This window comes from Trichomonas vaginalis, chromosome I (assembly GCF_026262505.1).
Source record: "Trichomonas vaginalis G3 chromosome I, whole genome shotgun sequence".
Taxonomy (NCBI): domain Eukaryota; phylum Parabasalia; order Trichomonadida; family Trichomonadidae; genus Trichomonas; species Trichomonas vaginalis.
This window is the reverse complement of record NC_067203.1, coordinates 18,279,669-18,417,366: the sequence shown is the minus strand read 5'-3', so window position 1 is coordinate 18,417,366 and position 137,698 is coordinate 18,279,669. Positions and strand designations below refer to the sequence as shown.

General features: G+C 31.5%; 54 protein-coding genes, 1 non-coding gene and 7 pseudogenes across 61 annotated transcripts in view, besides 20 other annotated features; 22 read left to right on the top strand and 40 right to left on the bottom strand.

Annotated features, from left to right (window-relative positions):
* Positions 1 to 183, top strand: part of TVAGG3_1007320 — a 650-nt pseudogene extending 467 nt beyond the window's left edge. The window contains exon 1 of the mRNA in view: positions 1 to 183. This exon is cut by the window's left edge and continues 467 nt beyond it. Within this exon, the coding sequence occupies positions 1 to 183 (183 nt within the window).
* A 1,507-nt stretch (positions 184 to 1,690) lies between these two features.
* TVAGG3_1007310 (organellar and viral DNA polymerase type B) lies at positions 1,691 to 2,511 on the top strand (the record flags this gene model as incomplete). The annotated part of the gene is made up of 1 exon (XM_051254444.1): positions 1,691 to 2,511. A coding segment is annotated over one exon (821 nt), but the record flags the coding sequence as incomplete, so codon positions are not given.
* Positions 1,691 to 13,951: a mobile genetic element.
* TVAGG3_1007300 lies at positions 4,055 to 4,663 on the top strand (annotated as a pseudogene). Its single transcript has one exon. A coding segment is annotated over exon 1 (609 nt).
* Positions 4,967 to 5,791, top strand: TVAGG3_1007290 (annotated as a pseudogene). Its single transcript has one exon. A coding segment is annotated over exon 1 (825 nt).
* On the bottom strand, positions 6,235 to 7,110 carry TVAGG3_1007280 (protein of unknown function, DUF4106 family; the record flags this gene model as incomplete). The annotated part of the gene is made up of 1 exon (XM_051254443.1): positions 6,235 to 7,110. The coding sequence occupies one exon, from the start codon at positions 7,108 to 7,110 to the stop codon at positions 6,235 to 6,237; it is 876 nt and encodes a 291-aa protein (XP_051080017.1).
* On the top strand, positions 7,147 to 7,599 carry TVAGG3_1007270 (uncharacterized protein; the record flags this gene model as incomplete). Its single annotated transcript, XM_051254442.1, has 1 exon — positions 7,147 to 7,599. The coding sequence occupies one exon, from the start codon at positions 7,147 to 7,149 to the stop codon at positions 7,597 to 7,599; it is 453 nt and encodes a 150-aa protein (XP_051080016.1).
* On the bottom strand, positions 7,616 to 8,035 carry TVAGG3_1007260 (protein of unknown function, DUF4108 family; the record flags this gene model as incomplete). Its single annotated transcript, XM_051254441.1, has 1 exon — positions 7,616 to 8,035. The coding sequence occupies one exon, from the start codon at positions 8,033 to 8,035 to the stop codon at positions 7,616 to 7,618; it is 420 nt and encodes a 139-aa protein (XP_051080015.1).
* TVAGG3_1007250 (uncharacterized protein) lies at positions 8,151 to 9,169 on the bottom strand (the record flags this gene model as incomplete). The annotated part of the gene is made up of 1 exon (XM_051254440.1): positions 8,151 to 9,169. A coding segment is annotated over one exon (1,019 nt), but the record flags the coding sequence as incomplete, so codon positions are not given.
* TVAGG3_1007240 lies at positions 10,377 to 10,909 on the bottom strand (annotated as a pseudogene). The gene has a single exon. A coding segment is annotated over exon 1 (533 nt).
* Positions 13,031 to 13,894, bottom strand: TVAGG3_1007230 (protein of unknown function, DUF4106 family; the record flags this gene model as incomplete). The annotated part of the gene is made up of 1 exon (XM_051254439.1): positions 13,031 to 13,894. The coding sequence occupies one exon, from the start codon at positions 13,892 to 13,894 to the stop codon at positions 13,031 to 13,033; it is 864 nt and encodes a 287-aa protein (XP_051080013.1).
* Positions 13,952 to 14,152: 201 nt separating the features above from the next.
* TVAGG3_1007210 lies at positions 14,153 to 14,779 on the bottom strand (annotated as a pseudogene). The gene has a single exon. A coding segment is annotated over exon 1 (627 nt).
* A 10-nt stretch (positions 14,780 to 14,789) lies between these two features.
* Positions 14,790 to 15,625, bottom strand: TVAGG3_1007200 (protein of unknown function, DUF4106 family; the record flags this gene model as incomplete). Its single annotated transcript, XM_051254438.1, has 1 exon — positions 14,790 to 15,625. A coding segment is annotated over one exon (836 nt), but the record flags the coding sequence as incomplete, so codon positions are not given.
* Positions 15,626 to 15,702: 77 nt separating this feature from the next.
* On the bottom strand, positions 15,703 to 16,340 carry TVAGG3_1007190 (protein of unknown function, DUF4106 family; the record flags this gene model as incomplete). The annotated part of the gene is made up of 1 exon (XM_051254437.1): positions 15,703 to 16,340. A coding segment is annotated over one exon (638 nt), but the record flags the coding sequence as incomplete, so codon positions are not given.
* An 827-nt stretch (positions 16,341 to 17,167) lies between these two features.
* TVAGG3_1007180 (uncharacterized protein) lies at positions 17,168 to 17,443 on the top strand (the record flags this gene model as incomplete). The annotated part of the gene is made up of 1 exon (XM_051254436.1): positions 17,168 to 17,443. One exon carries the CDS (start codon positions 17,168 to 17,170, stop codon positions 17,441 to 17,443), a length of 276 nt encoding a protein of 91 aa, XP_051080010.1.
* A 480-nt stretch (positions 17,444 to 17,923) lies between these two features.
* Positions 17,924 to 18,011: a mobile genetic element.
* Positions 18,012 to 18,166: 155 nt separating this feature from the next.
* Positions 18,167 to 18,251: a mobile genetic element.
* A 364-nt stretch (positions 18,252 to 18,615) lies between these two features.
* Positions 18,616 to 18,656: a mobile genetic element.
* Positions 18,657 to 19,971: 1,315 nt separating this feature from the next.
* Positions 19,972 to 20,066: a mobile genetic element.
* Positions 20,067 to 20,660: 594 nt separating this feature from the next.
* Positions 20,661 to 20,754: a mobile genetic element.
* A 70-nt stretch (positions 20,755 to 20,824) lies between these two features.
* Positions 20,825 to 21,646, top strand: TVAGG3_1007120 (uncharacterized protein; the record flags this gene model as incomplete). Its single annotated transcript, XM_001298466.2, has 1 exon — positions 20,825 to 21,646. One exon carries the CDS (start codon positions 20,825 to 20,827, stop codon positions 21,644 to 21,646), a length of 822 nt encoding a protein of 273 aa, XP_001298467.1.
* Positions 21,647 to 22,372: 726 nt separating this feature from the next.
* TVAGG3_1007110 (uncharacterized protein) lies at positions 22,373 to 23,175 on the bottom strand (the record flags this gene model as incomplete). The annotated part of the gene is made up of 1 exon (XM_001298465.1): positions 22,663 to 23,175. One exon carries the CDS (start codon positions 23,173 to 23,175, stop codon positions 22,663 to 22,665), a length of 513 nt encoding a protein of 170 aa, XP_001298466.1.
* A 55-nt stretch (positions 23,176 to 23,230) lies between these two features.
* TVAGG3_1007100 lies at positions 23,231 to 23,310 on the bottom strand. Its single transcript has one exon. It is a non-coding gene; the product is annotated as a tRNA-Leu (tRNA).
* Positions 23,311 to 23,411: 101 nt separating this feature from the next.
* Positions 23,412 to 24,525, top strand: TVAGG3_1007090 (proteasome regulatory particle assembly; the record flags this gene model as incomplete). Its single annotated transcript, XM_001298464.1, has 1 exon — positions 23,469 to 24,062. The coding sequence occupies one exon, from the start codon at positions 23,469 to 23,471 to the stop codon at positions 24,060 to 24,062; it is 594 nt and encodes a 197-aa protein (XP_001298465.1).
* Positions 24,526 to 24,785: 260 nt separating this feature from the next.
* Positions 24,786 to 25,706, bottom strand: TVAGG3_1007080 (RNA-binding domain, RBD family-containing protein; the record flags this gene model as incomplete). The annotated part of the gene is made up of 1 exon (XM_001298463.1): positions 24,786 to 25,706. The coding sequence occupies one exon, from the start codon at positions 25,704 to 25,706 to the stop codon at positions 24,786 to 24,788; it is 921 nt and encodes a 306-aa protein (XP_001298464.1).
* Positions 25,707 to 25,869: 163 nt separating this feature from the next.
* Positions 25,870 to 25,907: a mobile genetic element.
* Positions 25,908 to 27,244: 1,337 nt separating this feature from the next.
* Positions 27,245 to 27,282: a mobile genetic element.
* Positions 27,283 to 27,390: 108 nt separating this feature from the next.
* On the top strand, positions 27,391 to 28,945 carry TVAGG3_1007050 (protein ubiquitination; the record flags this gene model as incomplete). The annotated part of the gene is made up of 1 exon (XM_001308645.2): positions 27,420 to 28,904. The coding sequence occupies one exon, from the start codon at positions 27,420 to 27,422 to the stop codon at positions 28,902 to 28,904; it is 1,485 nt and encodes a 494-aa protein (XP_001308646.1).
* Positions 28,946 to 29,012: 67 nt separating this feature from the next.
* TVAGG3_1007040 (uncharacterized protein) lies at positions 29,013 to 30,764 on the bottom strand (the record flags this gene model as incomplete). The annotated part of the gene is made up of 1 exon (XM_001308644.1): positions 29,013 to 30,764. One exon carries the CDS (start codon positions 30,762 to 30,764, stop codon positions 29,013 to 29,015), a length of 1,752 nt encoding a protein of 583 aa, XP_001308645.1.
* Positions 30,765 to 31,209: 445 nt separating this feature from the next.
* On the bottom strand, positions 31,210 to 32,047 carry TVAGG3_1007030 (nuclear distribution protein NUDE family; the record flags this gene model as incomplete). Its single annotated transcript, XM_001308643.2, has 1 exon — positions 31,407 to 32,032. A coding segment is annotated over one exon (626 nt), but the record flags the coding sequence as incomplete, so codon positions are not given.
* An 83-nt stretch (positions 32,048 to 32,130) lies between these two features.
* On the bottom strand, positions 32,131 to 32,862 carry TVAGG3_1007020 (SNARE motif, subgroup Qc domain-containing protein; the record flags this gene model as incomplete). The annotated part of the gene is made up of 1 exon (XM_001308642.1): positions 32,187 to 32,855. One exon carries the CDS (start codon positions 32,853 to 32,855, stop codon positions 32,187 to 32,189), a length of 669 nt encoding a protein of 222 aa, XP_001308643.1.
* A 391-nt stretch (positions 32,863 to 33,253) lies between these two features.
* On the top strand, positions 33,254 to 35,680 carry TVAGG3_1007010 (regulation of vacuole fusion, non-autophagic; the record flags this gene model as incomplete). Its single annotated transcript, XM_001308641.1, has 1 exon — positions 33,254 to 35,680. One exon carries the CDS (start codon positions 33,254 to 33,256, stop codon positions 35,678 to 35,680), a length of 2,427 nt encoding a protein of 808 aa, XP_001308642.1.
* A 220-nt stretch (positions 35,681 to 35,900) lies between these two features.
* Positions 35,901 to 36,026: a mobile genetic element.
* A 260-nt stretch (positions 36,027 to 36,286) lies between these two features.
* Positions 36,287 to 39,208, bottom strand: TVAGG3_1006990 (leucine-rich repeats (6 copies)-containing protein; the record flags this gene model as incomplete). Its single annotated transcript, XM_001308640.1, has 1 exon — positions 36,287 to 39,208. The coding sequence occupies one exon, from the start codon at positions 39,206 to 39,208 to the stop codon at positions 36,287 to 36,289; it is 2,922 nt and encodes a 973-aa protein (XP_001308641.1).
* A 5,763-nt stretch (positions 39,209 to 44,971) lies between these two features.
* Positions 44,972 to 49,743, bottom strand: TVAGG3_1006980 (calcium-dependent cysteine-type endopeptidase protein; the record flags this gene model as incomplete). Its single annotated transcript, XM_001308639.1, has 1 exon — positions 45,090 to 49,727. The coding sequence occupies one exon, from the start codon at positions 49,725 to 49,727 to the stop codon at positions 45,090 to 45,092; it is 4,638 nt and encodes a 1,545-aa protein (XP_001308640.1).
* A 1,934-nt stretch (positions 49,744 to 51,677) lies between these two features.
* On the bottom strand, positions 51,678 to 54,128 carry TVAGG3_1006970 (uncharacterized protein; the record flags this gene model as incomplete). The annotated part of the gene is made up of 1 exon (XM_001308638.1): positions 51,791 to 53,815. One exon carries the CDS (start codon positions 53,813 to 53,815, stop codon positions 51,791 to 51,793), a length of 2,025 nt encoding a protein of 674 aa, XP_001308639.1.
* Positions 54,129 to 55,080: 952 nt separating this feature from the next.
* TVAGG3_1006960 (transcription-initiator DNA-binding domain ibd family) lies at positions 55,081 to 55,664 on the bottom strand (the record flags this gene model as incomplete). The annotated part of the gene is made up of 1 exon (XM_001308637.2): positions 55,205 to 55,609. One exon carries the CDS (start codon positions 55,607 to 55,609, stop codon positions 55,205 to 55,207), a length of 405 nt encoding a protein of 134 aa, XP_001308638.1.
* A 46-nt stretch (positions 55,665 to 55,710) lies between these two features.
* Positions 55,711 to 56,152, bottom strand: TVAGG3_1006950 (uncharacterized protein; the record flags this gene model as incomplete). The annotated part of the gene is made up of 1 exon (XM_001308636.1): positions 55,711 to 56,145. The coding sequence occupies one exon, from the start codon at positions 56,143 to 56,145 to the stop codon at positions 55,711 to 55,713; it is 435 nt and encodes a 144-aa protein (XP_001308637.1).
* A 1,744-nt stretch (positions 56,153 to 57,896) lies between these two features.
* TVAGG3_1006940 (thiamine pyrophosphokinase family) lies at positions 57,897 to 58,619 on the top strand (the record flags this gene model as incomplete). The annotated part of the gene is made up of 1 exon (XM_001308635.1): positions 57,897 to 58,619. The coding sequence occupies one exon, from the start codon at positions 57,897 to 57,899 to the stop codon at positions 58,617 to 58,619; it is 723 nt and encodes a 240-aa protein (XP_001308636.1).
* TVAGG3_1006930 (uncharacterized protein) lies at positions 58,013 to 59,463 on the bottom strand (the record flags this gene model as incomplete). Its single annotated transcript, XM_001308634.2, has 1 exon — positions 58,851 to 59,420. One exon carries the CDS (start codon positions 59,418 to 59,420, stop codon positions 58,851 to 58,853), a length of 570 nt encoding a protein of 189 aa, XP_001308635.1.
* Positions 59,464 to 59,602: 139 nt separating this feature from the next.
* TVAGG3_1006920 (GTPase activator protein) lies at positions 59,603 to 60,280 on the top strand (the record flags this gene model as incomplete). The annotated part of the gene is made up of 1 exon (XM_001308633.2): positions 59,603 to 60,259. One exon carries the CDS (start codon positions 59,603 to 59,605, stop codon positions 60,257 to 60,259), a length of 657 nt encoding a protein of 218 aa, XP_001308634.1.
* Positions 60,281 to 60,638: 358 nt separating this feature from the next.
* Positions 60,639 to 62,029: a mobile genetic element.
* A 2,031-nt stretch (positions 62,030 to 64,060) lies between these two features.
* Positions 64,061 to 65,815: a mobile genetic element.
* Positions 65,816 to 67,843: 2,028 nt separating this feature from the next.
* On the bottom strand, positions 67,844 to 68,824 carry TVAGG3_1006890 (uncharacterized protein; the record flags this gene model as incomplete). The annotated part of the gene is made up of 1 exon (XM_001308632.1): positions 67,844 to 68,824. One exon carries the CDS (start codon positions 68,822 to 68,824, stop codon positions 67,844 to 67,846), a length of 981 nt encoding a protein of 326 aa, XP_001308633.1.
* Positions 68,825 to 69,069: 245 nt separating this feature from the next.
* TVAGG3_1006880 (charged multivesicular body protein family) lies at positions 69,070 to 70,255 on the bottom strand (the record flags this gene model as incomplete). The annotated part of the gene is made up of 1 exon (XM_001308631.1): positions 69,073 to 70,251. One exon carries the CDS (start codon positions 70,249 to 70,251, stop codon positions 69,073 to 69,075), a length of 1,179 nt encoding a protein of 392 aa, XP_001308632.1.
* Positions 70,256 to 70,553: 298 nt separating this feature from the next.
* TVAGG3_1006870 (uncharacterized protein) lies at positions 70,554 to 71,462 on the bottom strand (the record flags this gene model as incomplete). Its single annotated transcript, XM_001308630.1, has 1 exon — positions 70,554 to 71,462. One exon carries the CDS (start codon positions 71,460 to 71,462, stop codon positions 70,554 to 70,556), a length of 909 nt encoding a protein of 302 aa, XP_001308631.1.
* Positions 71,463 to 74,649: 3,187 nt separating this feature from the next.
* Positions 74,650 to 75,188: a mobile genetic element.
* Positions 75,189 to 75,917: 729 nt separating this feature from the next.
* Positions 75,918 to 77,140, top strand: TVAGG3_1006850 (annotated as a pseudogene). The gene has a single exon. A coding segment is annotated over exon 1 (1,223 nt).
* A 1,939-nt stretch (positions 77,141 to 79,079) lies between these two features.
* Positions 79,080 to 80,297: a mobile genetic element.
* On the top strand, positions 79,092 to 80,217 carry TVAGG3_1006830 (annotated as a pseudogene). Its single transcript has one exon. A coding segment is annotated over exon 1 (1,126 nt).
* A 723-nt stretch (positions 80,298 to 81,020) lies between the features above and the next one.
* Positions 81,021 to 91,025: a mobile genetic element.
* Positions 81,777 to 82,073, top strand: TVAGG3_1006810 (uncharacterized protein; the record flags this gene model as incomplete). The annotated part of the gene is made up of 1 exon (XM_051254435.1): positions 81,777 to 82,073. One exon carries the CDS (start codon positions 81,777 to 81,779, stop codon positions 82,071 to 82,073), a length of 297 nt encoding a protein of 98 aa, XP_051080009.1.
* On the bottom strand, positions 82,857 to 83,414 carry TVAGG3_1006800 (organellar and viral DNA polymerase type B; the record flags this gene model as incomplete). Its single annotated transcript, XM_051254434.1, has 1 exon — positions 82,857 to 83,414. The coding sequence occupies one exon, from the start codon at positions 83,412 to 83,414 to the stop codon at positions 82,857 to 82,859; it is 558 nt and encodes a 185-aa protein (XP_051080008.1).
* TVAGG3_1006790 (uncharacterized protein) lies at positions 84,078 to 84,716 on the bottom strand (the record flags this gene model as incomplete). Its single annotated transcript, XM_001308628.1, has 1 exon — positions 84,078 to 84,716. The coding sequence occupies one exon, from the start codon at positions 84,714 to 84,716 to the stop codon at positions 84,078 to 84,080; it is 639 nt and encodes a 212-aa protein (XP_001308629.1).
* Positions 85,355 to 86,341, bottom strand: TVAGG3_1006780 (keratin-associated protein family; the record flags this gene model as incomplete). Its single annotated transcript, XM_001308627.2, has 1 exon — positions 85,355 to 86,341. The coding sequence occupies one exon, from the start codon at positions 86,339 to 86,341 to the stop codon at positions 85,355 to 85,357; it is 987 nt and encodes a 328-aa protein (XP_001308628.2).
* Positions 86,669 to 87,457, bottom strand: TVAGG3_1006770 (uncharacterized protein; the record flags this gene model as incomplete). The annotated part of the gene is made up of 1 exon (XM_051254433.1): positions 86,669 to 87,457. A coding segment is annotated over one exon (789 nt), but the record flags the coding sequence as incomplete, so codon positions are not given.
* A 743-nt stretch (positions 91,026 to 91,768) lies between the features above and the next one.
* TVAGG3_1006750 (uncharacterized protein) lies at positions 91,769 to 92,522 on the bottom strand (the record flags this gene model as incomplete). The annotated part of the gene is made up of 1 exon (XM_051254432.1): positions 91,769 to 92,522. A coding segment is annotated over one exon (754 nt), but the record flags the coding sequence as incomplete, so codon positions are not given.
* Positions 92,523 to 92,530: 8 nt separating this feature from the next.
* Positions 92,531 to 94,958: a mobile genetic element.
* TVAGG3_1006740 (zebrafish ch211-108c17.2-related family) lies at positions 92,969 to 93,928 on the bottom strand (the record flags this gene model as incomplete). The annotated part of the gene is made up of 1 exon (XM_001310667.2): positions 92,969 to 93,928. The coding sequence occupies one exon, from the start codon at positions 93,926 to 93,928 to the stop codon at positions 92,969 to 92,971; it is 960 nt and encodes a 319-aa protein (XP_001310668.2).
* Positions 94,959 to 95,317: 359 nt separating the features above from the next.
* On the top strand, positions 95,318 to 95,533 carry TVAGG3_1006720 (uncharacterized protein; the record flags this gene model as incomplete). The annotated part of the gene is made up of 1 exon (XM_001310668.1): positions 95,318 to 95,533. The coding sequence occupies one exon, from the start codon at positions 95,318 to 95,320 to the stop codon at positions 95,531 to 95,533; it is 216 nt and encodes a 71-aa protein (XP_001310669.1).
* A 1,067-nt stretch (positions 95,534 to 96,600) lies between these two features.
* Positions 96,601 to 96,706: a mobile genetic element.
* Positions 96,707 to 97,751: a mobile genetic element.
* Positions 97,752 to 97,968: 217 nt separating this feature from the next.
* Positions 97,969 to 98,064: a mobile genetic element.
* Positions 98,065 to 98,236: 172 nt separating this feature from the next.
* Positions 98,237 to 98,259: a mobile genetic element.
* Positions 98,260 to 98,993: 734 nt separating this feature from the next.
* On the top strand, positions 98,994 to 100,359 carry TVAGG3_1006670 (glycosyl hydrolase; the record flags this gene model as incomplete). The annotated part of the gene is made up of 1 exon (XM_001310669.2): positions 99,022 to 100,308. The coding sequence occupies one exon, from the start codon at positions 99,022 to 99,024 to the stop codon at positions 100,306 to 100,308; it is 1,287 nt and encodes a 428-aa protein (XP_001310670.2).
* A 568-nt stretch (positions 100,360 to 100,927) lies between these two features.
* Positions 100,928 to 102,994, top strand: TVAGG3_1006660 (cyclin-dependent kinase inhibitor 2C-related family; the record flags this gene model as incomplete). Its single annotated transcript, XM_001310670.1, has 1 exon — positions 100,928 to 102,994. The coding sequence occupies one exon, from the start codon at positions 100,928 to 100,930 to the stop codon at positions 102,992 to 102,994; it is 2,067 nt and encodes a 688-aa protein (XP_001310671.1).
* Positions 102,995 to 104,632: 1,638 nt separating this feature from the next.
* TVAGG3_1006650 (ribonuclease inhibitor domain-containing protein) lies at positions 104,633 to 105,433 on the bottom strand (the record flags this gene model as incomplete). Its single annotated transcript, XM_001310671.1, has 1 exon — positions 104,633 to 105,433. One exon carries the CDS (start codon positions 105,431 to 105,433, stop codon positions 104,633 to 104,635), a length of 801 nt encoding a protein of 266 aa, XP_001310672.1.
* Positions 105,434 to 106,031: 598 nt separating this feature from the next.
* Positions 106,032 to 107,209, bottom strand: TVAGG3_1006640 (antigen BSP-related family; the record flags this gene model as incomplete). Its single annotated transcript, XM_001310672.2, has 1 exon — positions 106,032 to 107,155. A coding segment is annotated over one exon (1,124 nt), but the record flags the coding sequence as incomplete, so codon positions are not given.
* Positions 107,210 to 109,962: 2,753 nt separating this feature from the next.
* TVAGG3_1006630 (beige/BEACH-related family) lies at positions 109,963 to 111,918 on the bottom strand (the record flags this gene model as incomplete). The annotated part of the gene is made up of 1 exon (XM_001310673.1): positions 109,963 to 111,918. One exon carries the CDS (start codon positions 111,916 to 111,918, stop codon positions 109,963 to 109,965), a length of 1,956 nt encoding a protein of 651 aa, XP_001310674.1.
* A 94-nt stretch (positions 111,919 to 112,012) lies between these two features.
* On the bottom strand, positions 112,013 to 117,642 carry TVAGG3_1006620 (platelet formation protein family; the record flags this gene model as incomplete). The annotated part of the gene is made up of 1 exon (XM_001310674.2): positions 112,013 to 117,642. A coding segment is annotated over one exon (5,630 nt), but the record flags the coding sequence as incomplete, so codon positions are not given.
* Positions 117,643 to 119,220: 1,578 nt separating this feature from the next.
* TVAGG3_1006610 (RNA polymerase II transcription regulator recruiting protein) lies at positions 119,221 to 119,712 on the top strand (the record flags this gene model as incomplete). Its single annotated transcript, XM_001310675.1, has 1 exon — positions 119,221 to 119,712. One exon carries the CDS (start codon positions 119,221 to 119,223, stop codon positions 119,710 to 119,712), a length of 492 nt encoding a protein of 163 aa, XP_001310676.1.
* A 155-nt stretch (positions 119,713 to 119,867) lies between these two features.
* Positions 119,868 to 120,724, bottom strand: TVAGG3_1006600 (GTPase protein; the record flags this gene model as incomplete). Its single annotated transcript, XM_001310676.1, has 1 exon — positions 120,230 to 120,712. The coding sequence occupies one exon, from the start codon at positions 120,710 to 120,712 to the stop codon at positions 120,230 to 120,232; it is 483 nt and encodes a 160-aa protein (XP_001310677.1).
* Positions 120,725 to 120,826: 102 nt separating this feature from the next.
* TVAGG3_1006590 (zinc ion binding) lies at positions 120,827 to 122,104 on the top strand (the record flags this gene model as incomplete). The annotated part of the gene is made up of 1 exon (XM_001310677.1): positions 120,898 to 122,034. The coding sequence occupies one exon, from the start codon at positions 120,898 to 120,900 to the stop codon at positions 122,032 to 122,034; it is 1,137 nt and encodes a 378-aa protein (XP_001310678.1).
* A 1,368-nt stretch (positions 122,105 to 123,472) lies between these two features.
* Positions 123,473 to 124,460, bottom strand: TVAGG3_1006580 (uncharacterized protein; the record flags this gene model as incomplete). The annotated part of the gene is made up of 1 exon (XM_001310678.1): positions 123,526 to 124,341. One exon carries the CDS (start codon positions 124,339 to 124,341, stop codon positions 123,526 to 123,528), a length of 816 nt encoding a protein of 271 aa, XP_001310679.1.
* A 401-nt stretch (positions 124,461 to 124,861) lies between these two features.
* TVAGG3_1006570 (ribonuclease inhibitor domain-containing protein) lies at positions 124,862 to 125,721 on the bottom strand (the record flags this gene model as incomplete). Its single annotated transcript, XM_001310679.1, has 1 exon — positions 124,940 to 125,527. The coding sequence occupies one exon, from the start codon at positions 125,525 to 125,527 to the stop codon at positions 124,940 to 124,942; it is 588 nt and encodes a 195-aa protein (XP_001310680.1).
* Positions 125,722 to 125,861: 140 nt separating this feature from the next.
* TVAGG3_1006560 (ribonuclease inhibitor domain-containing protein) lies at positions 125,862 to 126,452 on the bottom strand (the record flags this gene model as incomplete). Its single annotated transcript, XM_001310680.1, has 1 exon — positions 125,862 to 126,452. One exon carries the CDS (start codon positions 126,450 to 126,452, stop codon positions 125,862 to 125,864), a length of 591 nt encoding a protein of 196 aa, XP_001310681.1.
* A 165-nt stretch (positions 126,453 to 126,617) lies between these two features.
* Positions 126,618 to 127,776, top strand: TVAGG3_1006550 (uncharacterized protein; the record flags this gene model as incomplete). Its single annotated transcript, XM_001310681.1, has 1 exon — positions 126,628 to 127,737. One exon carries the CDS (start codon positions 126,628 to 126,630, stop codon positions 127,735 to 127,737), a length of 1,110 nt encoding a protein of 369 aa, XP_001310682.1.
* Positions 127,777 to 128,119: 343 nt separating this feature from the next.
* TVAGG3_1006540 (uncharacterized protein) lies at positions 128,120 to 130,405 on the bottom strand (the record flags this gene model as incomplete). Its single annotated transcript, XM_001310682.1, has 1 exon — positions 128,120 to 130,300. The coding sequence occupies one exon, from the start codon at positions 130,298 to 130,300 to the stop codon at positions 128,120 to 128,122; it is 2,181 nt and encodes a 726-aa protein (XP_001310683.1).
* Positions 130,406 to 133,156: 2,751 nt separating this feature from the next.
* Positions 133,157 to 133,939: a mobile genetic element.
* A 907-nt stretch (positions 133,940 to 134,846) lies between these two features.
* TVAGG3_1006520 (uncharacterized protein) lies at positions 134,847 to 136,144 on the bottom strand (the record flags this gene model as incomplete). The annotated part of the gene is made up of 1 exon (XM_001310683.1): positions 135,050 to 136,126. One exon carries the CDS (start codon positions 136,124 to 136,126, stop codon positions 135,050 to 135,052), a length of 1,077 nt encoding a protein of 358 aa, XP_001310684.1.
* Positions 136,145 to 136,346: 202 nt separating this feature from the next.
* TVAGG3_1006510 (origin recognition complex subunit 5 family) lies at positions 136,347 to 137,465 on the top strand (the record flags this gene model as incomplete). Its single annotated transcript, XM_001310684.1, has 1 exon — positions 136,347 to 137,453. The coding sequence occupies one exon, from the start codon at positions 136,347 to 136,349 to the stop codon at positions 137,451 to 137,453; it is 1,107 nt and encodes a 368-aa protein (XP_001310685.1).
* Positions 137,466 to 137,691: 226 nt separating this feature from the next.
* TVAGG3_1006500 (coiled-coil domain-containing protein 162 family) overlaps positions 137,692 to 137,698 on the bottom strand; it is a gene marked incomplete at both ends in the record, with an annotated part of 5,319 nt that continues 5,312 nt past the window's right edge.

Here is a 137,698-nt window from a genome sequence, read left to right as displayed (position 1 = left end):
TGTATTGGTAAGGACTTTTATGACTTTGCTTCTAAATTCTACGAACCACCTAGTAACAGTTTCTCTGACTTTCAAGTTTGGTTCACAACAAATGGTGTGCAACATATTATTCCATTGTACTATGACTTTTATCTCGAATTGTCTTTCATATATAACTACGGAAAAGTGCTGAAAAAGTATTGAAAAATAATGTTTATGTTAGCATGTTAGATCTAACACGTTTTCTACCCTCTTGAATTTGTCATGACTTCATCGTACATGCTTTGTCAAACATGAACGTAAATGTTTTGTCAAGACTTCTTCGTAAATGTTTTGTCAAGACTTCATCGTACATGTTTTGTCAAGACTTCATCGTAAATGTTTTGTCAAGACTTCTTCGTAAATGTTTTGTCAAGACTTCTTCGTAATGAGTGTAAAGGACCCAAAAATATAATTTAGGGTAGAAGGTTAGATCTAACCTCTTTTCTACCCTCATTTCACCTCATGAATTTGTCATGAATTTCCTTAAGATAGAAAAAATAAAGTTAGTTTTATTTTTTTATTTTGTATAAAAGATATGATTTCAGGGATTTTTTTGACGAAGTGTCAATGTTCACTTCGTCAAAAAATAACAGTTATCTAATGAAAAAGTGTCATTTTATTTTTTTATTTTGTATGTAAGATATGATTTCAGGGATTTTTTTGACGAAGTGTCAATGTTCACTTCGTCAAAAAATAACAGTTATCTAATGAAAAAGTGTCATTTTATTTTTTTATTTTGTATGTAAGATATGATTTCAGGGATTTTTTTGACGAAGTGTCAATGTTCACTTCGTCAAAAAATAATAACAGTTATCTAATGAAAAAGTGTCATTTTATTTTTTTATTTTGTATGTAAGATATGATTTCAGGGATTTTTTTGACGAAGTGTCAATGTTCACTTCGTCAAAAAATAACAGTTATCTAATGAAAAAGTGTCAAGACTTCTTCGTACATGCTTTGTCAAGACTTCTTCGTAAATGTTTTGTCATGACTTCTTCGTAAATGTTTTGTCATGACTTCTTCGTACATGCTTTGTCAAACATGAACGTAAATGTTTTGTCAAGACTTCTTCATCGTAATGAGCGTAAATGTTTTGTGAAGAATATAGCAACCGTCGGAATACAGACGGTTGGTTTTTATACAAAATTCATGCAGGAAATTCTTGAGTTTTGGTTGAAAGAATACGGTGGAGCCAAAAGTGGCTCGACCTCAAAACAAGCATTTTATGAGCTTACTAAGGGTGTTATGAATGAATTCAAAGGTATTTACATACATCCTGACCTCGTTCATTTTGTTCCCGGACCAAAAATATAATTTAGGGTAGAAGGTTAGATCTAACCTCTTTTCTACCCTCTTGAATTTGTCATGATTTCATCGTACATGTTTTGTCATGACTTCTTCGTAAATGTTTTGTCAAGACTTCTTCGTAAATGTTTTGTCATGACTTCTTCGTAAATGTTTTCGTTATGCCACTTTGTGCCGTCAGTCAGTCAGTCAGTCAGTCAGTTTAGGAAATTTACACCAAAATATAATTTAGGGTAGAAGGTTAGATCTACCCTCCTTTCTACCCTCTTTTCTAACCTCTTGAATTTTCATGAATTTTCCCGAAATAAAAAATAAAGTTAGTTTTATTTTTTTTTATTTTTTTATTTTGTATGTAAGAACAGAAATGTCAACAATCGGCACAACAACAATACAAACAACTACAGCACCAAACTCGTTAGTTATGAATCCTACGTCAATGTTAGTAGAGATGAAAAGCTTCATTCCTTCTTCATATACTTTCGAAACAAAAATCCAGAAGATAAAGCAGGAACTTTTAACAAGTACTTTGGACTGTAGTGCGAAAGATGAAACAAATGAACAGTATCTTTATGAAATGGAGGACATTATTGACCATTTACCCAAATTGCCTGAAATTCAGCAGCAAAAGCTCACTATTCCTGAATTCGATGAAATAGAAGTCAAAGCAACTGACTCAGTAGAAATAAAGAAGTTCATACGAAAGGTAAACTATGAGTTTCTAGGATTTCATTGCAACCATAAAGTTATGGACAAAGATTGCGACATGGTATATAAGAATGTTTCTGACCTTTACAAATCTGAAGAATTTAAGACCTACGACAACTTTGTTTCGTTAGTTGCTGAATGTGTATGGCAGATAAGAGATAAAGATAGAAGATGTAAAATATGGAACAAACAAATAAGACCCGCTATGTTTGAGATGAAGAGAGCAATTGACGCTTTAGTTGTTTTAGCAGGTAAGGTTTCAGAATATAACGCAAAAATGAACCCGCAATGTTCTAAATGTAAGGCAGCAATTAGGAAATATAACTACTCCGTCAAAGAGATAGAACGTATGAGAAACGACTATGCAGACTTAAAGAAAGAAGCAGAGAAACCAGCAGAAGATAAAATGGACATGTTAGCATTTCTGAACAAAAACTATCCAACAGCAGAAGATTTCCTTCTATCTGACGTCAAGAAGAAGTATAAAGAAACTTTTGGTATCGTTAAAACATTCGATGTACTAAAAGAAGAAATAGAAGCTACGAAACTGTTTAGAGTCTCACGAATTCATAACGTTTACCATGTAAAACGCTTATAAAATAACAGGTGAGAAAAGAGGGTAGAAGACAGGTTAGATCTAACCTTCTACCCTAAATTATATTTTTGCTGAATTCAGCAACAAAATTCTGAGTAAAATAATTTTTAGACCATGTGTCAAACCGTTGAGTTTTCACAAAATTCCAAAAATAACGTTTACCATGTAAAACGCTTATAAAATAACTGGGGTAGAAAAGAGGGTAGAAAGGAGGGTAGATCTAACCTTCTACCCTAAACATTATTTTTGTCTGATTTACGCTCATTACGATGAAGAAGTCTTGACAAAACATGTACGAAGAAGTCTTGACAAAACATGTACGAAGAAGTCTTGACAAAACATTTACGTTCATGTTTGACAAAACATTTACGAAGAAGTCTTGAGAAAACATATACGTTCATGTTTGACAAAGCATGTACGAAGAAGTCTTGACAAAACATGTACGAAGAAGTCTTGACAAAACATGTACGAAGAAGTCTTGACAAAACATTTACGAAGAAGTCTTGACAAAACATTCATGAAAATTCATGAAAATTCAAGAGGGTAGAAAAGAGGTTAGATCTAACCTTCTACCCTAAACATTATTTTTGTCTGATTTACGCTCATTACGATGAAGAAGTCTTGACAAATTCAAGAGGGTGAAAACAGGTGAAAAAACAGGTGAGATCGCACCTCTTCACCTAAAATATATTTTTGCTGAAAAAAATGACCAAATTTCATTATATAACTGTTATTTTTTGACGAAGTGAACTTTGACACTTCGTCAAAAAAATCCCTGAAATCATATCTTTTATACAAAATAAATGAAGAATACGAGTACATACAGTTTAACAAACAACTCCGTCTCATTCGTTCGGTCAAAGACGATATGTACCAAATGCAAAGTATTTTGACAGCATGTTTTGCTCCAGATACTAAACACGCAGACGACTGGTTCAAAAACCAAAGCACACAAGAACTTTTGAGTGAAATTTCTCTAGACCGACTTTTTTCGGTCTAGCATAAAACTCATGAAAATCGTAAAAAATTGCGAGTAGGGAAAAAAACCTGGTCGCCTAAAACTCATGAAAATCGTAAAAAAAATGACCAAATTTCATTATATAACTGTTATTTTTGACGAAGTGAACTTTGACACTTCGTCAAAAAAATCCCTGAAATCATATCTTTTATACAAGATAGAAAATCTTACTCGCCTAAAACTCATGAAAATCGTGAAAAATTGCGACCCAGACTTTTTTCGGTCTAGCATAAAACTCATGAAAATCGTGAAAAAATGACCAAATTTCATTATATAACTGTTATTTTTTTACGAAGAGAACTTTTGCACTTCGTAAAAAAATCCCTGAAATCATATCTTTTATACAAGATAGAAAAAATAAAGTTAGTTTTTTGTAAAATATTTTTTTTATTTTGTATGTAAGAACATATATGACAAACACTGAGTTTGAAACAGTTAAAAAGATAGACAATGACACCAAATTGGTTAGAATAGGTGATTTAAACGTAAGATACTCAAAGAAATACAACAAATATTCTTTGTCAGACATTATATCTCCATCTGGAAAGAAAACACACCATTGGGTTGGAATTGCTTCAACTCAGAAAATTTTGACAAGAAATCCTGAGCTTATAATATCGGTAAGATTCTATGGAACTACAGCATATCTCATCGACAAAGTCTTATACAATAGTTTTGTTATGGTTAGACCCAGTTGTTGGATATAACTTCATAACATATGGTTCATTCGATACGGAACGTTGCAGTGAAGGCTTACTTTACATCGTTCAGAAACCGAAGGACTTCAATACAAAGAGATATAAGATAGGAAGAACATATAATATAACTCAAAATATGACAGTACAGTCAATAGAGTCAAGGTTGTGTTCGTTAACGATATGAGAGCTGCTGAAACAGAACTACTCGAAAAGTTTGAGAAAATATATGGTGCTCCCACGAAAGGTAAAGAAACGTTTGAAGTAGATGAGATAGATAAAGCTATAAAATTATTTGACGAAGTTGCTGAAAAATACATGTAAAAATAACGTTTACCATGTAAAACGCTTGTGAAAAAACAGGTGAAAAAAGAGGTTAGATCTAACCTTCTACCCTAAAATATATTTTTGCTGAATTCAGCACAAAAATCTGAGTAAAATGGCATAAGATTGCTTCCCTCGGAAAACTGAGAGAAGAGATTCCGTATGAAAACAGTGAAGAACAGCGAGTACGTTAAAAAACGTAGTCGCCAAAACTCTATGAAAACAGTGAATTTCCTTAAGATAGAAAAAATAACGCTAATTTTTTATAAAATATTTTTTTTTATTTTGTATGTAAAGACAGATATGTCAACAACAGAGAACACAACAACTGCTATCGTTCATGAAGCTATAAATGAAGAATACGAGTACATACAGTTTAACAAACAACTCCGTCTCATTCGTTCGGTCAAAGACGATATGTACCAAATGCAAAGTATTTTGACAGCATGTTTTGCTCCAGATACTAAACACGCAGACGACTGGTTCAAAAACCAAAGCACAACAAGAACTTTTGAGTGAAATTTCTTCTAGACCGACTTTTTCGGTCTTGCATAAAACACATGAAAATCGTAAAAATTTGCCAATAAATTTAAGAGGATATTATGTACATAGACTTTTAGTAAATGCAGTTGCAATGTGGGCTTCGCCTCGTTATGCATGGCATGTTTACAAACTTCTTGACGAATTCATAGACAAGAACGTGAAGAGATGGAAAAGAAACTTCAAGCAAAAGATGAAGTCATTGAAGCAAAAGACAAAAGCATTCAGAAAAGAATACCACGTTCGGTACCAAAAGGTAAGGAAAAGAACTATAAGTATATGATTTATACTGAAGAGATGGAAAATGAAGAAGATAAAGATATGGTTATGTTGCATTTAGTCAGAAGAAACAACAAAAGCTTTTACGACCTTGCTAAGATTTACAAATCTGACAGAAATTGGTTCTATCGCGAAAACTTACCGATTTCAATGACACCGAATGAAGATGTGAAACAAATAGTTCAAGATACGTTACCTCAAACACACTATGATATGAAAGGTTGTACAATACTTACATTCAAAGAAGATTTGTCATTGTTAAAGGAAAAAATAACAGAGTATTTTGACAACTTCAAACAAGCAGAGTAAATGAACTCTTTATTTTTCAAGCTTGACTTCAGATGGATCAGGTAGCTCTATAAAGTAAATTGCCTTGTCAAATCCTTCTGGCATTCCGAGTCCTTCCATCCGACAGAAAAAGTTTTTCCTTCCAACAGAAAAAAAATTTCCTTCCGACAGGAAAAATTTTTCCCGACGACAAGAAAAAATTTTCCAGTTGTCCGTCCGTAAACCATTCAAATTTTCGAAAATTGAGAACTTTTTGGTCGAACTTCAGAAAAAGTTTTTCCTTCCAACAGGAAAAGTTTTTCCTTCCAACAGGAAAAGTTTTTCCTTCCAACAGGAAGGACTCTTCCTTCCAACAGGACACAAACGGATGACTGACGTTCCTCTTCCTGAATGCCTTCCAAAGCCAGAAGAACCGACAGACCCAGCACCACAACAGACTTACTAAGACTAAACACTTACATTTTTCAAGCTTGACTTTTTACAATTTGAACTTTGTTCGCGTAGATATGAATTCTGAAAGAGGTATGAGGGTCTTGTATGACTTTATACTTCTCCCATAGTTCATGTCTGTCAAACTTACCTGCCATGGACTCTTTCATAAGTTCCATGAAATCGTCTTCGGACAATCCGGGGAAAAGTATAATGTCAGTAAGTATTCTTTTAACATCCTTACTTAAACTTTTTGCTGTCTGTACACAAATGACAACTGAGATGTTAAAGTGCCTAAGTTTCTTAAGAATTCGACACATATCTTGTTCTCTATTCTTAAGCAAAGGATGAGAAGCAAAGTCATCTAAGATAAGAAGACACCTATGAGGGTATGTCTTCCAATCGTAAGATTGCAATTTCTTCGAAATGTATTCTATCTCTTTCTGTTTGTTTCTGAAGTGTTTCTTCTCTAATATTCTCTGCATTTCCTCATTTGGGTCTTTAAACTTAGAATTTATATACTCATTTATAGCATTATACTTCAAAACTCTTCTTTGGTACTTCTTTATCCAATCTAACAACTCAGTATCCTTTATACATACTAACTTAGACTTCTTTATAATATCTTTGAACGAATTGACGGTTTGGTCAAATTGACCAGAAGTACTACAAATGACAACTAACTCATAGAATGGGTTCTTCTCATCTAGTTCTTGTTGTTGTGCAGCCATTTTAAGATAAGTGAAAGTCTTACCCGACCCAGGTGGTGCAATTAGACCTGTTATACCATTCTGAGCAAATAAGAACTTGTCATGTATAGGTTTTATCTGAGCATTTTCTAACTTCCTCTTGTTCTTGTTTAAAACATTCTCAAATTTCTTGTCAATGTCAGCAAACTTTTTTTCTAACATATTTTTAGAAAAATTAAAATTTTTATCTTTTAGAAAATGTCTAGCGATTTCGCTATCTATATTCGAGACAAACTTTTCGACAGCAAAACATCTGTCGACCATAAAATCTTACATAGTGTAAACAAGAAAGGTGAATTTGTTCTAAAGTTCTGTTTCTGGGAATATGACAAGAACCATAAAACATTAAGCAGAGCAGTCTTAAAATTTGTCAATGACAGACTTGTTGACAGAGATGACACCGATTGGAAAGATGAAGTCCAACAAAAGTTCTTAGAATGCAAAGAAGACACATGCGCTGTTCTTGAAGATGAAATAGAAAACAGAATAGATGAGCTATTAAAGGACAAAGAACTTTTACATAAATATGGTTCTGAGAAATTTGATATAACTCCACCAGAAAAGAAGAAGAAAGAAAAGAAAGAAAAGAAAGTAGAAGAAGAGAAGAAAGAACCTGAACCAGTTCCAGAGAAAAAGAAATTTGACATGTAAAAATAAAATTTTATTTTTAGAACATTTCTGGGTCAATGTCAATGTTCTCTTCCTCTTTAGGAGCAAACACTGGCTTAGACTCTAAAATCTTTTTACCCAATTTACCTTGAACTTCAACTATCTTAGACTCATAATATTCATAGTCGTCTGCTTTCTTTGGTTCATAAGGTATAACAAGTTTGTATGCTTTGCCTTCTTTAAGGTTTGAAAACCTTCTGTCAAAACTTTCTTTGACTGCTAACAAACCTTCTATGTCTAAGTCTTCAAATTTCGCACCATTTTTAGTCACAATAGCAAACTTAACTGGTTCGATGTTCCAAACTTTGCTGAATGAAGACTTTTCAAAATGGTAGAAGTAAACATTCAAATATGTGAATAGGTCTAGTTCTTCTTTAAGTCCTGACATGTACTTGTTTACTGAAATATATTTCGTCATCTTTTCTATCGGATAAAAAAATATTTTTTTTTAAATTTACTCATAAAAATTTTTCTTTGTATATACACCATTCTGTACGTCTAAAAGACTTTTGCCATTTGCCAAGAATGTACGTTTAGAAGCTGTCATATAACCATATTCTTGACAATATTGTTTATACGAATCGTACAATGACCTTTCATCTAAACACTCAAAGTCAGTTTCATCTATGAACAGTTCATATACACTCTTGTTTGCTTCTAACAATGTTTGTCTCTCTTCGGTATGTGGAATTTGTCTTGGATTGAACTTTGAAATATCTAATGTCATAAAATATGAGAACAAGTGGTTGTAAAAGTCAGATGTCAAAGTTTCTGCTAAGTCGTCAAAATATTCTGTATCTTGCATATGAGAATCTGACGTTCTGACAACTACATATCTTCTGTCAGAACTTTCTAACTTCATCGGAACAGTATTGTTTGAAACCATAATGAAGTTTGCAACATTTTCACAAACTCTTTGGTCTTTATACTTTCTTTCAACAACTCCAACTTTGTCTGTTATAAGACTCTTCAAAGCATCTGAGTTCAAAACTTTTGTTGTATCTATACTTTGAAGTTCGTTACATACTATAAGTTTCATATTCTCTATTGAGGAGTTAAACTTGCCACAGATGTTTTCTAAGTTTGTCATATTCGGGTTCGAATAGCCCTCTAACAGTTTGCATAAGATATCTGTAAAGAATGTGTTCTTACCAGTTCCTTGTTTTCCAATTATAATGAGAGCAGTTTCATTTTTAGCACTTGGATGTTGTAAGATGTTTGCAAACCAACATAAGATATACTCATAGACTCTTTCGTTTCCATTGCATATAATTTCTTTGACATGGTCTAACCAAGCTTCTATAATACTGTGTTTCCATTCTACTTGTTCATATTTATATCCAGTGAAGATAGAATAGAAGTTTGGAGAAGGTGTATAAAACTTTATACCTCGAACTGAAAAATCTTCTAACTTTGACAATAAGATATCCCAAGCATCTAACATCTTCATGCCAACTTGTACAACTTTTATTTTCTTAAGTTTCTGTCTACATTCTTGTTCTGAAACTATTGTCGCTTTAGGTTTGTTAAAGACTACATCCCATTCTTTCATAACATAACATTCTGGGGCAGAGTCAACATAAATGACTAAACGTTTCAAATTCTCGACTGCTTTGTTATAGTCTCGAAATGGACACATATTTCTGAATGCTTGGAAGTCATAAAAATCTGAAACATCTATTCTGTACATTTTTATAAAAATAAAAAAAATATTTTTTTTTATTCTTGACTTTGTTGTTGCATTTGTTGCATTTGTTGTTCTTGAGCTATTTGTTGTTGAAGTTGTTCTTGTAATACAATACTTTCACCGGTTGCATCTTCCAATTCGAAACTTTCTGCCGTCATTGACAAATACATAGGACATAAAAGTTTTACAGGAACAAGTTTGCGTCAACTAATGTCAACGTTATACTTGCCAAAGTGTTTGAGTTCACTAAGGTTGAAAATTCTGCATTCGAATGAACAATAGGCAACCAGCAGAGAAAGTATTGTTTATACGCATAAGTATCTTTTGGTCATAATAGTTTCTGTCGACATTCGAATAACACTTTGAACCTAAGTTTGAAACAATATATAAGATTGGTGTGCTTAATGTCAATGGAATAGACATCCTTGTATGACACCTTTTCCTGTTATAGGAAACTGTTGGTAGTAAAAACCAGATATAAGTTTTGTATATATAGCTCATATTGTTTATAGTAAACTCAGTCGGACATCCAAACATAATGAAACCTGCTCTAGTTGCAGCACATGTTACACCGTACTTAAAGTATTAAATAAGTCAACAAAACTGTTGGTGGTATATCTGAGTAAGTATCTTCAAAGGAGTATTTTTTACCATTCACAACAATAAAGTCTTCTGGTGTCAAAAGAGCAAAACAGGCTTTAGTCGTCATTGTGTTTAAAGTTAGTTTACAATACCGTCCTTGAGGACTTTGTAAGTTTGTTGTTATAGAATTATATGACTCAGGGTTTTTAGTCGTAATAGTATAAACCATTATATCTTCTGCCATTTATATATATTTAAAAGTTTTTCTGAAAGTGGAGAAGAACTTCATCTAAACTTTCACATGGCGTTTCTTGAAGTTCTCTGTCTAAGAAGTTCAAATATTTTGTAAAGACATAGAACTTTCCTTTGTCTACACGAACAAACAAACAGGGTCTTTCATATCGTTCAAAAGTGTGTAAAGTCCTTTACATGAAATAAAGTCTATATTATTTTTCTTCAAACATCTTTCAAGAAGTTTTGACATTTTTACTTAGCAAATAAATTTTAATGAAATGTTGTGGTCGTCAAATATTTTTATGACGTCTGGGAAACTATACTTTAAGTTCAACGTTTCACCTCCTTTCATAACGTATATCTTGTCAATGACATTATATGAAACACCACAGCAACTAATGTCGGGTTCTATTTCTTTGATGTTTATATCGTCTGCCTCTGTCAAAAGTTTCAATAGTTCTTTCAAAACTTCATGAGGTGCAATGACATATGAGTTCACTTTTACAGGGTTGTGTTCGACCAAGTTTAACATTATACTTAAAGCTTGACAAATCTTCTCCTGAGTTTGAAGTTTGTCTTTCAGTTGTTGGTAGTCATTTCGAATATCTGCAACAGAACTTAAGTCTCTGTTAACTTCAGGATATGTTGGTTTTTTACAGGAACAATTGTTATACCATCTTCGTCTTCGTATGGTTTCCCCACTTCAACATCTCTGTCTTTGACATTGACAATAACACTTTGACTGTTTGTTTGAGTTGGTGAATTTAACTTCACATCTGCCACCGCCATTAAACCTTTTGAAACACTCACGCTTCTATTTTCGGAAATGACATTTTACTTAGAATAAAAAGATGGACGTATTCGAGTATCTCTTCGAATTGAAGCAGAACAAAGTTTACACACACAAACAATACAAATACATTGACAGAATAGTTCTTTATACAAACAATGGTAAATGTTATAGAATAGCAGTCTTTGCTGAACCTAAATATTTTCTAAAGCAAAGAAAGTTGGTATAACTGAAATGGTGAAAGTTCTTGAAGCAGACAAAAATATAACTTCAAAACTTACAGATATTTCTAAAGGTAAGTTTATCTTACAATATTATGTCAAAACTGGCGTACTGTCAATATTTGACGGAGAGAAGTCAGTTCAAGAACAACTTACTGACCTGCTGCCAAAATCTGCTCGATGAAGCTGTCGTTATGCAATCTGAGGAGCCCCAGCAGGTTTCATCGAACGAATCTTCAAAAGAGCATCTTCCGTGAAAAGTGCTAATTGGTTTTGTAAACTTCTTTGCTCTCAGTTCATCTGGACCGTCTCTGTCACCAGTATATTGTATTTGTACAGTACCAACAGTTGAAATACCACCCATAAAGTCTTCTGAGTCAGCAAATGGATGCCAAGCCAAAAGTTTGAACGTCTCCATTTGTATATTGAGTTTTTGACTCCTGTATGAGTCCATACTTTCACATATGGCATAATAGAACTTTGCATTTCAGGGTTTATGGTTGTTGTGAAGTTGTTGTTAAAGTTCATAGCATCTAATGTCAAGTTTATGACCTCATATCCTCAACTGTAGAATATTCTTCTCTTGGATAATATTTGCCATCTATGTTTATATGATATTTAATACCGGGGTTGTAGAAACAAGAATAGTCATTTATAGTTTCGTCTGAACAGTACAAACATAGTATCTGCCAATGTTTCATTGCAGTTGTTAAAGCAATATCTGTTCTTGCACCTGGGTCAGCACTTTGGTTTCCAACTTCACCTGCAAAGTCTTTGACAGATATTTTGTGTATAGGGAACATAAGTGGAACTGCAATATATTTGGCAGCTAAAGCATTTGAAATATCTGGGTCCAACATATAGACTGCAAGTCTGCTTTCTATTCTCTTGCATTCAAATTTTTCGCATGTAAACTTAACTGGGTCCCAAGCAGTTCCAGCAGCATTGAAATAATAGTTTACTTCATTGTTGAAGTTTGAGAAACCAAAGTCTAAGTCAACTTTGTCTTTGCAAAAGTCACAGAACTTGGCTCCACCAGTTCCAGCTACAGTAATGCTGAATGGGTCTTGTGTTGGTGCAATGACTAAGTTATTTTTGCTTGGAGTAAGTTCAATAGAAATTTTTCCTGCCCAGTTTGGCAAGTATCTTAAAACCTGAAGATGAGGAAAGATGACAAAGGAACTCTAAGTTTCAGTTTTACTTTAGTGGCAGCAGTTCCATCTGAACCAGAAAGGTTAACATAAACTCCTGGAACGTTAGGGTCAAGTCTTCTTATTTTCTCAATATTTGCATACTGGTCTGTTTGTTCTCTAGCTTGTGGTTGTACTGAGTTTCTCAAAGCGAACCATTCATAGTTTGCCCATGTTACTGTTTGAACTAAGTCAGAGTTAGAAATATATCTTATATCCCATGAAAACTTCTGGAGCATATTGGTATCCGACATAGAAAATTCCATTGCAACCTTTCTTGTCAGACAACTTGGCAGAAGGTTTTATTTCAATGTCTTGTTCCACGTATAAGAATGAGTTGTCAATAGAAATAATATGAAACCTGTCGCAAGCAATATCTACTGTTGTTGAAGAACCTTCTCCAAACTCACCTACGTTTCCATAAGAACAGCAGTTGTATATTCGTAAGTTCCAGGAACTATTTCTGACCTTCTAATGGCATTGTCCATTCGTTATACCATTCGGAAACATTTCCGTTCATGGCATCCAAAACTGTTGGCGTTATATCTGAGCGGCGTACATTTCATATGGGTAAAAATATAGAATAGTTGGATTTATTTGTCATAATTGTTTCGTACCAAGCTTTACTTTCTTCCTGACTGAGTTTTTAACTCTTCTTTTTCCTTCATTGCCACTACTTTCACTAGATGAAGTTACTTCTTCACTACTTTCACTTTGTTCTACTCTTCTTCTTTGGTGTCGCTTTTGGTAACTTGCCCTCTGCTTCAAGTTGTTGCATCTTTGCCTCATGTTCACCTAGTATGTTGTAAATTTCCCATGTCCTTTTTGCCTTTGGGCTCTGGTCGCCCATCTCAGGTAACCTATATCCTAGAAAGATTTTGTCATAGTTTGTATTTGAGTCTTCGCGTATTGTTTGCATGACTCTTTCCTGAGTTTCCGGTTCAAGCTCTTCAAACAGAGCTTGTCCATATGGAATATGCTCGTTTCCAAATATATGTTTTTGTAGCCATTCTGGTTTTCTTTCCATGTTACCAACAATATCTTTTGTGAATGGGAAAGCTTTTACCCAATGTTTCAGTCTTGCGTCATTTATTTCTGTAGTTGGTTTTATTTTGTCAAGGAACATGTTTTTCAATACTAACATTTCATTTGGTACTGTCCATTTGAGTTTTCTTAAATATTCCTCCCTTCTCGGTTCATTGTCTGCAAAGTAAGTTTTTATGACATTTTGTAAACTTTCGTTTGCAAGGTCATGTACAATAGGTTCTCTTCCTTCTCTCTCCCTAACTTTCTTTCTAAACTCTTCACCAAATATACCATCTCTATGGTTCTGTGTAGTTCTTTGAGATAAATGTTTTAGAACGTCAGGTGTTATATTTCCATCAGCCATGTTCATTTCATACTGGTTCAAAATATCTGCATCTTTCATATCTTTCAATGGCATTAAAGCCGCGCTGAAAATACCAGCTATATCTGGTTCACCATTCACTTCCATTGCGTCTACAACTTCTTGGAATTGTGGTTGTAAGTTTATGAACCACCTATCCGGATTAGCTTTATGACCCCATCTCATTGTAGTTCCATAGTCTGCAGAAACAAAAGTAGGTTTGTTTCCATATTGGTTAGGTTCTGAATGAACTTTAAACAATGTTTCATTTCTATATGTTTTGTTGAAATTTAACCTTTTATTTTCACCGAGTTCAGCCAAAGATTGAACGTTATATGGTCGTAAGTAAAAAGGATTATTGTATTTGCGTACATTTCTTTCAGTACTTCCATTCTATGCTGAATATTTTCATCTGATGTTGGAGTCTTTTGTATGTCGGCGAACATTTTTCGATATTCTTCTACTATGTCAGCCGAATTTTTCTTAGACTCTTGGAAAGATTCCATATTCCCCGCATACTCTTGTTGAGGGTCAAGATTTTTCGGCTGTTCCAAATCTTCATCTAGTTCTGTGAAGTTAGTTTCCAAAGGAGGGACTTGTTTGTTTCCTTCAGGCTCTTCTAGCTGTTGTTGCTGAACTATTTCTTCCATGTCTGGTTGTATCTGAACTTCTTCCTGTTGAGTTTCTTGTACCTCATCTGCTGGCATTTCATATATTCCGAGACCGTTTTTAACAAGTTCCCTATCTAAGTCATCCGGACTCATAAACCTTTCTTCTTTCGTTCCGTCTCTATTTTTTTACGCGTTTCATGAAGAGAGTTGAATTATCATTTAGCTCTGACACCAAATATCTCGGAGTAAATTCAGTCATGTCATTTGGATGATATGCTATTAAATCATATCCCTTAGCGAGCTTGTATTTTCCAGGTTTGAAATTATATCCCATTTGGTGCTGAACCATAAAGCTAAATAGGTTCGGGTCAGTATTTCCTTCCTTGAACTTTCTAATAGCTTCTTTATATCTGTCACTAAAGTCAAGAGTATCTGGGTAACCATAATTTTCCTTAAGCATTTTTAAGAATTCTTGGTTTCCTTGTTCTCTACTTCTTTTATGTCCTTGCTCTGTTTGTGGTTGTTGCTGTGCAGTGTTTTGAACTGTTGGTTGTGGTGCAGTGTTTTGAACTGTTGGTTGTGGTGCAGTGTTTTGAACTGTTGGTTGCTGTGCAGGGTTTTGAACTGTTGGTTGCTGTGCAGTGTTTTGAACTGTTGGTTGTGGTGCTGGATTTTGAACTGTTGGTTGCTGTGCTGGATTTTGAACTGTTGGTTTTGGTGCATGCCTGTGTCTGTGTCCATGTGACGATGTAAATGTTTTAGGTAGTCCTGGTGCAGGTGCTTCTCTTGGAGGGTTTGGTGGTATATAAGTTCCACTAGCTAGTATATAAGTTCCACCAGCTGGTATATAAGTTCCACCAGCTGGCACATATGTTCCATCTGCAGCATAATGTCCTACCTGACTTTTCGTTTTTAAGAAAGCATTTACTAGGTCTGTTTTGGTCTGTTGTAACTCTTTTTCTTGACTTTCCACAACAGTTGCTCTAACGGCGTCATAGGCACTTTGAACTGCCTGTCTCGTTGCTGCATCTGTTATTTTCGTCATATTTTGTGCTACTTCTCTTAACTCTTTGTCGAAACCTTCAGACTTCAGTTTCTTTCCAGATGAGAAGTCGTTCACTAGTTTCACCTTACTATGAAGAGCTTCGAAGGCGTTCTTAAAGTCAGCATTCATTAAAGCTTCATTTGAACTGTCTTCATCCGCTTGTATTTTTGTCCTTATTGACCCTATAAGTTGGGCTGCTTTAGCGTTGGCTTGGGCATCTAACCAGTCATTATTAGCTTTTATATATTCTGCGCTTTTCATTGCCTTTTGCATGGCTGCGTCGTTATTTTTACTTTCTTGTGCTAAGTTTTCATACTGTACGGTTTTGGTTTTGCAACTGTAAAAGTTTTTCTGCCTTTACATTTGCTTCAACTTCTTTTTTATACTCATCGCTATCCATATATGTCTTCAGGGCTTTTTGTTTTATCTCTTCATCTTTCAGTACTTTATATTGAGTAGTATGGTTTTTCAAATTTATAACATCTTGTTCCATTTTTGCTACTTCTGCTGCTTTTTCTGACACTTTTTTCGCATATTCCTCTGTACTTAGTTCTTTCAGTTGTTCTTCTTTCTTCTTTTTCTCTACGTTTAACTCATTGAGTTTCTTTGTGTGTCTGTCATATTCTAGTTTCTTTTCGTTTTCACTTATTTGTTTCTGTATGTCTATGTTTGACTTTTTGACATCTGTTATTTGATTTTTGAGTGAACTCAAATTCATTTGACTTTGAGGGTTATAAGCTGTTCCGTCTGCAGCTCCACCATAGCCTGCCATTTTCGCTAAAAGTGCCGCTCTTAAACCTCCACTCTGTGCACCAATAACTCGGTTTAAAAGCATAGGGTTGCTTGACATTTGTTGCAACATAGTGGGGTCATTCATCATTTGTTGTTGCAACTGTTGTTGTGGTGTCAGTTTTACTATTGGATGTTTCAATGCTCTCTTCCTCTTACGTATATTCTTACGTAGCTTACGTGGCATTTTAAGTGAAGTAAAAAACGGTTTTTGACAGATGTTTATATGACACTTTTTGTTCAGCACAAAAAAACTACTCGGTCAAAGTGTTGTCAGTTTTGTAAAATAACCGTCCTATCTCATTCTATAAGGGGAAAAAGGCTTCTCAAAGTATACTTCCTTGGAACGCCTGTAACTTTTCCTGTAGCGACGATAGACCCTTACTTGTCCGGACAAAGTTATACTAAACATCTTCAGGGCTAGAGGGCACGAAGTGCCTGGAGGCCCCACTACCTTTTTTTTTTTTTTTTTTTTTTTTAATTTTCCAAAAGCCTTAGTACCAATATAATATAAATGCACTAAAAACCCAACTGCCAATAGCATGTATTCAAAAAATGCAATTCAATACAAATTTGATTGCATTTTTTGAGATGGAAGTGTATCTGAATTCACAATTGTAATCCACGAATACACTTCCATCTCATTGATAAGAGGCTAATGTTTTTCTCATTAATAAGGCGCTGTTGGCCTCTATCCATAGCCGAAGTGATATTAACGTATGTTAACGTACAAAGTAAAAACATGTTTTTCTTTTTAAAATCATTTAGTAATTAATAATATTTAGCACTCATAGTAAAAACATTAAAATTTATAAGAATCGTTATGAAGAAAAATTGAGAACTTATGATTTTTATTTAAGAAAATGATTAAATAATATATAAATAACCATATAAACAACATTTTAGATTCCTCTGAAAAGGGTATCTCAAATTGGTCTATGACCAATTGAATGGTTCGCCGGTTATTCAAGGTACGGTACTTATGACATTCAAATCAGAAAATCAGCTCCATACATGCCACGTCAAAATGGCAAAATTGAACGCCTCTGGCCATCACTGGACAAAAATGCTCCAAAGCCTTCAGAATTTGAGAGCATCAATCAGGAATTGGAAGAATTCAGGCAAAAATACAATGACATGCCACATGGCGCTCATCCAAAAATTGGAGTTCGACCATACACTCCAAGAGAGGTTTACAACAAATTTAAGAAATGGACCAAGGAAGATAAACCGCTCTGGAAAAAATGTGTTAATAAGCAGTGGGAAGTTGAAGAGATTCCAAACTATTGAAATATTCTATATTTTTTTCAAAAATTCTCATTCAAATTTGAATTTGGTTTTCAAAATTATGAATAAACATTATTTTTATTAAACTTGATTTTTAGCTCTGAAGAATCAAAAGAATTTAGCGAGAAAGAATATGCAGCTCACATAGGGGTAGATAAAGATATATCTCGAAAAAAATTGAATTTATTGTAAAGAATGAAGAAGTTCATTTTAAGATTGAGTTGATTTTCAACCAAAACGAGAGAGCATGCAGGCAAATGAAATTCGAAAAGTGAAAGGAATGACATATGCAAAAGAAAAGATTCAAATAACGCAAGCGAAATATAGATCAGTTAAAATCAGAATAAAATTTCGATCTTTTCTACAGGGAACTAAAGGCTATGAGGCACTAATATATAATCAGTGCCTCATAGCCTTTAGTTCCCTACTAAAAGTGAGAAAACTTGTTCGCAATGCGAAATGATTGCGAACAAGTTTTCTCACTTCAGCGAGGGAATTGTTCCTTATGATGCATACATTATAAATATATACATCATAAGGAACAATTCCCTCTAGATAGCTGGGAAACTTTCTCTAAATAACTTATCATTTGGAGAAAGTTTCCCAGCTATCTACTGGGAACTAAAGGCTATGAGGCACTAATATATAATCAGTGCCTCATAGCCTTTAGTTTATTAAAAACGAGAAAACTTGTTCGAAATGAAAATTGCGAACAAGTTTTCTCACTTCAGCGAGGGAATTGTTCCTTATGATGCATACATTATAAATATATACATCATAAGGAACAATTCCCTCTAGATAGCTAGGAAACCCTAAATTAACTATTAATCTTTGAGATATTTTTTTATTGAGGTTAATACGTTTTTCTAAATAATTAAAATGTAAAATTTTGATTGTGAACTCATCTCTAATATTTTGGCTCTTAATATATTTGAATCATGATCTTTGAGAAGAGTTCTCAAAAGTATTCACAAAAGCTATTTTTCCTTGAAATTTAAAAATCCTGTTTATCATATATTACCGAATTCAATTCCCTACATATTTCAAAATATTCTATGAACATTTCAATTTTTGAAAAAAAACATATTTTTCCAAATATATTTATTATCATATTTCTAATAATATTTCCTAAAGCGTCACTTTTTACTTCCTCGACGATTATTTCCCTCTCAAAAAATTCAATAGCTTACATTTTGACAGAACTTAATATGTAACAGAATTATGCAAAATATGACTAAATAATTATAAATTTCAAGTTAAATTTTAATTTTGATAAATAATTTAAATTTCAAAATATCAAGTTCAGTTCGACTATGTATGTAGTAATTCCTCAATAAAGTGCCAAAACCCTATTAAAATATATGAACATTTTCAACATTTTAATGTTTTTATTTAAAAATTTGATGGAATATGAGCTTCAAACAATTATTATGTAAATAAAAATAATTAAATATATGTATTTATTCGTATTACAACCGTAGTAAGTCGATTCTTCCTTTCTTCTACTGAGATTTGAATTTGATTTCGAATTGTAAAGAGATTCAAAGGGAAAATACTAGCGGATAAAAACTACCTCCATGAAAGGGTCATAATGGAGTAAAGTTGTATTTTTTGATATTTTTTGCTTTTCGAGCCTAAATAGGTAGCCAAGATAATGCCCAAAAATAAGGTTCTAAATTCTGAAGTTTACATGATCCTCTCGTGTGCACCCTTAATATAAATTTATTAATAAGAATAAACAATTTTTGTTTTTGAATTTATTCAATTTATAGCTTTACATATAGTTTCAAAATTGTACAACTATGATTATTTCAACAAAAAATATCTTACTTTTTCACTTCACTTTCACCCTCACTTTTTCCGTAATTCAAATTTCAACATTATGTATTTTAATTCCTTATAGTATTTTTAACATAATTAATCAAATAATAATTGGAAGTTCTGAACTCACTTTTTCCGTAATTCAAAATCAAAAATATGAATAATATATCTATTTATTATATACTAATGCTATTTTCAACTAGAAGTGAGGTACGGTAATTTTACGGATTCCCTAACTCAATTTTACGGAAAAAGTGCAGTAAACTACTCAATTTACGGAAAAAGTGTCGTAAACTATTGATGTGGCGGTAAAATCACGGTAATTCACGGAAAGCTATATGCGAAAATTTGAAATTATACAAAATCGAGCGAAACACTTTTAAATAGGTTGTTCTCGTATTTAAAATACTATTCCCAGATTTATTGTCGTCAGAATATTTCCAAATTTTTGCCGATTTACAAAAAATGATTTACAAAGCATATTTTTTAATCTAAAAAATTCCTAAAAAAAGGAACCGGTGTGCGGAAACCTCGGTAAATTACCGCGGTTCCCGTTGGGACTGCCATAAATGTGTATATTATATGAAGTATATTGATAAGGTAAAAATCAAATTTTATTGCATATTCATCGAGAAAATAAACTAACGAATCCCTCAAAATTGAGAGGGTAATCCTCCTCCTCTCAAATAAACGTACATATGGGTGTACCCTTAAATCGATAAAAATATTAAATAATAGTTGAATAGTATAACTACGTGAAATTATGGCTGAATATACAGAAAAAATGAACATATTTGACATTTTTCCTAAATGTTAGTCACCGTTACGGTTTTTTCTTTGGGGGCGAGCTTGCGAGCCCCCAAAGAAAAAACCGTAACGGTGAGCTCACATTCGGCATAGTTTAAGTCTAGGTTTTGCATTTTAAAATGTTTGTTACCTTATCTTCTTTCAAAAAGTGGCAAAAATTTGTTTGAAATTTGAAAAAGATATTTTTATTTGCATAAATGACATTCAACTAAGCTGTAGCATGATTCTTTTGCATGCTCTAGTTTTTTCTCAGTTCAATCTCCTTCCATACTCTTGCTTGTACCAGTAAGATCGCACCAAAATTCTCAAAAATTAAGATCTCCAAATTTTATGTCCAACTCCAATTATCAAACGCCCTCATTAACGCCACTCATAGCCATCTTTCATGCATGAGAAATCGTTATTAGAAGATTTTTTACGGCTAATTATCTGATTCAATTCAGATCAATACTCAAAGCCCCATTATTTATTTATAAATCCTTGTTTGTCGCCTATGCGAATAAAAATTCTTTTTATATTTTAAACAATTTTTTTTCACTTTGGAAGGAGAAAGGTGACTAACATTTTAAAAATGCAAAAACCGACTAAACTATTTGAAAATTCATACGTTAGATGGTGACAAACTTATAAACTATACTTTAGCTAAGATTCATATATGGTTTCAACAACACATGGTTAAAATCGTAGGCAAGCTCCGTCCAAATTGCAAATAATTTTTTAAGTTATTTTATAAAAAGTGACATATCAAAATTTTTCATGTCAAGTGATCAAGACAAATTACTTAATGAGCTTAAGAAAATTGATCAAGACAAATTACTTAAAGAGCTTAAGAAAATTGAACAAGAAAAATTACTTAATGAGTTAAAGAAAAGTGATATTAGTATATATCAAGAATACGACTCAGATAGGTTTCTTAAAAATCCAGATATTATAAATAAAGCGTATCAGTTTGCTAAATCAGATGAAAGAACAAAAGATCGATTGCAGGACCCAAGTAATTTTATAGTTCCAAAGTTTCCTTACTTAGTCAGCTTAAATCCAGAACATATGTCCAGTATATTCATTCTATTTCCTGGTTTCGATCATGAAATTAAGCGAGTTGTTCATCAAGTTGTTTTAGTTGAAATTGAAAGCATCAGCACGTATGAACAAATCTTTCAACTATTTGACGACAAAAATGGTCAAGCTCCTGCTGACATGAAAATCAAAAAATTGTATCCAAATCTGAGAATAGGAAAAATTTTACATATTCTTGACTGTGATGTCAAAATTGCTTTACTCTATAAATATGGAAAGGTTTATCGGAAAATATTTTATGTCTACTCGCCTTCGTTTTTAACTGATATGAGTCCAGAAAATATTTATCTAGTAGGTGAAGAGTATCAAGATACTAAATTCGTTAGCCGGATATATACAAAAATTGACTTGGACGCCACATTCCCAAAAGTTTATTTCACAGAAGATTACCAACCTTTAAATTGTATCCAAGTAATTCCATATGCCATTTATTCTTTCTTTAGCTCTTGTTTTCGCAGTTCGGGCAATGGTTATAAGAAGATTCATATGAAAGAGGACTAAAATTTTTTTTTCAGAATGACTTCATTTCAACCTTCTAGAAACTTGCTTGAAATCATAAAAACAACGGTACTGACACACTATAACCTTAAATTTTCAAAAATGATGAGGTATTTTAAACAGTCCTAAGTGACAATCTATTGAAATTCAGCTTTATGGATTATCAGATAAGTATTTTAAAGATCAAAATAAATATATATTATTGTTTGTTTTTCACGTTTTGAAGAAAAAACATGAAGATAATTCGAAATCATTTTAACTTTTATTGAAATGATACATGCAATAGTCTGCCCGAACAAAATAAAACTTATTACAATACGAACGTTCGAAACTTAAGCAAGAAAAACTTTTTTGGGAATTACAGGCGTGATGTGTTTTCTTGTTGTGAAGTAAAGTTGACCAAATTTGCATAACTTTTCCTGCAAATTTGCACAAATTAATAACATCATATACTCTAATAATATATGGAATCTTATGGAAATACCCAGGGCCAAAGTCGAGATATGAGATGATTGAAAATCAAAAATTGAAATGTATTCATATTTCTCATGTAAAATCCATTTGCATGAGGAACTCTGACTAAAAAACCAAAAATCTATAAACATATTAGAAATCTCCAATATATCAAAAGTAGATGACAATGTTTAACTAAATAATCTTAATATATTTATACATCATGCCCTGTACAATACATCAAGATATCAACTATTCTCTAAATATCTATGCGAGCTCAATTCAAAAAAATAAAAAATATTCTTTATAAAAACAAACAAAATTATTAATAAAAACGATATGAGCATCTTAAAAATGCCAGAAATTCCATAAATTGTAGAGTCTCAAAAATTCTGAATAAAAAGCTGAAGATTACAATCATAACAATCAGAAAAATAACGATATGTATACATATGTAATGTAATCCGCGTCTTGTCGAAGCCATTAGAAGGAAATGTAATTTTCATTTTGTATTTCTTTAAAAAACAGGAAAGAAGAATTATATGACTAGGATGCATTTTTGCAAGTCAATTCCTTTTCTGCTTTTCCTCTTCCGTAAGCTTTTTGTTGGTTTTGAAAACGTCAAATTCGCTTTTTACGCGATGATAATGTTGCAGCTCAGCTTCAATTCGCTTGTTATCTGAAACCAATGTATTATATTGTAATTTTAATACTTCAATTTTATCAGCCATAACTTTTCTTTGTGCTTGATAATCTTGCTTAGCGGATTTAATTTTTTCCTTTTCTTCTCCAAATATTTGACCTAAAAGTATTTCTCTTTCAACGCGAGTTTGATAATATTCATCCTGAGGAGTTAATTTTTCAGTACTTGCTGAAATATAATTGCTTAGGAGGACTCTTTTGTTGCGTATCATTTCTGCATTACGTTTATCTGATTTTGCAAGTTTTTTTGACTGATAATAAAATAAATCTTGCTTTTTGCTCTTCAGTTCTTTAATTGATGAGTTTTTGGATTCATCTGAGTTGAAAAATTCATCAATATATTTCACAAAATCTGATTTATATTGAGTTACATCCATCCAGTTTTTTGGAAAAAAAAGTTTACATTATTTTTCAAAAAAAATGAAAAAGTAATGCTCACTGTGGGGTTCGAACCCACGCCCTTTCGGACTAGTGCCTAAAACTAGCGCCTTAGACCGCTCGGCCAAATGAGCTTACATTAATAATTCATCTAGAAATCTTAAGAGTAAAACAATATAAGAACTTGCTTTATTTCCTTTATTTTTCTTTGGATAATTGCTTTTTGTTCATGCTCCTGGTGATTTCTTTCTCTATTGAAATTAGTTGTTCAAACAAAATTTTTTCACAAAATATGCAAAAGAAAGAGCAACCAAATGTCGAAACTGATGAACGCACTCATCTCCACTGGGCTGCAACTCGTGGAGATGTCCGCGCAGTCCAAGAATGTCTTGAAAACGGCGATAATCCCGATAAAGCAGATGATATGGGTTGGACTCCGATGATTTCAGCAGCATCATGTGAATTTGTCCAAGTTGTTGCTGCATTACTAGAAGCTGGAGCTAATCCTGCCCTCAAAACTAAACAAGGAAGAGATGCATTTTTCTATGCTGTTTCAAGATGCAACTCTCCAATGACAGATTTATTTATAATTCACGACTACACTAACTACAAGCCAGATAAGTATGGCTCAAATTGCATTCACAGAGCAATCGTCAATCCAAAGTGCACGCCGGAGTTCTTACAGATGCTTTACAACAACGATGCACCTTTCAAGGATGCTGATGCAGAAGGAAACACTCCAATGCACTTAGCATGCTATGAAAACCGTGTTGAATTGATTAAATGGTTAAAGGACGTTGCTGGATTAAGTATGGAATATCCTCTTAACCAAGACAAGAAAGCACCAAAAGATCTGATTTCAAATCAGCCAGAATTTAAGATATAAAATAATTAAATGTTTATTTTTCTCTAGTAGATATACAATAATAATATTTATCGCCCAGGAATTTAAGGCCTATTTTCTAGGTCCAAATAGACAACTTTAAAAAAAAAATTGTCAATGAATAAAAAGTATCTAAGAAATTGCTACATCAGTTATGTGGTAATTAAATTCGATGATTTTGAGGATCGTAAATAGATCAAATTATCGATTATAAGAAAATGTAAAAAAGTTGATTCATAATTTGTAAGAATAAGTGAGTGAACGGTAAGGTAATATAAAATCGGTTGCAACTTCATCGAAAAAGTTCGACAAAAACGTAAATTACTGCTAAAACGAAAGCAGATGTAAAAACGTATCTAAGAGCTGTAGTACATTCACTATGTCCATCATCAATGCTTGCAAGATCTTCTGTGTTAGCATTTATTTCTTCATCTTTCAATATAAGAGGAGAATTTGCATCCTCTGCTTTATCAATCACTTCAGAACTTTCCAAAAGATATAAAATACCGACTTTTTCCGAAATCCTTCAGGATTGAGATTGATCTGCTAATGATCAGTAGCTTATTTATTAGCCTCTTGTCCCATTCTCCAATCAACTTGGATTGAAATTAATTGATTTAGGAATTCATTTAGAATTTAAACTAGAAATGACTTTTATTCAAATAGTTATTGAAATATAAATATAGTTTACAAACAAATAAAACACAAAAATCAACGTTAAAGTAATTAATTTGGATTTGCTGATTTTTCATTTTCTTTGATCAGTTTATCTAAGTCTTGTATATCAGTAAGCAATTTCGGAGTGATATCATCGTTATATTTAAGTGCTGCCAAGAAATTTTTCATTTTTCTCTTCAAAATATCTTTCATTTCATCTACTAGAATGCCTTTTATATTTATATTCTTCTTTAATGTATTATCATCTTTATGAATCTCAGATTCTTGATTTTGCTGCCAAATGCCCCTATTTTTCTCAATTTCTTGCTCGATTGCATGAATTGCATCAGGGTTTGGAGGTTTAGCAAACTCAACTCTAAGGCACTTATTTCCAAGCAGTTTTTGGGCTTTTTTGACAGCATGATAAGCATCGACTAATTTTGCGTATTCAATGAATGCAACATTATTTTCTTTGTCCTCTTCTATAGCGCATATTCTGCCAAAGAGTTTAAAAACTTTGTAAATTCGAGAAATTGAATTGAAAGACGATTCTAATCCAGCAACAAATACAATAAATCTCTCTTTGCTCACAAGAGTTCCATTTGTTGAACTAAGAATTTCGGCAAGTATGTCTTCTTTTAATTGATCTGTAATTCCTTCTGGAGTAACATAGACAATTTGGGTGGACCAGCCTGGCTTTGGTTTTCTTCTCTTTAATGTATCATCTAGAATGGAATCATTGGCGTTTTCGGGATTTTGATTTTCATATTTTTGTTCAAAAATCTTAAATATTTCTTCAGAAGCAGTTTCACCTACAACCGTTTCAATATTTTTTAAAATTGTTTCATTTGAGTTTTTCCTACGAAATAATGAATTGACATAATCGATTAAAATGTGGGAATTAATGTTTGAAATTTCGTTCGTTGTTAGAATTTCGGAAACAGATGATTCTATGTTAATATTTTTAGTTGAATCTTCCCCAGAATCCATGAAAATGAAAAATAAACTAAAATTGTCAAATTTTTCATCTAACCATTGTATATTGATCATTCACATAGCATTAATCGTTTTAATTCAAGGAAGATACGCTATTATTTCCATTGTAATTAATCAAATTGATTTCAATCATTTTCCATTTTGTATGTGGGGAAAATGTTGTAAACAGAAATTCATCAAAAGTGACACCTCAGAAAAGCTAAAATATTGAATTTTTGGAACTTTTGATAGAGCACGTTTTTAAATATTAATTAAAGTAAATGTATATTTTGTAAAGATTCTTTTTAATAAAAAATAAAATTTTGAAGAAGAACACAAAATCTTCTGAAAAATAATATCACATAAACTCATATTATTTTCTAATATATAACTATTTTATATAAAAATCAAATTCAATGATCTTAAAAGCGAAGGATAAACCTCAAAATTTACGAATATAATGAGTGGGAATATAATGCTTATCTATCATAAAACCATATGAGATATCAATTTTTGCTTTACGCCTAATTTTTGACGACAATTAGCAAAAAATGTTAAATGTTAACACTCAGTCCATTTGAATATGAAAAATAAAATTGACTTTGATTAAATGTTTTTATTTATCATGCAATTCTTCTTGCGACCAAAGATTTGAATAAAAGTTCAAAAAATAAGATAGCTTAAAAAATAATATACGGTAGTGTTTACTAATAGATGAATAGTATATAAATTCTATTAAAATGGATTTGATCCAAAAAAAATATAAAACCAAAAATAATTGTTATAATTTAAATGAAGAAGTAATTTAAAACGATTTTATTTATGATCAAATTTTATATATATTTTTGGATCAAATCCATTTTAATAGAATTTATATACTATTCATTGAATAGTATATAAATTCTATTAAAATGGATTTGATCCAAAAATATATATAAAATTTGATCATAATAAAATCGTTTTAAATTACTTCTTCATTTAAATTATAACAATTATTTTTGGTTTTATATTTTTTTGGATCAAATCCATTTTAATAGAATTTATATACTATTCATCTATTAGTAAACACTACCGTATATTATTTTTTAAGCTATCTTATTTTTTGAACTTTTATTCAAATCTTTGGTCGCAAGAAGAATTGCATGATAAATAAAAACATTTAATCAAAGTCAATTTTATTTTTCATATTCAAATGGACTGAGTGTTAACATTTAACATTTTTTGCTAATTGTCGTCAAAAATTAGGCGTAAAGCAAAAATTGATATCTCATATGGTTTTATGATAGATAAGCATTATATTCCCACTCATTATATTCGTAAATTTTGAGGTTTATCCTTCGCTTTTAAGATCATTGAATTTGATTTTTATATAAAATAGTTATATATTAGAAAATAATATGAGTTTATGTGATATTATTTTTCAGAAGATTTTGTGTTCTTCTTCAAAATTTTATTTTTTATTAAAAAGAATCTTTACAAAATATACATTTACTTTAATTAATATTTAAAAACGTGCTCTATCAAAAGTTCCAAAAATTCAATATTTTAGCTTTTCTGAGGTGTCACTTTTGATGAATTTCTGTTTACAACACAATCATCACCATGGCATCATATTTGATTTAAATAGCATTTTTGAAAAATTCGGAATTTTTATGTAAACATAAGAATTATCAATTTTCTAATGCTTGCTTGAATCAGGATTTTCCGAAAGAAGTTTGTCATTTTATTATGGAGACTAAGAAGGAGCATTACCTCAATCTGATGAAGCTATACGGGGTCTATTGCGATATATTCGATGAAATATATAAGCTCAAGACATCCGATAAAGAAGAAATCGAAAAATTGTACAATAATGTCAAAAATAACCTGATCAATACAAAAATTTGCACTCCAGATCGTATAATAAATGCAATAACACAGGCTGCATGTATTAATCACCGCTACATGAATTCTTATTTAGATCTTGCCCATTTGATAATTGAAGAATTCCATCAAGACAATAAAGATTTACTTTATTATAAAGATCAACTGGAAGCAATTTTCCAAGAAAAACCAATATTGAAAGTTATTATGAATGATGACAAATGTACATTCATTTCACTCATTGAAAGTGAAGATTTTCATGATGAAATATTCATGGTTCCTAGTGTTTATCCTGCTTACTATGAAAGTATTTTGACTTATCTTGATGTTTGCTGCTTTTATGGTTCTGTTCACTGTTTCAAACTTTTAAGAACTAAATACAACTCACAAATTAGAATAGAATCTCTTGAACTCGCGTTTTTGGGAGGAAATCCAGATATTATCAGTGAATGCTTAAAAGTTATCAGACCAAACAGGCATTGCATGGTAAATGCAATCATGTCACATAATATCGATTTTGTCACATATCTGCGAAATGAATTTGAAATTGAAATTAGAATATCAATATGTGCATACTATAAAAATCTTCGTGCATTTTTAGTATACTTAGATCAAACAAATGACATTAACACTTGCTTTATTTATTCTCCACTTTTCCAAATTCAATCGCTATGCGAATATCTTCTTTCGCAAGGTGTTGATTTTCGTTCAAAGGATGAAGCTCGTTCGGCCCTCTTGAATGCATTAGGGTCCAATAGGTTAGAACTTGTTAATTTACTTATTTCGCTTGGAATAGATATCAATGCTAAAAACACGTTTGGTGAAACACCTTTTTTATTCGCGGTTGGACACAGTAGTATTGATATTATTAAATTGCTAATTGCACATGGCGTGGATATTAATGCGAAAAATGAATTTGACTTTTATCCAATTCATGCGGCAGTTCGTAGGCAGAGTACAGAAATTGTTGAACTTTTAATTTTACATGGTGCAAATATTAATGTGAAAAATCGACCTGATTTTTATCCAATACATGAAGCTGTTTTAATGGATAATAAGGATATGGTAAGACTTCTCATTTCGCACGGCGCAGATGTAAATCAAAAAAATGATAAGGGAATAACTCCTGTTTATTTTGCAATAATGAAAGATAATAAAGAAATGACAGAACTTTTGATATCTAATGGGGCAGATATTAATATTAAAAACAACAATGGAAAAACTGCTCTTGACTCTATATGCGATTATGGACATCATAAAATAAAAGATTTCCTACTCTCCAAAGGAGCAGTCCATAGCGAGAGATGGCTTGAATTACATCAGCCTCTAAGAAAATGCCTGCTAATATGATATATTTTAATATTGATAGTTAATTAAAGTTTGCTTCCATCATTTATAACAATACAACAAATATATATTTCTTTATATATACATAACAAAAAAAAAATATTAAAATTATTAAAATTCACCTTTGACTTCAAAAGATCTTGTATATTTTGGAATAACAAGTCTTGGAGCAGGAACTAGTTCCTGTGCAATTGCAGCTCCAGCTTTCATTGTCAATACAGCAGTCACATTATCCGCGTGAATTTCCTGTAAATACTGAGCCACGTTTTTCTTTTTTTCTGTTGCTTCTATTGCGCATTTTAGGGCGTTGTCTGCAGCCATGAATGGATATGAGTAGCAGACTTCTATTGGATTGATATTAATCTTCAAATGTTCGTCATCATCATCAGGAATCAATTCTGGAGATTGGGAAATTTGAGGAGCTGGTGTTAAGTCTAAAAGAGCGACCATTGACTTCAGATTTTGAGGAACTCTTGAGTCATCAACAATAATCTCTGGTGGAGGAGCTGCTGGCTTGGTATCGCTCATCTTTGCAAGGATTGAAGCAACATTAATTTTAGTTTCAACTTTTTGATCGTCTGGATCTTGGTTTTGAAGGATTTGGATCGGTCTGTTCTCATATTTAGAGGCATCAATATCTTGATAGTGCAATTCGAGTTCATCTTCGGAATAATATTCATCAATAACTGTTTTTTGTCTAAGAACTGGAATATTTTCTCCATTTTCACCCACTTCGAGAACAACTTCTTCAACAACCTTTTCTACAGGATTTGTATGTCTTCTTCTTGCTGGCCGATTTAATATTTGTTCCATGAACTCAAGATCGTTTTCTTCGTCCGTTGTAAAGTCGACTGTTTTAGCCACTTTCTTTTTACCCTTCTTTCCTTTCTTACGGCTGAGTTTAGAAGAAGATGTTGATTTAATTGAGTCAAGAGTGACAGGCGCTGTATTCCTCCTCTTCTTCTTGCCACGCCTTGACTTTTTAGGTGTTGGCGCTGGTGATGGATCTGTTGTTTTCGGAGCTTTTTTGGTAACTTTCTTGATTGTCTTTTTAATTGTCTTTTTCTTGCCTTTTTTGGCAGGTTTCTTCGTAGGAGTCTTTGATTCTGTTGTTTCTGGTTCTTCCTTAGTAATATCTTTCGATTTTGTCTTTACAACAGTAATAATATTCTTTTTAGTTTTGACAACTTTCTTCTTTCCCTTTTTAACCTTTTTAATTATAACTGGCTCTGGCTCAGGAACTTCTTCTTTCTTTGGTGCCTTCTTTTTAGAAGCAACTTTCTTAATAATAACTTTTTTATGTATGATTTTCTTAGCTGGTCGTTTCCTTTTGACCTTTTTCTTGATAATTATGGGCTCTGGTTCTGGCTCTGGCTCAACAGGTTTCGTTGGTTTCTTTTTTGATTTTTTAATTACAATAGTTTTTTGAATAACTTTCTTTCCGTTCTTTGTTGCTGTTTTTGTAGTGATATTTTTGATTTTACCATCAGTTGGTATGGGGATATCTTCATTTGTAATTTTACCTTTCTTTTTCACAATAATTTTTTGAGTTTTCTTTTTTGTTGGTTTTGTTTCTTCCTTCTCCTCTTTCGTTTCTGGTTCTATTGTATTGGCTGCAGTTTTCGCAGATTTTTTCGACGATTTTAAACGAGAAGATGACTTTTTTGGTGTTAGAATACTGTCAACAGTAACTGGTGCGCTGTTTGCAACTGAATGCGATGGAGATCTTGATGATCTCCTTCTTTTTTTAATTCTTGATGTGGCTGATGAAGGAGCATAATTATTTGCTAATGCGTCATCGTCTGAGGATGTCACTGGAGTTGATTTTCTCGAAGAGTGACTTTTGGATGCCTTAGGCGGCATTCCCTTTCAAACGGCTAAATTTGTCAAATCATGCTATTGGTCAAAATTCTATGACTTGGAATGAGTGTGCGAAAACAATTGGTTTTCAGATTTCCGTTGAACAACCTGCTTTTCAAAAATAGTCAGCAATCAAATTGAATCTACGCTACTTCAAACTTGACATTAAAAAAGTGGTTTTATCTGAACGTATCAAACACGTTATAGTTCCATTATTATCTCTAAATTCTGTATTTCTTTCCCTAAAAGAACATCAATTACGAGTTTGAAAGACTCTTAGATTCAATTTCACCCCAGATGAGATTCACATTAGTGATGTATTTCAATTTGTCTGTAACAAGATAGAATAGAATCTTTTCAATATTGAATAAAATCTCATTTCACAAAAATTAACCGAATTGGTATGTTATTCAAATAGTCGAAAATGTGTTGGAATTAATTAGCATAGATAGATTTATATAAACAGAACAAAAAATAAGATAAAACAAAATTAGTACGTGAAATCATTTGAGTTGTGATTTTGCTTGTGAGAATTGGTGGAATCTGTTTGTAGATGACTGGAGAACGTCAATCTGAAGTTTTTTACTCTTGATCACTGAATCTTTAAAGGATTGTGGTTTGTTACTATCCTGAACCAATTCTATTTCATATTTTAACTGATCTATTTTGGATTTAACTTTGTAAAGAGTTGAAAAAATTTCATTCTTAAAGTTAACGGATTCGCCGTGAGGAGTTGCTGGAAGAGATTGTACCTGCTTAAGCAAAACTTGTAATTTTGCGGATTCTGAATTAGGCGACTTCGTTTTCATATTCAGATTAAAGCGAATGTCAAGATGAGAGTTTGATTTTGATGGTTCTGGAAGAACATATTGTAAAAGAATTGCATCAAGTTCGTCTTCTGATCCAAGAATTTCGTCAAGTTTAGATTTTAATATTTTTATTTTATTACGCATTAATATATTTTTTCTTAATTGTTGACCCAATTCTGCTTGTATTTTTGTATTAAGTTCTTTTAAATCGTTTTTATCTCTTCGAAGCTGCCTTAATGTAATTAATGATTGTGAAACTGCATTTAATTCACTTGCAAGTGTTTGTGCTTTACTATTTAACTGAGCGTCTACCGCCATGTTAGATGAATTTTGTGCAGATAAATTTAAACGGAGAATTGTTATATCGTGTTTAAGGATTTCATTTTCATTTTGTAGTTCATTGATACGATCTTGTAGAGCACGCATAGCATTTACCGCAGAATCCATATTATCTGATGACATTACCTCTAAAAAATATATAAAAGTGACAAATTTCAAATTTCTTCTATTGAAGGAAATCTTGTTGACGATGTACTTTCATCAGAAGCTGCTTTGAATGTCATAGTATGAATCTAATTCGTAACAAAAATTATAAAATAAAACATAAGTTTAGGAATCAAATTACAATAAAAAGTAATATTATAAACACAACAGATAAAATTGCAACAAGCATGGTTGGCGTTTTACCTTCTATTTCCATTAATTTTTTAATTTCAGAAGTAACCTTTTTCATTGCTTCGTCAGCATTAGTAACATCATCATCTAATGTGGAAATAAGATTTTGTTGGTCATTTAACTCATCAAAAATCTGATTCGCGAGTTGCTTTGAAAGAGTTGCAGAATAATGAAGATCTTCGATTTGATCTTTCTTAATGATGTCTGTTAATGATTGTTGCCCATCCGTATTGCTAAATGTTTGAGGTCCAGAGTAAGATACAGTTTTATTTAAAGTATTTCGTCTGTTATTTTGTGTTTGAACTTCTTGTTCAATTCTTATAAGTTCATCGAGATTAACTTTAATATATTGTTCTCTTTGAAGTAAAGTTGTTTCGGTAATATTATAATCACCCATGTGTTTTCTAACAGCTTCTATTGATTCGGCAATATCTGAAAGTGAAGTTCTAATTACCTTAATATCATCGAGCATTTGCACACCGATGTTATTAAATATATCAATATTTCCACCACGTTTATCATTCAGCATATCTTCACGGTTAGATAAGTTCTTTTTGAGTTTTGACATATTGTAATTTATCTCCTGTTGAAGAATAGGAACAGGATCCATAATTTTGAAATTTTCAAAAAAATTGTCAAATTTATCTCACTGATGGAATTTGCAGTATTGACTCATTAGATATACAAGATACCAACAAATTGATTCCCACATCCAAAAAAACGATTTCCACAAGAATAAGAATAAAATATCAAGATAAGTATAAGTTTTCAACATTGCATGTCCAACATCTGCCTTAAGACGCTAAAGTTTAGTCGCTTGTACAGTAAAAATAGTTCAAGAAGACGAAATTAGATTCAATAGAAAATTGGTAAATGGCAATATTATTATTTTTTGAGATAATTTGTTTTATTTGATATTTTTAGCTACAAACTCGTAAAGTCTTAAAAATTTCGTCTATCCTCTCTTTTTTTTAGAAGGAAAAAAATTTTTGGAAATAAAAAAAAATGATGGATTTAGATTATAAAGAGGTGTGTAATTTAGATGAAATAGAAAACATCTATAAAAACACACAGCAATTACAGGATCTTTCCATGTGGTGGGAAACTATTTGGGGATATATTCCTATTACTGACAGATTTAGTCAGGGTTATGACAAATACGCTGGCGGTACAAAAGGTCGTCTTATTGCATACTATCCAGCCGACAATTCTCGTAAAGTTATTCTTTATGATCACAAATTTAATCAAGTTAATGACATTTATTTACCAGACAAACTAAATAACGCTTTCATTCATGTTACAGTTGATGACAGAGTTGTTGTTCTTCTTCAAACAAGTCAAACAACGTGTATTGTTTATAAAAATGGAAGAAAACTTTCTACAGTCTCATTCGATTTAGCAGCTGATGTCCGTGCCTGTGATTTTTGGGATAATGGCTGCATATTCTGCACAAGATCGAACAAAATATGCTATCTCGAAAATTTCACAAAACTCCATCACTTACAAGAGACTCCCACTGACATTTTCAAAATCATTGCTATCCCTCCTAACTATACAGAGAATAACGAGCCAATATTCTTCGCTTACGGCTTAGAACAATATTTATACGTCGGAAACTCAGAGAGACTCAAACAATTACCAATTGCGTCAACAATTATGGAATGCTGCTTGAATTCCGACTACTCTTTCCTTGCAATTCTCTACGCAACCGGAGAAATGATGATTGTCAAAAGCGATCTTAGCGATGTCTGGGCAAGAGTTCAAGTTAACGATGCAGAAGACACTGTTTTCAACATGACATGGTTCGGTGACTTAATTTTGATTACTCATACAGATGACGTCACTATTTGCTCTCAATACGGCGTAGATGACATCAGAACTTGTTCGGCCACGCCGTTAGTGTTCGCTGACGATACAACGGCCCTTATTTTTGAACCTGGACAGTTAACAGTCGGAACTTTCATTCCACAAGAGTTTAGAGATGCAACACGTAAGACAGACCCATCTCCAGCGTATACCCTCATTCAGGCCTTCGTAGAAAAGAGCGGAAGAGTAATTGATGAAATGCAAGTCAAGAGAACACTCGAAACTGCTATTAATTCATGCATTACGGCATCTTATTATACTTACGATATAAAACTACAGAAAACTTTCGTTTCTGCCGCTGCATTTGGTTTATCATTTTGCGAAAACCGCCAAAGCTACGATTTAATGGCATGTGTCAAGTCTCTCAGAATTATGAATGCCATAAAGGACACTCTCAATATCATAATGCCCACCAAAAACGTTTCTGACACAAATCCCGTTATTCTTCCCATGAAATTTGCCAATCTTGGCATGTTCGACATTGCAGCCGAGGTTGCAGATTTCCTTGGTGTCGATTGTCCCCAAATCATGACGGAATGGTGCTGCGTGATTATGAACGCTTATGCAGACAGCGACGACAACGCTTTCCAGCTTATCGAGAAGCGGAAGTCAGAGCAACTCTTTAATGCAGCCGATATAGCCAGATGTGCAGCTCAACTCAATAGACAAAGATTATCTGTCAGAATTGCGGCTTTAGAGACATATCCGGCCAAGCTTGTCAATTTCTATGTTCAGAACCAGGACTGGGAAGGTGCCTTGTCCACTGCTCTTCGTTCCTGCGACACTTGCAGATTTTACAACGTAATACTCCGCGCAATCCAAGAAGCTGGCAAAGAATTCGTCCAAACATTTATTTTACAGAACCCCGAAGCAATTTCCGTCATCGAATCCCTTGCTGAATGTAATCCTAAAAAAGATAATCCTTCTTTCAGCGACGAAGTCCTCGCCAGCATCTACAGGAACGTATCCGAGCAGAACATGAACCTCATCTTCAGGAAACAAACACTAATTCTCGGTGGTGCACAAGGTTTGGAGACAATTAACATGTCCAAACAATTATTTAAAGCCAAAAATAAAGAAGAGAATACATCTTTAGGCAAGAACGCAATAGAGTTCACAAGCAACGCAATTCTCTACAGAGAAGCATCAGAGACAGCCACCAACAAATACGGCAGTAAATACGGAATCACTCCAGAAATGCCTATCAACAAAATCATCGAAATTCTCCTCGATGAATCGATTGTTGAAGCACTAACTTTTGCAAAAGAAGACGCAAAGATGGATGACAAACGAGCCAGGATCATTATTGCTAGGGCAGTTGTTAACAAGGGAAAGGACTCAATGCTCGGCTACATGGCTAAATCATTCCCAGACCAGAGAGCATTTATTGTTGCCATGTTGATTGCAAGGAACAAAAGAGCGCAGGCAGAAATATTTATTAACTCAATTCCAGAAGAAAAAGCTCGTGAAGAGATGATGAATAAGTATAAAGAAAAAGCTTATAATGTTTCTGAATTGGGCAGTTCAAATATTTGTCCAAATGTACTCATTAAAACTGCATTGTTTTGATTCTCTTTCGTAATTCAAATAAAAAAAATAATTAATTTTGTTTTAAAATGATAATGAAAATGTAATGATAATTTTGCCTCAAAATCGCGATTGAAAAGGCATTGAATTTGGTTTGGCGAATTATTAAGCGCTTCTGCTTAAATTTTGTGGCAATTTGACATTTCCTGATCTCAGAATATCATCCAACATAAATATTTCCATGTCATTTAAAGATTACCTTTAAGGGTGCTCTTTCGTCCCTATAGCAAGGCTTTCGATTAAGATTTTTAATGTTAATTTTCAATGACGATTCATGACAGTTGTCAAATTTTTAATTAAGGTCAGATGGGCGTAAGTGCAGTCTTAATCTATGGCAACTTTTAACGTCACAATATATTCTCAGTGAGAATCTCACTTAAAAATATACTAAATTAATTTAATATATATTACGTTTAAAGCAACATGATAAATGAGTCATATTATTAACTAAAAATTTATCATGTCGAGAAAAACAAAAATGTGAGATATGAATGAGGCTTCCGTTTTTTGATGGGAAAAAACATATTTTTAGCAACAAAATGGGGATATAAATCAGAAGAAGAGTCAGATTAGAATTATTTAATAATATCACCAAATTCCGAGATGTTGTGTTGAACAGAGAAGAAGAATTGTGAATGAGTTATGGAATTTTCCAATTGGTTTTGGAAGTTTATCTTGATCGGTTTGAATTCTAATCATATCATTACATAAATTAAATGGAATATAATAAGTCTCTGCACCACAAAAGATGTTTGACGGATATGATTCAGAAACGATCGCTTTAGCTCCAGACTCAAACGACGATGAGAAGTTGGAGAAGTCTCTCTCACCGCAGTAGAAAATCAAGTTTACAGCAGTCTTTGTGAAAGCAGATGATCCAATGTATGTTACTCCTGAATTTACTTTCAGGACACGGCAGACATTAGAACCGTAGAATGAGAAGTTTCCAATGTGCTCAGCCATAGCGGGGACATTCTTGATCATGCTGCAGTTCATGAATGACTTGTCGCCGATGTATACAACAGACTGAGGGATCGTGAACGAGAGCTTGAAGCAGTTCATGAACGCGTAATCAGATATCGTTTCGATGTTCATGTTTATACTTATGCTCTCGAGAGACTTGCATCCTGAGAAAAGACCTTCTGGAATTGTGTAGCACTCTCGACTCGACGATGCTGTCGACATCAGTTTCTTCGATGTTGACTCGAGATCACCCTTGATATGACGAATTCCAACTGACTTCAGATTCACGCAGTTCTTGAATGCGTAAGATGATAAATAGACATCACACTCGAGGGAGAATGTCTCTATCTGCTTATCGGCAAATGCATATGAATCGATTCGAGATATCGTTGTTCCAGAGCCGATGTTGAAATATTTCAGTCTGAATGATGCAAATGCGTTGCTACTGATCGAGATGATTGAGAGATTCGGTCCTATGTTGACGGTCGTTATCGATGTCGCTCCTCCGAAGCAGGAAGATGTTATATTGACGAATGAGTCTGGAACAGTATAATTAGTCAGGGACGTGCATCCTGCAAATGCAGTCTCGCTTATCGTGGACATTCTCGAGTTAGACTCGAAAGATATGTTTGTCAGCGAGACGCAGTTCTTAAACGCATTAGCTCTTATTGCTGTGCAGTTTGCTGGTATGTTGATTGTCGACAATTTCACGCAGTTTGAGAATATGCTTTCTCCGAGTGCATTCAGAGCGCAGAACCTTCCGAAAGAGAAAGTCGTCAGCGATGTGCAGTCAGCGAATATAGATTCGTAGTCCAAGTCCGCCATCGCGAAGTCAGGGAATGTGATGATGGCAAGTTTCGTGCATCCTTCAAATGCGCTCTTCTGGACTGTCTCAAGAGACATGGGGAGGTCGATACGGAAGAGAGATGTGCACGAGTAGAATGTCCCTTCTTCAATTATCCGAAGATTGCATCCATCCTCAAATGTGAGATCCTTCAACTTAGAGCATCCCCAGAATGCGTTGGAACCAATAACATATATGTTCTTGTATATAAATGCAGATGTTTTACCTCCTGGACAGCAAACGAGCTTCTCTTTGTTTATCGTGTAAACAATGCCATCGTTGCTCGAATAATTCTTGTTCTCAGATGAGACGTTGATCGAAGTTAGTGATGAGCAGTAACCAATAGACGAAGGATCGAATGTTGTGACAGATGCAGGAATCTCGATACTAGGTAGAACTATACATGATCTGAATATCCCTCCTCCTAACACTTTCAAATTGATATCTTTTGAAAAATTAACAATCTTTAATTTCCAACAACCTTTGAATGCATTCACACCAATGAAGTTTAATGATGATGGAAATGAAATCGACTCAATTGCCGAATTTTCAAACGCCAATTCATCAATATAATTCAACATTGATCCTTCTTCTATCAAAAAATTTGTTAAGGAAAATGTTCCTGAGAAACAGAAGCTAGTAATTTTTTCTACTGATTTTGGAAGTTGAAAATTGTTTAATTTATTACAATCTCCAAATATTCGATTTTGCGAAAAGTCTATAGAACATTCAGGATGGAATGTAATACATTCTATTTGTTTACATTGGTAAAATGCAAGATAATCAAGTGACTGAAGATTTTTCCCAAAATGAATTTCTTTAATCTGACTTTCTTGAAAACAGCTTTGGGAAATTGTTTTTGGTCCATCTCCATTAAATTCAATGTATTGTAAGTTTGACGAATAAAAACAGTATGTTCCTAGAGATATTACGGATGATGGAATTCTGATTGATGTAAAATTGATGGAAAAGAATGCGTAAGATCCGATAGATAGCAATCCCTCGTTTAGTTCAACATTTGTGAGTTTGGTGCAGTTGTTGAAACAATATTCTCCAATCGAAGTACAAAGAGGATTCAAAGTAACAGATGTTATACCTCCAATGCACGCAATTGCAGTTCTGAATCCTTTAGAGTAAACAATACCACCGTCACAGTCAAAGTATGGACTCGATGTATCAGCATTGATACTTGTCAATTGAGTGCATGATTGGAAAATCGTCTTCCCGAAGCTAACTACATAATAAGGTATAGTGAATGCTGTTGTTGATGGCGATATGTATATGAAACTAGTTCCATTCTTCAAAATAAGTGTTGCTGGATATATAACATCATATTCAGGATTCTCTGGATCGATTTCGATCAACTCTATATTTGGTGCACCTGAGAATGCATCAGTATCGATATTGACTAACGAAGGTGGAATATAGATCTTTTTTAAACTTGAGACTTGACTGAATAGATATGACGATACTTTTGTGCAACCTGAAGGAAATTTGAAGTTCGTAATATTTGTTCTGTAAAATGCATAAGATCCAATAAAAATAAGTTCAGTACCTTCTTCGAATTCAATTGTATTTAATCTTGTATCAATTCTAAAAGCATCAGAATTAATAGTTTTGACATTTTTAGATAAAAATATGCATTCTATTTTTGCTGAATACCCCCATCCATTAACAATTGTTACTTTACAGCCTTTGTCCATGTAAATTTTATTGATATTAGATGATGTAATAAAACCACTGCCAATAGATGTTATATTATTCGAAATATTCAAAGTTTCAAGTTTGCTTTCGGTAAATGCATTTGGTCCAATAATAGTTGTTTCTGGTGAAAAACTAAATATTGTTTTCTGTGGTGGTAATCTAATAAGATGATTTTTCCCTTTGAAATATAATGCACCATAATCATCAAGTTCTAAATAATCATTCCCATTTGGGAAATAAAAATTTTTGAATGCAAAGCAATAATATGTATCTCGACCAGTTATTGTTTGTAATGTTGAAGGAAGATAAAGATCTACTAGAATTGAAAAGGAATAAAGTGGGTTTGAGTCAAATGCTGTACAACCTTCTCCAATATGTATAATTTTGATGGAATTTCTGTCGCAGTTTTGTGTTAATTCTGTAGTTGTGAGAGTTCCAGTTCCTTCGACAAATAATGTAGTTTGTTGAGTTCTGAATGAGAAACACAAAGATATTTGAAATAAAGTAAATATTATTTTTCATTTCAAATTCAAATTAAATGAAGTATTGAGAAAAATCGATTGTTTCACATTATTGTACATATATAGAAGATTGATAGTCTTTATATATATTGTATAACACTGAGATATTTGCATATAACATTCTGATATTCATTTAAAAAAATAGTTTCAATTGAATTTATTTGAAAATATCATTCAAAATTCTCAAAGAAAAAAAATTTTTTTGAATGAATCAGAATTGCTAATTTCCGAATGTAATGCTTATGAGAAATTTTATCTACTTGGATTTAGACTTGAAAATTATCAAGAAATTTTATCTGCCAGAATTGCCACCTTAGAGACATATCCTGCCAAGATTGACAATTTCTATGTTCAGAACCAGGACTAGAAAGATGCCTTGTCCACTGCTCTTCATTCCTGCGACACTTGCAGATTTTTCAGCGTATTAATCCGCGTAATCTAAGAAGCCGGTAAAGAATTGGTCCAAACATTTATTTTACAGAATTCCGAAGCACTTTTCGTCATTGAATTCTTTGCATAGTGTAGACGGAAAAAGAAAATCCGGTCACATAAATCATCTAAACCCACCTTGATGTATCAATTGTTGTAGCATGAAGTGGATTCAATAGCTCTTTCAATTTTTGCTAGTGTTGTCAAATAATTGAGAGAAACGTTATTGCTCATAAGCCTCATTTAGCAAGCAGAGAATTGTCGATTCATCGTTTTGCCCTAATGGGCTATGTTAAACAAATTTCGTTCATCTGTAGGTAAAAATAATCGATGCTAAAACTACCGTTCGTAACACTCTCAATTTTGTATCGTTACGGGCGGGAGCGCCCGTGAATTTTGCCGATTTCAAAATAAATAAACTTTACATTTGTAAACTGTTTACATTTGTAAACGCTTTACAACACGTAAAGTCCTCAAATTTGAGAGTGTTAATGTCAAAATTTCGTGTTACGAGTGATTTTACCTACCATGGTTAAGCGGCTTATTTTCGATTTTTACTAAAATATTTTACATGATCACTATTTGCAGTATTTGGAACATAAGGAAAAAATTAGCTCAGATTTGAGTGATACCCTCAGTTAGGTGAGCGCTTAAATTTCTCAAATATAAACAGCCTCGCATATGCAAATTCATCTATTGTTGATGAATTATGAACCAATGATTAAGATTTTTTCGCATTCATTATCCTTCGAGTATGTCTCTCAGTTTTTGACTTTTTGAAAGGATCCTTTCAATGTACTCCATGGTTATTGTGGAGATTCTAAGGTTAGGAAAGAGATGTTAATATGTTTTTACTGTGTTAATAAATTCAATTTGATTGTAAATTTTTTTCAATTCAATTTTTGACTTGGCTTTTTTTTTCCTTACTTCACTTTTCAGAGGTGGTTTGCTGAATATCTTTCAAGACGGTTTATTTTATGAAGTATAATAGTGCCTCACACTCATCGCACTAATTAAGCAATTATTGTATAATCTACATCTTCATAAAGTAGATGACCCGAGCTTTATATGGTCAAAATACTATGGAAGCAGCAGTCCACCATCAGTAATCATGGGCAAGAATCCAAAAGTTAAAGCTACTAATATAGCAAATGTTTCACATACAAATGTAGTTTCATTGACCTTGGTGCTTATAAAGCGGCAATCAATTTCGAAAGTGTTCAATATTACTCCATTCTAGTTTTTTTAACAGTATTTAACAAGTGTCAAGGGGTTTCAGTTGATAGCATATTTCAAAACAATGCTGTTATTGAAAACTTCTGCTCATTTGATGTTTATACAGTAGATTGGGGAGTTCTTGCATATTTAAGTTCCAATTCAACTGGAAAAATTATCCAAGGAACAATATGTAATGGGAAGAGTGATATTGGATTATATGGAATGGTTTACCAGAATAAGGGCATATATAAGAGATGTATCCAAAAAAATCCTATCGTCCTGCCTACATCGCCAAAAGTGAGCTTTTTTTTCAGTTTGATCGGACAAAACTTCGAATTTCGACCTGAAACTAGCGCCGAAAATTCGAGAAAAATTATTAAAAGATGTCTATCGTCTCAGACCATAAAGTTAGATTTGATGCGAAATTGCATAAGAAAGATTTCAAATAAAATTCATTATTCGGGATGAGAGAGTTTGGGACATGAAAATTTAGTTTGTATTCTATGTTAATAGACTGATGTATTTGAAATCTGAGAGATTTGTTAGATGCACAAAATATGAGAATCAAAATATGAGTTAATGATTATTTAGATGGATGAGTAATGATATATATAGTGTGACAATATAATATGTGTGTGAAATAAACTAGCTTATGCAAGAGATTTTCAAATTACAATTTGATTGAAGTTTTTGTTCCTCATCTGGTGTACTTTTGGAGATATTATAATCCAGATGATGAATAAAGACTTTAATGTCTGCTTGATATAGTTTATAAAGACTTATTTCTTTAATCAGAAGTTGATTGAAGTCTTTGTTCCTCATCTGAGGTACTTGATAAGGTATTGTACCCCAGATGAGGAACAAAGACTTAAACGACTCTGAAGAACAATCTTTGGAGTACTTGGTGTACAATCAACATTTGATTGTTGACTTTGTTCCTCATCTGAGGTACTTGATAAGGCATTGTACCTCAGATGAGGAAAAAAGACTTGAAAGATTGTTACAAACAATCTTTCATGCCTTTTGACAACAATCAACATTTGATTGTTGACTTTGTTCCTCATCTGAGGTACTTGATAAGGCATTGTACCTCAGATGAGGAAAAAAGACTTGAAAGATTGTTACAAACAATCTTTCATGCCTTTTGACAACAATCAACATTTGATTGTTGACTTTGTTCCTCATCTGAGGTACTTGATAAGGTATTGTACCTCAGATGAGGAACAAAGACTTAAAATCATATTTATCTGCATTTTTTACCTTAAATATAAAAATTTAATATTTAATTGAGCTCATCTTCTAGATCTTATTATATATTCTAATATGCAAACAATAATAATATCCTTTTATAAATTTAGATCATCAAAATTAGTTTTGATTTTGTCAAAAATCCAAATACGTAAAAAAAAAATACAACAAAAAGAATGTCTTATACATAATAAAATTTAATCATATTTGATTCAATAATGATCATTTAAGGGTTTTGATGAGTCTATATTCCTCATCTGAGGTACAATGCCTTATCAAGTACCTCAGATGAGGAACAAAGTCAACAATCAAATGTTGATTGTTGTCAAAAGGCATGAAAGATTGTTTGTAACAATCTTTCAAGTCTTTTTTCCTCATCTGAGGTACAATGCCTTATCAAGCACCTCAGATGAGGAACAAAGTCAACAATCAAATGTTGATTGAAGTTTAAAGTCTTCGAAGGCTCGCATAAGAAGTCTTTGGAGTCTTAGTTCCTTACTTGAGGTACAATACCTTTGCATGTACCTCAGATGAGGAACAAAGACTGCAATCAAATGTTGATTGTTGTCAAAAGGCATGAAAGATTGTTTGTAACAATCTTTCAAGTCTTTTTTCCTCATCTGAGGTACAATGCCTTATCAAGTACCTCAGATGAGGAACAAAGTCAACAATCAAATGTTGATTGTTGTCAAAAGGCATGAAAGATTGTTTGTAACAATCTTTCAAGTCTTTTTTCCTCATCTGAGGTACAATGCCTTATCAAGCACCTCAGATGAGGAACAAAGTCAACAATCAAATGTTGATTGAAGTTTAAAGTCTTCGAAGGCTCGCATAAGAAGTCTTTGGAGTCTTAGTTCCTTACTTGAGGTACAATACCTTTGCATATACCTCAGATGAGGAACAAAGACTGCAATCAACATCTGATTGAAGAGCAAAGACTTAAAAGACCTTTCTTAAGAGTCTTTTAAGTCTTAGTTCCCCATCTCTGATCCTCCAACACAACCAATATCCCAGATGTAGTACATTTGAAATAATCTTAATCTGATCATCCTCAAACAAATAAATTCCACTCATTAAACATAATATGCTAATAATATGACACTTTTCCATATGTGTTTTATGTTAAAAACATAAAATTTTGTTACATTTTTCATATTTCATGACTCTTATAGGATAATTTCATATTTTGTTATATATCACAGCATGATATTATTATAGATCATATATATAATTAAATTATGTTATATATACATGTTTAAACTAGAGTTTGGGCATCGTGAATCTTATGTGATTCTTGAAAAAAATCAATGACCGACCAGACTCTTTGCCACAGATATAGCTAGGATATTCCTAATCATTCTATGTACAAGTCACACAATTTTGACAGATTCTCCAAAATTATATCTTCAATCAGAATCCATATCCTGCACAAGCGCATGAGATGCACATAAAGGATGAGTTAGAATTTTTGATGAATTTTATTCAGTGCTAAACTCATTATTTAAAAAAACTCGATGTAAACCATTCAATTTTTGGAGATGTAGGCAAGACGATAGCATTTTTTTGGATTAGTGTCGCATATATAATATACTTTCAAAAACTAATATTACGCATTGCATTGCAAGAAAAGGTCCTTCCTTTTATATTAATTTCGTTAAATCCATAAATGTTGGGTATTGTAATTTTGATAATTTAAAAGCAGATGTTTGGACAATCTCTGATCTTACTTATTGCCCAGGAAAAATAGAAAGATGTAATTATATAAATAACTCTCAAGAAGATTCAAGAATAGGAATGTTGCATATTATTGTAGATAGTTATTCAGATAATCCAATAAAAAGATTTGATATAATAGATTCGGTTTTCCTATCAAATACAGGAGGATATTTATTTGATACATCTGGAGATGTTTATCTAATTAGATGCCATATCGATCATTTTTCTTCTGATGGACATGTATATACATCAGAAATGGCAACAAAATCATTTTTGAATAATTTAAAATTCATTGATTTGAGTCCGTGTGAAGAAGAAATCAAATTAACTCCGAATAACATTTCTTCGAGAATATCAAAAACTTCCACTATTTTCTTGCAAAAGAAGTTTTACAGGCGCAGATAAACAATTAAATATAATCTGATAAATTTCCATTATTATATTATATAAACTCGTTCGTAAAGTCTCTTATTCAAACACATTTTATAAATTTTCAGCTCTAGTAGATCTTTATTTTCCTTCAATATTGCAAACAATAACTGGTCATGATTCATATTGTTGCTCAATATTGAGGCAGAAAAATGATAGGGAGACTTTACTTAGGAAAATGGGTTTATAGTATTATTAAAGAGATTCTCAAATTGTATTCATAGATCTACATGTTTGAAGCTAAATTTAACAAAAAAAATCTTTTATTCAAAAAAATTTATTTCTTCTTCTTTGAACCTTTTGTTTCACTGTCAGAATATTAGTAATAAGAGTCTGAATAGTAATAGGAAGAGTAATATTCATCAGAATCATTCTTCTTTTCGTCTTTCTTTTCTTTCTTTCCTTCTTTCTTCTTCTTTGGTTTTTCTTCAGCTTTCTTTGGTTTCTCTTCAACTTTCTTTGGCTTTTCAGCGACCTTTGGCTTGGCGTCTTCATCTCTTGCGTTGTTCTGTTTCTTCTCTTCGGCCTTCTCAACTTCTTGTACTTGGTCACTTGAATCGACAGAAGACAAAGATTCGTCAGAAGAAGAATCCTTTCCATGAGATTGCTTAACATTATCCTTTGCAGCTGCTGGAGCACTTGCCTGTGCACCGCCTGCAGCTCCACCACCAGAGCCATTTGGCTTGAGTTCTCCTGATGATTCGATTGGCTCTGTTGCGAAGACTTTCATCATGAAGTCGTGTGGTTTATCAGCTTTGTTTCTGACAGGGAAGATTGTCCATGGATACTGTGTCTGTGAGTCTGGAATTTCGAATTCGAAAGACTCGACAAGTGAAGAAGGAGCGATAGCCTCTGTGAAGTATGGCATACCCTTGAAGATCTTCTTGACGGCTTCACCTTTGTTGTAAACAGCGTACAACCATGTTGGAACGTTTGGACCGATTTTCTCGAACATGACTTTGACCTTGCATCCCTTAGAGAACTTGACTGTGTATTGTGTCACGTTATCAGCTGGAGGAGCTGTTGAGACTGGCTTTGCACCATCTGTTGGTCCTGGATTGAACTTGCCGAAGAATTCAACTGTGTGCCAGTTCTTCAAACGCAATGTTACATAAAGTGTTGAATAGTTGGCGCAGAAGTCCTTGAATGTGATCCAGAACATACCATCATCGACATCTGTGTGTCCTAATTGCTTGGCGATATCTGGATGCTTTGTCCATAATGGAGACTTATCTGACCAATCACCATTCCACTCTGAGTCACCCCATGGGTTTCTGAGTTGAAGCAACTGGAAGCCTTTGACTTCGACAGCTTGGAGAACTGAATAAGCGTGGCCTTGGACGATGTTTGTCTTGGATTTGGTTGTATCTGAGCCTGGATGTGAACCGCAGCAGATGTAGTCCTTGTCCTGGTGCCATTGCAAGATTCGCTTCCAGAGAGTTCCGTTGTTGATTCTCTCCTTCATTTCGAGTGAATCGAGATTGAAAATCTCTGGCCAACCACCAACCAATCTATAGAGAGCCAAGTGGGAGTTACCACCTTCGATAGCTGAGTAAGAGCCATTTTGCTTTGCGTAGGCTTTCTCAACCAATGTGAACCACCAGCCGTTTGTCTCTGGATCACGTGGATGAACGAACTTTCCTTTTCCTGACTTTGTAGAGAAAGGAAGTTGTGTATCAACGATGACGTGACCTCTCTTACCCATTGAGTAGAATGAGATGCAGGCTGCTCCTGTCTTCTGAATCTTTGTGTGATCTTCGAAGATATCAACGACATCGTGTGGAGCTGCACAGATTGCTGCCATAGCTGAAACTAAGTAGCAATCACCTAAAGCGCCCTGGCACAAGTCATTTGCATTGACATGTCCTGTTGGTGCTTCCTTGAACTCATCTTCAGCACGCTTCCATTCGACATTTTGGAGACATCTTCCATTTGTTTCTGCGACTGGTTTAAGTGGATGGAAAACTGGATCAGCGTATTTAGTGTTTCCACTCATTGCTTCTTTGATGAGTTTACCGTATTCGCCGAGCTGTGTCTTTCCTTCCTTGAGGAAGTTGATGAGTTTCTTTGCACGAGCCTTTTCTTGCTTACGGACGTATTCATCATAATCGCCATCTTCCTTGTTCTCAAGTGCGCGATCGTTGTTTTCAACAGCATCAATGAACTTCATTATCAACTTCTTTTCCTGAGTGCTGAAATATGTTTGCTGAAGGAATGGAACATCGAGTTGGTTCTTTTCAACAAACTTCCTTGCCTTCTCGAGATCGGACAAGAACTGCATTTCTGATGTGATGTACAACTGTGCCTTGAGAGCCGCTTCGAACTCGTTTCTGTCCTTGAAAAGTTGGACACGAGATTTGACGTAAGCCATGAATTTCTCGTATGTTGATTCATCTTTAGGAACAACCAAATCTTCATCGACATCGCAACCAGAGATTGTAATGGCCTTGTTGACGGCGAATTCGATTGGCTTGTACTCCATGTGCTCGATGGCATTAAAAGACATTGAATCGACATTGTACATCAATGCGAATGCCATGAACAACATGACAGCGAAAGCAGCGGATGTTCCGAGAGATCCGAAGTAGTACCACTTGAAGAATGAGCAAGCAATGAGTCCCCAGAACCATGGAGCAACGAAACCAATGATTGCGAATGTCCTGATGAAGCCCATGTTTGTTAACTCACCGTTGAACAATCTTCTGACTGGTAAGAAGATGTCTGTGTATGTAATGGCGTTTGTGGAGTTGGCTGTAAGTACGAAACCACCAATTCCGACATATGAAATAAGTGTCAAAATGGCGCATATGACGGAAATGACAGCGAAAGCGTTCTTTGTTGTGTAAGCAACACCGACAACATCAATAATGATGCAGATGATCATGAGAATGAAGGATAAGATGACTCCCCATGTTGCCTTGTACTCATTCTTCTGAATAAGATGGTAAGTGATGGCGGCGAAGAACAAGGTGGACATAACAAGACCAACAACAAGGCAGAGCATATCGAGATCATTCTTGTAAGCGTACCAAACAATTGCAAGAATTGTAAGTAAGCCGGAAACGACGCAAACAATGACTGTTGGACCAACATCGAATCTCCAGCCCTTTCTTGCTGTCCAAGCAATGGCAAAGATGAAGCAGGAAAGAATTAATATAACGGCTGCAAGAGGAATTGTTCCTACGAGGGCATCCTTGTAACCAGAGAAGGCAAGGCCAACAAGAGCGATTAAGTAGAAGATTAAAAGTAAGAAAGCTGTGCAATTCCAGCATTCTTCCTTCAAATAAGAGAAGCAGAAGCCTGCAAACAAGTAGAGTGCGGTAAGTGTAAGGAATATAACGAGACCAAGGTATTCGACTGTTTCATCTTTGTAAACATATGGAATTGCGACGAGACATACTGCATCTGCAAGCAAACAAAGGCAGTAGAAGAGTAATGAGATTGTTTGTAATGATCCCCATCCCTTTCCTTTGAAAGTCGTGTCATTTCCGATGTAGCAGAATGCAACCATAATTGTTCCCATCAAATAGTAGTAAACGAGGAAGAATAAGATACGAAGATCCTTGTGTTCCTTGAGAGGGTTGAATGTGTAGAAGAATACAGCACCGAGAATGATGCCAGCGATGAAAACAACAGACATTGGCCACTTGCACTTGAAATTGTCCTTTTTAACAGAGACAAGGCCACCAATTGCTAAACCAAGAACGATGGTGAAAATAACTATAGCGATATAACCATCCTTTTGGGACATTCCAAATGGAAGTTCCTTGAGATCGCCTGTCTTGAAGAATCCAAGCTCGAAACCAGCACCAGCGCAGATAAGGAGTAATGAGATGAGTGTAAGAACTGCTTCTGATGTCTTTGGTTTCTTATATTCTGGGTTCATCTTACCAAGGAGATCCTGGCATGGCTTGGAAATCTTGGACATGTCGCCGGATGGTACGTGGTGGCGCATTGCCTTGGAGATAAGAAGCAAGAGCCAGTTGATGAAACGGCAAATGTAGTAAGTTGCGAGGATTAAGAAGAGGAAGCCGTGACCGATGTACCAGTACTTGTCGGAGAATGAAACAATGATGACTTTGATGATGTAGCCGATGAAAAGAAGATGAATTGTTCTTGTATTATCCGTTACTGTGAATTCTGAGAGCAAAATGAGGAAATCAATGATGAAGGAAGCAACACCTGTGCCTAATGCAGCTTGTTTATATTGAGCAACTTTCTTGAGTCGCCATAAGAAAACGAAAAGACCGTTGAAGATTAAAGAGACGAAGAAAATTAAAACAGCCCATGGCCATGTCATGTAGCCTCTTCCTGAGAGCCATTCATCGAATTTATCAGCTTCTAAATCTTTGATGAAATCAACCTTCTTTTCTTCTGAAGAATAGATCTGAGGGAGTGCCATATATTTGAATTTCCTGCGGCATCTAACAATAGCGAAAGCATAAAATAGAAGTGGTGGCCACAAAAGAAGATATCCTTCACCCATCCAGTTTCTTGGGCTGAATGTGTAAACAACAGCAACATAGCTGCCAGCCAATAAGATAAATGCGATAACTAATGAGTAACGAACGGCTGGGGATAATCTATAACCACTTGCTTTGTAGTTTTGGAAGCCGTATAAGAGGAAAAGTAAGGCTGGGAGACCTGCAGCAATGGAAATACCGAATGTTACGGGTTTGAATTTAATAGCTGTAATAACGCCCCAAGCAATTGAAATTAAAAACGGTAAAGAGAAGAAAATCCACCAAAGTATAGATAGGAATGTAGTAACCCCTGCATTGCGCTCTTTATGAATACGATTAGCGATTTCATAACGAGCAATCAAGAAAGGGTGCCACTCAAATACTTTAGAGATTAAAATGCTCCATATGATAAAGACAACTACTAATGCAATAGCAAAAGCTAAACCATATACTTTATAGCCTTCCCAATCAAAGTTTAATACGTAATCAACCATTGATTAGGGATTCTAATAAAAAATTGCTTCAGTTTTATTTTTTCCCTTTCAATTATCTCAAAAAGTTTTTATTAGAAAAATATTTGTCAACCATAAGATAACGAAGATAATTATCGTGATGAATTTTGATGGCGGATAATTGAATTCAGCACCTTTGAGAGAAATAATTAGAATTGGATTGCATGTATTTTAAGGAACTACTTAAGATTTTAAACGAAAATGTTTGCTCTATAAAAACAACAAAAATAAATTCTGAAATAAAAGTTTATTTGGAATTTGGGAATGTATTCTACAGTAATAGCCTTCTATGAAAATAATATCTCAATTAGTTTAAGGGTTTCGTTTTGCGAAAAAAACGTACAATACGCAATTTCGCTAAAAAAACATTTAGCTAGCAATTTCGACCTTTGACTCCACTCAAGACGTCACTTTTTTAATTTTGCGGTATCATATTTTTGGAAAATCTTTATGAATATTATATAAAAAGTCTCTTTAATATCTATATTTCATATTTTTATCGATTTTTAAAGTTTTTGCGAAAAGTATTCAATTATTTTTGCTATTTGGTCGGGTAAATGTCAGATTTGCGACATTTTCTGATATGATATTCAGATTCTACGTTGATAATAATGCTTATAGAACCCTCTTGCTATTGTGTCAAAATTGCGAAACCGATAGCAAAAATATCTCGCAATATCAAAATTGAGATATTGAGTGAATTATGCATTATAGAGATTAAAAATCTGATTTGTGAAAACATCTCATCAGTTTCTAGCTAATTCAAAAATCTTTACTATCTTATTCGATTAAAATGAAAAGGGAATAGTTTCATTATGCTTTAAATGACAGCCTTATAATATAATCATAGTTTTCGCTCAATATGCAGCATTTTTTTTCGAAATCTATGGTCAATGTCCTAAATACTGATTGCTTTGCATTCATATCTCTTACATTTTCTATACCCACATCACTATTCATTGCTATTCCTATCTTTTTCATTTTTGTTTGTTTCTCATAATTTCTCAAAAAACACGATAACTTGATATTTGTAAATATCATACTTTATAACGTAAATAAGAACTTGACCTATTAAGAAAAGCAGTAATGAAAAGAAAATCTGAAATTCATAAAAATTACAAGTTTCTGATGACAATTAGCTTAATTAAACCAGGTACAAGATTATATAATTGTATTTTCTATCCAATTATCCATATAATATCTTATCCAGAAAAAATAACTTGATCAATACCAAATGATTTTTTAACTAGTAAATAAAGTATTTTCTTTACACACACATTGTATATCATAGTTTTTTTTGGTTTCGCAAAACATCCAAAAACAAATATGCTATAAAAGTGACAATTTTAGCAAAACGAAACCCTTAATTAGTTTGGTACTCTACCGTTTAGCACTTTTTCTATTTTCAATGGTTTCTCGATAAAGGTTCAGGTAATTATCATGATGGTTCTAACTAAAAGTTAATTGACTATAGAGGAGTCTATTTTTAAATAAATAAGGCTTTAAGGAACAAGACAAGAGTTCAATTTGAAATCAATCTGGCATTTTTAACTCTTATATTGTAACTCTATAAATTTGTATACTATTATTATTTGATTGCTCATTCATTTAGCCTCTAAATTGCTTTTTCAAATTTCAAATTTTTTTTGTGAATCGAAAAGAGAATTAGTGATGATATGGGATATATATGTGTATGATAATTCTTTTAAAAATATATTGATTAATCACTGATTTTATTAAAATTAGTCAAACTGTGATAGAACTGACATGATATATGCTTATCAAGCAGGAATTATTAATTTTATAGTAAAACTTATATAATAACCAAATGTATAATTAATAGTACTTTAATTTTGAAATACAATTAACTAATTTATTTGTTATAATATTCATTTAATGGAAGAATTGCTTTAAGTGCCTGGAAATAGAATGAAAGAATTTTGTAGTCATCAGTCATAATTGAAATAAAAAAAAATATAAATTAGAATAAATAACAAAACATTTAATATATATAGAAAGTAATATATGACGGATGTAGTCAATGCTTATTCCATCTTCTTTAGTTCAGATCTTACATAACTTGAAACGAATTTCTCCATTTCTTCAAGAGTACTTGTTTCCACAGTTCTCATTTGGTAGAACATTGTTCTCCCTTCAGCCCTCAATTCTGCAATCAAGTCATCTGGTCCTTTGATCTCTTCTTCCTCTTTGTGGGAGCTTTCATCTTGTGATAAATATTCATCTCCACTGTCAGGGTCAACGCCAAGCAAATCGAAGAAGTTGACTTTCTTAAAGACAGGAGGATCATCGTCATCGTATCCGTCGTCATCTGTTTCGAAGACTTCCGTGTGTCCGGCGGCTTTGACTTTGGCTCTTTTTCCTCCGACCAAAGTTTTTGGTTTTCTGAGGAATTTCTTCTTCTTTTTACGAGGAGAATCAAGAACAGGAGTATCAGGAAGGTCTGGTTCGCTTGATACGGATTTCCTCTTCTTCTTTTGCTTAGGAGTTTTCTCTTCTTCAGTTGATGTAGCGGGTTCAATTTTAATTGTTCCGAAATCTAAGATAGATTGTGATAGTTCCTCGTTCTCACTAGCCTTTTTAGAATTGTACGACTCATATTGGGACTCTTCGCCTGCATAAGATTCTTCTTCATCGGATTCTTTGATATCTGATTTTGAAGATTTTGATGATTTCGCTGGTTTTTCTGGTTTCGGTACAGGATTTGATTTATCTGACTTCTCTGACTTTTCGGATTTCGATGAATGGCCGGATTTAGATGACTTTTGCTTTGAAGATTTTTTGGATTTCTTCTTTTTATGGCTTTTTCTTGCCTTCTTCGGTGTTTTCGGCTTCTGTTCAGGAGTTGGAGACTGAGGAGGAAATACCTGTTGTATTTCTGGAGCTCGTGGAGTAACTAAAGGTGAAATAGTTTTAAGAGCTGAAGGAGTTGCAGGCATTCCTTCTGATAAGTGCATACTTGATGAAGGATCGAAGTCAAGTGATACATGAATTGGGAGTTGTGGTGGATCTTTCTTAGAAATACTATGAATTGAAATTTTTGATCTCTTTTTCGATTTTTTCTTCTTTTTCTTGGACTTCTTTGAAGCAACATTTTCGGGATTATTGATTTGTGGTGCATTTGGAGTATCCTGGCTGTTGCTTGTCTGCTTTTCGTCCTTAAAATCTGATGGATGATCTAACGTCCACTGAGAAAGTGGTGGTAGACGCTGTAAATAGTTTTGGCTGAGAGGGGGAGCAACGTAGTTCGTATTCGTTTTAAGAGATTGTTTAATTGAGGGATGTAATGGAGATGTTCCTTCATTAACCAGGACTGGGTTTTTAGTATAACCTTGGAGAGTATTAGGGACATCTGAGCCTTGCATCAGTTTAACAGGAGGAGCTATGTAGTTTCCAGTTGAATAAAATTTTTTATCTTGTTGATCGTAAATCCCAGAAATAGTATGCGCATTGTTTTGTGGTATAGATTGTCTTGTATTTGACGTAGTATTTGCTTGGTTTACAAATATTTCAGAATTTGGACTGCTATCTCCGCTTGAAATAACAATTGTATCGACAATCATGGTGCTTGAATCACTCTCTGAAGTATTGTCCATTGTATTTGAGACGCTCCAGAGGTGCGTGTGTTTCTTTCTGTGTCGTTTCTTTTTATGAGTACTTTCAATAGATCGACTTATAATTTGGTTTTTATATCTGTTGTTATCTGATTCTCCGGACTGTAGTTGTGAATAACCTGAGTTTGACTCTGATATGATTTCAGATTTTGTTGGGAACTTAAAAGGAGGGAATTCGACTAGATCAGGTATAGGAGGAAGTGAATTCTGGTTTGATGATGCTAATGCATTGGATTTAAGTTCTTGAGAAGTCAAATTAATCGTCTGATTAGTTTTTGTGTTTACAATGCATAATGGACAGTAAGAATAGATTATCCAACCATTTTTGAGATAATCTTGAACGCGTGGGCGCAATTCTTTTCCTGTATTAATTGTGACTTCTTCTAATATTTGTCCATTCACTTCGCTAATGCTATCACCAAAAACTATAACGCACATTAATTGCAAAAATTTATATTGATTAAGAGGAGTTTTCAATAATGATATGGATGTTAATTTTGGCTGCGGCTTGGCATCAATAAATGATTGGATATATGTTTCATCGAGGCATAGATCTGTTAGTATTGGTAAGATTGGTAATGTTTTCAAGGATGTGATCGGGTTCCGTGAAAAATTCAGTCTTTTAAAAGTAGAAAGCTGGTTAATTTTGCTAAAATCTGTTATGCCCCGATTAGAAAAGTTTCCCTCTCCGGGTAACGTGACGTCTGGATCGTCTGTTAAGCCGAAAGGGGTTGAGGAAATCGTTTTTTTAGAGAGAAAAATTTTGAATTCTAACGGCCGATGTTGAAATCTAACATTTCGGGAATCAAGATATAAAACAGGCATATGATTTTATACCTATTTTTTGTGGAAATGCTGAATGGATGCATAGTGATTGAAAAATTATTTCAGCATAATTGGCTTATTTCTCATTATTCATCTATTAATGTAATATACAACACATTTTTAGATTTAAATTCTTATGATTTCTTTTTGAAAACTCTAAAAATTTAATGCTTTTTCAATTTTGAAAACTTTTTTATAATTTTTCAGATCAAAAAATGAAATTTAATTTTTTTTTGGAATTCGAGACAAAGAAATCTAAGCTGTTTCCAATGAGCCGAGATGAAATCAATCAAATTTAGTTAAAAATTCGATGAATTGAAAATTAATTTTAAGATCATCATAATGGAGATCAAAAATGAATGCACATCTACATATAGTATTCAATTTTAATGACCAAATGACAAAATGATTTATTGTTCAACATTCCATCTGAATTTATGAAAAAATCAATAACGGACTTAAATTTAGAGCTAGAATCAACTTTAACAGTTATGCACAACACAAATTTGTGAAAACGGTGGAAATGGAAAATTCCTTGAATCTAGTTATTTTAATTTGAAAAAGTAATTCAATAAACACCAAGAGCATATCATGGCCATCCAATATTTCTTCTCAATATCGCATTCGTAGCAAATGAAAAATAACGACAAATCTGTCATTGGAAATATCGCTTGACAACAATCAGAATGCCTTCCACGAGCACAAATTATTTTATTTTTTAACTTAATTTCATGAAAATCGCCCCTTAGGAAAATTGAAATCGTATTGAGCATTTTATTCGATACGAAATTCACAGATTCACTCACAATACAGCAAGAGAATTGGTATTCTTACTAAATAAATAGACGGATCGGATATCCGAAAAACAATAAAATTTGGCGGGGAAAAAGTGTATTTGAGTTAGACATTAAAATTTACAACAGATCTTCCTTTCAAGGTAATTTCCCATAAAACGAAATTTGGTGTGAGGATTTTTGAAATAATATATAAACAACAACAAAATTAATCGCCAGCCATGAAAATAGTATCCTGGTCCAGCTCAAATGGCGTATCACGAGTGAATCGGTTTCTTGAGTCGGTAAAGAGTCGAATTGAGAAGTCATCAACGTCTTGACATTCCGGAATTGCTTCAAATTCCGGTGAGTTCTGAATCATAATCTGTGTGAAGTTATGGCGAGAAAAGTTTCCTTGTTTGTGGAACAGTCCGCCTTGAACAGCGTGAATTCCGAGGAGTGTTGCCAAAATTTGAGCATTTACTTTCATGACTGTTTTCGTAATCCACATCACACCTGTATACCAGTAGGCGTCAGGGAACGCCTTTGTAATGAGAAGAGCGTGATATAGCTTGATTGGGAAGACTCTACCTATGCCATTGCGGCGAGTAAAGAAGATTTGGCGAAGATCCATCAAAGAGTAAGTTTGAGAATTCCATTCACTAGCTGGAATAAAACCTAATTCTTGTCTGTGTGTTAGTAATTATTCAAAAAAATATCTGAAAACCGAATTTTCTAATAAAATTCAGCTTCCAGATAAAAAAGTACATACGGTCTAATAATTGGTGCATTAGGATCAAATTTCATATAGACTTGTGGCGGTGGACGGGGAGTATGAATGTGTGGTGGCCTCCAGACTGGCGGTGGTGCAGCCATCGGTGGTGGTGGAGGCATAGCCATCGGAATTTGACGAGGTGGTAAATTGAACTCGTTGGGTGTGGGTTGTGCTATTAAAATTGGCATTTGGAACTTCTTAAGTTCTGGGCAGGTCGTGTATATATCAGGAAGTGATTTTTGTTGTTCGGAATTATCAATGATCATTGATCCTCCGTACATCGGCATTGGAGCATACTGTGGAGGTTGCATATTTCCCCATGGTTGTACCATAGATCTCGAAAACATATTTCCGCCAAGGCCCATGAATTTCTTGGGACCATTATTGTTTTGCATTTTTCGATTTTTCAAATTTTTTGCGGTTATTTTACAATCATGCAAAAATTGAGAAAATCAAAAAAATCTTCCATAAAAAATTACTCGCAGACATGCAGGCTTTCAATTAAAATTGGCGCCAACTTTCAGATGAAAATTACAAAAATCGTCGATTTTTGAATACTTTACATATTTTAAGTTCTTTATAGAAAAATCGCATCGTACACATGGCCCACTTTAACATACAGAGATTTCAAATTTCTTATTTACATAATAAAAGGATGTTACAATTTTTTGTCTCAAAATCATAAACAATTATCCGAAAGATTTTACTACACGAAAAATATTATTCAACTATGTACACGTATGAAAATTTTATTTAAAGTTTCATATTCATCATTTCTAACAGAAAAATCTTCACTCAATAAATAACTTTAGAAAATAGACCTAGAATACTACTTACAAACGATACTAAACCAAATTTAAATCATTCGATCAGGAAAAATGCTTAGAAATTCATAGCCTTATCGATTAGACATTTGCTTCGCTGTCAAAAACTTTCAATTTTCCATAAGATAAAGATACCTTTGATCGATCAACTCGAGTAATCCATGCATTCTCTTTTTGGGTTCATAAGGACAGCTTTAACATAATTTACAATCAGATAAAGAATTACTCTATTCTACTCAAATGATTACAAATAATGCTCATATACGGTTTCACAGCCACAAAAGTTTCTACATTTATTTCAAAATTCAAGATGAATTTTTATTGCTTTCAAGAGTATTAACATACTTTATAGTTATATACTATGCCTCATATTTCAGCACTTACTTCGTCATTAATTACATCATATTTTTAAATAATTAATTTTGAATTTTTTAGATCTGTTACTTTTCCATTGAGTTCTATTAAATCGAAATAAATCGATAAAATTTAAGCAACTACAATCTTTGCTCATTATATTTATAATATTTAATTCGAAACTGAATAATTTTTATAAATACATTGTTTGCTATAAGCTTGAATTAACCCAATTTCATATAACCAGTACAAAAGCTTTAGGAGCCATCACCTTCTTTATAAAGGATTCAAAACCACTAATCCCTTACATTTTAGTGTGTAATTCATTCGTGTAGTTATTAAGACATATTGAGCATAATGTAATGCTATAAGTACACTAAACTTCTAAATTTTGAACCATAATATGACAAAAATAAGACATTTATCACTAACTTTGGTATTATGATATAAAAACACAATGTGTTGTAATAAAATTTTTCTATTAATTGAACAGTAGTGACATACTCTGAATTTAAATGTAATTATACCCATATTTTATTAATATAATGTTTCTCAATGCCAAATCCATTGAGAACCTGCATATAAACAATAGATATAGTCAAAATACAAAATGTAAAACTATCACCTGTAGTTGATACCAGGAAAAACTATTATAATCTCTAATTCTCATTAATTAATTTCATAAAATATTGTTTGACGCTTAATTTCCATGTTGCTGTATATCCAAAAACACAATTAAAGTATACCTTAGGGTTAGGAAATATTAATTGGCATTTATGATTTTATTTAAAATTTAATCCGCAATCTTCTCAAATTTTATTTCAAAATTTGATAACATACGCACAATTTATAAAATAGGTTCTTTTTGGAAAACTCATTAAAAATATACAGAGAATAATTATCAGAATATTTCGAAGATTTTAAAATCTTCCAATCAAAATTTTGAAATAAGGATTTGGCTCAAAATAATGATCGTTTCCAATCCATTGGAGCAAGGACTACCATTTGCAGCCGTTGCTTTAAATAACTCACTTCCGAAATACTTTGATAGCGTCTGGAAAAACGCGAATATACGTGTTTGCGTTGATGGGGGCAGTAATAGAGTTTTAGATTATTTTGTTGGCAAAAAAGAAAAGAAATTCCTTTCTCCAGATGTAATTGTTGGTGATTTACAATCAATTAGACCAGAGGTACAGCATGAATTTGAATCAACAGGAAGCCAAATTGTAAAGATTAATAATTCACAGGTTACGGATGCAGAAAAAGCAATTAATCTTCTTTCAGACATGAAATACAAGAATACTATATTACTATTGGGCGCTTTTGGCGGAAGATTCGATCAGACAGCTGCAATGATTCACGCAGCTCTAGCTAGACCAGACATGAACATTATCTTAGCTGATGATAGTAACTTCTCACATTGGGTATTTCCAGGAAAGACAAAAATACTTACACCCCAAATCTGTACAACACATGTTTGTGGTCTCATTCCACTTCTGAAACCAGTATGTCTTAAAACAGAAGGTTTCAGGTGGAATCTTGACTGGGGAACACTCACAATGGGCGAATTCATATCTTCCAGCAATGAAGTCGCCGCTCCAGAAGTTTCAATTGAAACAAGAGATCCAATATTTTGGACTATTCAAGCTAAAAAGGTAGTTGAGATCCAAAAGAGTAAGCAACAAAAATAATTTATTATAATTCTTATTTAATCCGGAAATAAATCTAAAACAAAAAGCTTATCTAATTTAATAAAGTTTTTTTATAGTTATGTTATTAAATTGAAAATTATTATTTGATATTTATGAAATTTTTATGTTCTTTAATTGTGTGCAGCTTGATTTTAATGATAAATATAAGAGAAGATGAAACATTTACTTTTTTTCTCGATTTAATCAGAGAAATGATGAATATTAGGACACTCAGACAGAACGATGACGGCTTCCAGAATATCCCTTTGTGTCCGTAAATCCTGAGTAAGAATCATCGATTCTACGCTGGGAGTAATCAAATTCGGCTTCGTTTCTGTGAGCAGCTCTTTGAGAACGAATCAAGCTTCCAGATGGTCCTTTTGTATCAGTGAAAGGAGAGTCAGAGTCGTCAATACGGCGTTGTGAGTAGTCAAATTCTGGTTCATTTCTGCGGGCAGCTCTTCGAGAACGGATGAGACTTCCAGAGAATCCTTTGGTATCAGTAAATGGTGAATAATCGTCATCAATGCGGCGCTGAGAATAATCAAATTCAGGTGCATTTGCCCTTGGATATTTAAATAATCTTTTAGAATGCCTAGGAAATCCCTTAGTATCAGTAAATGGAGCATAATCTTCATCAATTCTACGCTGTGAATAATCTTGAGCGTGAGGGGAATTGGCCTTAAAATAGTAGTATCTTGGACGACGTGCACGAACGATCTCAACCTTTTCGGGGATATTGTATGCTACATACCTTGGTTGAAAAGGCTGTAAACGAAACGAAATGAGAGAAAGGAACATTTTATTAAAAATTTTGGCAAAATTGACAGTCTGCAAAATTATTGTCAAAAGCGATAAAATAAAATTATAATAACATATATCAACCATTATAATTTTAAATTTTATAATTGAATTTAAAACGATTATTTTAGATTGAATTATTAAGGTTAGAGTCTAAAATCTTTGTCGTTTACAAATTTTCAATGGATGCGAAACCTTTTCTCTCAGAGCTTCAAAGACAGCCAGAAAACAAAGTCTGCTTTGAGTGCGGAAAGAGGAACCCGAATCCCGATTGGGCAAGTGTAACTTATGGCGTTTGGATCTGTGTTGAATGCGCCGGTAAACATCGTTCTTTAGGTACGCATATGTCATTCGTTCAGTCACTTTCACTTGATAAATGGACAGAAGCTAATATCGCCAAAATGAAAGTTGGCGGAAATTCTAAAGCAATGAAATATTTCCAAAGTAGAGGTATCGATAAACTTGAAATTCATCAGAAATATTCTAATTCATTTGCCAAACAGTACGCACAACAGATTACAGCTGATTCAAATAAAATTTTAGGTAAAAATTCACCAAATATTCCACAAAAAACTCAAGAACCAACAAACACAGTCATCAAATCAGTATCTAGTGGAAACATTGATAAAGCAGCTACTATCAAACGTGAAAATACACCTGAAGTAATTATCGATCACCAACCAAAACCAATTCCAATTCAGACACAGACACAAAGCACTTCTACACCAAACTTTGCTGCTAAGAAATCTTTTAAGCGCCCAACTAAAAACCAGCGCGGAAAACCAAAGGCTGTTGCAATATCAGTAGAAGATTTTGATGATGCCCTCGAACCATTATAAAAAATGAATGTATTTTACGTTTCACATACTCAAATATAGAAATTTTATAGATATATTTTATAATTTTATATTATATACATATAAATTGATATTATTCTTTTCATCATTAGTTTTTCTTTGTGATGGACAATAATTTTGCTGATTGAAACAATATAATTGTACGTGACTTTTTTTTATGAGATAAAATACTTTTATACATGATATTCAGGAGCCTCATTATTATGTTACGTATGTGTCTTTCCGAATAATATAGTTTGAGGTGATCATGAAAGCTTATAATTAAAAATGCATAAAATCTAAACTGGAAAGAGTAATGTGAAAAATATATGATCATGATATTTTACTGAGATGATATATGCTCTTTAAATTATATTTTCTTAAAGGTACATTCACTATTTTTGACAAAATTTTAAATTTTCATGGGGTTGTAAATCTTATAATAACTAGATGAATAAGGAATGAATCCCAGTATAATGTGCATCATTATATTAAACACTATATGTAAGGCTAATGATTCTATTAACACTTATGAAGATCTATAGTATTTGAGCAGATAAATTTGATAATTTCCAAAACTCTTATATTTCAAAATTAAAGTGTGCGAATGCATTTAAATGAGAGCAAAAAGAGATTGATGCTGTTAAAACTAGGTGTTAATTTGCAATTATTTCGCATCACAAGAACTACCCAGTAAATTCGGCTATCTTTCTTTGCAATTATTCTCCATTATACATATAATATAATATAATGGTTAGGGTTTGAAGAAAAGTTACTAGAGAATTATTGACTTTTGAAATAATGCAGAATTTTACTTGAAGAAATCATTAATTTATGAGTTCCAAATTGCTAAGCATGACGAAGGATCATTAAATTTGCTACAATTAAATACACTTATTGCAGAATTAAGATTTTTGAAATTAAAAGTTTGAAATATTGCCTTTTTGAATAAAAATTTAAATTTTATTATATAATCATGATAATATCTTATAGAAATTAAAAGAAAATATTTTAAACCATTCAAATATTTTGAATGTCTTATCAATTTAAAATATTAAAAGATAGCTTGATTTTATCATCATTAGTTGTTATCAAAGTTTTCTTCTTTTGATGAACAACAGTAAATGATTTGTTAATTACTTGTCTTCCTTTTTCGCAGCAAAATCGAAAGTTATGATGATAATCTTGCTCTCAATTTTGAAACTCTCTGATTTACAAGTAAGCATTCCTTTGGAAACCATTCGATATCTACTATTGGATCTAATAAAAAGTTAATTATAACATATTTTACATGCTATTTGTTGACTTTGTTCCATTATATTACCATATATATCTTTTTGAAATCTAAAATATTTTTACGATTTTAACCATGTGTTGTTGAAACCATATATCAATCTTAGCTAAAGTATAGTTTATGAGTCTGTCACCATCTAACGTATGAATTTTCAAAAATGTCAAATATGTTCATTTTTTCTGTAGATTCAGCCATAATTTCATGTATTTATACTATTCCACTATTATTTAATATTTTTATCGATTTAAATATATGATGAGATGCTTAGTTCTCCTGGAAATCGATTTTTAATCGCAATTTTAACTTTCCAAAAAAATTCAAAAATAAAAATCCCTCTCAATTTTCTAAGTTTTATAACTCACCAAATCTCTAGCCAAATTTTTTGGCCCGTATAAATATTGTTAGGCACTATATAGGGATGCTATTTATCCTATTTTCATCCCATTTTACTGTTATCGCCTAGTGAATGTACCTTTATTTTCTTTAAGGGTCCACTGTAAAAATTGAAAGTCTCTCAAAATTGAGAGGCGATTTGCAAATAATCGTTATCGTCGTTTTTCGAAAATCCACTTTTCCTAGTGTTCTGATTAATATTATGTGAATACAACAATGAAGCATATGTTTCAATAAGATGGTAATATATTCTATCACTTCAAATCTCATAAAAATTGCAAAATCAGTGAGTTTTATAAGAACATGATTTTTTCGAATTTTTTCGCTTTTGGATGCGTGTTTTGAAAAATAGATATTTTCGAATTTTAATTTTATCTTAAGTATAAGTTTTATATTAGGAATTTTGTGACCTATTTCCAATCATTAATTCCAATGTTTTTCAAGGAATTTAATTGAGAAGAAATTAGGAATTTCGCTTTAATGCCATTACAAACTAATATTATGATGCATAATATATATATTTATTGAGGCTAATGCCGGGATATCTTGCATTTAAAAAAAATTCAAAGAATTGACAATTGGATAGCACAAATTTAATTCCCTGGACAAAGTATTATTGTTTATTTAAGGATGTCAATTTGGAAGAAAAGTGAGAAAATTCCTAAAATGCTAAAAATGAATTTTCCAAACATATTTTTTTATCTCATTTTTTTGATTTTGAAAAAAATTTGGAGAGAAGAACTCTTCGTTTTTGAATTTTGTCACGATGGTTTTAAAGTATATTAGACACATGTATTGATATTACTATTTTTGTATACTTTGAGAGAAAATCCCTAAAAAGTGAGAAAATCTGAGACGGTTTGAGAAAATATATAAACTATTGAAAATTTGAATTAAACTTCTAATTTGGAAAGAAGAAAATTCAAAAATCGAGATTTAGACTCAGTATCAAATGGAGAACAAAATGTTTCTTCATATGAAGGAAAAAATTTTCTTGAGAAGAAATAGAGTTTTTAAAATTTTATTGTATGTAATGAAATAAACAAATATTAAAATTATTTTTTGATAACAAGAAAATTCCCAACAGAAAATATTTGAGACAAAGAAAAAAAGAAAATTGAAAAATATTACTCTCCTTTACATTTCATGAGATTTTCAATTTATTTTCATAAAATTGACAATTTTATACGTTTAGATGAAAATAAGTGATTTTGCTTGAAATAAAAATTATTGTTTGTTTACAGCTATCAAATAGATTTTTGCTATTTTGATTAAAATTTGTTAATCAAATTAATAATTTTTTTCTAAATATCTTAAATATCTGGATCACTCACTGATACGATGAATTAAACGATAAAAATAATACAAACTCAACTAATTTTCCTGTCTTTCAACCAAAAAATATTATGCAATTTAAATTAAATTGTTTATTCAAAGATAAAACAAAGATAAAGTAATTATAATTATCATATACTTTATGAATAACTCTCTAATTGGATAAGATTTTCGTACAAATATTTTATTAATATCGATAAGAATATGTTTACCTACTATCACCATATGTCGATAAACGAGAGTAGAGTGATTTTTATCATCGAAACTTTTTAAAAGCTGTAAGCAGGAAGTAATAATCTTGTTTTTTCTGAGTTAGTTGTAGAACTATTGATGCCCGAGTTATCATTGTGATGCAGAAGGATATCAATGTACTGACTGAAGGATATGAATTGAATTGAATTTTATTGAATTTCAATTTGATCAAAATTTGTTGAAATGATATGAATGTGTCAACTTCTGTATCATTCTCCTTCACTCCTTCCTTATTCTTTCGAGAACGAAGCTAGCTCAGCTTTCGCTGAGCGAATTGACACTTTTCATACCCTAAACGTACATACTCTCAAATTTATCGAAAAAATTAATACCACCTAAACTAGTATATTCTTATTTTAAATATGATATTATCCTTATCTTCCACACTAAAATTCATTTAAATCAACTTTTAAAAAAGTTCGAATCCTGCGCGTCTCACTTTTTAAATTTTCCAAATGGAAAATTATATTCTCCTAAAGTGAAAACAATTTTCCAAATTGACTTCCTTATGTTTATATATTCAAACCATTGGGGAGAAGCTTCCTAAACTTTTTAATCCCATAAATATGGTCATTATCTGGAATAAAGAGTTAAGCGTCATATGTCACTTTTTGTACTCAGGAAACATCGACCTTATGCGTTATGACTTTTCGATGAGGAAACAAGTGTTCACGTATTATAAACTTCCTTATTCCAATAAACCGACCCTAAACATAATTAATTCTAAGCATGATAATGGTCTCTTTTCTATGATAACCAAATCAATTTGGTTATCATAGTAAAGCACCAAAAACTGGAATAGGAATAACCGCACTTAAACAGGAATAGGCAGTGTGGAAACTAGAGAAGACTCAACTGATTTTTTAAGCAACTCTTCTTGCCGATTCAAATCTGCTTTGCTAATCATTGTATATTACTATATTTTGATTAGGATACTTTAACGCTTGATGCATGCACATCATTCTTTTAGCTGATTTCTAAAATACAATCTTCTATTAACTTTGAAATTTCTTCAAAAGTTATAGTAATTCCATAGTTCATTCGTAAAATGTTATTAAATAGCTCTGACTATTCCTTTGCACGCAAAATGAGGTAGTATTTTTTGAATTTTTTACTCAAAATAAAACAAAATCTACCCAATTTTATACCACTAAAGCCTATATTGACACACACATATATAAATCTCTATTGTTATAAGATAAATTTGAAAAAATAAATTTTTTTCCTAAAATGTAAAATTATACTTGTATTCAAAGAAAGTAGATCGTTTATAAGGAAGGTATTATATATTTGGGGAGAAAATCCCTTACAATATACAAAAATATGAAAGAATATTCAATCATCAGGAAAGAGCTTAGTACTAACCATTTGTGAGACGTTCATATAATATCTTTTTCCTTTTTGGGGTTTTTAATCGGATTATCCATTTCCCTGCATTGACTTTAATTCATTCTTGATGATCTGAGTATACATGATCATTATCGAACGCTTGCCATACTCTTCCACAGTTAATGATTGCTGAAAAATGAATAGTACTGAATAACAGCTGGAATTTCATAAGTATTTTGCGTATTTATACTGATTTAAACATGAAATACTCATACAAAATGCAAAGTTTTTAAAAACAATCAATAAAAGATTTTAAATTAGATAAAATATCATATGTCACTTCTTTTTTCATCTGGATAATAAAATTGATAAATTTTTTTCTAATTAAAGATAAAGATGCATTTATAGTAGTAGAAAATTAATTTCTAGACTAAAGCTTGTTTATTGTCATCGTTTTAAGTCTAAATTTATAGGAAATGGTTATTTTATTATGCATTAAAAGTTCTTCTATAAAATTAACATTAAAATCATCTTTCGCCTAAGAGTAATAACAAGGTTATGCAAATTTTATTGAAAATAGTACGAGAATTTTGTTTGAAAATATGGTTAAAAATAGGGAATGGATGTATGAATGTTCCATATTTATTTTATCCGAGTTGCTTCATGATTCCATATTGCCGATTCCTATTCCAGTTTTTGGTGCTTTACTATGATAACCAAATTGATTTGGTTATCATAGAAAAGAGACCATTATCATGCTTAGAATTAATTATGTTTAGGGTCGGTTTATTGGAATAAGGAAGTTTATAATACGTGAACACTTGTTTCCTCATCGAAAAGTCATAACGCATAAGGTCGATGTTTCCTGAGTACAAAAAGTGACATATGACGCTTAACTCTTTATTCCAGATAATGACCATATTTATGGGATTAAAAAGTTTAGGAAGCTTCTCCCCATTATCCTTAGTTTAGATATGTTGGCCAAAAATTTTCGTGTTATTTTTTGTGTTTAAGCATAAATTATGTATTTACTTATGAAAAATAAGCATTTTATTCATTATCATAAAGATATACCATAACAATTGATAAAATTTTTTAAAAAAAATTGTGTATTTTAGTGGGTATTATTCTGGATAATGCCAATTTTTACAAGATTTAATATTAACCATATCAATAGCCGACTCAATGTAAAAATTTAGATATTATTTTTTCATTAATCAAACTTTGATAAATTTTAGTATAATGAACGATTTTGTTTCGTGTATGATACAGAAATGAAAAGCTTAATTAATATCATTTTGCATTTTTTAAAGGATGTTAGAGTACATCTACATTAAAAAATCAGATTTGAACTGCGATACTGCATCAAATTGATGCATATCTGATAAGGATCTCAAAAGAGTAAAGTTAATTTTTTTGTGTTTTTTTAAGTTTTGGGCCTTAGTAAAACACCATCTCGAGCAATATTTTTGGGACGACGATAGACCTTATTTGGCCTTACAGTGGACCCTTAAGGGAATCTAATATTGTTCGAAATATTTTAGAAATGCAATAAGCACTCATATAAACTACAAGAATGACTACCATTTATAAAATTTTCGAGTTTTTTATTTATTATTCAAATCATATGATGTTGTGCACTCCATTATTGACAAAAAGCATTTTTATCATTTAAACAGGTATAATATCATGAAACAATTAAATGGTTATATAAAATTAAGCTATGAATTGGTTATCTTAAAATTTTGAATACTGTTTGAAAAAAATTCTGAAACACACACAAATAATCTGATCTCAAATAAAAGTGTTATAATAAAAATAATGACCTATTCATATTGCTTTTAAGAAATGCTTATATATTTGATCAAACAATTTCTCACATAGAAAATTGAGAATGTTTTTGTTCTCAATTTTCTATCTTAAATCCACACTTCATTTTACAAATCGAAAAGCAATGATCTCCAATACAATACGTGAACTAGAACAATATGATGATACTAACCCAGCTTTATACAGTTTCCTTGTCAGTACTCGTGGAATATCTATAATCGCTTTCATAGGATTCATGGTGTTCATTTCAGCAACTCTCATATTTAATTACTATGGCGAAAAGGTAACAGAAATATATGCACTCTCATTTGTTTCTGTTCTCTTCTTGATTCGACCATTTGTAGGTAAAAATTGGATCAAAATGCCCTCTCAGAATATCAAAACCAATAAAAAGAATAACTAAAATATATATGTTTACTAATCAAATCTTTTCAAATTTATATCTTTGTTTTCATCTTTAATTAGACCTATTTATAAATAGCAGGGGATTTATAAATATACCCCCTTATTTGGAATTTCTAATTAATTGGAAAAACCGTCGCAATTGGAAAGTACAAAAAACAATTGAGGATACATATAAATAGATATGTTGACGCCGTTCTCAATCGGTAGTCATTCACATTATCCCAAGTCAAACTATTTTATGCTTCTGAAGATTTGTTTTAAATATATATATGTATCTCTAGGAATCTATGGGTTCCACTTATTATAGTAGATGAATCTCTTTGTTTCCTGAAAGAGTGTATCAAGTTATTATTCAACCTAGTGATAATTATGATTATTTGGTGAATGCATGCTTCATGCTCTTTATAATGATAGATCAGAATAAATATTATACATATATGTCGTATTACTTGATTTAAGCCCTACCTACTAAATAAAATCAAATTTATTCATATTGCTTTAAATCATATTTAAAAATATAGTGATGGAGAGTTAATTGTTTAATAATTAAAACATGTTCCAAAAGTTAAATTCAATAATCATATGTGCACAATATTTTGATGATAATTTTAAAATTAATTTGTTTGAATCGAAAAATGAATATATCATGGCTAGTCTTACAAGTTTTTAGAATGAAAACAAGAGTTATTTAGTCAAATATGAATTAATAAACAAAATAATGAAAAACAATTTTATTAAAAATATAAATTTCAATATCTTCCAGTATTGGAAACTGGTCTTCTAATTGTCTTCGGATTATTAGAAGATCTATATGAAGCGTGTGATGATGGACGCTTTGCTGTTGGCGAAGAAGGAGATTGAGCTTCCGGTAGATACTTTTCTTTCAAAGCATTGACGTCATTTGTCTCGAGGCCTAATTCCTCTAGTGCTGCATTAAGATTATTGAGTATTTCAAGTTTAGAATTAACTAAAATGTTCCTTGTTGTTTGTGTCATGTATCTGCTATGATTTGCGTGATATAACTGATTCTGTAAAGTATCTCTTTGATCAATAAGCTTTGATAATTGATCAAGATGCTGATTAGATGTTGTTCTAACACGAACTGTTCCTTCGTTTTTAATTTCTTGCCCATAGTTCTGATTTTCAAAGAGTTTGTTAACTTCTTGTCTTACTTTTGATCGTTCCTTTGCTTTTATTTGGTGATCAGAAATTATTTCGTAAGAATTCAACCAATTATCGCTTGTAATTAAGTCAAAGTACTCTTTACTAAGTTTCTGGATGTCGCGGGTTGTTGTATCTGTATCATGCGATTGTTGTTCGACGTTGACGTATATTTGAGATTTTTCTTTTTCAAGTTGTGCCATGTAAACAGACTGAGATCTTTGCAGTGCGACTGAAATCTTTTGTTCTATTTCATTTAGTTCTTGTGTTAGCTGTTGAATTTCTTTATTTAATTTTGTATTTTCTCCGGTACTTGAAGAAGAACCTCCTAGTGCAGAAGCCAAAGAAACGGCTTGATCATCTTTATATGCTAAGTCAGTTTTAGCTTGATTGTACTTAGTTTCAAGGTCTTCAAGTTCTCTTTTAACTGTTGAATGTTCTAATTTCGCTTGTTTATATTCTGCTTGAAGCATTTCTTGCTCCTTAAACTCATCACCACCACGCCAATAGAATTTAGGTGCTTGAAATGTTCCAGGAGGGAAAATAAGGCCACAATGGCGTCTACTCATGTAAATACTTTTTTTTTGAGCAAAAAAAAAGATGAGATTTTTATTAGTCATCATTAAAGTGTAATAAATTTCGCTTCAAAAAATCAAAAAATTTCAAATAACGTATTTTTCAAATTTTAAATTTCAAATCGTTGAAGAGATATTTTGAACGCGGAACTTTGACATACAAATCTCAGCCCTCAATAACAGTTATATGGAAACAATAAAAATTTTTGATGTGGAAAATAAGTAAAATAACAAGAGAATTTTTATTTAGCGAGGACAATTTGGACTTTCTTTTGACTGTTGTCATCATATGTGATAGCATTAGAGTATTTGATCTGCTTTTCTGAATTATTTGTAAGATATGAAGAATTCGAGCTTTTTTCTGGTTCTGGCTCTCTCATTAACTGTGAAAGCTCTTCATCAAGTTCTGTATCGTCAAATGTTACTAAGTTTTCTGATAAAGTTGAAGTTATTTCGTTCAAATTATCGTTAAGATCAATACTATCTGTAATTAGTTTGTCAGCTTGATCAATATCGATAGTATTAATTTGGTTCTTGATCAATTTGTTGTATTGATCAAGAGAACTTAATGATAACTTATTAATTTCTCCTCTTTCGATATTGTTGAGGTGGATGGTCAAGTTATTCTGCATATTATTGTAACTCGATTGTGTGTTTTCGCGTTGTTTAAGAATTCGCATTGTATTTAATGCTGCCGAATGTTGACCATTTCTTTCATATTTAATAGCACGAGCTCTGAGTTCATCGATCTTGTGTTCGTTTTCTTCGATAGCTTTTTCAAGTTGCTTGATCATTGACTTACTATTGGAAATAGAAGTTGCCAAATCAATGGAAATATCTTTATAAGTAGAGTTTATAAAGAAATATACATCACCAACTCGTTTTGCATAGCCATTTTCAATAAGTCCCCATTTGAGAACTGGTAAAGAAACATCGATTGCATATCCTTGCAATTCTGTATCATTTAAGACAAAATCTGATATCCCTGCACCATTGCTGGTAACTTCATGACTCACTCGTTCGCAAACATTCTTTAAATTGTGTGGAAAAATTATTACTGTGTCATTTGTGATTTCTTTTTGCTTTATGAACTTCACAATTCTTTGTAAAATCGATGTTTGATTACAATCTTCTGCTAATTTGCATTGTTTCGTGTAAATTAAATGTTGAATTGTTGGAATAATTGGAGGTAATGCCTCTCCCCATACTAAAGATGGTATAATTTCGCCTACTCTAACTTCAACAATCTCTGAATCGCGAATCCAACGTGTAAGTATCTCTGTCCAAAAATTAATTTGAGTATCCCATTGTCTTGCATCTACTTCTCGAGATGGCATAACTCTATATAGCTCATTGAATCTATCAGGAGCAAAGCTTCGCTGTAATATTCTATGTAGTTGAGGAAATCGCATTTCTGCCATTTTGGAAAAATAAAAAGAATCAATGATAGTCCAATGAAAAGTATAGAGGGAGTCCAAACAAAATAAACTTAAAACGAAATTTACTTTATTGAGCTTTTCTTCTTATTCAGAGGAAGTAGAGAAAAGTTGAAACGGTAAATACATGCGAATGCAGATCAGTATTATGTACGAGCCTGGATTGTATATTTAGCTAAAAAAAGATAGCGACGACTTGAGTTAAATCTCAACTAATAGCAGTAACTCCCAAATAATATAACAAAAATAATTTTATTTCAAATAATAAAAAACAAATAAGAAAAGAATTATAGTTCTTGAATCATTTTTTCAATTGCATCAGCTTTGGCCTGCGCTTCATGTAATTTCTTTTGAATGTCGTAATCTCCACCAACAGTTCTCCTCATTGCATTTAATTCCATCTGTAATTCTGCTTCAATATTTTCGAGATCAGATTTCCATTGATCTTCGCTCTTATCTAGCATGGACTGGATATCAGTTAATCCTGTTTCCATTTGAGCACATTGAGAATTGACATCAGTTTGAATTGAACCAAATAAATCCGCTAAGGACGAAGAATTACAGTTTGCTAAAGACTGGGCAAGAGTTGAATCTGTTGTAGCTTTGACTCTCATTAAATCGATTTGTAATTGCTGTGATGCATTAGATAGCGCTACTTGCAACTCATGCTGCTGATTTTCTATTGCAGACTGAGTTTCATTTTTGAAATCGTCTGTAACTGTTTTCATTGAATTTATTTCAGTTGTAAGGCTGGAAAACGCGCGCTGTTGTTCATAAAATTGTTTTGCGGCTAATTCTAAGTCTTCAGTATCAATATTCAATGAATCCATGAGTTTTTGATAAGTTCTACCAACAGATGACATTTGTCTATTGAACTGATTCTTCCATTCTTCAAGTTTTGCGCTGAATGGATCAACAGCAGCTGGTAATTGCGTATTTACAAATTGATTAAGCTGCTGCTCAATTTGTTCAGCTTCATGCTCAAGCTGTCCAGATTGCCAGTAGTCTGCAGTTTCTTTGATTTCATTTAGTTGTGATTTTGCCGTTTCAAATGAAGGTACTGATGTAACTCTTACTCCTTGTTGAGCTCTTTGAGCTGATTGTTCAAGTTGAGTAATTCTCTGATCTAATTCACGAATATATGTAGCAACATCACGTTGAATTGCTGATACGATTTGTCTCCTATCAGCATCCATTTTTCGAAATAACGTTCTCTTTTTTTTTATATCAAAATTTAGAATCCCATGAGTTCGAGTTTTAATAGCTTTATTCATCTATACAAGTTTCCTGCCCTTGAATTTGCTTATATAGTTACCCTTGATTCGGGAGAATGTCTATTTCGAAAAAAAATAATCGTCTTTCGGTCTATTTCGAAAATAATCGTCCCGATCACGACGATAGAGGGCGAAATTATTAAAGATTGCATTTTGAAGTGAATGAATATATGCATAGATCATAACTCGTCTAGGTCGAGGTAAATATATAGTAAAGAAAGTGTTCAAGTTCTTATATAAAATCATAATTTCATTAAATATGATATGTATTGATGATTGTTTGGAGACTTACTAAACATATTCTATATATCATAATTTTATATTGAAAAATCCTATAAAATGACAATTTGTGAGTTTTCATTATATTAATCATGGTAAAGAAGTTTTTATGGGATTATGACCCTGTAATCTCTCTATTATTCTGATAAATAAGTATGCTGAAGTGAATATATGAAAAATAAAGCACAAAATAATAATAAAAATAAATTTTTAGTCTAATAAGTAAGAAAGTAATAGCACTATATTTGTTTATCGTAGCAGTGATCTGGATCACTAGTATTAGAACGATTTTAACAAAAAAAGAATGTAAAATTTCTGAAAATCGAATTTTTTAAAGTAGTTGCCTGGCAAAATATATCTGTAGTGTAATGCGAGCATAAAGGAAGCTGATAATGAGAATATTTTAAAAAGATATTTTGAATCTGTAAAAAACTTTGAAATTCATTTATTGATTGTACATTTGAGTTATACGTTGTTTGGTTATTCGAAATTTATAAAAGATTTCATTTTCGTTAATTTATGAATCAAAATATTGTAATAATGGAAAATTTCGTTTGAATTTCGCATTGAATGTAGATTGCAATTGTAATGTTGATAAAATGATGTATAATTTGCTTAATTTGAGAGAGTTTGTAATAATAATCGAGAAATATGAATTTTGAATGATTAAATAGAGACGAGTTCATCAATGTAATCTGTTTCGAATCAGTACCTGATGTTCCCGTTCTCAACTTTAGCTGTTAATGAATACGTTAGCAGCATTCAACCATATTCATTCACTATAAATGAAAAGAACAAGTAGTAATTGATGATATATGAAAGAGTTACATTGATCATTCTTGCTAATTCCTCATTATTTTTAAAATATTGACATTATTTTATATTTTCACTTAAAAATAAGTAAATTCATTACAACTTAACGTAAAAATAACTATTGAAATAGTAAAAACGTGATTTAATGATGTGAAATTTCCAAATTTTTTTCAAAAAATAAAAAATAAATTCAAAAATTGTTAAAAAATCTATGAAAATCATAAATCTAAAATTATTTTGGAATTTTTGAGTAAGTAGATCAAGTTTAATATTTTATATAATGTTATTTCTGCGAAAATTTATGATTTTTCTCAAAAATTTGTAATCAATTTTGATAGATATTACCTTTTAAGATAAACCACTTATATATCATAGCAATTGACTAATTTTAAAGATAAATTCTCATATATATCTCTTATAAAATCAACAGCTTTATTCAAATTTTCAATTCTTGACAATTTTAGATGAATGATTGGCCAAAATTGTTAATTTATAACGTAACGCAATCATTACTGGTGAAGCATTCTGTCTAATAATCGATTTATTGATATTTTTTTGAAATATGAGACAAAAAACTGTTTTTTCACAAATTGTGCATATACACACTCATAAACATTACTATTTAAATGATGTACCACAGCTATTTACCTAATATCTTAATCAATTTATGCAATTGTGATTTAACTTGATTTATATCGAATTTTAATCATTGAATAGATTTAGATTTCCTTAATACAATTCAGATCATCTATTATATTAATGATATGCTAAATATTTCATAATAATAAAAAAAATTAAGAAAATTATCACATTTTATTATTGTGAATCATCACCTTAAACTATGTATTTATTAAAGGCCTCGTTGCAAACACAAATAATAATTGATAATATTTTTTATATTAAATACAATATATTTGGCTAAACAACAGCGTTATTGTTATATCCTCGTATATGTTAGCACAAATAATATATTGTTATCTTATAAACACAATATTTTTTTTTAGAATTAAATAAGCATAATACTTTTTATGTATTAACACAATAGCACAGTTACAAAACGTTAGTATTAGTATTAGGCTATCTGATTATATGTGAAAATAGTGAGAAATATCATAATTTGTCTTGCAATCTTCTAATTAATCTCATAAAAAAGCATAACATAGTATTTTTATTATATAAATAGATTGCAAATAGTATGCTTTAGTAGCGCCTAAAAAGCCAAGGATCTAAAATAACTCTATGGTGGAGAATTATGCATTTTAATGTCTATCGTCGTGATCGGAACAATTATTTTCGAAATAGACCGAAAGACGATTATTTTTTTCGAAATAGACATTCTCCCCCCTTGATTCCTACCGCATTTCGAGAATTCTATCTCATCTCATAAATACACGGGGATAATAGATTCCCATTATATAAAATTCATGTGAGAATTCCAAAAAACGAACTTTCTTTATGAGAAATGAATTTTTCGAATTGAACGACGTTAATTTGAAGCTCAACCCTAGTAAACAAAGTATATCCATATCCCTAACACGAGATATGTTATTTTATTACTGAGCGAAAATAGGCTCCACCAATATGGAAAATACACTTTATTGGTTACTCAGCAAACTTAACTTGTCAAGTGGAAACAGTTTTATTACAATATGAACATAAATAATTAAACAAGGTTTTCCTAATTCAGCATACTGAGAAGTGCGAACCAAATCAATCATGAGCAAAATTTATCCATAATTCCAAATTACCCTGTTAAATCAAATTTATAGATAACGAAAATAACCATCTTTATAATGTGACCAGCATTGCTGCGGTAGCAAAGTAGTATATGTTGATGGGTTTTGTGACTTTTTTTGTAAACGTAAGAATTCATACAATATCGAGCAATTTTGTATCATTTTTTTTAACATATGAAGTAAAAAATGTATGATTCTTACGGTTTTTATTCTTACATTTTTGAATAAATCAAGATTTAAAAAATTTTCAAAATTGTAAGACATTTACACTCAGCCCATACATAATGAAATAAAAAATAAAATTTTTTTAAAAAATAAACTTTAAAAATTCATGTCTTACGAAAAATTAAAACTTAGTTATGTTTATTATTTTATTTTTTTATTTTGTATGAAATGAGCGTCAAAACTAACAACGTTAAAAAATTAGGATTCACAAACGAGGAAATAAAGGATATATTAGAGGAGGTGGGTTATGAAGTTGATAAATATTATTTAAGAAATTGTCAAAAATTTGCCGAGTTATTAAATGATTTAGATTATGATGGAAAAATGAATAAAGATGATGTTATAAATTTCTTATATCCCACATCTGAAGAAGAAAAACCTAAAGAACCTGATGTTTTCCCCGAATATTATGAAGAACGGATTAAAGATGATGAATACAATGAAATTGAAAGACTGGAAAAAATAAGAGATGAAATAGATGAAAAAATTAAGGAATTAAGAGAAGTTGAAAAATATAATGAAAATGAAGTAGAGGGTTTAATGAATATCCCAGCTTCAGAATCAGAAGTACAGAAATCTCATGAAGAAAGATATAAAAATTATGTCTCAGAATCAACACAAAATTTATTAGATGGTGAAATAGACGAAACACTTTCAGAAGAAGGTACTAAATTTATTCGTAAACATAAGCTACAGTTTATTGATAATGAAGAATACCCCTCTATATTACTTTCACCACCTTTAGATTCCGAAAAATTCAAAAAAGCTCTTAAAAACGTGACATATGCAACTAATACGATTAAGAAAGAAGATCATGATATTTACACAAATTATTATTTAAATAAATGCACAGGTGTTGATAAAGTTTTTGATTTATTAGATAAAATATCAAAAGAAACCATTGGAACATATAAAATTTTGTGTGATTGTGGTTTCATTATTGAAGATACCAATAATGTTTCATATGAAAGAACAGCACCGAAGGAAGACGAAGTGAAAAGGTCTATACCATTCGTTATTAAGAACATAAAAGATATGAAAACGTATAAGCATTATATTTATTCATTTATTTCAGAAAAAATGGAAGCAACCCATAAAACATCTTCTCATCATTTTATAGCTATTCATACATTACTTTTCAAAGTTGTGAAATTAAATAATACAGGAATTAGATTTAATGTATCAGGGTACGCATTCTTGAGTAAATTAAAATGTATTCGTCACGTCGCAGATGATAAAAATTTATGTGTTCTTAATTCATTTTATGGGCTTTAAAAAATAAACTTTATTTTTATTTATTTTTTAATTTTTTATTCTTACATAAATGAACAAAAACGGAACAGCTAAAATGAATGATAATCAAATTAGAGCAGAAGGTAGAAGGTTATTTAAACGCTTCTATAACATTCCTGATGGTGTTAATCCTAAAACTCGTAGAAGCTATTAAATGAAGCAATAGATGCATATGAAGGGTTTGACATTTCATCAGAAAGTGAGAGATTGGCGAGAATGTTAAATGTTAATATTGATTTCTATTATTGTGATCCTCAACCAGAAGACGTGGACATAAATAAGGTAGACTTTCCATTAGTGGAATCAATAATGATAGATCCAGAATTTGAAACAGTAAATATTTTATTAACACAGATCCATGTGGAAAACTTCACGCTGACAGAATAACAGACGTTGAAGCACTCACCGGCTATAAAGTTTGTCCATATTGTAAAGAAGAAGTTTATTCTATCCGCGATGATCCAGAAAGGAAAAACCAAAGAAGATTTTTAAAGCATTGTGAGAAATGTAAAGAAAATAATGGAAGATTAATTCAAGACGTTCAGTTGCAAAAGACACAGCAACCATATGCACCACATATTACGAAACAGAAGATATATCAGTGGTTATTAGCTCACAATTTGCAGAAATATTATAAACCGACAAGATATTATTACTTTTGACTTTGAAACATTAGAGACTAAAGAAGAATTACAACTTTCTGAGTGTGCAACTTTGAATGCTTACTTAAAACCATTCATGGTATCATCAACGGTTAAATTAAATGATAAAAACATATACGAGGAATTTTTGCTTAACTTCGAGTGATTCTTTTATTCTGATTGGATTGAGTTTTTATTTCAACCTGTTCATTAGTTGCTAAATCAAATATTGAACAATATGAAGAATTATTGAAGCCGCAAACGGTGGGGACTTTGTCTCATACATTAAATGAAAAACAGAAGGAAGCATTTAAAGAACTTCTAGATGAGGAATTCAATAAAGTGAATATCATAGGTTTTAATTCGGGAAAGTTTTGATTTAAATTTAATTCTTCGTGATTTAAACACTGCAAAATGGAAAATAAAATCAATGCTGGGTTCATCTTCACAATTTAAGCAAATCATTGTAAAGAAAACAAACGTTCCATATGAATTGAGATTTATTGACATCAGAAATTATATAGCGGGTGGGACATTAGACCAATTCACTCAAGATTTCGGAAACAATAAATCACGTGTTAAATCCTTTTTCCCTTATCAATTCATCACGTGAGAAAATTACGAAGAAGAATTATATAAAGTGGAACCATTCACTCAAGATTCATTTTATTCAGCATTAACTCAAGAAACTATATCAGATAGTGATTATCAAATATATCTCAATGATGCTAAAAATTTTAAGAATAGATTAGAATATTTTATTCATTATTGCAATAAAGATGTTGAAATTATGATTGAACCAATCGATAAAATTATTGAAGAAACATTTGTTTAAAAATTGACACGCTTCATAATCTTTCTTTATCATCGAATGCTTCAATGATTCGTTACGCTTTAGCATATAAAGACTTTAATCCTAATGAAAAATATCCTGAGGAAGAGATAGAATCAAGTTTTGAATTAACGAAAAAGTATTGGAAATATAAAATTGAATCATATAAAACAAGATGAAAAAGCAGAAAGAGATACTAAAAATAATGTTTCAATGGATGATTTTCAATACTATCACGATTTAATCCTTTCATCTAAATGCAAAATGTGTGGTAAAGCGTTTACATATGCAAATAAACCAACATTGGATAGAATCGATAATGAAAAACCACATACCAAAGAAAATTGTCAGTTAATGTGTTGTTATTGCAATGTCGTAAAATCAAATAAAGATGAAGATGTTCAACGTTTAAGAATCAATTTAAGAAATTATGCATTAAAAAATAATTTACCAATGACTTTAGATTCAGTTGAAGCTTATCACATTCTCCGTAATGGAATTACTGGTGGTCTATCAAATGTTCAACATAGAGTAAATCTTAAAGGAATCACGCACATTAATAAACTTTCATATAGTCCAGAAACTAAAACTGTATCAAAAGGACACCACCAACATTATGACTCATTTCGTTGGTGTGATTTTAATTCATTATATCCTTCATCATTTTCATCTAATCCTCATGATTTCATTCAATATACTGACCATAAAATGTATATGGGCCGGAAGATTGAATGGTGTTATCATTTGTGATACAGCAACAAAGAAAGCAAAAGCACTGGGAATTATTAGAAAGAAAAATACTTTATTCGTGGCTGAAGTAAAGGGTCACATTGATGAAAAATACATTAATGATTACATAAACTTTTTACCGATAATAAGAAACTTAGATATTATCACAGATGAAAAAACAATTGGCAGTTTTATGTATAATTACATGAAATCAAACAATCTACCAGTTGACCAGAAACAGAGGAAATTAACTCAGTTAGCATCAACACACAACCAATATCAACCATTTTCTTCTTATTATCTTTGGTATCTAATAGACAGATTTCATTTTATCATCGATGATATTCAATCAATTTTAACATTTACTAAAAACACTTGTTTTAATGAATTTGCGAACGAATTTATGAACGAAAGACAAAAGGCTGAATTAGAAGGAAATAAAGGAAAAAGTTTATTTTGCAAGATTTCGCTTAATGGATCATATGGTTACGATGCAATGAATACACAAAATTACGCAAAGACTAAAATAATGAATGCACAGAAGGCACGCGTTGCATGTATGTCAAATAAGTTTAAAAACATAAGAGAAATAGGAGGGGATACGTATCAAGTGATGCTCAAAGATAGATTTTATAGATGTGATACATGTTTACAAGAGGCATTCTTCACTTTAGATAATGCTAAATACTGGTATTTGGTTTTCATTTATGATTTTATGTATAAATGCATGAATGTTAATCGTTTTCATTTCATTGAAGGTGATACTGATTCATCTTATTGGGCAATCGCTGGCGATCCAAATCTTCCTAACACTCAAGCATTTCAAGCAATTGTTACCGATAAACAATTTTATGATAAAAACATTTTCAAATTCGCACCATTTGATTTCTTCTGTTTTGATGAGAAATTTAAACCTAAATTAAAGAATAAAGCTGAAGAAAAAGCACATGAGAAGAAGTTATTGGGTTTAGCAATTGAGAAACAAGGTGATAAATATGAATATATGTATATGATGAGTATGTTGTATTTTGGCGCCATGCCGGTATATAAAATGAATTTTGAGACAAGAGGCAGTTTCGCGGGAAATTTTGGCGGGATTTTTTTCATTTTTTTAATGAATCATAAAGAAAACATCCTCGCTCTTGCAAAAAAATGCAAAGACTGTAAAAAAATCTACGAGACATTGGTAAAATGCTTCGGTATGGATGCTCCTAGCTATTCCACTGTAACGTATCATGTTAGGATGTATCACTTCATGAACAAAAAGGCGCCCATCATAAAAATTGACAAAAAATCGCCGGATCAAAGAAAAATCAAAGCAATTCTTCAAGCGCTAGATGAAGACCCAAGAGCATCACTCAGAAGGATAGAGGAGATGACAAAGATACCACGTACAACAGTCAGTTATTATTTGCACAATTATTTGAACTACAAACTAGCGTATACACGTTGGGTTCCGCACAACCTTAATTCAGTTCAAAAAAAATCTAGAGTCCAATCTTCGAAAGAGCTCCTCTCTATATTGGGTGCGTATCAATCCAAGAAGTTTCGCTTTTTAGTAACAGGGGACGAGTCTTGGTTTCAATATGCAACAGAAGCCAAAATCATGTGGATCCCGAAGGATGAAAATCCGCAAACATTCCCGAAGAAAAAAATTGACACACCAATGATGATGTTGTCGGTTTTTTGGGCGTGAATGGCATCATCGCAATTGATATTCTTCAAAAACCTAATACGATGAATGCTCAGTATCTAATTGACAATGTTCTTACTCAAATTATCAATTCTGATGAGTTTGAGAAATCCAAACAACAAAAACAAAAGTTTGCAATTCATTTTGATAATTCAAGAGTTCACAAAAGTCATAAGGTAATGAATTACTTGGTGGAAAACAATGTCAAAGTTTTCCAAACCCAATTTATTCACCTGATATTGCACCCTCTGACTTTTATTTATTCGGCACGCTAAAAAAGAGAGCTGAAGGACGCGAATTCGCGAGTCCAGATGATCTTGAAAATTTTGTAAGAGAGCAATTTGAGCAATTTTCTCATGATGATTTAAAGCGTGTCTTTCAAGCCTGGATCGATCGCTGCGAACGCGTGATTGAATCCAATGGTGATTATATTTAAATAAACTTTATATATATGTAACTTGTTTATTTCTATTCGCAGTATTCAGGTTTGTGCTAAACACACCTTTGGACACCCTATATTATCGGTATTATAAAAATGAAATTTTGAAATATCATGATAAAATAATTTCTAAAATTAAAGACAAAATTAAAAATAATGAATATACAAAGGGAAAAACTAAATCACAACTTAAACAATTGAAAGATTTCAAAAATAAAGTATTAACAGAAGAAGATATTGATGAATTATATAAATTATATAATCCTGAGCCGCAAAAGCCAAAGGAACAAAAGCCAAAGAAGAAAAAGCCGAAAACAACACCAAAAGAGAAAGTAGCAAATGTTCAACAGCTAAAGGTGCAAAACGCCCAGGTCCTTCAGACCATAAATGATGCACAAGCTTTAATTTATGATTCATTAGTTAAACCATATTCAGCCCGACTTTTAAATGAAGATCAACTTTTGGAATTCATCCTTCAACATAAACTCGAAGCGGGAAAGTATATCAAACCTTTATATACAGCATATTTAAAACAAATGAATAGAATACATCCAGAATTAATGAAAGGAAAATCAACAACTAAAACTTCATCATCCAAAATCAAAGCAGATAAAATTAAACCACTTGCAACACCAAAACCTCCAACGGTAGTACCTCCTCCTTCAGTTAATCCTTCATCATTCACTTTATTATATCCATTTCAAACATTAAAGAAGCAAAAAGATTTTAAAAAGGATTTCAAAATATTAAATAAACCAACTGACCCAAAAATTCAACCGTTAAAGGAAAAATTTAGTCGCCCTTCATTTGCACCATATCCATATTCATACGAAATCGATCATTTAGAATATTCAAAAGGAAACGTTACTTATTTATTTGCCATTAACATTAACACCAGATATTTATGTTGCATTCCGGTGAAAGGGAAAACAGAACAGGAAACAAGAAGAGCTATACAATACTTACTAGATCATGAAAGAGTAGATAATATAAGGGGTGATGGTGATAAAGGATTTCAGGCAGCTATGGCTCATTATTTCCCACAAATTAATTTTTACTTTTCATCCTCTCCATATACGTTTCATAATAAAATAGTTGATGCGGTAATGAGAACTCTTAGAGATGCGTTAGGGGTTAACGGTCAGATATACTGGGATGGAAATCATGACTCCATCATACAGCAGTTAGTATATTATTACAATAATACATGGCATAGAACTATAAACATGAAACCAGTGGAAATGAAAAATGATATTTCAAAAGAATGGGAATATATTAGAAAGCAAATGGAAAGGTTAAATGATGTTAAACGTGAACAAATTAATTCGGGGCTCATGAATTTTAAACAAGGGGATAAAGTTTTGATTCATCTCGATTATGGAAAAACCGATAAATCAATGACAAAAAGAAGACGAAGATTTGACACAATAGCTGAATTTGTTAGATATATTAACGGCAATGCATTAGTTGAGGTTAACAATAAATTAATAGAAATTCCGATTTATTTTATTACTCCATTATATTTAAATAATATTTAATTTTTTATTTCGTAAGAAATGAGTGACAACGAAGCATCCAAGAGTCCTGATTCAATTAAGATTCAGAGTCCAGACGATGAATATAAAAAGAAACTAAACAGAATTAAATCAAAAATATGCTATTATAAAAAGAAGCCGCAATGCGGTGGGGCTGAAAACGATAAAGAGAGGAAAGAAATAATCGAAAAATTAGAAACTTACCGTTCAATCCTTAAACTGAGTGAAGCAAAAATAAAAGAATTTAATAGAATAAATAAATTGATTGGAAGAGATGAATTTAATAAAGATGAATTTTTAAACTCAATCCAAATTTAATTTTTTCAGTGCTACCATGTTACCATGTGCTACCATGTCAATTAACTTCTCTTAAAAATGATGACAACATGACATTTTGACAACAACACAGGAAATAAATGTTATCGTTTATGTTTTCATTAATGATTTTAGGTTATTCAATAATTAATTATTTTTGAATAACTGAAGGTGTCACTACATCACCATGTGTCACCAGGTTAATTAACTTCTCTTAAAAATGATGACAACATGACATTTAGACAACACAGCAGGATTAATGCAAAAATAAATTCAAACTTCATCGTATATGCTTTGTGAATGTCTTACAAACACGTATGAATACCTTATGCGGTGGGAAGCCAGATGGAAATAAATTTACGTCAAATATGTAATTTATAAAATCTTATGTCGACAGGCTACGTAGCACAGTGGTCTAAGGTGGTGTTATGGAGGGGTCAGGGTCTGTGGTTCGAACCGCGACAGCGCCGTATTTTCTTATTTTCTTTGTTTGTCTTGTTTGTCGTGAATAAAAAGTGTCATAAAAGTGCTCTATCTTCCACGGGAATAAATAAAAATTTTACTTTATTTCTTCTTTATTTCTTTGTTCCTGTGGAAGAAGGGTTTTGCTGTTTTTTCTCTTTTTTCTCAGCCGAAATCAATGATTTTTTCATTTTTGGAATCCTTAGCGAATGATGAATCTTTTCTCTCGTGGAAGCTTTGACCAAAAATATATTTTAGGTGAAGAGGTGAGAATATATTTTAGGTGAAGAGGTGAGATCTCACCTGTTTTTTCACCTCTTTTTTTCACAAGCGTTTTACATGAATTGTACGATGTATATTTGAAATCCTAAACAATTTCGTAGCTTCTATTTCTTCTTTTAGTACATCGAATGTTTTAATCATGCCGAAAGTCTCTTTATATTTCTTCTTGACGTCAGACAGAAGGAAATCTTCTGCTGTTGGATAGTTTTTATTAAGAAATGTCAACATATCCATTTTATCTTCTGCTGGCTTTTCTGCTTCTTTCTTTAAGTCTGCATAGTCGTTTCGCATTCTTTCTATCTCTTTGACTGAGTAGTTATATTTTCTTATTGCTGCTTTACATTTTGAACATTGCGGCATCGTTTTTGCGTTATACATTGAAATAAAACCAGCTAGAACAACTAAGGCGTCAATGGTTTTCTTTAACTCAAAAGCTGCTGGTTTTATCTGTTCATTCCATACTTTACCTCTTCTATCTTTATCTCTTATCTGCCATACACATTTTGCAACTAATGAAACAAAGTTATCGTATGTCTTAAATTCTTCGGATTTGTAAAGGTCAGAAATATTTTTATAAACCATGTCGCAATCTTTGTCCATAACTTTATGGTTGCAATGAAAACCAAGGAATTCATAATTTACTTTACGTATGAATTTCTTAATTTCTACTGAGTCAGTTGCTTTGACTTCAATTTCGTCGAATTCAGGAATAGTTAGTTTTTGCTGCTGAATTTCAGGTAGTTTAGGCAAATGGTCGATGAGGTCCTCCATTTCATAAAGATACTGTTCATTTGTTTCATCTTTCGCACTACAGTCTAAATTACTTGTTAAAAGTTCTTGCTTTATCTTCTGGATTTCTGTTTCAAAAGTATATGAAGAAGGAATAAAGCTTTTCATCTCTACCAACATTGACGTAGGATTCATGACTAGCGAGTTTGGTGCTGTAGTTGTGGCTTGAATTGTTGTTGTGCCGATTGTTGAAATCATATCTTTTATACAAAATAAAAATAATTTTAAAACTAATTTTAAAACTAACTTTATTTTTTCTATCTTAAGGAAATTCATGAAAATTCATGAAAAAGCTAAAGCAATCTGAGCCGCTAAGCGGTGAGGGTGAAAAAACAGGTGAAAAAACAGGTGAGATCTCACCTCTTCACCTAAAATATATTTTTGGAATTTTGTGAAAACTCAACGGTTTGACACATGCCATATGCCATTTTACTCAGAATTTTGTGCTGAATTCAATAAAAATAAATGGTTAATTTACTCACAATATTTTTGTACAAAACGACCCCAAACTTTTAACTTCTTTTCTGCAGTTTCTAATGCTATCTTAGCGAGTTCATATTCTCTAAATTCTCTCTTTAAATCTTCTTGTTCCCATTGGTCTAGTTCGTATGGAGAATCTCTATAACCATAACATATCTCACGTTCATGTTCTAATTGTTTTTCGCACATTTTTCTAACTTCTTCTTCAAACAAATGTTTAGCATTTTCTACTGTATCTTCGAGTTCTTCTTCATCTAACTTCTCATGAACTTTCTTGTCTATGGAGTCCATAATTTTTCCAACTGCTATGCAATATTTTGGAGAAGCCCACATTGCTACATACGTTCCTCTAACCTGTTTGATTTCATCAGGAATTCCTGCATGAATTTTGTATAAAAAGCAACAGTCCGAATTCCGGCGGTTGCTATATTCTTCACAAAACGCCTTATAATACTCTTCCCAGGACTTATTTTCCAACAACTTTCTAAAGTCTTTCCTAAACTGCTGACACATCTTTGTTGCATTAATGTAACCATCCTTGTCTCTACGTAAGACTTCAATACCATTATAAGTGCCTTTTGTGAATGTTTCGCCATTAGATTTGTTCGTGAACGTCTGTGCTTCGACTGACATTTCTGTTCTTACATACAAAATAAAAAAAATAAAAATAATTCATAAATGCCTTCCTCCTGAACTGTTGTCAAAATGTCATGTTGTCATCATTTTGAAGAGAAGTTAATTAACCTGGTAGCACATGGTAACATGGTAGCAGTGAAATAAAATTTTGTTATCAGTTATTTTATCATTTTATTAAGTTCATCTTTAGTTAATAATTTGAATGGATTCGCTAATGTTCCACCTTGAGTCACAACACTTGCCCCGGCTAATTGTGAAGAACCTGGGATAAGTACTCCATGAAATGATTTCATTGGTATCATTAATTTAGAAATAGTTGGCTTAATTAATTTTGTCATTTATGATAAAAATAAAATTGCATAATTTAAATTTTTTTCTTTCTCATTTTCTCATTTTCTCATTTTCTCATTTTTCATCCTGTTTTGGTTTCAGCAACTTTTCAAGTTGTTGTCTTGTCAGTAACTTTAATTTTAACTTTGGATCAAATATTGGGTTTCCATCTTTATCTCTTCCAATAACACCATATGGTAGAATCTTCATTTATACTAAAATAAAAATTTAAATTATGCTGTTCGCTCTTTTGGAGCTCAGGACTTTCAGTCCGTTCTAAAGTTTGTTTCACAAACATTGAGCGTTCATTGAACTCTATACCATGCGAATACAGTCATAAATGGTGGCATATAATCTTCACCCGAGCCTGTTGGATTTGTTGTGAAAGTGTGGGCATGATTTCCTGTGGTTCCACAGAAAATACCTGTGCTTGAATCTACTGGGTCACTTGAAATATCATATCTATGCATTCCCTGTCTATCCGAACCTGCTGCAAGATTTGTATAACCTCTTTTTGTTATTGAATGTGAATGATTACCTGTTGTGTTTGTAGTTCCCGTATGAGTGTGCGGTGGAAGGTTTGCTTCTTTAATTTTCTTCGAACCTCCCGTTTGCTTTGAAGAGTCAGCACAGTATAAGAATTTGTCTACAATCTGCTTCCACATACCAAAACCCAAAACTGTTTCTGGATTTGTTGAATTCATTGACGTATAAATAGAACCAATGGGGTAAATCATCTCAAGAATTGTATTTAATCCATTATGAATATTGAATTTATTATATAATATTGAATTTGGGTGAGTATTTAAAACTGGTCTTGTTATCAATATTAACGTATTATTTTTGAAAATTGCTTTTCTAACATCTTGAAATTTTGTGATTTCAGACCAGTTTCTCCCATCACTACTGATGTTTACTAAATCACCACATCCTAAAGCAATGAAATACCCATCAATATAAAATAAATATTGTAAATCTATAATTTCGAGTAAGTTTTGGAGTGAATGAATAAACCAATTCCCAATTTGATAATCCTGTGATAAATAAATATGTCTGTTATAACTTACAGGATATGAATAGACCATTTCACCTGAAACGAGAACACAAACATTTGATCCATAACATAAAGCTTCAATGTCTCCATCAGCTTGAAAAATTTGTTCAAATTGACCTTGTGGTATTGAAGATGATCTATAAATTTTATCATTTTGTAGGATAAAATACATGTTGTTAATGTAATACCACTTACTTGTATAATCAATTTCAAAATCTGATGACATCATACTAAACATATAATAATTTATCCCATCCTCACTAATGAAAATTTGATTGACTTCATAAATTAGTACCCATTTATTATTAACGCATCTAATAGGATTATTTGGATATTTAAATTTAGCATCTTGATTTAAATTACATTTGAACCATTGGATACAATCGAATGAATAACAAGGGCAAAAATCATCTCCAACCGTTATCATTCCCATAAATTTACCGTTATTATATTCAACATATAAAATTCTTGGATTAATGATTGGCTTTCGTGTATCAGGATTCCAAACAGATGGAGTAAATGATTCATAGTTTTTAAAATCATTTGTTTTAAAATAATAAAGCACTCCAGCTGTATAAAATAAATACATGGTCACTCCATCGAAACATATCCATTCAAAAGAATCTATATCAAAGGTTTTATCTGATGATTTCATAAAATTTAAAAATGGTGGAGTAAAATAGACCTCTGATTGTTTTATTTCTTCATTAACAAATGATATATCAGCTTTCTTTGCTAACTCAGTATTAATGAATGAAATAACTTTTTCCTTATCTGCTTTCTTCTCTAACTCATCATTAACATAAGTTTTATCTGCTTTAAGGTCTAAACATCCTGAAAACCATTCTGTATCAGCTTTAACTTTAAAAGTCTCCAATGTCCATTCATGATACCATTCAACCTTTTCTTTAATTTCATTATCTTTTTCATCAACATAAACCAAATTTGCCTTCTTATTTAATTCACTATCCACATATTCCTTATCCACCTTCTTCATTATGTCATTTAGGAAACCTTCTATGAATTCCTCATTTAAATTAAATCTTCCAATCTTCAAAACTTTAGGAAATGCATTTAATGCGTAATATCTCTGTTCTTCTGGTGGAATTGATGTTATATCATCCGTTATTCCTTTAATTTTTGAATTCATAAATAAAATTTCTTTTATATTTGATATCACTGCACCACCTTTGCAAACGAATTCGAAATGGTCATTTTTCAATACTATCTCCAAATCTCCATATTTCAACCTTTGCGTTTGTTCTGCCGTCTTTGAATTATATGCATATGTGGCGTATGTAATGGTCTGAAGGACCTGGGCGCTTTGCGCCTTAAGTTGCTGTTGTTTAATCATTTATTACGATTTAAAAATAAATATTTAATCCGTTATCTCATCAGCTATTTTTTCTATTTGAAATTGCCATAATATTTCATTCATAAATTCTAAATCACAATCAAATAGGTCAGTTATTCTAAATTTAATATTTGATAAATCTTTTGAATGAAGAATAAATGAATTCCCGGATAATTGAAACGGATATGATAAAGAAAATGTGTTTAAGTTGATGGATAAAATGTTTTGTATTGATGGGTAAGAGTTAGGGTCTAATGTTTGATGTGAAAATCTCATTGGGGTATTAACTTTATCACATTTGATTAAAATGAAATTGGAACCAGTGTCAGAATACAAAACATCCCCAACATCTTTTTCAAAATTTAATATCCCCAACAATGAACGAAGATGAGGAGTACAAAATTTAATTTTCAGCGGAAATTTAATAAGGTTATTTATTTCATCAAGTTCAAAAAGTTTATCAGGTTTTGATTTAAAATTTTCTTCATACCATACGATAAATGATTCATTTAAATAACTTAAAATCATGTTAATATCCCATTTCGCTATCACATTATTTATATACATATTATACGTTTTTTCATGGTCATCTTTAATAAATGATATATAATCTGAAGGGTCTAAAAGAATGGGATTAAATTTACCACTCACAGAAACGAGAGTAACATTATAAATTCCGCTAACTGTTAAATTTAATTCACAGTTATTATTCGAAATAATATTGATAATTGACATTTTTTATTACGAATAAAAATATGGTAAAGCGTTATTTTCCAGTGATAAATAAAACTAGAATAAGATTACCTCAAGAATTCATAAATTCAACGAATAAGAAATTCATTCATGTTATAAATTTTAGTGTTTTCAGAAAATATGAGTCAGTGTCATATTCATCAACAGGTTATATTTCACTTCATTCAAATTTAGTTCAATCAAACCCATATAATGACCATTTCATAAGATTTTCAGATGGTATTAAAAATGTAATTGATAGATTAAAATATGAACAGATTGACAAAATCGAATTTTTGGAATTTTGGTTTAAATATCCCGATGGAAAAAAGATTGAAGTTAAAGATAAAGCTGATACTATAACAAAAACAATTACAATGACCGATCCGGATAGTGGGGAACAAAAAGAAATAAAACAAACGATAGAAACTGGTGAAAGGTCAATTATTATTGATTATGATTCAAAGGATTATTATTCGATAATGTTAATGCTTGAATATTAAATAGTCTTAACAAAGAATTTTTCAAGTGATATTTTATATTCATCAACTATTTTATTATAAATATCATTATATGTTAAATGAAGTTCAGTTGTTGTTCCGTTCTTTGATATCTTAATTGTGCTAATATCCTTTATAGGATTTATTTTTGCAACTGTTCCGCAGCATGAAACCTCATCATCTATGAAAAATTGAATCTTAACGTCTGAATCTTGAACATCACAAAGAATGGCGATAATGTGAATTAATGATTCATAAGGTAAAATAATTAAACCGGATTGGTCAATTAAATTTATTATTGAATCATAATTATTAATTATTATATCACGGTAAATTTTCATTAATTCAGAATTAATGTCTATTTTATATGGGTTCTCGATGTTTGATGAAAGAGGCGGGGGGTATGTTGGATAAGTGGGAATTTCAACAGGTTCTTTACCGGGTTCAGATAAAATGATTGGGTCTCCATTCTCATGGTTTTCTTCATTCTCCTCATTCTTCGGTAAGTCACGAGTTAATAAATTTGGTTGAGTTGCTGACCTTGTTAAGTCGGGCTAACATTAACTTTAACATTTTGAATAATTCGTGATTTATCATCATTTACGTTATAACCACCGTAATCTCTGCTTTTGCGTTAGTGTTCTTTTGACTAGTGAAACGTCTTCTCATTTATATTCGAATAAAAAAATATATTTAAACTTTTATTTTGCTGGAACTTTTGAATCTATTATTCCCTGTATTTGTTCATGAAGTTGATTTTTAGCTGTTTCATCGTAATTAATAGACCTAATATATTCATTAATTGCATTCTTATAATCATCTGATTTCTCAAATTTTCTTTTATCTGATTCCTTAACTAAATCATAAGTTAAACCTCGTTGCTGATATAATGGTTTCTTAATTAAATCTTTGAATACTTGAGATAAAGCACCGATGCAATTCTTGCTACTATAATTGGTTGGAATTGCTGTTTAAGTTCATCTTTAACATTTGCGAAAACTGGATCGAATAAAGCAACTTTAAAGAATTTCTTAGCTGAAATTTCAGGTCTAATATTTGCATATTGACCATCAAACTGGTTAGAATATCGTGGTAATCCATCCGGTCCCTCTTCAATAGCATTTAATTCTTCATTGAAATAAGAATATGGATTATAACGGTATGAATTAATTGGACCATTTTCACCTTCTCCAATGTATTGTTTAACAGCTTTTCCATTTTCATCAAATTGCATAGGATAACGTTCATTATATGCTTTACGTTTAGGATAATCAGATATAGTTAATTTATAACCATTTATGACTTTAATATTACCTTGACCATCAGTAACGAAAACTTCATTTATACCATCAGGTTTTCCATTTGGACCCGTAATGTCTGCTTCGTGTGCTTCCCAATTTGGACCATGACGTTTGGCATATGCTTGAGCTTCTGGTAATGTTAAAACGTTTCTCATTTGTTTAACATCTTTTTGAAGACCAGCAACAATATGAACTAATTCTTTCATTCCATCAGGAACTTTCATAGTTCTATTATATGCACCCTTTTTTGTTTGTTTTTTAATGGAACCTGTAGAAGATTTGCTATTTCTGTCATGTTTAATTATAAATAAAAAATAAAAATTAATTATAAAAAGTTAATCAAATTTAACACTTCCTTTATTTAAATCAACTATTATTTTTCCATGTTCACCTAATTGCTGATATTGTGTGTAAAGTTCATTAATGCTCATTGGTAAATTCACTTGATAAAGCATAACGTTCAACTGTTGACGACTAAACCACTGAAAATGAAAAGTGTTGATAGATTTGATTTAATGTTTGTGCTTAATGCTTTGAAGTATTGAACAGCCATAAAGAATGAACACTGAATGTGTCGACATTGAGTTAATAACTGATTAAAATATGATTTCTCATTTGTTATTAGTTTTGATTTCACTGCATCATCTAGAAAAATGAGTGAATGCAACAATTCTCTATCAAAATTTGAAATAGAAAGTGTTTCAAATAATTCATCCCGTTGTTTATCAATAATTTTATCCTCTAATCCTTGCTTCTTGATTGTATTGTATAATTCTTTATACATTAAAAAGTTTTTTAAATAATCTTCTGCTTCTTCTTGTGATAAATAAATAATTGGAATTTTGATTAAATGCTTTAAAGATTCAAATGTATCATCTGAAGGTGAACCTGAACGGTTGATATAAATTAACACATGTGAATAGGGGAAGTGTTAGCAATAATGATAATTTGTTTTAATATCGTTAATGTTTTACCTTTATTTTGTTTACCAATTGCTGCAGTGATTGAATTTAAGTAACATTCAGAATATGGAATTTTCATTAATTTTTCCTTAGATAGAGCATTTCTATTATCACTCAATGCTTCATTAATCATATCATCTACGTATGTATTATATACTCCTGCTAATTCTTCATAAGGGGTGGATGAATTTAAATCCATTTAATCAAAAATAAATTTATAATTTTAAACATTTCTATTCATCAATATTTCATCATATGAACTTCTATACTGCGGTGGTGTACCTGTTGGATGATATTTCAAACCTTCATCCGGTGTCCATGTCCAATATGTAGTCCTAGTAAACCAAACCTGAGGAGGATTTGTCACCTTTGAACAGTAAGTGTCATTTTCACCCTGAATGATTGGATAAGCTTTCACTTGTACTGTAACTTGTGAGTTGAAAGTTTCTAATCCATCAAAGAATATACCCGCTCCATCACGTTGAACTGGAATAGTGCATAAGAATGAAGTTTGGTCTTTCCATGTTCTAGCTAATGGCATGCCATCATCATCATTCAGTGGTCTAGTTAATGAGTCCTCGTATTCTTCCGTGCATTCATTCACTCCATCTAAATCAGAAGCTTGAAGCATACGTGTAAAGAATATGTCACCCACTGTGGTCATCGCTTGATCGGGGAAGTTTCTGGAATCTATAGTGACCTGAAGACCTCGAAGCATTGGATTTTCTAAAACCGTTCTTTGCATTGCATTCTTCGGAAATGCTAACACAACATCTGTAACATTATGAAGAGCGTATGAGAAATCTGAGCTAATACCTTCAGGAGTGATGCAACCTCCATTTAGTGAACGAACGTCAATATGTTGAGCTGGAATCATGAATGGATCTTCCTTACTGAATAAACGTGGTATTGCTTTAACTGATTCTTCAATTAAACCGTATCCTGGTGTAATGCATTTATCCTCTAAAACTTCCATCTTTGTGCATGAAATAATAACGCCATCAACTATTGCGTCAGCAGATGTGGCGGCTAAGCTTGTAATTAATTTGGCAGGAAGTCCGATTTGTTGGAATTTGCGATCATATTTATAAACATGATTCATAATCTTTTCATAATTTTCATCAGTTATCTTTTCATAAACGTAATTTTGTAAATCAGCAACTCTTAACGGGTCAACCTGACAAAATACTAAAGTATCCCTGAAAACATAATATTTAAGAATGATATCACCAAATGATTTAGGATAATCATCGAACGCCTGAAATGCTAACAAATCATTTACCGGAATAATCATATCAAAAGTGACATCAACTTCTTCATTTGCTTTCTTGAAAACTTCTGAAGGGTCAATATATTTACCACATACTGAGTTATCATATTTTTGAACATTATTATATAACGAATGAACAAACTTTTTAACTTTCCTTTCTGATTTTGGTTTATATGTTGCAAATGCAAAAGATTCACGGGCGCAATCCATCTGAAGATAACCGGCATCACCTCTTTCGGTTTCTACTTCTAATTGTTTAAAGCTTTGATTTGATGATTTGTAACCAACGAATAAACGCATACATTTAAGGATGGGCACTCATAGGCTCCTGACAGCATAAAAATGTTATTATCTCACAATATAAAAGGAATCATAGGAATCTACAACTATATCTATATTGTTGGAAGACTTCTTAATGTATCATGCATATAAGTTATATCAATAACTCCATTATGTTATATGATTGTAATCATATTTTCGTTTCATGTTCAAAAACATTAAAATCATACTAACTATATGAGTATTATATTTAGGAAGCTGATATATAGATATGATAAAATGCTAGGTTTTGTGATTAAGAATATATACTTATCTTTTAGAAAATAATACTTTTATAAAAAATTATATCTTATATAATCTAAAAATTTTGGACAATTAAAAAACATTAATTAAAAATAGAAGGTGAAAGTGTTTATTCAAAGAAGGTGCAAGATTATGATGTTTTGAGGGTGAAATAAATTTAATAATTATTTATGTGATTTAAGAGTAATACGATCATCGGTAGCTTGAAGACCTCTCTTTATAGCTCTTAATGCCGCAAACTTTTTTTGAACTTGCTTTGAATTTTTGAATGCTTTGATTAAATCTTTTGTTGTATCATACATTCTGAAATATCTGTTCATCATTTCTGGCATTGTTGGTAAATTTAACCTGTATCTTATTGCTACAATCGTTTCAAACATACTTTCATTGAAATGCAATATTGTGAATGCCATCCTAATTGGCCAAGAAGCATGCCAATTAATATTTTTATTAGCAAGCATTGCTTTGATATGGTTTATCGATTCAACTACTTGAGTTGAATGAATCTTTTTTACCATATCAAAGATTTTTACGGTATCTTCGAGGAATTTTTTAAGTGTTTTTATAGCAGTTTTATTTTTTGCATATTTCCATGGTTTAATCATCTTGCATTTTTCAGGATCTGGACAAAATTTATGATTTCCGGCATAATGTTTAGCGGAATTCAACCATAAAAACTTCTTTGTTTTAATTGACATATGTGTGTCATTGAGAAGTTGCCTAAGCCAACGCAATAAATTCTTTGAAATGCTAGATAAGATTCTGAATTCTGGCAGTTTGAGCTTTTTCTGTATATTGTTAAGAAAATGTCCAGGATCTCTGTATTCTCTGATACCTTTGAACGTATTTTTGATTGTAGAAACAATTTTGACATCGCCATCATGCACAAAAAAATTTACACGTTTTTCATTATTCCAACGCTTCAGCATTCTTTTTAAGCCTTCAAATTCCATTTCATTTGATTTTCCGTTGAAATTACCTTTGAAATTTTTAAAAGATTTAGATATCACTTCCCAATCTACAATTTTTTTGAGTTTCTCTTCTACAAATTGTACATAGCAAAACATTGCATTTCTTCTCTGACTCCAAGAACCGTCAAACAAAAGTCCCGAACATTTTCTCATTCGAGATTTCCAATAATTAACAGATTCTCTGGCAACTTCTATGATAACACGACCAACCTTTTCTTGGACTCGATGAAATGTAGCTTCTGACGGAACTTTGATGTTATTCAGCATGAATTGAAATTCTGATTGGCAAAATGTAGCGCCGCTCAATAATACAGATAGCACAAATTCAACAGTGTTGACGACATATGGCTCTACCCTATTTTTCGCGCTTTGAACTAAGTTCTTTATACGCTTTGCAACTGCTTTTGTTCGCCGCGGCATGAAAAATGAAGAATAACTTGACGGTTTCTTGAACAAATGGTCGCACATTCAAATATTGTGATGTACGATCAGGATAAAAGAATGTTGTTGCCGTGAATTTAGAAAATAGCAAAATTTCAATTTACGCAATCGAGATATAACTTGATCGTTTGAGCGATAACCATGGCACCCATAGTATTAATGAAAGTACTCATACTTACAATTATTTTCTCCCATAGGAATATTGTTCAATATACTTCACCTATAGAGGAAATCTCGAAATAAAATCGAATTTTTTCAAAAATTACAAAAATCAATTTTTTACAAAGATGTTCGAAAAATAACATTATATACGCATCAAATCCAAGCATTATATGGAGCATTATAATTCTATATATGATTGTCCATCTTGTTGTTGTGCTATTTTTTTAAACAATAATTTCATTGTTGAAATTAAATTTGCAATTTCAGTAAAAATTGCGACCCATCATTTTGAATATAATTGAATTAATACATTTATTGTAAGAATATTATATACCAAATATTAGACTTCCACATGAATCCTGGTATGATATTATAAGTATTGCAAAATTAGAAAAAAATATGCTCATGATATACTAAAATTCATGTTTCAAGGTTAACTTATAAATAAAATAAGTTCGAGAAATGCATCACTAAATATTTGAGCTTGTGCACTATAATGCTATATAATAGTCTTCACTGTTTTTAATATATTGACTTTGCTAGACTTGATTTTTTTCATCACCCTAATGAGTGCCCATCCTTAAAAGCGGCATCACATGTGAAAGCTTTATTTGAAACTAGAGTTGCTTTAACTTTGCGTTTAATATATGTGTCACCTAATTGGTTCACATCATGAGCTGGATTTGTAATTCTTAAATGAGTTTGTTTATCATCAAAATATGGAGCATCAGAGTCATAGCATGAACTTTCAAGTTCTCTATAATATCTTCTACCGTCATTCTTTGCGAATATTTCATTTATCTTTTCGAATGAATGAAACACATTTCCATTAATCGGTTTGGTGTTTGGCACTAAATAGTTAGTCGTCATTTATTAATAAATAAAAAATCAAAATTAAAAGATGAAAATGAATTTTTAATTTTAATGAAATAATCAACTATGGCTGCGGGTATATTTAAGAAACTGTGGGATAGAGTAAAAAGAGGGGCGAGTAAAGTTTGGGAAACATTGAAGAAGGGAGCAAATTGGATATTTAAGAATAAAGAAGCAATTAGTGACGTTGCTGAATCAATAACACCAAAAGCTGCCCCAATAAGAGAAGTTTTAAATAAAGGAGAAAAAGTTTATCAAAGACTACAACCGATACTAAGATAAAAATAATTTTAAAATAATTTATTTTTCCACTATCTACCCCCTATTTTATTAAGTATTCCTTCAGCTATTCCACCAATTGCGTTACCTGCTTGTGCTCCCATCACCGGATTACCTGCTTTAGTACCTAATACTCCACCTATGATAGTTCCTGCCGTTTTCGCTACTGGTGCCAAAATGTTTGCAATGGGTTTAATAATCTTTTTATGAACCCAACCCGCAGCTTTCTTAATTCCATCCCATAATTTTTTAAAGAATCCTGCCGCCATTTCTGATTTAATATTAATTAAAAAATTCATTTTCATCACTTATATTCTAATTTTTATTTAATGATAAATGAAACCGATTTTAAAAATAAATGAAACAGAGGAGGAAGAAATAAATGAAAGTGAAAATGTTCAACAAAAAATAAACGTTGTTAAACCAATTACTGAAATAAAATTTTTTTCATCTGTTGAAGAATTTAATGACTATTATGCCAATAATAAAAAATTATTTGAAGAATTGACAACGTGTAAATTGAATAAAATGTTTAAAGTTGATGGATTCAAAATTTCAAAAATAAAAGGAGTGGTTAGTTTGAAATCTATTCCTCAATCAAGAATCACCTCATTAATGAAAATAGATGATTTAACAAAAAGAATAGAAGAGATTGAAGAAAGAATGAATCAAATAATTGATTTCATAAATTCAAATAATCATTAATTTTTAATTTCTTTTACTCGTTTATGAGGTCTTTGATTATGACTTCATTGATTCCATTCAGGATTTAAACAATGTTTAATTAATCGCGGAATATCTGACATCATCTATATATAGCTTCTTTTATAAACGATAAAATAAATTATTTTAAGGGAGGCTTCCGACCAGAAAGCTCTCTCAATTTTTTGTGATGTTTACACCAAAAGTGAGATTCGTTAAGCGTTTTTCTCGTTGAATATTGAGTTTCCCGGATTTTGAGTTATTCATAAAGCTCCTCTATATTATACCCTATCTACTGATATGATTATTTTTGAAAAATCTCTTAAATCGACCTGCACTGAATTTTTTAGGGAAAATTCGAAATTTTAGGGGCGGCGACAAATTTGCCCAGCCAGTAAAGTATTCAATTTTTTTTGCATTTTTTTAAGGGTGCACACGAGAGGATCATGTAAACTTCAGAATTTAGCTTCTTAAGGGTGCACCCGTATGTACGTTTATTTGAGAGGAGGGGGATTACCCTCTCAATTTTGAGGGATTCGTTAGTTTATTTTCTCGATGAATATGCAATAAAATTTGATTTTTACCTTATCAATATACTTCATATAATATACACATGTTCATGTAAAAACTTTTTTCCAAAATCCTCAGGAATTAAGGGATTTTTGAATTTTAAGAATTTTTTCGAATTTTTTCGAATTTTTTCGAAAAAAAAATATTTTCAGAACAGCCTTAACGGCTAAGATTTAGGAACAATGTTAAGTATCAAAAAGAAAGGAGGTCTGATATAGACAACATATATCGTTGAAGGTTGAAAAAATCTCTAATATTTGAGCCCAAAATTTCAAATTTTAATTTTTTGAAAAAAGAGGCCACCCGTATGTACGTTTATTTGAGAGGAGGAGGATTATATTTTTGAAAGGGTGAAACATTATGAATATGTTAATTATATAATAATATGTATTATTATAAAAAAAATAAAGCACGTTAAAATTTTTCTTTCTTGATTTTTTACAAAATCTACTTAGAATTATGCAAAATATGACTAAATAATTATAAATTTCAAGTTAAATTTTAATTTTGATAAATAATTTAAATTTCAAAATATCAAGTTCAGTTCGACTATGTATGTAGTAATTCCTCAATAAAGTGCCAAAACCTTATTAAAATATATGAACATTTTCAACATTTTAATGTTTTTATTTAAAAATTTGATGGAATATGAGCTTCAAACAATTATTATGTAAATAAAAATAATTAAATATATGTATTTATTCGTATTACAACCGTAGTAAGTCGATTCTTCCTTTCTTCTACTGAGTTTTGAATTTGATTTCGAATTGTAAAGAGATTCAAAGGGAAAATACTAGCGGATAAAAACTACCTCCATGAAAGGGTCATAATGGAGTCAAGTTGTATTTTTTGATATTTTTTGCTTTTCGAGCCTAAATAGGTAGCCAAGATAATGCCTAAAAATAAGGTTCTAAATTCTGAAGTTTACATGATCCTCTCGTGTGCACCCTTAAGAAGCTTTAAAAAAAATGCAATAAAATAAAAAAATTTTTAGTATCGATAATCTGAAATATGTTGTTTACTTAAGCCGCGAGCGAAGCGAGCGGCTTAGTTTCGTGATTTCGTACAATCTTTTTTCGAATCTGTTCTTTTCTTAAGCCGCTCGCTTCGCTCGCGGCTTAGTTTCGTAATTTCATACAATCTTTTTTCGAATCTGTTCTTTTCTTAAGCCGCGAGCGAAGCGAGTGGCTTAGTTTCGTAATTTCATACAATTATTTTACGAATTTGTTCTTTTTGTCAACCGCGAGCGAAGCGAGTGGCTTTTTATTTTTAAAAAATTTTTTTTCTTTCTTACTTTTTTTCCCCTTACTTACAAATTTGATAGTAACTTACCAAATCTCTCTATCATATAATAATAAATTAATCCATTTTTTGTTTCAAATCTGACGCTTTACATTTCTGACATGTAAACCTGTCACTTTTCACTTCACCTCACTGGGCAAGTTTGTGCCCCCCTCGAAATTTTATAGGCGTTTTCTGTAACGTTTTTTTACGGAATAAAATCCGAAAAATAATTTTTTGAAGAATCATTTGGGTAGAATACTTATCGAAAATTATATTTATTATAATTTTGGTCAATAAAAATAAGCGGATTCAAAACTGGCAAAAACCCTTTCGGCAATTTGTGGACGATTCCGAACCCCCTCATTTTTGAAATTTAATAGGAAAAATAGAATCTTTATTAAATATAGATTTTAAAAAACTTGGTTATAAATTACGAAATTTTCTCACTTGGGTTAAAAAGTGACAATTTGGTCGGAAGCCACCCTTAAAATGATTTTTAAAAAAAATTTTATTTTTTATTTCATTATGTATGGGCTGAGTGTAAATGTCTTACAATTTTGAAAATTTTTTAAATCTTGATTTATTCAAAAATGTAAGAATAAAAACCGTAAGAATTCATACATTTTTTACTTCATATGTTAAAAAAAATGATACAAAATCGCTCGATATTGTATGAATTCTTACGTTTACAAAAAAAGTCACAAAACCCATCAACATATACTACTTAGCAATGATTCAAATCAAAAACATCGTTTTTAATAAATCTTGCTCAGCTAATAATTATCTTATATATGTGATAAAATGAATTATATGAGATTTAGTTTTGAAGGGAAAACTATCGTTTCAGATTCAAATTTGGCTACCGGAAGATTGAATTTTTTTTGAAAGAAATTGGCCAAAATTGAAAGCTTGACAAAACTCTTCATTATTTTTAAATGCTCGGACTTCTCGCATCACACGCTATATGCGGCGCGAAGTTTTATGTTATGGCAACATTGAATCTCTTAAATGATAACCAAGAATTCGTCAATCAAGGCCAGTTCGAATACTATCTCAACAGACTTCACGAAGCTGGTGTCGATGGCATCATGATTGATGTCTGGTGGGGCAGAACAGAAATTAGCGAATCCAACTACAAGTGGGATGGTTATCAAAAGGCTTTCGATTTGATCAAATCTAGAAACATGAAGATTGTTCCAGTTTTCTCTTTCCATCAGTGCGGCGGCAATGTTGGCGATGACTGCGCTATCTACCTTCCAGATTTCATCAGAAGTTCCTCAAAGAACCCATTCTTCTACGATCAGGACGGCAAGGTCGATCAGGAATACATTTCCATTGCATACGATGAAATCCCTGTTACACCAGCTGGCAGAACACCACTCCAGTGCTACAAGGATTGGATGAATGCTTTCAAGGAGCATTTCAACAGCTACATCAACTCCGGTGCTATCGTTGAGCTCGAAATCGGCCTTGGTGCTTGCGGTGAACTCCGTTACCCATCATACCAAGCATGGAAGGGCTGGTCCTATCCAGGATGCGGTGAATTCCAGTCATACGACTCCGAATTCACAAAGCAGTTACAACAGGATGCAGTTGCTGCTGGCCATTCTGACTGGGGTCATCACCCATACAATGTTGGTGGCTGGAACACACAACCAGGAGGTTCTGATTTCTGGCGTGACGGCACATCCAACGGCTGGTCATCAGCATACGGCAGATGGTACATCAAATGGTATGCTAGCAAGCTCAACGCTCACAGTGACAAGGTTCTTTCTATTGCTCGTGAAATCTTCCCAACAACACACCTTTCCGCTAAGATCGCCGGCATCCACTGGTGGTACATGACATCCTGCCATTGCGCCGAAGCAACAGCAGGCTTCAACAACTTCTACGATTATGATGGCTACAGAGACATGATGACTGTCTTCAAGAAGCACAACGTCGATGTTTGCTTCACATGCCTTGAAATGACAGCTGGTGGCTCTGGCTCTAACCCACCATACCTCGTCCAGCAGATCTTGAACGACGCTAAGTGGGCTGGTCTCAACTTTGAAGGTGAGAACGCTCTTGCAGTCTACGACTGGGGTTCATACTCCCGCTGCATCGAGTGGAAGAACAAAGGACTTAGCATCTTCACATACCTCAGAATGTGCGACGATCTTTGCAACAACAACGATAACTACAACGCATTCAAGGGATTCGTCCAACAGATGCACAACTAAGTTATTTAGAATTTCTTTTTAGAAATCAAAAAAAGATTTTTTTATCAAGAGATTAAAAAATATCTTTCGATTTACTTTATTATTTTTTTTTTCACATTGAGGTATGTATTGTATATGAGAAACTCATGGCTATGATTAAAGTTGATAAAGAACCATGATCAAATCTAAGCTAATTTGATTTCGGAAATTAATCTTTAGCTATAGTGGACTTTAATTCCGTATATGCACATATCTATATTACTACTAAGAGGCCACTTTTCTCATTATTGCGCGTCCTGCACACCCGTAACCCATCAAACTTTTCAATTACTTTGAATGTGAATATAATTTAGATGTAAAACATTTCTAGATGATAGTTCATCATTTTTTCCCATTTCAATTTTTCAAAGAGAACGATTATTTTGCATTCAAACAATATTTGCCAATTGAAATCAAAAATCTATATTTTCACTAATTTATGTGCATGAAAATTTTATGACTTTTTAATTTTTCAACTTTTCTGTTTGGAGATCAGAAAATTGCAACATACAATCGTTTTATGTATCATATAGTTCTCTAATTATATAAAAACTTTTAAAAATATTTTAATGTCACGTTTTTTACTATAAATTAATTGTAAATGAGTGATCAGAACATGAAAAACAAATGTTATGAAGATATTATGCATAAATACAAGGATTACATTGATGCATACAATACTCTATATAAGATAAATACTAGCAATGACCATGAAATCGATGAAATTTACAAAATGTTAAAAAATGTACTCATCGAAGCGCATAAAAAATCACCAGATCAATTACTTGAGCAAATTTGTATGATTTCAAAATGTAATAATCGATATTTACACTCATATTGGATGCTTTTCAAAAAGTTCTTTGACGAATTTCAACCAAAATCAATCGCTGAGAAAGGAAAACTCTTTAATTACTTTATATACAAAGATTACGGTCTAATTTTAGACAAAGATAAAGAAAAATGCATCAAAGAACTAGATTCTCAAAATTATTCATTTGATATCTTCGAAAACGGGACAATTTACCAATCAATATTAAATGATAATGATATACAATTCAATATGTTCCTTGAACAAGAAGGAACCACATCAAATCAAAAAATTAAATTAGATTATTTTCCAGAATGCGAAGGAATCTCTCTTCTCGAGTTATTTTGTTACTATGGTGCATTAAAATGTTTCGATTCATTACAAACCAAATTCAATTCAAAAATTACAGAAAAATGCATCTCTTATTCATTTTTAAGTGGAAATAATGATTTGATAAATAAAGTTTTGAAATTGCAAAAACCTGATGAAAGCAACATGAAATATGCCATTATTTCTCATCGTATGGACATAATAACTAAACTGGTTAATGAATATGATATAGAAATCGATCTAGAACTTTGTGCAAAATACAATAATTTGGAAGCATTTTTGTATAATTTTGATTTCAAATTATGTTTTGTTTTTTCTCCTTGTTTTAGTGATTTAGATTTTGTTTCTTTATTCTTATCATGTGGTGCTGATTTTAAATCAAGAGATAAAAAGTTAAGAACAGCACTTCATGAGGCAGTGAAGTTTAATTGCATTGAAATTGTTAAAGCTCTTATTTCATATGGAGCAAATGTCAATGCAAAAGATGTAATTAACAATACTCCTCTTTTTTACGCTACAGAAAATTCTCATAAAGATATTGTTGAACTTCTTATTTCTCATGGAGCTGATGTAAATATGAAAGATTCAAATGGACAAGCATGTCTTCATTCTGCTGTTATTCATGATAGTTATGACATTGCATTAATTCTTCTTAATAATGGAGCTTATGTCAATTCAAGAAATAATACTCAATGGACTGCTTTTCATTTCGCTGCAGTTCATAATAGAAAGAGAATTGCAGAACTTCTTATTTCATATGGAGCAGATTATAAATTAGTAGATTCAAATATTCAAAATCCATTACATATGGCAGCATGGTGTAATAGTATTGATGTATTAAAAGTTCTCATTTTGAATAACGCTGATATTAATTCACAAGATAAGGAAGAAAATTCTATTCTTCATTATGCAGCTATCAATAATAATAAGGAAATTGCTGATATGGTTTTAAGAGATGGAATTAAAGTGAACATTAAAAATAAGATGGGACAAACTCCACTTCACATAAGTGTAATGAAAAACGAAAAAGAAATGACAGAACAACTTATTGCTTATGGTGCCGAAATCAATGCAAAAGATTCCACGGGGCAAACACCACTTCATTATTCTATCAAATACAGCTGCAAAGAAACAACAGAAATACTTATTTTTAATAGTGCTGATATTAATGCAAAAGACGATAAAGGAAAAACAGCACTTTTTTATGCAATTAAAAACAAAAATAAAGTAATAGCTGATATTCTTCTTACAAATGGCATTGATGTAAATTCTACAGATTCAAATATGAAAACAGCTCTTCATTATGCCGCAGATGATAATTGCAAAGATATTGTATCAGACTTGATTTTGCGTGGTGCAAATATTAATTTAGTAGACAACAAAGGAGCAACCGCACTTCATTATGCATTATACAATAATAGAAAAGAAGCAGCCGAAGTTATAATCAAGCATAATGCTGATCTCAGCATTAGAGATGCTGACGGCAAACTCCTCTCCATAAAGCAGCATATAACAATTGGAAAGATATAACAGAACTTTTAATATCACATGGCGCTGAAATTGATGCGAAAGATAATATTGGATGGAGTGCTCTTCATATAACTGCTCTGAATAACTGTAGAGATACAGCAGAAGTTCTGATCAAACATGGCGCAGATATCAACTCTAAAGATAACAATAAACAGACAGCACTGCATTTGGCAGCATGGCAAAACAATAAAGAGATTGCAGAACTATTACTTGCAAATGGAATCAAATACAAAGCAAAAGATCGAAGTCGAAAAACAGCAATGCAATATGCCAATCAAGAACACAACAATGAATTCGAGAAATTCCTTTCATCACAATCTGCTAATGCACCAAATCAGAGTAGTGATCCATGCAGAATTTTTTAGAATCAAATTGTTCAGAGTTTATTTCTTTTTTTAATTTTTATAATGTATTGATAAAACAATTGCGTATATATATATTCTTTTTCAATATAAAAACATTCACAGCTACTTAATTTTCTATTTGGAAAAAAAGATTCAAGAAATATTTTAATTAACTATATTTGGTATTGATATATACAGTCAAAAAACTTACAGCAATAGAGTAATGTTTTATATAGCAATAAAAACATATAGAAAAGCAAAATTCAGATGCAAATTAAATAAAGAATTTTGACGACATGAATACATCGTGTTTTGATATTTTTGATACGAAATAAAACCTGGTAAATCGTATTTAAAAGAATATTTTCCGAAATTTACTGAAATATTATCGGATATGTTTGGTTCCTGTGCTTCTCGGATTATTGGAATGATCTTCATATCTGCAGTGAATTCTAATTCATAACTTTCTGTATAGTTTTGGTAAACAAAAGTTATTGTCTTTCTTGGAATCGATAATCCGATGCCAATTGTGGAGTTATATGGGATGTGTGTATTTAGTTTTGTATAAGCGGTTGCTTTTTGAGTTGTATATATGTCTCCATACATATAATAAAATGATTGATTCCATGGATATGCAGTGACAGCACGGTTATTAAATTGAAATCCGGCTATATAGAATTTTGTATCTGTATATGGAGTGAATTCATAATAAACGTTTCCTGTTCGAATATATGGACCAATTATTTTGAGATTTGTGAAACCTGCAATAGTAATGATCTCATTTTGATCATATATACGATCATTATATATGATTTGGATATGATCAGTACTTGAAATTATTGAAGATTTTATATTTTTATTTTTTTGAAATTTCAAATTTTATACTGGCGTGCAGCGTCATACATTTAACTGAAGTTGGATGTTCAGTGACCTGTAGACGGTGTATCAGCACACATATGTGCAATGCGATTAACTCCATGAATTGATAATAATTTAAGATTTAATTAATTTAAGCACAAAACTTGTTTCAAATGATCGACATATAAGCAATATAATATCATGATTCAAAAATAGAAATCCCAATTGATTTCAGATAAATTGAATATCAAAATGAACTTTTGTATCTTCTTCGGCTTTTGTAAATTTGCCCCATACATATAATAAAAAGATTCGGAAGAAATTCTGATGATTCATGATGTTGATGTCTTTTCTCAAAACTCTGATCTGCTCGATCAATTACAAAAGAAAATCTTTGAAAACAGATATTGTTAATTGTGATAAAATAAAAATAGTTTTATTTAGTAAGATGTTTCCAGAAAAGATGTGTAGAAGGATAACGTAAAGATTTGAGACTTAAAAGATTATTCGAAACATGTGCAATATGACATGAAATCATAAGTCTTCGTGGAATTCCGGAAGAAACAATCATTTTAAGATAATCTGTGGATGTGTTCTCAATAATAAGAGGACATCGAATGGATTTGCAATCATGGAATGCATCAATCTCAACATCTGAAACTGAAAGTGGGAAATTGATGTATTTGAGATTAAGACAGTTGTTGAATGAATGTTCTTCAATAACAGAAACACTGTCTGATGTAATATTGATTTTCTCAATGTTGTTGCTAGAATTGAATGAATAACTACAGATAACATCGCAGCTAATGTTGAGTTCTTTGTCTTTTGATTCACTCAAATGAAAAATAAGTTCCCATTTAGTATTGTTTTTGTAGTATAAAGTATTATCAATACATTTGAATTTATCTGATGAAAAATTACTGATATTTATAAGAGATTTGCATTCTGAAATAGAATTAATTGAAAAATTCCTAAGTGAGTTTGTTTCACTGAATATAATTGATTTTAGTTTCTCACAAGAAAGAAATGAATATTCTGAAATAAATAGAATAGATTGTGGAATTTTAATACTTAATAATGAAGAACAATTTTCAAATGATTTATATCCAATCTTCACTGACCCTTCTTGAATTGTAATTTCTTCTAAATTAGTACATCCACAAAAACAATTATCAGGAATATTTGTGATATTACTAACATTCTTTAATTTAATACAATTCTCAAATGCATTACTCATTACAATCAAATTTGGTGATGAAAATGTGAAATTTTCTAAATTAATGCAATCTTTAAATGATGATGTTCCTAATGCTTGTAAATAAGGAAATGAATAATTAAATAATCTTAATTTTGAACAATTTCTAAATGCATCATTTTCTATATAAGTGATTTGAGAATCTTCTGTGAAATAAATATTTTCAACTGTAGAATTTTCAAAAGCTTTTTCTTTGATTTTTGTAGCAGATTTAGGAATTGTAATACGCTCATCATAAGAGGGGCATCACCAATATTCATAAATTACGGTTTGATTAAAATCCATAATCAAGCAATATGGTGTAATAATAAGATTTGGTTCATTTAGATATGAAATTGAAACATTTGTATTTCTTTGAATTGAATAATATGAAGTAGCAAATATAGTTTTGCAAGTGAATGATAATTTGACTTTTGGCATATTATTTGTAATAAAATAAAATGTTTTAACGGCCATTGATGAATTAGGAAATATAATTAGTTCTAGATCACTACAATAATCAAATGCCTGATTAATGTAATCTATTGGACCTAAAAAAGTAACATTTTTCAAATAATAACAATTAGAGAAAGCATGCGCTTCAATCCTTTTCACACTTGATGGAATTATAATTGTTTCTATATATGTTTGTGAAAAGCAACACACTCCCAGAGTTGTGACTGAGTTTGGAATTGTAAATGCTTTGATAGATGAATAGTATAAGAATCTATCTCCAATAGTTGTGACCGTGTTTGGAATTATAATTGTTTTGATAGATGAAAATGCAAAGCAACCATCTCCAATAGTTGTAGTTAAATTTGGAAATATAATAGTTTCGATAGATGAACCTCTAAAGCAATCATCTCCAATACTTGTGACTGTATTTGGAATTTTAATTATCTTTAAAGATAATTCTGCAAAGCAATGCCATCCAATAGTTGTAACTGAATATGGGATATGAATAGTTTCGATAGATGAACCTCTAAAGCAACTATTTCCTAAAGTTGTGACTGAGTTTGGAATTTCATATCCTGTTTTGTTTAAAATAAAAAATAAAATACTTTTATTTTTTGAATAAATAACATTCCCATCTTTAACTGTTAAGTAGTTATTATTAGGATGAATTGTAAAATTTGTTAATTGCCCATTTTTAACTGGATGTCCATTGACTTCGGAAACTTTTTCTGGAATTTGAAACGAAGTAATTGCAGTATAAACAAATAAATCCTCTGCTAATGAAGTTAAATTTGATCCTTCTTTAAAAGTAACATTTTGTAGTTTAGAACAGCCATGAAATGCACCATCTCCTATTAATTCAACAGATGCGGGTATGATAACACTGGTCACTTGTGAAATAGAATAAAATGCATAGGCTTGTATTATAAGGAGACCTTCTGGTAAAAGTATCTGTTTGACTTTAAAGCAGTCGCGAAATGCATAAGAAGATATTTTTGTAAGTTTATAACATGATGATAGATTTATTATGGTAAGATTTGTGCACCCATAAAAACTTTGGTATCCAATTGTTGTTAAGTTTGGATTTTCTTCAAATGAAAAGGAATTTAAAGTTCTGAGTCCGTAAAAGCAGTTTTCTTGGATGATTTCGCATGTTGATGATATTCTGAGATCATGTGATTTATCATTAACTCTTTTAAGGATTTTCCCGTCATTTGAATAAAAACTTTTGTCAATATCGGTGTAACCAAGTACTAAAAGTAAAATCATAATGAACTAATCAAGTACATCATTTTTACACATCTTTGTTTATGATACTAAAATAGAGACCAATGCTTGTTTTTGACAAAAAAAAATTGACTGGGTGAGACGTTTTCACTCTTAAACAATGTGACCATAGCTTTTCTTTAAAGACAAAAAATTTTTGTTAGAAGCACAATCATAAGTAATGCTGTTATATATACTTATCATCAGAACCTTTTCTGTGCTATCATGTTAGATCTTGTTTAAGTTTGAAGATTATATTTTTGTTTATTTATTGATTATTATATAAATTTTATATGATTCGTCAATGAGTTGTATAGTTTAGTACACTTGTTATATTTATATCTTGTATCAATGAGTAAATTCATTCTTTGTTGCAAAATGAATATGAATCTCTATAAAAATACCATTTATTTGTGTTGGGATATATAAATTTTACACGGAAACTCATTTATATTGAGAAAATATTTTTAACTGCGCAAAAATTAGAATGAATATGAAATGATATACAGTATATCGATAAATGTCTTAATTTAGAATAATAATCAATGGACTTTTATTTGTATATTCTAAAATGTCTAAAATACAAAAAACATAAAAATTACTTAATAATTTAGTTTATTTGGTTTACAATGTAACAATATAACATATTTTAATTTTGGAAATGATTAATGCTAATGATATAAGTGATCTGTATTGCCTTTTGCATTATTGGAAATATTGCGATAAAATATTTAAATGAAATTGATTCGAAATTAATTGCATCTAGGAGCAATAAGTGCTTGAAATAGCCATCCTCCTATAAAATTATTATTCTTTATTTTAATAAACTTTTACCATTGAAAAGTGAATCTATTATCGTAAATTAACTTGTGTGCTTGAAGTTAAGTCTTCAAGTGTATTGAATTTACGATATATATTCAGTGGTCGTGATTTTTTATTATTTAAGGGTACACTTTCCACTTTTCGCACCTTTCCAATTTTTTATTTAAGGTTTTATTTTTATGAGCCTCTTCACGGATGTTTCATCTTTTAGAGAGGGAATCAGAAAGTAGTAAGTACACTCTTAAGGTTTTATTCAAAGGAATACATTAGCAATATTCTGTTTAAAATCAAAAATACAAAGGTTGTCATTTTATGAAAAATTGTCATGTCAATTCTATCACATAATAGAATTTTTTAGATTCATGACATTTTTGAATTTCATTTTTCAATAGGAACTATTCAATTAATTTTTTAAAAAATTTTCTGATTTCATGTATTGAGTACGAAAATAGAGTGATAGAAACTCTTTTTACAGAATTATAAAAAGATATAATAACAAAATATGGATATCGAAGTTAAATATTGGATTATGAAGGCATGAAGATATGGTATTTTGATAGTTTTGATATGAAATAAATCCAGGTAAATAGTATTTAAATGGATATTTACCAAAATTTATCGAAATTTGATCTTGTATATTATCAAGGTTTGCTTCCCATATTGCGGGTATAATTTTCATATCTGTTTCAAAGTTCAATTGATAGCTTTCGCTAATATTTTCATATACAAATGTAATTGTTTTTCTAATTATCGATAATCCGACACCAATCGTTGAATTAGATGACATGAATGTTTTCATTTTTGTAAATTCATTAGTTCTCTGGGTTACAGATTGAGATCCATAATAATAATAAAAAGAATTTGAATAGGGGTACGCTGAGACTTGAAGGTGGTTGTCAAAAGAAAAACCTGCTAAATAGTATTTTGTATCAGAATGAGGAGTTGGTTCATAATAAACATTTCCTTTTCGAATATTTGGACCAATTATTTTGACACCTGTCTTTCCAACAATATTAATGACTTCATTCTGATCATACACATGATCATTATATATGATTTGGATATGGTCAGCGTTTAAAATAAATTTTTTATTTTAGTATTATTAAATTTAGATACAGGCGTGCAGCATCATACAATCATATATCATTACTTTTTCACAAGCAAGCATAAGATTTCTCTTTATTCTTCATAATGCAGCTTGTTATACTTATCAATGCAAATGAGATCAAACACAAAACAGAAATTCGAATTCGGAAAATAGCAATGCCAATCAATAACGAAATCGAGGAATTACTATTCTCAAAATTTCGTTGAATATCATGTTTCGAGTTTATTTCTTTTTTAATCAAGAGCTATCCAAAATGAAAATGTATCCGTTTGCAAATTTGATAGACTTGGCCAAGCTCCTTTTATAAGAATAAAAATGTATAGCGATGGACAGATGCTGTTAAAATTAAATATTGGATTATGAAGGCATGAAGATATGGTATTTTGATAGTTTTGATATGAAATAAATCCAGGTAAATAGTATTTAAATGGATATTTACCAAAATTTATCGAAATTTGATCTTGTATATTATCAAGGTTTGCTTCCCATATTGCGGGTATAATTTTCATATCTGTTTCAAAGTTCAATTGATAGCTTTCGCTAATATTTTCATATACAAATGTAATTGTTTTTCTAATTATCGATAATCCGACACCAATCGTTGAATTAAATGGCATGAATGTTTTCATTTTTGTAAATTCATTAGTTCTCTGGGTTACAGATTGAGATCCATAATAATAATAAAAAGATTTTGAAAAAAGGTATGCATAAACATGGTTAAGGTCAAAAGAAAAACCTGCTAAATAGTATCTTGTATTAGAATGATTTACAGGCGCACAGTATCATTTAACCATGATATTCGAATTAAATAACTATTCACATTCAACAAATTAAATTTATATATATAAAACAATAAAAAATATCATATATAAGGAAAATATTAGAACATAACAGTTCTAAAATCTCTTCCATCACCAACTAAAAGTAAGCGTTGTTTACGGACACTTCCAACGTGTGGTGATTGGAACTCTGTTGGAATTGTTAACAACAATTTCAACGAATATGCTTCAATAACAATAATTGCTTTCTCAATAACCATTGCGATAAATTCACATCCTCTGTCATCTGTGATTTTTGTTACATCACTTGCGCATCCACTCAATTCTAAGTTACATATTTCCTGGAGTTTAGTGTCAAACAAGTTAAGAACTGTTGAATGGTAATTACAAACTGCCAAAAGAATCAAACCACTCTTGAATATCAAAATAGAAGGTTTCGATTGACCAATTAAAACATTTGTTGAACACAAGAATCTTCCATTAACAAGTGTTTCCAAAATAAATAATCCTTGTTTATCCAAAGAAGCAACAATACCTAAATCACTGTTTCCACCAACGGCAACAATTGGAGATCCATGGATCATCGATGTTCTCAAAGAACTGAAATTAGGAAGATTCCAAATAACTAAAGAACAATCATTTCCTCCCGTTATCATGTACTTTCCTCCGCAAATGATGCAGCACGTAACACCATTTCCTTCATGAGATATCCTTCGAACAGCTTCTTTCTCGAGTTCAACAGCTGTCACGAAATCATCGAAAGGACGTTTGAAAACAACAATTCCGAAATATTTCGAACAACAAATTACATCTCCATAATTTCCTGGAATTCGCTTAGGCAAACTCATGTTTTTCTCGCTTTTTGTGAATATGTTTCTGGCATCAATATAAAGATTGCCTTGCAAGAAAATGAAATTCTTCATAATACATGTAATCGGAGTGTCAAAACTGTTTGTAAAAGTGACGTCTGTCAAATTTTCAATTTTTTGATTTCTTTTTGGATGATTTTCGAAGAAAAGTTGGTCTGGACAAACACCGAAGTTCAAACAATGATTTCTAAGTCTATCATTGACTTGTGAATTATTTTCTGGGTAACAAAGCGGATGAAAAACATTTTGTTTCTCAAAGGAATTTCTGTAAACTCCGAAAATTAAATCAATCCAATTATTCAAGTTTTGGGAGACATAATCTGATTCGAGGGCTTCTCTATTAGTAAATATAAACTGTCTAGTTGTTTTACACCATTTTGGTAATATGACATCATCCACTTTTTCAAAGGAACCGTCACTTTTCATTCTTTGACCCAAATCGAATTTATTATCATTAGTCAAAAAGTCAGGGAAGCAAAAGAACTCAGGGATCAACTCTCTGAAATCATTCTCCTCGGATGTTACTGCTTTCCACTCCATTAAAATTGAATGGAATAATCGTCCGGCCACGTCAAACCGTCCTTCTTGTAATTGAATGTGAGATGAAGTGAAAGGTTCGGTTCTTATCATGAAAGAAGAGACAGAAGCCATTGTCGAATAGAAAGATCTGTACAGACATTTCTCTTCTTCGATCGGGAAGTCTTTATAAAGCTCTGTCAAATCTTTAATTCGTTTAGAATTCAAAGCTCCTATTGGTTTTGACAAATCTCTGAAAAATTTCTCGTTTGCAAGAGAAATTTTCTCGGATTCGTAGTCTTTTATGACCCATGGATAGACAGGGTACTGCGACAAGTCATTAAATGAGCGGCCACTTAATAAATTGAGATAAAAAAGATACTCGAAATTCGAGAATTTGTATTTTTGCCATAATTCTGACAATTTCAGTTTTTCACAAATTTCTGATGCTGGCAAAACTTGGACAATAGAGTTATTTATCTTCCTCAGTTCATAGAAGAAATGGAATTTTGATGGATCAAGATTGTCACTTTTCGTAAAAGTGAAGTCATTTTGAATTAATTTCAAAATTTGAGATTTTTCATCTTGGTTTGCGAAAATGAAATAATACGATCTATTGGTATTCATGAATATCTCGCATGCTATTTCCTGGTGACTCTGCTTCCTATTCATTATAAACTCTATATCAGATAAGTTGATTTCAATGAATTTCTGGTTTTCAGGAGTTTTTGTTATAAAAGTCAATAAATTTTTCGAGTAAAATATTTCACCACTTGAAAAAGAACTCAAAGAAATCATTTGTACTTGGCAATGGTAACCATCCAATCTGTTAACATTAACTGACGCTGTCATCTGCTTAAATCTTGGAAGGATACTGATTTCCGACGTAGATTCTCCTTGATCTCTTAATTCTGACGCTTTTTTGTGGTCGTCAAATTTGTTGTTTAACTTTAGAATGACTTTTTGTCCGGAATTGGAGAGATAACAAGACATTTTGTAATGGTTTGCAGGCATCTTGTTTGTCCATGGTCCTCCAGAAATAGAAAGTTCTCTCATGAAAGAACTCAAATACTTGGAAAGACTCAAATGACTATTTACATCCAAATTCTTTTGTCTAAGAACAATTCTGTCGTAAGCTCCACTGATTAATGCTAATACTTGTCCATTGTTGAGTCTAAAGATCCTCTCTATCAATGGCAAATCTTCTTTGTCCTTTAATTTCGAAAGATCTTCAATTTTCAGGATTTTTTCTAATTTGGAACTCATTGTTTTGATCAAACTCGATTGCTGCATGACAATCTCACTTTGAAGAAGAGCCATGTCATATGTAAACTTGTCTTCAAACATAAAATACTGCAGTTCGGGTGAATCTTCATCATCGGTATAAAAAGTGACAAAACTATTCAATTTTTCAATTTTGTCAAATTTTATTTTGTTTTTATTTATTGTATGCAGTATTATGTTTGAACTCTCGTATGCTTCATCGTATCCGATCTTTGGATAGAGGTCGAGAAGTGAATATACCGATTTTACGAACAGTTCTGTATCAAATTTGGCAACAAGAGAAATTATGTAACTGATTGTTGGGAAAGAATTGATTGTTATTGAATCGGAGATGTTCATATCGAAACTGAACATGTAGCTGATTTGTGTTAGAAGCTCTGTGGCCAGATCAAGGTCTTTCCATTTTCCATTTTCAATTAATATGTCAAAATCAACGATTGAAGGGAAATACTTCTGTTCAGGTACGAACTTGGCGATTTCTTTGGTAACTACGCTGTAAGCATCTACTTTTTTGTCGTAATTTTGGTGGATAAAAATAAATTTGAAAATTTCTGCCAAAATTGTTGGGAAAATTGCTTCGAAAAGGCTTCCATTTGGACTGTTTTGGTTTGCTTTGGACATAAGTTCTGGGCTTTTGAGGATATGGAAGAAAATCATCTTTTTTGCCTCTCTAACATTGAGATTATTGGTCATTTCGAATACATCCAGGTATGTCATGAGCTCTGTCAAGTCATTTCCGTTCCTATTCTTCAAAGTTAAGACAATAAGATATAATAATGGCTCAATTATGGAAATTAAGCTACTGTTTGGCTGAGAGAATATCATACTTAGATCCATAACTAAATGATACCAGTTTGCAAGTCTTATTATTGATTTTTCTGGATTTGTCTGTGATTTTATCAAAGTTACGAAATCTATGTAAATTTCCATTGATTTGTCAATGGGAACTTCCTTCATAGACTTGATAAATAGTGGTAACATCTCAGGACAGTTGTTCCAAAACATCATTGAATTTAATGTTTCGACAAATAACACTGGATCTTCAGATTTTACCTGTGTGAGTGCAGCAATGTACATGTATTGCTCTAATTTGGAGTTAGAAACCCTCAATCTTGCAATAATGTGCAAAATTTTGTTCTGAATTTTTGAATCCGGAATTTGCAAGCAATAAACAAAAGGTAAATAGTAATCGAAGATCGCCAATGTATTTGAACACGATTGAGTCATCGTATCATCGATCAATCCCAAAAATAAATCCAATAAAGGTGACAAAATTTTTCGATCCGAAATTTTTGAAATAATTGAGATAATTGTTGTTGTAAATACAGGAGCCAAGTTAGTAGTGACCATTTTAAGGATGAATGACCACATGTGGTTATAGCAATATACGTCAAATGTCGTCAAATTCATGGCTCTGCAGATCATAAAATCTAATGACGGAAAACTTTGGAAAGGAACTTTGTTGTAGTTCCAAATATTGATAAGAACGGTCTTAAAATAGTATTCCTGCATGTCTTGTGGCAATGTCTTAATGAAATCTACGGATAAATACAATTCTTCGATTAATTGTTGACTAAATTCAGGGTCTTTTGAGACTTTATACAGATCTGCGAGTGTATTCAGACTCCTATCATCTAAATACGATTGGTTTATGTTCTGAAGAAAGCCGCAAATCAACTTTTCCCCTTTAATTGATTTGAATGTTGACAAAAGACTGGGGAACTTCTGAAGTAATCTGATAATTACCTGTAATAATGTGATAAGCATCTCAGATCCGTGCTCAGAAGCAAGTCCTCCGCATAAATTGCAATAATCTGAATGAAATCCTTTGCAATTATCACAATAGCGGAGTCTTTGTATCAAAGGAAGCAAGTTTGGAATACTTGAGACAGCAATGAATGAATCAACTATAGTAGAAACGTTTGGAATCGCTTGACCTCTGAAATTTACACTTTGTGACAGTTCGCTTACATTCAAAACTGTATTTTGCAGTGTAGTACGGCTAGTTATTTTGAGTGTTACGTCATTTCCGTACTTATCTGTGATATCATTCGCTGATAATTTCATTGACAATTTATTCGGGTCTCCATTCTTAATAATTACAACTGGACCAACATCTCCGATCATTCCATTCGATTGCATTGAATCTATCATTGTTCCGATAAAAATTTTGTTTTTCTTAAAAAGTGACATTGGCAAAAGTGTCAAATCTTGATTATTATTATAATATACTGTGATAACCTTCTGTGTGAAGACTATAGCTATCGAGAACCATGTGTTATGTTCGATAAAGCATGATCCTTCTTGTTTCGTCGTTCCTTTTTGAAACAACATCGAAGCTTGAAGTCGATTTTGCTGCAAAGAAAGAATTAAATTCTCTCCCACATCGTTTGTGATGGATAGAATCGGCTGTATAGGGGAATCAAAGTTCTGATCGATTCTTAATGACATATATAAACAATCTTTGTCATTTATTACGACTTCCGCATCGAAAATACCAGTTGCAGTTCCGTCAAAATGGAAGAATGATGTCGGACCTTGCAATTGTTCATCAGTAAGTAACCTAAAGAAAGTAGATAAAATTAAATTCGGATAATGGAACTTTTTAGAGCGCATTAGCCGAATTCCAGAATACAGGATCGCTGTAGTGAATACGTACATACATAATTGTGTGAATAATGAAAGTAAATCTGAGATAACCGAGATATTATCTCCGATATCTTCCAATCTCTCCAAAATATACTCAGGAATGTGAGCTCTGTTCAATTGAAAAATATTTCCGATTGATTTCATCGCCAATCTGTTGAATTCTTTGAAGACATAAGACTCAAAATTCGTTCCTCGGACCCATTCCGTAATTATCTCTATTACTTTGTAATTTCGGATGTAGTGGCCGTTGGATTTCGTAGTTCTCGATGAAAAAGAGAACTCAAACAACGATTTTATGATGTTTTCGATGTTTTCGTCTTTTACATCCTTTGGAAAGATCTTTAGCTTATCGTAAATGGTAATATCGGGTTGTGTGATAAGGAAGAACATGCTTGGATTCATTCTTGAGACGTTTGTGAAGCTTTTTAGAACTCTTATGTAATTATCCACGGAAAAGTGGTTTACAGGGATACTTGCAACAGCTTCACAGAATCTCTTGCATGCAATGGAGTCAACTAATTTTGGAGACCACGATTGGACCTTGCCAAAAGCGAAATCTACAATTGATAACGAAACTTTAACGTTTTCCAGAGAAGCAAGTCGTTTACTTGTGCTTTTCATGAGTGCAGAAACAACTTGCCATGAGCTTTGGCCTTCATCGAGAAGAGAAAATCCGATCATATACAATGAAGCGATGGAATCAATGTATTTCTCTCTTTCGCAGTTTTCTATCATGAAATCTAATACATCCTGACGCATTAGTAAAGGTGCTGGCTTAATAAAGATGCAGGTTCTTAAGAAATTAAAAACTCCCAAATTTGTTGCGGAAAGGAGGACTATTTTATGAATCAACTTTGAATTTGCTATGTTAGGAATGAAATGTGTTGATTTCGCAACAATCAGCATCATATTTAAGTATCTCCAAAAATATGTAACGCCAGCTTCAGCATTTGTCTCAAAATATCTACTCAGGCATGATAATATAGTCTGTCTGGAGTCAGGCGAGTTAATAAAAGCTCGATATGATAAAATCATAACTGCGTATTGTAAATTTGTATCAGATTTGATCGTTGTATCATAAGGAAATAGTTTTTCGGATAACAGCAATTGCCAGTTATCTTTAATGGCCTCAACAACGATACTTTCATGAATTTTCATCAAAAGATACAAAACGAAAGCGACGTAAGGCCTATATAACGCTGGTTCTATGAGTTCCTCTTGCTCCTTGATCGAATTAATGAGGTTAGAAACGAATGGCGATGGGTCTTTGAAGTGAGTGATGATCGAAACAATAATGTCAGCGACGACTGACAGTCTTTTGGTCAGAATTATCGATTTCCCTTCTTTAAGAGTATTATCTTCCGCGAAATAGTCTTCTCTTGATAATTTTCCGAGAGTTTCCGGTTCTGGAATCTTTTCTGGTAGATTGTAGTTCTCTTCTAGTATACCTATATCTGAAGAAACAATAAGCCAGTTGATAAACTCAATTAAAGAAGTAAATAAATATTTCGGTAAATTTACTGAGTCAAATTTGCAGTATTCGTGGAATAACTTAAGACAAATTATTCCTGTTTGGTATTTCTCTGTAGAATCGATGGAGTTTAAATGTAGAATTGGCGCAATTAAAGTGATCGCGAGTTCTCCAAGTTGTTTTCGTTGTGAAGGTATAAGATTCACCATTCCTGGCACTAAAGATGAAATGGTTGATCTTATTGTAATAGCGAGCGATTTAGACATGACATTTGCGGAAATTAAAACTTGAATTTTTTCGAGTTGTTCTGTAATGAATTTGACGCAAAGAGACTCAGTTTCTGGTTTTATCGACACATAAACCCTTGAAACGCTTACTAATGATCCCATTAGGGTTAAACAAGCATCTTGAACCGCCAGATTCGAATTCGTAATGATTTGATCGAATCTAAATGAAAGATGAGATAATAGACCCCTTAGAACTAAATGGAAGTCAAGAAAGTACTCGGATTCGAATAATGAGAAAAAAAAAACAATTTTGTGAAGACAGACTAAGCTTTCAGGTACTGGTTTATTGTCTTCGATAACTATTGTCAGAATACTTGGTAATTGATATGTAAATTGTATTAACGTTCTAATACAATATTCAAACAGATAAATTATTGATTTTTTAGCATTTTTTGTAGTGGGAAGATTATTTATTCGTGAAAATACTTTGAATGCTTCAGGGTTGATAGGATCTGCTAATTTAAATTTTACCGCAAGAATTTCAAACAATTGATTCTTATCCGTAATATTCGAGATGGCTTTTTTAATTGCCTTTGTCTCAAATTCCTTGAAAGATCCAAAAAATCCGTGAACATCCGCGAGACTCGGAAAAATTGTGAAAAAATCTTTAGGAAACGGTGAAGAATCTGTAAAGTATTTAACCCAAACTTCCATTAAATCTGCACCTTCTATCTTTTGAATGATGGATTCAAGGGAAGAAAACATTAAAAAATGCTAATTATTTGAGTGAAAAGTGACACTAAGATTAGAGTAATCAGAAATTTATATAAAAGAGGTGATAGTATTATAGATAATTTTTCAAATAAAAAAATGATCCATTGAAAACCGAATATATCAAAAATTGAATTGAAATGAAATGTGAGACGGTAGAAAAATATTCGAAATCAGCTTTTTTTAGAGCTATTATCTCAAAAATCCTTATGTTTTAACCCCGCTCTGACGAAATATTATATACAACAATGTTTTACTTGCAGTCAGAGTCATGCAACTCCCGTTAGAAGTTTGTATAAAATGATGAGATTTTGTTCATCATGAAATCATTAGCCACAACAGCGTATGAACTATCAAATTCGAATGAGAGGATTAAAATGTCGCTATGTCATATTTGAATCGATTGCTAAAATGGTAAAATAGAATGATAATATTAGCCGAAAAGAGTTAGTCCAATAATTGATTGATAAAAATTATTTCATGATCCATAAATGTAATCCTCAATCATTTCAAAATAAGAGTTTTTATGATTGAATATGGCAACAATGTAGAAAGATGAAGCAACAATTAAAATTAGGAAAAAATAAATACAAGCCTAAGCATGAATGGTTGCATAAATATTCAAACGATGTTTCCTGATAAAGAATAATTGAATGGGGGTCTAAACGCCCGTAACTTCCGCAAAAAATGAAAGGGACTTTTATCAAAATGTAGCAGAAATGCGATGTCCTATTTTCAGCCTCGCTGAATTTATAGCATAAAAAACTAACAGGCATAGCTAACTGATTCTAAATCTAATAAATGTAGAAAAAAAATGAAATTGAAGTTTGGTGATGAATAAATCAAGCACAGTTGTAATAATCTGTATTTCCCTAATGAGCTGAGTTAGGATTGATATAAGTTGTAGTACTTCAACCAAAATTGGAAGCGAATATCTTGTGAAAATGGGAAATATCAATTTATCGGATGAATTTCTCATTATGGAGAACAGTATAATAATTATCGATTAGCGTTATATTTGATATTATTTTGAATGTAGAATCAGAAATCTGACATTTGATCAGTATTACAATTCAAAGATGATAATATTTAATGATTTAACTTAAATTGATGAATTGGATTTTGACAAATTGAAATATTTGACGTATTCTCAAAACTGAAATTGTTAATCGATATATTATTTATTAAAGTTGTTAATGTGGTATAATATCTAAATAAAATATTTATTAGGGACAATTTTGTGAGGAAAGATATTTGAAAGATACTTCTCAAAAATATAACATATTGACAAAATTGAATAAGTGATACGGTTTCTCATTTATATAGGTATTTGTTATTTGATTTATTTATAATTCATGTTTCTGCGCATATTATTTATCAAAATATAATTCATTGATAAATAATAACTGCCCATAAAATACAAAATTGACATAAATGGCAATAATGACATGTTACATTCAAATCCGTTCCAAAACCGAAAAAATTAATAGAATGTAAAACAAAGTCAGCAATATTAACATGTCACAAGTCGTCTAAAATTGAATTATTCACGTTTCATATCATATATCTTCAATGACAACTGATTCCCAAGTCGCCTCCGAACGTCAAAAACGCCGAAGGAAGTTTACCCCAGAAGAAGATCAGAAGCTTATTTCATATGTTCAATTCTTTGGAGAGAAATGGGCAATCATTTCCAAGTTAATGGAAACAAGAACATGCAAGCAATGCAGAGAAAGATATCGCGAATATCTTAATCCAAACATTACTAATCTTGCATGGACTCCAGAAGAAGATAATCTTCTTATTCAGTTATACACAACAAGAGGTTCAAAGTGGGCAGAATTCTCCAAGATATTACGCGGAAGGAGTGATGGCAACATAAAGAACAGATGGTACATATACCTCAAAAACAAGGTCAATCTTCCTTCTCCGCCTCCATCATCTGAAGTTTCTGAAGCTCATTCCCCCGAAGAAATAACTGAAGTGATCACAGCATTTGAACCTCCTTTATTTGATTTCCAATTCACTGAAGAGTTTGATGCTTTTAACAGAATTTCATATTGAAGCTGTCTTTTTGTTTGTTTGTTATTGTTTATTCATCTAAATGGTTATTTGCGTTTAATTATTCTTACCTTTTTTTAATTTTAACCGAGTTCAATGGCAAGTAATATTTATTGGTGTTCAATGAGAATCAATATCGCAGATTCTCCAATGCTGAGATCAATTTGCTTTCAAAAACAAAAAATTGAAACAATTCAAAATTATCTACTCTGAGCAAAAAGGAATGACATTAATTCGTTATCATCTACTAGAAAATGAAAAGATATATTTATTTGCACGTAATTTGGAGGAAAAAAGTGGTCAATATTTAACATAATAAAATTCAAATGTGAAATAACAAGAAATAATACCCTAAAAAGATATAATAAATAAATAGAATGTTCGTAAAGATATGAAATAATAATTTTGAATAAAATGCTTCGATTCTAACAGCATTTCTTCTTCTTTTCATTCATTAACATTGTATCAGATTTGGCTACAGATAATGATGGTACTACTATATAATTTACAATATAATCTATTAATAAATCAATGGATTGCCCCGTAACTGCAGAAGTAAAGAACACTTCAATATTCGTGATTCAGCCCAATTTTTGACATCTTCTTCGCTTACTTTGAGCTCATGAACATCAATTTTATTACCAACAAGCAAGTATTTGACGTCTGGATCAGCGTGTGCAACTAAGCTATCAATCCATTCTTGAATATTTTGAAAACTCGTTGGATCTGTCATTGAAAAAGTAATAATGGCTCCAACAGCTCCACGAAAGTAAATAGGAACAATATTGCGGTAAATTTCTTGTCCCGCTGTATCCCATAATTGATATTCTATCAATTTTCCGTTGCTTCTATAGCTCATTGTAGTAGTTCCTGCTCCGATTGTTGGAACAGAATTAGCCTCGTACTTTCCTGTTTTAGCATAGTTGATTATCGATGTTTTTCCAACTCCCGAATCGCCTACAAAGATGATTCTGGGGATATAATTGACTTTATTTTTACTCATTTTCTGTATACCTTATTTTTCTGACACTTTTAATCACACTCTTTCAATTGCAATCATACTGGTGAAAATTATTGTCGATCGTTCACTCTATTTAAATATGAATTTCGAATATTTAAAAATTGTTCCGTTGTCTATTCAATTTTGAAAGGATTAATCTATATTACACGGAGTGATTTTTAGTCAAAATGACTGAGCAAACGTATGTAGAATTCACACTCCAAAACGAAGAAAATTTACAGCCAGTAGAAGGCAAAACATATGTTTCTAATTACAGGTACAATGCAGAAAACAACACATATTGGCAAAACATCGGATGTGATAAAATCGAATTCCAAAATAACATTTTTAAGATTAAAAAACTCATCTGGGTTTGTATCTTGGAGTGGACAGAACCTTTGCCACTTCATCAACGCTCCGTACGCGTTTTTGCTTTTCAAGCCGGTGTTAAGGCACCTTACGTCCTTACTTTTGCAGATACTGCATCTCGTGATAGCTTCGTAGATTCATTAAACAAAATTATTGATCAACTTAAAGCAACAAGTAGAATGCTGATCGATGTTCCAGCGACATACTACTCAGATGTCGAGAAAGAAGGCATTCGCGGAGTTTTCAATGCTACAAAAGATGGAATTATATACATGACTCCTAAAAATATCCAGCTCTCAGCTTTACTTATCAATATGATTGCTTACAGGCAAATTAATCCCGAACCAGTTGGCGAAGATACAATCAAAATGATGAATATTACATCAAGCACTAAAAAAGGATTCCCAATTACTATACAATTTGATTCAAAACGCGATATGATTTTAAGCCAGCTTCAAAACCTTATTAATGAAACAAATACCAATATTGACATTAATAATGAAGATCCAGTTTCTTTAAAGGCCCAAGATGAAAGTTCTGAAGATAATCATCAGGATGGCGAAGCAGGAGAGGATACTTTCACTGAATTTCCATCATTTGTACTTGAAACAAAGAGTGGAGAAAGCGAAGAAGAGATTTTATTTAATGAAGAAGCAAAACTCTATATTATTTCAAAAGATCAATGGCTTTTCCTTGGTGCAGGTGAATTTCATATCGATTATTCTCAGAACCGTTACAGAATTGTAATGAGACGTGGTCCATCAAAGATTATCTCAATTAATCAGTGGATTACGAAAGAACTTCGCCCGCAAATGCTAGCGAACTGTTTCTTCCAGTTCCTTGGGCATGTTAACCAGCTTGAAAAGCCAATGCCAGTTCTTGTTAAATTTAATTCGATCGAAAGTCTTGAAATTGTTGATTTCCTTGTCAATACAGCAATTAATGCTGCAGAATAAAATTTCATATTATTTGTTTATCTTTAATGCCTTGAATTAATCAAAAATGATAAAAATTAGAATTTTGCCAAATTAATTGTACTTTTAATGTGATATGTAAGTTTATGTAATTATTATTTTAAGGTTCATTTGCACCCTTCACATAATTCATTTGAATATAATTAAGATATATCAAATAAATGCATATAGCTTGTATGGATTACCCTATACAAATTTCTGAATTTTGTCAAACGCCATCATCTGCTGCAATTTGGATTTGATAAGACTAAAAATTGAAAATATTATATTTTATTTCTTTATTCTTATATGCAGAAATTGGCACTTTTAATTAGCCTATGAGTATTATATAGCACCCAAAGTTGAATAAGTTATTTAAACAAAAAAAGTTAATATTATTCAAGCAGCTCGATTTGCATAATGAACTTGCTATCAATTCTTCACATATAACCCGGGTTTGTAAAGACATCATATTGTTCTCGACTTTATTGCTAAAAACACAATTATTTGTTTGCATCGATCTAAAAAATGTTTCAGGAAGATCAAAAGTGCAATCAGTGGCACATAAAGTCGATGATGAATGATAGTTTGCATAACCAGTTACAATCTTTTTATTTCCAAAGACGAAAATGTGGTGGAAATTCGAAATACTAGTGGATAATCTAAAACTTCCAAAAATTGCAGTTGAAGAAGAATCATACAAAAGATTTCCGAACTCAGCATTAGGCGGGCTGCTGCTTTCTGACATAAATATTGCTGAACTTCCCGAACTATTTGAGCTTTGAAAATATCTTAAAATATTATTTGCTGGAACGCTAAAAGTAAAGAATGCCCCAGATGTATATGCATTTGAAGTTGTAACACTATACGTAGAATTTATGTTTTTAAACGAAAAGTATTGAAATGACCCAGCCCAAAGTGCATGCTCAATTTGCTGAGCCTGAGTACACGAAATTAAAGAATAGTTAAGAATTGTGCATTGCGATCCTATAACATCTGCTGTTCTTGATGCAGAATTTTGGATAAAGCAATTTTTATTTAAATATAGGTTACCTTTTAAGAAAAAGGCAGCTCCACCATGCTCTGAGCATGAACATTTTACAAAAAGACAATTGACAACAGTTTGATCGATTTCAATCTCAATTCTAATTGCGCCTCCACGCTGAGTGCCATATAGACCTACAAAAACAGATCTTTCAACATAGAATCTTGCTGTAGGCAAAAAACTCTCTCTTAAATATGATACTCTGGGAACCAATTAATTTAATATGCAATTGACTGATGTCATTTTTGAATGTGAAATGAAATCAGTACATATCATTTTGAATTAAAGCATACTCCATATTGTATAACTAAGACATTTCGTTTCTAGCAAATATTGAATAGAATTATCATACAATATTATATAGTTATGGTTTAACAAATAGGAAGATTTCCATATAAACAATTGAATTTTATGAAAAACAGAACAAAACAAAAAATAATATACAAAATTTATCTATTTTGGTTCATATACGCCGCATTTTGGACTTGCATCTGTTGTATTGGTTGAACTGGTTGCAATGGAGTCATCCTCATTAGTTGTTCATCAGGATCGAAGTCGTCATCGCTTGAAGAGCCGCAAATCTTGAATAAATGATCGTGAATTTCATTTTCACCCATCACCCATAGATTTTCTTCGCATTCCGCATCTGTAGGTGGATCTTTGATAAAGTTTGGAAATTCTCCAAGTTGTTCCTTGATTAAGCCGAGCAGTGGCTTTACATCACGAACATCTGGGAAGAACGGATGTACTCTCTTTGATGGATCTTCTTCCATAGGCTTTTCTTGCAATTCTGAAGTTTTTGTTGTAGTTTCTTGTTTAGTTTTGCGCGGAATGATACAAAATGCTGTAAGAATGCCTGCTCTTTGTTCTCTTGATGCTTCATATTGAGCAAAGAAGCCATTTGCGTGCTTCACAATATCATTACAGATTGGAGAAGTTCGAGAACCAATGTATGGTAATGGAGATGGGTTATGAGCTATGTCTGTAATTAAATCAGCTAATGCTTTTGATGATGCGATGTTATCCAAATATTTTCGTTCGATTTTTGGTGCAGAAAGTAATTCAACTGAGCATGGAACATCTGTTGCACTACTTGGTAATGAATTTCTTGAAGGATCTAAGTAATCAAAATAAGAAAATCCCATTTCAAGTGCTGCGAGCTCTGTTAATAAACGACGCTTTCTCTCTATAAGTTGTAAGTTCTCTTGCTTGGGTTGTTCTGTTATTAATTGCGATGTTGGAATTTGAAAGCCAGGTTGCGTCATATCGCAAAAGTGACAGATTTTATATTACATAACTTACAGAAATAGAGACTAACAATGAGGGAAGTAAATCCTCTGGTACGATAAAAACAATGTAAGATGTCATACAATAGGTTTTAGCTGGATATGAGCAATTTTAAGATTATATCAAAAAAAGATATGCAAACCTTAAGATTTAACAAGGAAATGAATAGGTACATTACAGTATATTTTTAAGTTTATATTAACATCTTAAGCATGGATCATAAAAAGAAAGATTTGGAAAAATAATATTAAAAAAATCTTCATAAAACTCCCTATATTATCTGAATCCACTGACAAATAAAGGAAGATTATGTCAATAATAGTCTTTCATATGATTTCTTGCTAATTTAAGAGATAATTGACATTTTAAATGAATCCTGATATTTACCTACTTTTTATGAAAGAACATATACTTTGCCAGTATTATTTCTTTAAATATGTCTATAATTGGATGATTATATCTATAGATAACTAAAAAGAATAGAGATATTTACAATAAGGCATTCTTAAAATGTAAATTTGAAGCTGTATAACTTAATGCGAAATGATTTTTATCACAATGAATTAAAATATTTTATTAGACAAATATTATAACAAGTAAAGGCATAGAGAGCCTGAAAAATGAAATAGGAACATGGCGTGCCGAAGGTAAAAAGCATTTCATGAATATTCCGCATTCATCAGTAAAAACAAGATTTGAGTAATTTGCAAAACTATCATATGGGTAGAGTGGATGGACATAAATTATAGGAGCAGAGGAACCTGTAAACCATACTCCATTTATTTTTGCCATCCCGCAATAAATCACTTTTTCAATTTTAGATTCCATAAAAACATGCCAACTTGATGATGCTATTTTGCTAGGGAGTCTTATTATCTTCATTTTAGTCTTTGCAAATACGCCCTGTCCAAATGTAAGGGCAGTATCATTTCTTTCTTCGAAAGTAACACTTTCCAAATTCGGAATATATCCGAAGCAATCATATCCTAGATATATAATTGTACTAGGGAAATAAATGGTTTTTAGGCGAGGATGATAAGTAAATGCACTATCACCAACGTGTGTGATAGGAATCTGATTAAAGCTATAAGGAATTCTTAAATTTACACAAAGTTTAGTTGGATCAGCATTTAAAGCTTTACCTAATTCGCCAGTACCTAGCATATAATAGGTATCTTTTAGGGTGTACACTAAATTATCACACATGGTTAGTTAGATATATTCATTATTGAATAAAAAAATTATGGATTTTGGCCGACCATTTAAAAATCTCAATTGAATATTATTATCGGGTCAATATGAATGATGATCATCTCATGCTCTTATATACAATGAAAAAGCATTTACTTACAATAAGCAATAGATTGTTGACTATTAAACTTCTGTTTGATCTTAATAAATAGTTATGCATTATAATTCTTAACAGATTCTGAATGTGATTGTTCATGCCTTAGGCATAAAGATGAGAAACTATGTGAGCATTGATCTTTTAGTATTATTAGCTGAGAAAAATAATAAGCTGCATTGAAAATGGAATTCTAATGAATAAACAAGACATATGAGGCATTGAATAATAAACACTCTTCATATATACTCCACACTCATTTGTAAATGTCAAATTCGAATCTCGACCAAAGCTATCATATGGATAAAGGGAATGGGCATAAATCAAAGGAGGTCGAATATCAGAAAACCAACTTGCATTCACAAAATCCATCCCGCAATAAATAATTTTCTCAATATTTGACCAACCAAAAACATGAGGATCTACAGATAATATTATGCTAGGAAGTCTAACTATCTTTATATTAAATCCAGCAAATATGCCTTGTCCGAATATGAGAGCTGTATTGGATCTTTCTTCAAAAATAGTGCTTTCCAAAGATGGAATATAGCCGAAACAATCATAGCCGAGATATTCTATAGTATTAGGAATGTAAAGAGTTTTTAGGCGAGTATGATATCTAAAGGCAGAATCGCCAACTTGTTTTATAAGAATACCATCTTTCTTATAAGGAATAATTAAATTCTCACAAAGCAGATTTGGGTCAGCATTATGCTTATCACCTCTTATGCCAGTACCAAGCATATAGTAATTATCTTGTAGTGAGTATTTTAATTCATCGCACAGTTACTCTACAAATTTATACAAATTGAAAAATAAAAAGTGGCAACGAATAATTTTATTCATGCATTATATTATTTTTATGAATCAATGCTTCAAATAGATTATTTATGATTGCGAGGAAAAGCTCAAATTTGTGATGTCAACAAAAGAATTCGTTGAGTTACAAAAGTCAAACTTAAAACTTCAAGAGCATGTAATCAGGCAATATTCAGAATACAAAGATGAATTAAATGCGCTTCAGAAAGAAAATCACGAGCTAAAGAAGTTATTACAATTGGAAAAGCAAAAAGGAGCGGAAATTTTCCAACAATTCTCCGAAAGAATACATAAAATGGAGCAAGATTTAGAAGAAATCAACTATTCTCCTCCAGTTTCACCTCAAAATTACGTTACTACAAATACCCGCCCTTTAAGTCGTTCAAGGCAACTATTTGAGCAACTAGAGGAAGAAGGTAAGAAACTTGAAGAAGAAACACGACGAGTTTTTGAATTTTGTCGAAAACCCGTTGAATTTTATATTCCATCAACAGCTCCTGCACCTCCGCCACCAACACAAACAATTCCACAACAAACATATCAATTTATACCTATTCAAGTACCACAATATACTACAATTCCAAAGCCTTCACCAAATCCACCATCTTCTATATCTTCTCCTGTTCCAACATCACCGAAAACATCTTCAACATCAAATACTCCGCAATTTGTACCTAATGTTAATGGATTTAATCAAGAAATCGAGCAATTACAGCAATCTCCAATCGGATCTCCACGTGGAAACTCCCCATCCAATAAACAGAAGAAACCAATGACACCTAATGACTCTCAAATCCCTTCTGTTGACTCTCCTCCTGCAAACCAGAGTAATAATAAAATTAGTGACGTAAATTTCGGTCCAAGCTCAGATTCAGAGGAAGATGATGACGATATTGGTACATTAGTAACTCAAAACCAAGAAATACCATCATCAGCATTCGACAAAATGAACATTGATCCAAAGAAAAACTCTGCTGCAGTCACTGGAAGTTCAGACACAAGAGCTGCGAGTGATTTCAAACCAGCTTCAGAAACTCTTCCGATTCAACCAGTTAAAACAGCTCCAAAAGTGCCAAAAGAATCTCCTCCTCCTTCTGTCAAACCTATTGATCCATTGGGTGGATTTGGAAGTGAAGAAGAAAGTGAGTTGGATATTGAATTCCCATCTGCTGGTTTTGATGATGGAAATGCAAACAATGATTTATGGTAATTAACTTTATTTTTTATTTTTGTGTAGATTAAAAGTTGTGTTTTGTTATAATTAACTTATCTTTGTATCATAATTAGGAAAATTCTGATATATATCACATTGTATTTACGGATAAAATTAGCATTACAATGTATTATAACATCAAAACGAGTGTAAGTATATTAAATTATATTTTTACCTTTATATATCATTTATGTTTATTATATTCGGTAATAAACGGTTCACAGAAAAATATAAAATAAAGTTTATTATTTTTAAACAGATTTGCTTATATGTATTCATTTCAAGTTGAGAGATGGGAATATTTGAGATCTTTTGCGCAATTTCATAATTAAATAATAGTTATCTCCAGTGGAAAACTAATTATGATAAAAAAATAGTTTTATTTAGTAAGATGTTTCCAGAAAAGATGTGTAGAAGGATAACGTAAATATTTATGATTTAAATAATTCTTCGAAACATGTGCAATATGACATGAAACCATAAGTCTTCGTGGAATTCCGGAAGAAACAATCATTTTAAGATAATCTGTGGATGTGTTCTCAATAATAAGAGGACATCGAATGGATTTGCAATCATGGAATGCATCAATCTCAACATCTGAAACTGAAAGTGGGAAATTGATGTATTTCAGATTAAGACATTTGTTGAATGAATGATCTTCAATAACAGAAACACTATCTGATTCAATATTGATTTTCTCAATGTTGTTACTCGAATTGAATGAATAACTACAGATAACACTGCAGTTAATGTTGAGTTCTTTGTCTTTTGATTCACTCAAATGAAAAATAAGTTCCCATTTAGTATTGTTTTTGTAGTATAAAGTATTATCAATACATCTGTATTTATCTGATGAAAAATTACTGATATTTGTAAGAGATTTGCATTCTGAAATAGAATTAATTGAAAAACTATCAAGTGAGTTTGTTTCACTGAATATAATTGATTTTAATTTCTTACAATGTAGAAATGAATATTTGGAAATAATTTTAAAAGATTGTGGAATTTTAATACATAATAATGAAGAACAATTCTCAAATGATTTATATCCAATGGATTCTGATCCTTCTCGAATTGTAACTTCTACTAATTTAGTACATCCATAAAAACAATAATTAGGAATATTTAAAATATTATTAACATTCTTTAATTTAATGCAATTCTCAAATGCATTAGTCATTATAATCAAAGTTGGTGATGAAAATGTAAAATTTTCTAAATTAATGCAATCTTTAAATGATGACATTCCTAATGTTTGTAATTTAGGAAATGAATAACGAAATGATATTAGATTTGAACAATTTCTAAATGCATCTTTTCCTATATAAGTGATTTGAGAATCTTCTGTGAAATTAAAATACAGAATTTTAGAATTTTCAAATGCTTTATCTTCTATTTTTGTAACATTTTTAGGAATTTCAATATTACCAGAGTCGTATCCCCAATATTCATAAATTACGGTTTGATTAAAATCCATAATCAAGCAATATGGTGTAATAATAAGATTTGGTTTATTTAGATATGAAATTGAAACATTTGTATTTCTTCTAATTGATATTGAAGAAAATAGAGTTTTGCAAGTGAATGACAAACTGACTTTTGGCATAGAATTTGTAACAAAACTAGATCCGCCAACAGTCATTGTTGAATTAGGGAATATAATTAGTTCAAGATTTCTACAAAAATCAAATGCCTGCATACCAAAGTAATCTATTGGACCTAAAAAAGTAACATTTATCAAATTATTACAACCAAAGAAAGCAGTACCTTCAATTCTTTTCACATTTGCTGGAACAATAATTGTTTTAATAGATGAAAAATAAAAGCATTCCTCTCTAATAGTTGTAACTGTATCTGGAATTTCATATCCTGTTTTGTTACAAATAAAAAATACAATACTTTTATTTTTCGAATAAATAACATAATCTTTAACTGTTAAGTAGTTACTACTAGGATGAACCAAAATATTTGTTAATTTTCCATCTGAAAATGCTTCTCCATGAATTTTAGAAACTTTTTCTGGAATTTGAAACGAAGTAATTGCAGCTTGAGTAAATACTTTATCTTCTAATGAAGTTAAATTTGATCCTTCTTCAAAAGTAACATTTTGTAGTTTATCACAGCCAGAAAATGCTTGTCTACCTATTATTTTAACTGATGCAGGTATGTTAATACTGGTCACTTGATAATTACCTTGAAATGCATTGTTTCCTATTTCAAGGAGTCCTTCTGGTAAAAGTATCTGAGTGACACTACCGCAGCGACTAAATGCATAAGAAGATATTTTTGTAAGTTTAGTGCACGATGATAGATTTATAATAGTAAGATATCTACATTCTTGAAAACTATAACTTCCAATTGTTGTTAAGTTAGGATTTTCTTCAAATGAGAAGGAAACTAAAGTGTCAAGCCGGAAAAAGCATTTATCTTGGATGATTTCGCATGTAGATGATATTCTGAGGTCATGTGATGTATCGTTAACTTTTGTAAGGTTTTTTCCGTCACTTGAATAACAATTTTTGTCAATATCTTTGTAAGTTAGTAATAAAAACGTAATCATAATGAATCACTCAGACACACATTTTTCTTTCGCCTTGGTTTATGATAATGATTTGAGACTAAAATAGAAATCAACACGAATTTTTCACAAAAAAAACATACTTCCCTTTTCTCTCTCAATTTTACTTCCTCTATTTCACATTTTTCATTCATGCAAAATCTCTCAATATTTGACGGGAAAGCATTTAGTTCATAATCGTAAAGATTTTATTGTTGAAGGCATGAAAAGTGGCGTACAATCCCGGACTATTTGCAAAAAAGTGACAACTACACCAGGGTTTAGGGTTGTTAAAAATATCAAAAATTAGCGTTTTGAAGACACCATGGTGTCTTATAATTTTCCCTTCCTTATTGGCGTGTAGAAATAAATGCGCCAATAGATTGAAGAATAAGAATTGTTTTTCTCTTAATGAACTTTAATCCTTTTGATATAAGAATATTAAAAACATTAATATAATTTCGATTTCGGAAATTAAATTTCCAAATTTTTTGTCGATTTCGGAAATAACAGGATCCCGCATCCAACACGCAACAACAAAACACAAAACACACTTTTTGGTTCTTTCATCGTTTTAATCGTAATTTATGTAATACATGATTTGGATAAATTTTACAAAAATAGAACCTATATTATATTCTTTTCAAAGATTCTTGCAAATCATCAAAAATAATTGTATTTTAAAAAACGATCAAATTATCCTTTCTTTATTTTAAACTTAAATTAGTTTTTATGATTGACTAAAGCTATCATATTTATTCATCATTAAATAAACAAAAAAATAATATTTGAGAGTTATTTCAAAAAAAAACACATTGAATTTATTAATTTGTCTCAATTTCAGTATTATAAATTTTTATAATTTCAATATTTTGAAATACACTTTTTAATATTTCAATATTTATGATATTTCAATGTATTAAGTGGTCTCAAATTGAGCTTCTCAAATATAAGTTGGCCTATTCAAATAATAAAATTAAATAATATTTAAAATAATAAATAAAAGTGATTGAGGTCATAGCAAAACGGCTGTTTCAGTCATTAATTCTTAAAAATAAAAGGGTAAAAACTAAATACAATGGGTAAAATTCAATAGTGTCTGTGCTATCGTTCAATTTGAAGGTGTCTTTTGAAACCGCAAGACACATTGAATTTTTGAATAGTGTATTATGGTTTGACAGACACCAATGAAAAAAATAAAATGATATTTATTTTAAATATATAAGATCCTTATATAAAATATAAATATTTTATCGTTTTATTTTCTTGTTTTAGAAATGTTTTTTATTGAAAAATCAATAAAACTAACTCCAAAATAAAATTTTTGATTGAAAGACACTATGATGACACCAGGCAAATCTTCCAAGACACCTATCGTCGGGAATCTAACAACCCTACCAGGGTTCATACTGCTTGCTGTATTTCATATATTATCCCTCTATCTCTAGAAAGAGGGATAATATATGAGATATTAAGAGCAGAAACCATGCAGTAGTGCTCTACTCAATTCGTTGGCTTGAGTTGGAATCTAAATTTCCAACTCAAATCGCCAAATTGAGAGAGTATTAGCCTATGGTTGGTCCAAGATATTATCTTGGACCGTAATTCGTGTCTTTACTCTCTACTTTTCCTTACTATGTCGTTATCTCTTGTGTAAATACAACAATTGGCACAAGATTCAACGACAAAGCAAGGATAATGGAAGCAAAAGACAGCATAAAATGATTCTGTTATCTTATTCTGCTCTTATCTTTTGTTTAAATACAAAACTTCGGCCGAATTATTGAAATTATTTAGTGGAAGTTCTGTCTAAAAACTATATAATGGAAAGCATAACAAGCCATACATTAAGAATGTACTACTTACAGTGATATATATTGTTTTATTCAGTTGTAAAAAGAAAAAAAATATAATTTTATTTTTCATATTCAAATTTTAAAAAAGAAAAAAATAAACCTGATAAGAATAAAACCTAGATGCACAGATACCCTTTAAACAATCTATAGCCACTAGACCAAAGAATCCATTGAATATAATGTTTTTCATTTCATATTTGATAATTTTCTATCCTTTTTAGGTGTCACCTTTTTGCAAATAGTCCCGCACTCATTTTGACAAGCATATTAAGGTTTTTTTTTGTCCGATTGAGTTGAATTAAGTTTGGTGATCTATAGTGTGAAGATATATATTTACTACATTCCTTTAGGCCAAAAAAATCAAATTTGATCAAATATGATTTCGGACCTCAGGTGGCCTGCTTGCCCGAAGGGCAAGCAGGCCACCTTCTGCCAAATAAATATATATATATTAATTATATGATATGATCTAATTCAAACTCTCTGAAGTTTTTCGAAAATTATATCCTCATTTGTTCGGAAAAGGATATGTGATGAATTCTGATTCTGAATGTATTGTAATATCCAAACATTAAGTTTTCCGTGAGTTTTGATGATAATTAAATAATAAATTTTTTGAAAAATTGAATTTTTTACTATTTGGTTGGCGCAAAGCGCCAAACAAATAGTGAAGAATACTAATATATGTTTACTTAAAATATGATTAAAATTTCTGAACGAAAGATGGTAAATTAAGCCATAAAAATTATAAATATAGTATGCTAATTTACTGTAAATTCATAATGTCAAAAGTTACCGTGTTGTCCTCTATATATACACTGTCTTAATTCTATCGGCGCTTTGCTTCTTGTTGTCACAGTTCACAGAATTATCCTCTTCTACGAATATCTTAAGATCATCAAAAATTTACTAATTTTTATGAACGAAGAGCTTAATGTTTGTGATAAAACAACTAAGAAAGAGTTTTGTTATTAAAATTTCTTACATATAAGGGTTTCGTTTTGAGTAGGGGTAATTTTAGCTAAAAGTGACACACCCGTGAAGGGTGTGATTACCGATCGGTAATTTCGACAGTTTAGAATTTAAAATTTTTTATGGAACTGTTGCGAGTTTCATAAAGAATTTAAGGAATATAAGCAAAGATTTGAATCAAAATCTTAGACCTAAGCCGCTCGATTCGCTCGCGGCTTCCGCGAATTACAGATCAGCAAAGATTTGAATCAAAATCTTCGAACTAAGCCGATCGCTTCGCTCGCGGCTTTCTTTATTATTTTAAATTTGCATATTTCCATTAAAAGTTCATAAGGTAAAAAATTTCGTTTATTTTTACTAAGAAAAAAAAGGTTTTTGATAATAAATTTATTTTATTTCGAAAAAGTAGCAATAATCGTAAAAGGGTATTGATAGGCTTGCTAAAGTAACTAATTTTAGCTGTCAAATACTTTTGTATTTTGAAGTAAATTAGTATAAATTTGTTTTTACTTTTATTTCGAAAAAGTAGCAATAATCGTAAAAGGGTATTGATAGGCTTGCTAAAGTAACTAATTTTAGCTGTCAAATACTTTTGTATTTTGAAGTAAATTAGTATAAATTTGATATTATTTTAACTCCCTTTGAAAACCTCAATTTTCCATACAGAGGGAACGGGAATAGCATCCAATATTCCCTGAGAATGGTTGCGCATTCTCAGTTCCCTCTATATTTCGAACGAAGCTCTCATCGGTCTTTTTTTTTAATACTAAACGTTTTTTTCCCCTGTCACTTTTAGCTAAAATTTGGGTTTGCCGTTTCGTTTTGCTAAAATTGTCACTTTTATAGCATATTTGTTTTTGGATGTTTTGCGAAACCAAAAAAAAAAAAAAACTATGATATACAATGTGTGTGTAAAGAAAATACTTTATTTACTAGTTAAAAAATCATTTGGTATTGATCAAGTTATTTTTTCTGGATAAGATATTATATGGATAATTGGATAGAAAATACAATTATATAATCTTGTACCTGGTTTAATTAAGCTAATTGTCATCAGAAACTTGTAATTTTTATGAATTTCAGATTTTCTTTTCATTACTGCTTTTCTTAATAGGTCAAGTTCTTATTTACGTTATAAAGTATGATATTTCCAAATATCAAGTTATCATGTTTTTTGAGAAATTATGAGAAACAAACAAAAATGAAAAAGATAGGAATAGCAATGAATAGTGATGTGGGTATAGAAAATGTAAGAGATATGAATGCAAAGCAATCAGTATTTAGGATATTGACCATAGATTTCGAAAAAAAATGCTGCATATTGAGCGAAAACTATGATTATATTATAAGGCTGTCATTTAAAGCATAATGAAACTATTCCCTTTTCATTTTAATCGAATAAGATAGTAAAGATTTTTGAATTAGCTAGAAACTGATGAGATGTTTTCACAAATCAGATTTTTAATCTCTATAATGCATAATTCACTCAATATCTCAATTTTGATATTGCGAGATATTTTTGCTATCGGTTTCGCAATTTTGACACAATAGCAAGAGGGTTCTATAAGCATTATTATCAACGTAGAATCTGAATATCATATCAGAAAATGTCGCAAATCTGACATTTACCCGACCAAATAGCAAAAATAATTGAATACTTTTCGCAAAAACTTTAAAAATCGATAAAAATATGAAATATAGATATTAAAGAGACTTTTTATATAATATTCATAAAGATTTTCCAAAAATATGATACCGCAAAATTAAAAAAGTGACGTCTTGAGTGGAGTCAAAGGTCGAGATTGCTAGCTAAATGTTTTTTTAGCGAAATTGCGTATTGTACGTTTTTTTCGCAAAATGAAACCCTTATTACATATGATCTAAATATATAATAAATTTATCAAAAACAAAAAATATCTATATATTAGTTTCTATTTCCTCTCTTCATTAACTCAACTTGGTACTGTAAGTCTGTAAGTGTCTGGTAGCTCGTGGATTTCAGTTGTTCCACTGCGAAAAGGACGTCAGAAGTCGTAATCTGGTTTTCCGGAGTAATTTTTGGTAAATTCTCAATCTGTTGTATTGGAGTCATGACTTGGTCGTTGTCTTGGTTGTGGAATTTGTTTATGAAGTCTTCACGTTCTGCTGGTGGTTTTCTTGAGGCAATTGCTTGAATAAAATCGGATTTTAAGCACGGAAGTAATTGATCTGAATCTCTTAATTGGTATCTGTTGTCTATTATCTCACGTTCTACTTGAAGAAGAGCAAGTTTTGATAATGGAACATTTGTATATGTTTTTTCGCCGTAAATAGGGTCATTCCTACGTCTTTTAGAATATACAACAAGTAATCGTAAGTAGTTTTGCATATAAATCTTTAATGCTTGAACTATCGCTCTTGTGCATTCCTCGTCGAATGTGATATTCATTCCTGTCTTATTTGCACGCTCCATAAGCCTGGTGATAGCTCTGAGGTCTAACTCTTTCTGGCTATTGAGCCAAGCTTCAGTAGGAAATGGTTTGAAGTCTAGCTCTTCCTTTTTCTGCTTTGGAGGCTTCTCAGGTTGTGGGTATTGTGGTGGAGGATTTTGTGGATACATCTGTGGAGTTGGTGGCATTTGAGGTCTTGGCATCATATTTGGAGGTATTTGACCTCTGTACATGTTTGGATTCATCTGGGGTGTACTTGCTGAATTAGGAATTTGTTGTTGCATCTGTCTTTGCTGTTGTTGCTGCTGTTGCATTTGCTGTAATTTCAATTGATTAATAGCTTGATTTCCTTGCTGTTGATGCATTTGCTGCTGGATTTGTGGTGGTATCTGCTGACCCATTTGTGGGTATTGTGGAGGCATCTGTGTTGGCATTTGTGGAGACATTTGTTGCATCATAGCTCCTTGCTGAATTTGCTGACCTTGAAATTGTTGAAGGTTGGGTGTAGAAATGGCATTTGGCATATGTCCCATTGGATTCATTCCGCCCATCATATTCGGATTTTGAGACATTTGGAAATTAAATGTAAAGTTCCAAAAAAAATTCAAAAATATGGAAATTTCAATTGTTTTCAGTATTTGGTGGCTAATTATTAGATATTTAGTTTTAGTGTAAATAATATAGTACGTTACTCGATTTAAAATTTCGATTTATTGTGTTTTTAATTCAAAAAATTAAAATTTATAAAAAATGCAAAGAATAATTGAAAAAATTAAATCGTCAAAATTTTGTATGAGTAAATTACCAACCATTCCTGTTCAAAGAGAAAAGCAATTTGAACAGATTGTGGAGGCCATTCAGTGTGGAATTAGGTTGATAACAATATCAGGTCCGATTTCATCCGGAAAATCCACTACAATAGATGCAATTTGCAAATCTAAGAAATTGACCATGAAAAAAGTTCATGTTTACTGTGATGGGGAGTCCGAATATGGCGATTTATATGGAAGAATTACAGATTTATTTACTGAAACCCCAAAGAGACCAAAATCTTTCAGAACATTCTACGAGTACATGCAAGATGCTCCAAAGTCTGTTATTTTTATTGATTCTGTTGAATTACTTGGTGAAAATGCCCGAGATTTGTTCACTTCAGTGAGTGCTGCAGTTCAAAGCAATTTATTACCAAATATCACTTTCGTTTTCTCCTCAAGGATGCCCATCAAGCGTATGACAAGTTATCCTCTTGATGTCTTTGATATTGAGTTCCCAGCTTACACTTCAGAAGATATCAAGAAAATCATACCAGTTCTTCATCCAAAAGCCAAAGATCCTAACTTTGATTCTTATATAGATAAAATCCTCTTCTTATGTCAAACAATTACACGAGATATTCGAGATATCATCTACATTGCTTTCAAAGTCGTTGGAAATACTGTACAACCAGAAGATCCGAACTTTGGTGTGATTGTTATATCAGAACTCAGCCAAATGAAGGCTCAAAAAGAATGTCGAGTTTCAAATTTGCCAAAACTTACAAAAACACTTTTACTGGCATCATATATTGCATGTAGAACAACAATCCAAGCCGATATTGCTCGTTTTACAAGAGCGGCCAAAAGACCGAGAAAAGGCGTAATTTACTCCGAAAAATACGAATTTGTTCCTTTGGAGAGAATTTTAGCCATTTCTAGAGCTTTAGTATTCTACCATTGTGACGATTTCGAATGCGATTACGCTGTTTATATCCAACTCCAAAATCTCGTTGATTTGGGTCTTATTGAGATAAGAGGAGATATAAGAATGACTCCTAAAGTTCGTTGCTTAGCACCCGAATTTGAAGTTCACTACGTCGCTAAGACTTTAGGAATCGACCTCGATATGTATGCAGGTGAATAGAATAAAGATAGAGTATATATTTACTTTGACTATTTTTATAGTTTTATTATGATTTCATACAAAATAACAACAAAATAAATCATTAAAAAATAATTTCAAATTCTCTCTAGTCAAAACAATAAATTATAGTATATTCAAGACATATTACCTTATAATGTGAAATTTCAAATCACAATACTTACAAACAAATTATTTAGATATAATTCAATTATTTATGATAGTTATATTTTCATTCTCGGTGAGAA